The sequence below is a fragment of the Dipteris shenzhenensis genome, chromosome 15 (assembly GCF_047967505.1).
Source record: "Dipteris shenzhenensis isolate YYH24624 ecotype China chromosome 15, Dip_SZ_1.0, whole genome shotgun sequence".
In the NCBI taxonomy this organism is placed as follows: Eukaryota; Viridiplantae; Streptophyta; class Polypodiopsida; order Gleicheniales; family Dipteridaceae; genus Dipteris; species Dipteris shenzhenensis.
In genome coordinates this window covers 17,574,991-17,678,989 of record NC_141610.1, presented here as the reverse complement: position 1 = coordinate 17,678,989, position 103,999 = coordinate 17,574,991, and the positions used below count along the sequence as shown (strand labels likewise).

The 103,999-nt window shown below is 42.6% G+C and overlaps 1 protein-coding gene and 1 pseudogene across 5 annotated transcripts; one reads left to right on the top strand and one right to left on the bottom strand.

The window, feature by feature from the left end:
* Positions 1-17,291: 17,291 nt before the first annotated feature.
* Positions 17,292-18,719, top strand: LOC147893468 (putative methyltransferase At1g29790 pseudogene; annotated as a pseudogene).
* A 7,554-nt stretch (positions 18,720-26,273) lies between these two features.
* Positions 26,274-75,605, bottom strand: LOC147893467 (RNA-binding KH domain-containing protein RCF3-like). Of its 5 annotated transcripts, XM_087385672.1 has the most exons (10): positions 75,181-75,604; positions 73,858-74,627; positions 72,923-73,411; positions 61,793-62,044; positions 61,406-61,508; positions 61,245-61,324; positions 27,893-27,963; positions 27,693-27,801; positions 27,279-27,450; positions 26,274-27,112 (listed from the first exon to the last, which is right to left on the bottom strand). In XM_087385672.1, exons 2-9 carry the CDS (start codon positions 74,575-74,577, stop codon positions 27,292-27,294), a joined length of 1,983 nt encoding a protein of 660 aa, XP_087241798.1. In that variant the 5' UTR covers positions 74,578-74,627; positions 75,181-75,604; the 3' UTR covers positions 26,274-27,112; positions 27,279-27,291. The 5 variants fall into 5 exon arrangements, with proteins under 5 accessions (XP_087241798.1, XP_087241797.1, XP_087241795.1 ...); XM_087385671.1 differs by having other exon boundaries at positions 26,274-27,109; positions 61,245-61,508; XM_087385669.1 differs by having other exon boundaries at positions 26,276-27,112; positions 61,245-61,508; positions 75,533-75,605.
* Between the last annotated feature and the right edge of the window lie 28,394 nt (positions 75,606-103,999).

Genomic DNA, 103,999 nt, shown 5'->3' with positions numbered 1-103,999 from the left:
AAAATTTGCGTAAATTCACACCATGGAGCATCTGGATACTTGTGACTCAAACATTGAAGTGCCACTGGATGCACCACCATCCACAGTGGACACTATTTGTGCTATTAAAGATATCTTGTGATGTTGTGACATCAATGACAAGTGGAGCTATGCATTGAAGCTTGTAGTCCCACAATTAAGGGTTCTTGTTCTAACTTGTCCTTTTCCATTTTCTCCTTCTAGAGGAATGGTTTCATAACATTGTGCTATGTCGGCGAAAAAAATACTAAATATTTTGTTAGGAAGATTTTCAGTGCAGTCATAAAAAGATTCAATCCCCCACCAACAAGAACATTTAACTCCACTTCTGAGAAAGAGCTCATGTTGAGTTTTAGCACATTTATTTTTAAGTTGTGAGATGCATGTTTTTAGTAAGCACATATTGATAAGTCCAACTTCATCATATGTGCATCCAGCAACATTGGTAATCCATCTAAAAGTGTTTTTATGGGCCTTGTATATACCCATAATAAATGGTAGTTTGGTGATAAAGGTGATAGAAAATGATTGGAGCTCAGATTCTATTTTAATTTCTAAGCTCAATGTATTTATTGTTTTAAAATCTCCATCATTAAGTCTCCTATAGGCCGAGTCATGGGCAAATTTTCAACCAATGCCAAGTTATTAGAAGCTTTGTCGATCCCATGCATGAAAAAATGTTCCTTGAGAGTTCTTAAATTTTCCCAAAAATTTTTATCACCCCATACATCTTTCATAAATCTCTTATGGTTGGGTAACTTTCTATAATGGTTCCAGAGCCAACAATCGTAAGAGTATTCTCTGAAAATTTGTAATGTAGCATGTAGGGATATGCCAAGTATGTGGCACAATTTTTTCCAAGCTTGTTCAAGAGCTTTATGAGCATCACATACACAAGGTCTTTTAACTAGTATGTGGTTTAATCCCTTTATGATCTCACGTCTTAACGGTTATACTTAAATCACAAGTAACCACATGACCCCATTTATTATCGATAAAATTTTCAAATTTATGGCATGAGCATTGCAACTCTTCATTATTACAAAAGGTCTCTTTTGGAGAATAAATGTATCCTAGTAGATTTTTGTGGAGTTTCCATGTAAACAAGATCTCATCAAAGATAGTACTTTCCACTATCACTTTGCATAAATCACAGGCATTTAGAAGAAAGTCTCTCAAAATTATGTCCCAAGTAGTGGGTTATCAAAAAGAACATGGATGAAGTGTGAAAAGTTACTCTCTCTAGTACTTTCCAACATCTTCCTTCCGTGAGCTAAAAAAGAGATACATCTGTGAACTTGTATCAAAAAAGAATCTTTTTAGTAGGATCGCCTTCCTCTACAATATATATTCTTGAAGAGTTTTTATTTCCCTCCTATGTATCATATCTTGTGTTACCACATCTTGAGCTATCCATCACAGACGATCCACCAATAAAGAAATCAAAAGTTTCCTGTCTTCTTCCAATATCACTGCCCTTATTAAAGCCATAGGCGTCGATTGAATGTTGCCCTCTACCTCTACCCATATGGGACCAGTAGCCTCCTCTTCTTGGTATGCTACCATGTCTCCCACCACGTGTTGAGTTGCCACCACCCCTAGAACTTCTAGTTGCCTTTCATCCATAACTCTAGCCCATTTTGGGCTGAGAGACCTGATTGAAAAGTTAATCCCTTTGCCATTAAGTCCTTGAAATGGATCAGTGTCTGGATCATTTACTGTAGCTTTTACACCTTCATTGACCAATTCCCGGTAGCAGGAAAAAATCATAGCTTGCTTAACTGAGAACTAAAGAAAAGATGAGTACCATTATATAAAGGCATATATTTTGACTGTAAGGGTGTTGCCATGCATAAATAGGTGTATATGATTGATATGTACCATACAACATGGTCAACCCACATAACCTTGTTTGGGAATTGTAACCCTATATTGTTACAACTGCATTTTAAGTAGGGTCGCATATAATTCCAAACATCAAGTACCTTTTTTGGAGGTAGTAAAGTTTTGTGGCTACAAAAAATCCCTTGTTTTGATGTGCAAAAAGATTCTTCCATATCATTTAGTGCAAAGAGTTTCGGTAAGATAATGTTATTAGTATGTGCTGGTCTTCCTTCAAAAGCCATGTTCTTATATTCTTTTTTAATAGTATCAACATTCTCAGTAATCCCTACTAAAACTACCCACATTTCAAATGTGATGGGTGCTGCAATGCTCAAGTCACTAAGCGACCACAACTTATGGTCTACCTGGTGTGCAAATGTCCCTTCTAGTATTCTTCTTTGGATAAGGGGCCCTAACTGAAATATCCTTGATATTAAGAGCCAAAGTGTCTGGTGCAAGAAAGTCCTGTGTAAGGACATTTCTCTCTTCCTGAGATAAAGTATCAAATGGGATAAGAGAGTGTAATTTTGTGGAGAAAGGTGTAATAATGGCGTTACGCTTCCTTCCTCGATTACTATCCAAAACATATTCTGCATTGTGGTAGTGGTAAAAAGCTTTGATCACCCCATCATATTTTCTTTTATACTCCTTGTATTGTGTTTCATCGTTGGAAATTATTTTTCCAATAACTTTTGATAGTCTTTGAATAGTGGAAAGGGCATTGTCAAAAGATTTCACAGAAAGTTCCCAAATGTGGCACCAATTTGAAATACTTAGCTAGATCAACAATAGTTGCTGGTTCTTCGGATCTATAGAAAGTAAACCATTGTCATGTTCTTGGATGAATTTATGAATTTCCTTGCTAGAAATGATGGATAAAAATCCTTGGATTCCAATGGAAGGGGTCGGAAGGGGATCAATATATCCCATTTTTAGAAGATCACCGTGCCAAGTATGGTCCTGTTTAATTTGGACAAACAAGAAAAAGGTTGGATAAATGTTATGGATGGCAATAGATGAGGGCTATCCTCCCTTCTCCATCCCCTAAGTGTGTGTGTGTGCATTGGGTCAAAAAAAGCACTAACATATGTCGAGGCTATAACCTTCAACTTATACATTTTTTTGGTGAAGGTAACTCTGTCCAAGTCATTATCACATCTTTTTTCACACACCTACTAGTAGCAGACCAAAGTATGATGGGTGGCAAATAAGTTTGGAATTTCCAATAGACATGCTTAATTCCATCCCTCCAATGATAGTTGTTATGCATGTAATCACCAACCTCTATAGTATCACGGACATGTGGTGATTAACGGTTCCTTTTCTACAATAGTCATTCTTTTCTTCACGGTGGTAGAGGAGAGTGCTAGGTATGTATCATCACCTTTTGAGTGCTTGCTTACTTTTGTAAGTAGTACTGGCCAACGTAGATGCCAATCGTTTGAGATTTTATGATAGAGAGTGGTTCGTATCACCGAACCCAGTGGCTGTCATGTCCTTGAAAACACTGCAATTGCCTTGTGCGTGAGTACTATAGTATCTACTAGCACCATAGTTGCTGGTTGTTCACTCTTTGGGGCTACCCTTAGTATTCTTCATGCTAAGCTTTGCTCAGGATTCTACAATATCACATATCTTTCTTGCTAGTGAAGAACTATGACTAGATGGCCATCCATGGTATTGTTTGTCTTTATATAGTGTTATACAGGTCTTCAACGGACTCACTCAGTTCATCTTCTCCCTTTGCCATTGTTTGAATAACCTCATGCTTTAGGATGTAAATCAACTAGGCAGGGGTAGATTTTCATACGTGAAAGAGCATTATTGCATGTCCCATTCAAATGCTCATAGGCTAGTCTTCATCTATATGTTTTAGATAAGGGGCCTTGTTCCTCTACGAATTAATGGGATCCTTGCCCATGTAGAGCATATTATATGAGCAAGAAATTTTTTATGTAGAAGGCATGGAAAAAAGGTTCCAACATGAGTTCATAATGGTATATAGTCATTAAAAAAATGTTCGACAAGGTCTAGTCCTAAGTGTTGGCTAAAATTATGTTGTGAAATGTTATTGTGGCAAGTAAAGTATGGGCCACAAACCCTATTTTAATGTATATAACTTATTTGTGATGTCCACCTCTATCTTTCAAAGATATAATTCTCTGCTAGATGTAAACCATGAAGAGATGAAAAAATGTCTAGGTTTAGCAATGATAGTCTAGCCAGTCAATATCATGTAGATACAATTGTTTGTTTGTGTGTGTGTGTGTAGAATTTGATATTTTATTAACATGTCAAAAGGGAAGTTTAAGGTGGTAGAAGATTTCTTAAGCCAAATGCCAATGGTTAATGAAGTGGGTTCTACTCAATTCCACAAAGAGTTCTTAGAGTTAGTATGAACATGACTTGTTCACGTCATTAGCATTCCTTTAATTTACACAGATGTTAATAAAAAACATGATGAGCCATTCTTTAAAAATCCACAAGCAGTCTAAGTTCCAAGGTCAATGTCCACTTACCTGCCACCATCCAAACAAACTAGGTGTTATATATATATATATATATATATATATATATATATTATATATAAAGCTCTGTATGTGTGTGCATGTGCGTTTGTGTGTGCACGCTTTATTTTACACGACGACCACATACAAATGGTTTACGTGTGTGTGCGGGGGGGTGTATGCACGCACATGTGTGTGTGTGTATCTCTCTCTACACACACACACACACACACACACACACAGAGCACTCATCCTCCCATACCTCCACTAACCCCTTCCATTAAGTAGCCAAACTAGAGCTTTAAGGTTTCAAGTGCTTTAATACTTGAGTTTTAAAGACTTGAGATAATCAATTGAGTACTCAATGCTATTGTGTGAATGAAATATATAGAATTGAGAGAATCATCGCCCCAGTTGAAGCTCAAAACAAAAGTAAAATTAACAAGCTGTGGGAGGTCACCTAGAGGACTGTGAAAGATAAAAGCTCTTTTTCATGTCCTGTTCTTCATTCTCTCTCTCTCTCTCTCTCTCTCTCTCTTTGTGTGTGTGTGTGTGTGTGTGGCAAGAATTTGATATTCAATTAACATATCAAAAGGGAAGTTTAAGGTGATAGCGGATGTATTAAGACAAATGCCAATGGTTAATGAAGTGGGTTCTACTCAATTCCAAAAAGAACTCCTAGAGTCAATATGAACATGACTTGTTCATGTCATTACCATTCCTTTAATTTACACACATATTAATAAAAAACATGATGGGTCATTCTAAAAAATCCTCAGGCAGCAGTCCAGGTTCCAAGGTCAAGGTCCACTTACCCTACTACCACCATCCAAACAAACTAGGTGTTGTATATATATATATATATATATGTATGCATGTATGTATGTATGTATATATATAATATATACATATATATATATACATATACATATATATACATATATATATATATATATATATATATACACATACACACACACATACATACATACATATATGCATACATACATACATACATACATACTCTCTGTTTCTCTCTCTCTCTCTCTCTCTCTCTCTCTCTCTCTCTCTCTCTCTCTTTATTTTTTGGGGTAAAAAGCACAATGGAGTAAGGAGCGAATGAGAGCATGGGTAGAAGGAATTAGTGAAGGTAGGGGAGGATTAGTGTGCTATGTTTGTGCTATGTGTGTGGGGTGGTTTTAAAAAAAGTATAAAGGGGAGATTTCACGAGGTGTACATAAAATAATAATTCATTGTTGGGAAAGTATACATGTGTGTGTGTGTAAAGAAATAAGTGTCTATGTGTGTGAGATACATTTACTAATCAAAATTATTGTGTGTGTGTGTGTGTGGGCTACCCCCAACCCAGAGGGTAAGACCACATGGTGGGGAGTAAGCCCACCATGTGGAACTTACTCCCCACCTACTGATAATAAGTGAATAAAAGTGGGTTTATATGATAAGTGTCAAAATGAAAAAATGATGCCAATAGTAAAGGCGTAAACCACTTATGCAAAATAGATACAAAAATTAGTAGAAAGTAAGGTGCATCACAAAATGACTAGGGATTATCCATGCTAAAGAATTATCCAATGGATGTGAATCCACTGTATGGCACTAGCCCAACCAAAGGCTAGTTGAGAATCAAAGTGTGTGTTTAGATTAAAAGTCCCATTAATAATTAAGCAATACCATTAATTCCATCAATTGCCTAAAAAGTAAAAAAATGGGGAACAACTAGAGTGTAAAATTTTTCATGAAAATTAAGAAATTTTAATATATTGAGTTTGACAAACACAATATTGACAAAAGATGTCAAATCCTCAGGTTTTTGTCCAGGTTCCAAGGTCAGGGTCTACCACCATCTAAACAAACTAGGTGTTAGAACAACATAGTTATGTTTGGGTAGATAGGTAATGCCTATTTTCCCTGGCTTGTTATCGCTTTACTAGGAATATAGACAACCATATGGATTCTTAGATAATTTAAAAATGTTTAAGTCACAAGTGGAGTAAGGAGCAAATGAGAGCATGGGTTGAGAAGGGGTTAGTGGAGGGATGAGAGGATTAGTGTGCTTGGTGTGTGGGGTGGTTAAAAAAAGAGTATTAAGGGGAGATTTCACGAGGTGTACATAAAATAATAATTCATCGTTGGAAAAGTATACATGTGTGTGTGGCACATGTGCCCAACCATCCACCCGCACACAAGTCCACACCCTACAAGGGTCACCATGTCCCCTCGTAGGGAGGGGATCATGGTGCCCACCAGTTAACATAGAGGAGAGGATTATAGACAACCTTTAATAGATCGGCTATAATGAACAAAGTTCTAGGAGAGCCACCATTGAGAAACCTTCGTACAATCTTTTCAATCCTTTAGCTATTGTATTCAATTTTAGAAAATATATCTGAAAAGATTTTGGGTATAATAGGAAGCTTGTCTTATGTCATTACCAATGTAGATGATTGGAATCACCTAAGAGTATATACTCATAGCATAGCTTTGAAGCTCTATCATCCATATATGCTCTGATAGAGTGATATCTATGAATCTACTAATCAAAAATTACTTTCTCAGTAGGATCATCTTCCTCCATAGGAATTATCCTAAAGGATACCTTACTTTGGAGTTGGATCTTGTGCTCCTATGTCTCATTCTATCCATTATGGATAAACCAAGTGGGGAAAATTCAAGCATGTTGCTTTTGGCATTAATGTTTCCAGTGAATCCATAAGAGTCATTGTATTGTGCCTCATCATCATACTTCCCTTTAGAGTCATCATGTTGTGACTCGTCATTGGATGTAATTTTTCAATGACTTTGGTTACAGAGACATATTTGTTTATACATACACAGGTTTTTATGAATATATATATATATATAACATCTCTCCCACTTTTTTCTTTCATTAATTTTATAGCCCTTTCCTTGAGGATTTTTTTCCTTAACTAAGTCGTGATGTTCAAACTTGTTTGATCATTCAGAACTGTTCCAAGTAATTCTTTACTTAGCTATTTTTTCTTTATTCTTTTTTATGTCCCTTTATGACCTTCTTATGTTTTTTTAATAAAAATATGGACGTAGAATATCCTTTTGTTAAAATTTTCTATTATTCTTATTTGTGTGGAAAGAACCGTGGTTTCTTTTTTTCTTACTAACACCCATATTTCTTAGACACTTTTAAACATGGGTTTTAATTTTGTTGGTGATTTCCCATGGGTGTGAATTACCCCCCAATATTAATGAAGGGTACCCCTTGTGGATTCTCTTTGTAATGAAGGCTTCTATTTTTAAACCTCTCTACTTTAATTTTTTCCTTAAATAAAACTTTCATGGGAGTGGATTACCCCCCTATGCTTTGATTCAATTAAATTAGATGGCCCTTAATTACCACTTTGGGACGTGGAGGATTACCCCCCTTAGGATGTTTTTTCACTTTCTCGTAATTATTTAGAATGTAAACCCCTGTTATTTTCTTACATTCCTTTAAAGCTTATTTTTTTAGAATTTCGAAAGGTGTGTTCATGCCCTTTGGTAAAGCGATAACAAGCCAGAGGATACATGCATTGCCTGTCTACCCAAATTCAACTTGATTGTTCTAACAACAACTGGTTGGTTTGGATGCTGGCAAGTAAGTGGACCTTGACCTTGGAGCCTAGACTACCTGATGGATTCGACAGTTTTGTACTAATTCTTTGCTTAAAGTCTAAAAATTCAATATAAAGAAAAATTCAATGCCCAATCCTCTTGCATTCCTTACCAAATTTTTGGATTGCAATATTATCAAAGGTTACTTAAATTTAGTTTTCTTAAAAATTTCAATCCATTGCTTTTTATCATTTTCCAAATGATTGAATTAATTGTATGGTTCATTTATTAATGGGATTATTAAATCTAAAAACACACATTGATCTCCCAACTAGCCTTTGGCCGGGTTAGTAACATACAATTAATTCATAATCATAGAATAATTTTAGCATAGCTAAAGGTTTGTCATTGAAAATGTTTTTGAGCCCCTTTCCTTTGTTTACTAATCATTACTTTTTATGTGCAGAAACATTGGTTCCAAAAACTAGATTATGCAGCTACTAATGGCATCACTTTATATCACTTTTGACACTTATCACATAGAGATCCATTTGTCAGGCATTTACTATTAGGTGGGGAGTAAGTTTCACATGGTGGGCTTTCTCCCCACCATGTGGTCTTACCTCTAGGTTGGGGTGGGCCACACACACACACACACACACACACACAGACACACACAGAGTATGGAGTACTCCTATACTACATTGACTACACAACCACACTCACATACACACATTATCCTTGTGGCACTTAACCCCCCTTGCTTTGGAACCTCTCAACAGATGGTGGTTCAATTGTGTTGCTGATAATAAAATTTACCCTTCTGATGTGCTCTTGGTATGATAGCTTGACCTATTTGTTTGCCCCCCTACTTTTTTTCAATTAGAATAAAATAAAATTCTTATGTTCCATCACCCACACTTTTTCTTTTTAAACCTTAAACCTTTTTCTATTTTTATCTTATTTTAATGCAAATTAACCCTTATAATGAATGAATAAGGTATGGAGAACCAAAATGTGTGTATTAATTTTCACCCTCCCCCCCCACAAAATAAATTTGATTAGTAAATGTATCTCACACACATAGACACTTATTTCTTTACACACACACACACACACATGAATACTTTCCTAACTATGAATTATTCTTCTTTGTACCCCAGTGAAATCTTCCCTTTACACTTTCTTTTTAACCACCCCACATACCAAGCCCACTAATCATCCCATACCTCCTCTAATCCCTTCTTAACCCATGCACTCCTTCATTGCTTACTCCACTTGTGACTTAAACTTCACTTGTGGCTAAATTGTTTTTTTAATTATCTAAGAATCCATATGGTTGTCTATATTCCTAGGTAAAGCGATAACAAGCCGGGGAAAATAGGCATTACATGTCTACCCAAATGTAACTATGATGTTCTAACACCTAGTTTGTTTGGATGGTGGCAGGTAAGTGGACCCTGACCTCAAAACTTAGACTGTTGCCTAAGGATTCGACATCGTTTTTCAATGTTATGTTTGTCAAACTCAATATTATTAAAAATTCTTAATTTTTATCAAATTTTTTGCAAACATTAGTTGTAATTTTCAATTTAGATGTCTCAAACATTTTTTCCTTATATGTTTCTCTTTTTTAACTTTTTATCCAATTGATGGAATTAATTGTATGGCTCAATTATTGATGGTACTTTTTAATCTAAACACACACTTTGATTTCCCAACTAGCCTTTGGTTGGGCTAGTGTTGTATAATTAATTCACAGCCATTGGATAATTCTTTAGCATGGATAATCCCTAGTCATGTTGTGATCCACCTTATTTTTTACTGACTTTAATATCTATTTTGCAAAAGTGGTTTACGCATGTACTATTGGCATCATTTTTTCATTTTGACACTTATTGCAAAAGTGGTTTACGCATGTACTATTGGCATCATTTTTTCATTTTGACACTTATCATACAAATCCACTTTTATTCACTTATTATCAGTAGGTGGGGAGTAAGTTCCACATGGTGGGCTTACTCCCCATCATGTGGTCTTACCCTCTAGGTTGGGAGTGGGCCACACATAGACACACACAGACACACACAAAATAAATTTGATTAGTTAATGTATCTCACACACACCGATACTTATTTCTTTACACACACACACACACACATGAATACTTTCCTAACTATGAATTATTCTTTTATGTATTCCATGAAATCTTAACCCATCACACACACCAACACTTATTTCTTTACACACACACACACATTCCTAACTATGAATTATTCTTTTATGTATCCCATGAAATCTTAACCCATGCACTCATTCGCTCTTTACTCCAATTGCGACTTAAACTTCACTTGTGGCTAAATTATTTTTTAAATTATCTAAGAATCCATATAGTTGTCTATATTCCTAGGTAAAGTGATAACAAGCCAGGGAAAACATGCATTACCTATCTACCCAAACGTAACAATAACTATGATGTCCTAACACCTAGTTTGTTTGGATGGTGGCAACCTTGGAACCTGGACTGCTTGAGGATTCGACATCTTTTTTCAATATTATCTTTGTCAAACTCAATATTATTAAAAATTCTTAATTTTGATTGAAATTTTTGCAAAGTGTAGTTGCATTTTTCAAATTAGATGTCTGAAATATTTTTTCATTACATGTTTTTCTTTTTTAACTTTTTATCCAATTGATGGAATTAATTGTATGGCTCAATTATTGATGGCACTTTTTGATCTAAACACACATACACACAAAATTTCCTTATTTTTTTAAATACAAGCCCCCACCCCCACCCCAAATATCTAGTTGAGTTCTAGACATGGACTAATCTTATAGGAGTCCTATAGTATGCATGAAGGGCATGAAGGGTCTTGTATGTTTTTCTTTATTAGCATGGTGGTTGGACAAGAACCTCCTTGCCTTTCCTCCACCCATGGACACTTTAGCAGGAAGATTTTGTGTCTTTCCTGATTGTTTCTTGTCCTGCTTAAGCTTCACATTGCCTCTGTGAAGTCCCATTAGTGAGAGTAGTTCTTTAGCTTTTGTAATATATTGTGCAGATACTTGCTATGGCCTCAAATTCCAAGCATAAACTAGATGGAGATAGAGTAACTTATCAAGTATACGCAGTTCAGCATGCAAAGTACACACGTGTACCCACTCTAATGGAATTGGTAGAATGGGGTCCCACTTAGGATCCTTTTTGTGACGATTAGGGGCTGCACTTGGGTTGCAAGAAAGGATGCCATTTTCCACTGTAGGCTTCCCTTTTGCATCTTCTGAGAGTGGGTGCAATACAAGCATGTCCATTTTGCATCTGCACCTGTATCACAACCATACAAGCACTTGAGGGTCTTCAAATCACCAGCTAGATGCCATTCAACTTGAAACATTTCATGCCCATCCACAATTAATGTTTGCCTTGCCTCTTGTCTTCGAATAATCGACGGGATGCCGGTTCTCTCCAAAACCCACTTCAATGTCTCGTGGCACTCCTTTGGGGTCTCAACGGCTGCAAGCCACCATATGTCCTTCTCAGATTGGACTGAGAAACCCTGCTCAACTTCCTCATCCCCTTGAGCAAAATGCATGGCGTCGTTCATAATATAAATGCTCAACCTCTCTAGCTTGTGCTCTTTAACCAACTGAGCTTCATCCATTTTTATAACAAATACTAGCTTGCCATCTGTACAATGAAAGAGAAATTCAGTAAGGATATAGAAATCAGAAGAAATAAAGTTGAATGTGAAAAGGGAATTTTTCTTACCTTCTTCTCTCATCCCATAGAATTTGACCATGGCTCTTTGCAAATTCTCTACATCCATGTAAACATTATTGAAAGCATTCATCTCAAACATTTGGATGCCAGATTTCTTTTTACTCTTCTAAGTCATTGTGCCACTTACACAATGGTATCCTCCAAGCTTTTCTCTAGCACATTGGTTTGTTTCTTGATGTGCAAGCCTTACAGACCACGGTGTTGGCAATGGCATTGTAGATATCTTATACTTTTCCTCCATAGCAGACCTGAAAATTTTAAAAATAGAGTTGTAAGCTTCACGACTTACACCAGTAGCAGCACAAGCTCCAAGCACTTCCTTTGCTTGGACAAGGCCCTTGAAATCCTTCATTACCTCTCTAGAAACTTGTTTACATAGCCCTTTTTATCTAGGGTCCTTCAACACTTCCATGACATCACTTGGATTTATTAAACTTCTTAGAACATATGAAGGATCACTATCATCCATTTCCATTGTTCCCATCACATCCTCCATGAAATTCCTAAAGTAGAGTACAAATGAGTCTTAGTGGAAAGAATGCAACACCACAAATATTTTGGTGTAAGAAATTTCATCGAAAATTTGGGAAACTAACCTTGGAGCCCGTATTCTCCTCTTTTGGGCACCACTATTGGTTGACAATGCATCCATAGATTGCAATTGTCTTTTCCTCTCCTTCAGTCCCAAAGGTGTTCCCTTCAACTTTTGTACTCGTTCTATCGACTTCTCTCATTCCTTCTCCACAGCACGTTGAACTTGGCCATAGATAGACCTTTCCAAATCTTGTTTGCTTTCAGCAAGCTTCTGGATTGATTCTTCCAATTCATATCGCTCCAAGTCCAGTGCATGTGCTTTGTCACTGAGTTCTTTGTTTTGCAATTGGAGATCCTGCATACTATTATGCATTGCAAGTTCTTCTGCTTGGGCTCTCTGCACCTCGCTTGCTTGCATAGCCAATGTCTGAGAATGGTTCAATCGATTGTAATAACCGAGCAATCCAGCATGTCCCTTGCCAACAAACCGAACAACATCATGCACTGTATGAAAAGGAGGACTCTTTAAGGTGGCAAGGTCTAAAGGATACAAGTTTCCATCCACCCAAAGGTCAAGATGCTTCTTCCCTTGCAATCGAAGACTGTGGAGCACACTTTAAGGAGTTCTACTATATCCTAAAGAACGTGTGCTTGCATATTCTGCCTCCAGTTGTAGGTTCACATGGTACTTGTTGGTTATGTCCTTGAATGGTGCCATGAGTACTTAAAGAGAGGTATCAGTGATGCAGGCTAAAATGTAGGGGAGAGCTGGCAAAGATGGAGTAGTGAGAGGGAGAGAGTAGCAAGGAAAAGGGAGGAGGAGAAGCAGATGAGGGCAAGAGGAAGAGGAGGAGAAGAGGAGGGCGACAGGTGTAGAAGGGAGAAAAGGAGCTATTGTAGAAGGGAGGAGGAGGGGAGAGATGCTACAAGAGGGAGGAGGAGGGGAGAGATTCTGTAGGAGGGAGGAGCAGAGGAGAGGGATCTTGGGCGGCTAGAGAAGGAGGGGAGAGGAAGGAGGAGGAGGAACCAGAAGGAGGAGGAGGGGAGAGGGAGGAGGGAGGAGGAGGAGCAAGACGGAGGAGGGGAGAGGAGGAGGGAGGGGGAGGGAGGGAGAGGGAGAGGGAGAGGGAGGAGGAGGAGGGAGGGAGGGAGGGAGGGAGGGAGGGAGAGAGAGAGAGAGAGAGGGAGGGAGGGAGATTCGAAATTTGAAATTCAAATTTTAAAAAGTGGCGCCCTCCCCTCATTGATAGGGGGAGAGGTGGGCTCAAATGTGGGCTTAACCCACCTAGGTTGGGCTGGTTAGGCCTCTTTGGGACCCGTTAAGCATTCCCTAATCCATTTCTTATGAGGCTCTTTTGAGACCCCAATTCTCCCCTAATGTTTTATGATCTCATCATGATGCCAATTGTGTAATTTTTTTATCTTCAATTAAGTTCAGAATGTGTAGATTAATTTAGACACCAAGTTTGTCAAATTCCATTGAGAAATACATAATTTACAAATCGAGCAAGTTATCCATATGCAATATATTCCTTAAACTTCACAAAAAATGGCTACACGTAATCATGCAATGGCCCTAAAATATATATAGTGGGACAAAATGGGGCTGAACAAGCCCCATTCTGTCCCACCATTAAAAAAAAAAAAAAGCCACAGTGTCGGTATTTCCATCGGCTATATCTTAATGCTATAACTATAAAAAAAAGCCACAGTGTCGGTATTTCCAACGGCTATATCTTAATGCTAGAACTATTTGGGCCCGTGTTCACCCCCATTCTATCCCACCATTAAAAAAAAAAGCCCATAGCATCGGTATTTCCATCGGGTGCCGAACGGCTATATCTTGATGCTAGAACTATTTGGGCCCGATGGAAATTTAGACATAAACATCAATGGATTTTTCTTATAGATATATCATGGAAAATACCGACACTCAGCCTCTGTAACAAAAAAAAGAGAGTGTATTTTTGGTCGAAAATTGCATCAAAAAGTGGCCAATTCCTTATAGTGGTATCCACAATATAGGTTTTCACCTTCATTCACAAAATAATGTTAAAGCATTATTTATCTCCAATGTTGCATACTTTTGTCTATTGCAATACATAAGGTTCTAAACAAGTTCATTGGAAAATGTAGACGTTTACAATCTACTCAAAATTTACTTGAAACTTTCCAAAGTTGATACACCATGCACGTGGAAGAACTATCACCAAAAAAGTAATCTTTATTTACTTTGGCTCTTTTGTCGTTGAACTCAAGGAAGAGTGTTATACAAATGGCAACCTTGTAGTATGTTCATCATTATTTATTCTTTACAATAAGGAGCTAGATCATTGTCTTTCTCGATCCTTTGCCCATTTTTCTTGTTTAATTTGAATTGTAAGGTCATTTTTTTCAATTAAGTGCCATGAACTTCAATATGTACTATAGCGTTAGTCCATATTATGGTATTTTTTGATAATGTGTACTTAGATTGGGAATCACAATGTCATAACAAATATCCACCCTTGCAAAAGGCCCTTAGATGGGTGATCAACTAGAGTGATCCTCTACTTGAGGATGTAATCCCATTGTCCTAACTAATTGAGTGGATGTGAATGTCAGGTGTGCTCTACAAGGCCCACTCCTTTTGACCTCTACTTAAGGATGTAAGAGGGCCTCCCCACATACGCTAGCTCGGGGGGGTCACTATGTATAAACCCTCTATATCACGTGCGTTCAAGGCCTATATTTAAAGTCCCTTATGTGTAAAAATTTTCATTAATAAAATGTATCCCTTGTCTATACAAATCTGTAATTTTTTTCCAAAACTATTTTAAATAGTCCCTTATGTATATTTATTACTGTAAATTTTAGAAATAAAAAAAATCCTTCTGTTGAACTCACGTGATAGGGTTACATATGATGAGTAAACCCCCCGAGTACGCTAGTGGGGCTAAGAGAACCCCACTAGCAGGATAGATGAGAAGCCCCACGTTAAATGTTTCACTAAAACATCAATGTTGCAAATGCTGCTCCCAGCATCTCAGTTTCAAGGCTTGCTAGCCTAGCATTGCAGTGCCGAAAGATTTTGATTAGCCTGTGGACTTTAGCTGAGCGTGATTGGCTCAAAATAGCCTTAAAAATCATTGTCAGAAGTCAATAATACTTCTCAGGCATCATGGCCTACTTCATGCGAACATAATGTCACACTGAGAGTCGAGCAGTTGCAATGCTAACCCTTCCGCCCATGGCAATCGTGTGGGGAGTCTCTCTAATCCCATTGTCTCACAAATTGAGTGGATGTGAATGTCATGTGATGAAGTGATATTGACCTTCTTTCTTCCATCACACTTAAATAGTCAAGGGAATTTAAGTAAACATGAGAGAATGATGGGAACATCCCATAGTAAAAGTGAAGACTTGTGCACGACGTGTTCAAAACAACCTTTGAATTAAACCTAGGAACCTCCAAAGGTAAGATGTTGACTTCAAAGGCCATCTTGAGTTTAGTGAGAAGTCCTAAAAGTTTTCACTGTTTTCAAAGTTCTTAAGAAAAGTCATTCCTCACACGTAGTTTAGTCGTGAATTATATAAGTGAGACCGCATCATTGGAAAGTAGACATTCCGTACTCGAAAAGTTCTAAATGTTACAGTTTGATTGAAGGTCAGAGTTTTTTTCCTTAACTGCAATGCCCTTTGTTCACGCTTACATATTCTCTTCGTTTTCTCATGTTAATTACTGTAGGTCCTAGCCTCTATGGTGAGAGTGAAGATTGCAACCGACCATTTCTAGTGTCGGATGGCTGGAGGTACGTAGTGTAAGCCGGATATGTGCGACCAATTAGCAAAGATTAGGCTCACACCCACTTAGCATAATGTGTCACTCTCTTGTAATTGCCTGCAGCCAGCTGGACGTGTACAACAATGGCGCGTGAGACAAGGTTCAGTGGGTGTATTTGCCGATATTCGGCAGTGCGGGGGGGTACTGGGGAGGAACGAAGTCTGGGCGGGGCGCGCTGTTGAGGAGGCAGCCGTTTCCATGGGACCAATCTCAAAATCCGATCAAGGGATCTCGAAGAAGGAGGAGGAGGGCAAGAAGAAGAAGGAGAACTTAGAAGAATTGAGCTACAGAAAGAAGAAGATGGTGGGCGTTTAGATATAGGAGAGAATATGAGAGAGCAGGTGGTGGATGGCGGAAGCACTAGTTGTGGTTAAGATAGCGGGTGCCGCCAAATATGGCGGCACATGGACGTTGCATGGCCACCAAGAACAACCTGTATCGCCAAAATATGGGGATCTGGGAGCAAGCTGGGGAAGGTATTTATGGCCGGACCGTTACGTTCTTCTTGATCGTAGCTATGGAGATCGTGGCTTGAGGATCCCTCGACGAACGTGCTCTCTCCCCCTTGGGATCGTGAAATTAATTGTTTAGTCTTCCGTCATTGCCAAATTCTACACAATTCTTCAATTATATTTACCAGCTCTACATGCTTCCCTCACACCATCTTGTCGTCGGTTCTTCCTGCGTTCTTGTAACTCCCTGATCGCGTTGGAAATTCGATCTTCAGCTTCTTCTTCTTCTTCTCGTTTTGCCCGGTGCTGCTTCCTCTTCAGATTATTTGATATGACCATTGGTGTACATTCTTGCCCCTGTAACGAGCTTTTCCACCTCAAATTTCCTCCTCGCGTCGGTGCCTTTACTTGCTTACGCTTGAGCTTTCTCTCCTCCTGCTGAAACTTCAGCCCTCTGTCTCTGCTCTATCGATGAGCTCGCAATCTCTCTCTGGCTGCTTCGCTCTGAGAACAGAACACGCAGACGCCTTCATGCTCTTCGCGGATATGCGCTCGGCTGCCCCCTAGAGTAGTTCCAGAATCTAGATCCACACTCCGTATGGTTTCCGCTCCCAACTCCCAGCCTAACTCGTGCCCTAGGCTACGATAGAGCGCTGGTAGACTTGCAAAGGCTCTGATCCAGCCCCGTGATACGAACAACGATGGGCTACGAGGAGACCAAGAAAGCCATAGAAGCAGCAAGGCTCAGGCGGGTTCCTGATAAATTTGCTATTTTCCTTGTTGTTGTCAGTACGAACCTTATCACTTTCTTTTTCCTTTCGCGTGGTGACTCATGCCAGAAAAGTCTTACGCAAAATTCTTATCCTACGTCTCGTGTTCTACTGTCTTCGCCCTTAAGCGACCTGGCGTTTCAGCTAAACAGCACCCAATCAGAGCTGTTGCGAACTCAGCAAACACTACAGGGCGTCGAAAAGGAGTTGAAACTGTCTGTGGAGCAGTCGGACAGTCTCAGCAAGGAACTGGGGCAAGCTGTGGAGCTCATCAGGGAAGCAACGCAAGCGATGATGGAACGAGAGAACCCAGAAAATGGGAACGATGACCCATGGATGGCATGGTCAAGGTGGACGAAAAGTGGCCTGATTCGGGAACTTCAGGAATACATTGCCACAAGAAAGCTTCCGCTTGGATGGAGTACTGGCCTTGCATCGGATACCATGACCAATCCCGTAGGTCATGCCTGTGCATTAAATAGCGATGATCTGCAGCGTTACATGGAGTACGAAGTTGGGGGGGAGTGCCCCGACGACCAGGAGCTAGCGCAGAGGCTGCTTCTGCACGGTTGCGAGCCTCTCCCTCGCAGGAGGTGTTTTTCCAGAAGTCCAATCAACTTCACGGAGCCATACCCATATTCAGAATGCTTATGGACGATTCCACCCAATCACAACATCCACTGGACCGCCTACAGCTGCAAGAGCTTCGAGTGCCTGAACGACCGCAAGAATCACCACATTTTCGCGGATTGTCTTGATTGCTTCGAGCTCGATGGGAGGGAGAAAAGCCGATGGGTGGAAGGTCGAGGCCGCGCTGACTTCAGCATCGACGAGGTGTTGGGCCTGAAGAACGGAACTATCCGGATAGGCCTGGACATCGGAGGAGGCACGGCAAGCTTTGCGGTCAGGATGAAAGAGTACGACGTGACGATCGTGACTACAACTATGAATTTCGACGGGCCGTTCAACAACATGATAGCGCTGAGGGGGATGGTTCCGATGTATATGTCGATCTCGCATCGATTTCCCTTCTTTGATAACACTCTAGACATCGTGCATTCGATGCATGTGCTCAGCAACTGGATTCCAACAGAGACGATGGAGTTCATTCTGTTCGACATCGACAGAGTTCTGAGGCCGGGAGGCATTTTTTGGCTGGATCACTTCTTCTGCGTGCGTCCTGAGCTCACCCAAACGTATGTGCCACTGATAGAGAAGCTGGGCTATAAGAAGCTCAAGTGGGAAGTGGCTAATAAGCTCGACCGTGGAGCTGACAAAGAGGAGGTTTATCTATCTGCTCTGTTGGAGAAACCACACTCTAGATTTGCATCCCTTCATGATCCGGATCATGAATCTTAAGCTTATTGCAGCCTTAAATTGGATCGCCTAGCTGCAACAGGCAGCATCACTAACATCAGTACGCTTCAAGAATTATAGTACATCGCAATTGTAATCGAGCTGCTGGCTTACTAATTGCAAGATAAACTGATCTATTTGACTCAACAATTGTCCAAATTTGCCTTAAATTGGATCGCTTAGCTGCAACGGGCAGCATCACTAACATCTGATTCATCAGTACGCTTCAAAAATTATAGTACGTTGCAATTATAATCGAGCTGCTGGCTTACTTATCACAAGATAAACTGATTTAATTCACTGAACAATTGTCCAAAATTGCCTTAAATTGGATCGCTTAGCAGCATCACTTACATCACGTCGCAAGCTGCTGGCTTACTATAAACTGATCTATTTGAATGAAACAATTGTCCAAATTTGTCCTTTCCTGTAGTAATGGTTTCAAAGTTGTCCAGTTTTTGGATGTTCGGGCTGCTTTCTCCCAGCCAGAGATTATATTTTCTCGCGTAATTCACTCACGAAAATGGTCTAATAGCCTAAATCTATCTATCTATGTCAAGGAAGATGCCACGTCACTGTTGTTTTGTTTTTTAAAAACAAATAAAATAAAATTGTTAGAACGAGGCTGGATGAAGGCGACTCTTGATTCTTTGTTTTGTTTGATTATGGATGGAAACCTTTTGTTTGATTATGCAAGGAAATGTTAGGAACGTACTTAATATTTAAAGTTGTCGTTTAAGTTGGGACAATTGATGTTTAAGACCATCTCACAACTATGATCTTTCAAGGATAAACTCTTGCCCATCCCTCCTATGTTGTTTAAGTGTATTAATGTTTTCATAGGCCCTAGCACGATTCAAACCAACAACACATGAGTTATTGTCGGATTCCTCTATCACTAGCCTACTAGTTTCTAACACGAGTCCATTTTCATAACCATATACCTATAAAAACATCCATAGGTCTCCTTGCATTCTCCTCGCGAGCCACATGTGCATTCTAGTAGAGGGCTACCCACAGTGACAAGATACACATGGGACTCTGCCCACAGGAAGGAACTAAGAAGGGATAGTGGGGTACGAGGATCTGAGCAGTCTGTGATACAGAGGGAGAAGGTGGGATTGCAGAAGTCGAGTCTCTCGAATCTATCCTTGAGAAGAGAAGAGAAGGAGCATATCGCTTTATACTCAAATTTCGAAAGCTCTGAGCCATCCAAAGCCTCCATGGATGTCCATATCCCCATGGTCCTCACATGAGGAGCGCCTTCTGCAAGTATGTGACTCTAGTTGAGTTTTGACCTTGTCTGCCATTGCCATCGTTCTTCAGTCCCAAGCGCCTCATATATATTTTTTGCATGCTCTCCGCTTGTTATAAGATGGCGGATGATTGGAACACAGAGATTGCAGCAAAAAATTTTGTTCTATATTGACGTGAAGCAAGAAGAAACAAAAGATAGAGGAAGGCCCCAGGGGGACCAATGAAACAAAGGAAGAAAGGGCAGCAAAAGAAGCAAAACGGGAGGCGAGCCTAGGCACTTGAATGAAAGGAGAATCGACACGGGGTCGAGAAACAACTTGGACAAACACAACGGGGAGTACACCTGCCCAAAGAGAGAAGTAGCGCAAGGAAGTAGAAAAGCAGAGAAAGGCAGCGGAGGACTTTCTTTGGGTAGGAAGGTGCCTATTTTGGGTGCCAAGCTGCACATTTTGAATTCAAGGTAGAGATATCTTGAGAAACGATGAGAAAGCAAGTTGTTATCCAAGCTTTTTGCTCCCTTTGCATAATAGATTGTTAACATCCATAGATTAAACTTTGCCATAGAATGTTGTTTTGGTGATGTATCATAGAATACGCTTTCTTGTAGCTATAGTTAAATACTTTATTCTAGGAAACATGCAAAGTGATCATTAGGAGTGTCATGTACAATCCAGATGGATATGCATATTATCAAAGGAGAATAGGTGTAGTTGCAAGTTGTGCAGGTTTATGAAAGAGAATTGTTCTATGACAAGCTTGCATGTATGCTTTGTTTAAAGATAGAAGTTTTTGAGCAATGGCAAGCGGATGTTTTTGGTTTTGCCATCCACATAAAAATCAGACATGAATCCTAGATTGTTGATTAACAGATAACAATATGGTGAATCCTCATTAACTTGCATAGACAATAAGGTGTAGACAATAGGCTATGTTGGTGCTTCACTTTTCACAATTGCACATCTAGCATTTCAAGTGAACGGAGGAAAAATCTTTACTGAGATCGAGGTTATGACGATTGACCATTGAAAGAATATGGGACCTTGGATTTGATTTGATCGATGTGAGCCTTTTGGATGTAAATCAATTATGATGGTAGATTGAGGCATGTCTATCAATTATCAGTTGTGTGTATATCCTAAGACAAAGCAATTCAGTAACTCAAGTTGATGAACAATTGTAATTGATAAAGGATTGGGATGCAAAGGACATATTGAATCCTTCATCAACCATTTAAAGGAACCTTTCTACACGTGGGTTGAGTATTCTACAAAGAGGAAGATGGCTATGTATGTTTACTGTAGTGCTTAGATAAGTTTAGGAATATCTTGAAAAGCCATACTCAGATTGTGCCTATATTGTAATGCTTGCCTGAGGTCCAAAAATCATAAGAATCATGGAGCGCAAACTAAGAGGAAGCGGGCCTTTGATCATGGTTAAACTCAAAATGTGGAAGTAGGCAATGCAAAGAGTATCTTCCATAAAACATGCAATTTAATATAGACTAAACAAGCCAGTTGAAACATTTGCTTTTGTTATCATGTTTCCTTTCTTTTAAATCATGATGTGATGTCTTAGGAACATTTACAATTACTCCATGCATGATACAAAGCACCAATCTTTCTAATTGTAGCAAGTATGAAAAGACATTGAAGGGAGGTTTAAGGACATAGTCATTGATGTGGTAAGCCTCTTGTAATATGCCAAGGTTCATGGTGGCTTTTCCAAAGGATCTTAGTCATAACTACAGGAGTAGTTACAATGGGAGGGAGAATAGGTAGTACAATGAGACAATTGCCCATATGGGAAAATTGAATCAAAGAGAATGCTACAATGAATCCTTAGATGCATTTTCTGCACCGGCATCAAACTTAGCGAGTGCCTAAAGTAGTAAGGAGATTTTTCCATGTCATTTGCTGGAGATGCATTATTTGAGTGTTCACTTTGATGCCTTGCAAAAGGGAACTTGAGATGAACAACCAACATTGTGTTGAGAGCGTGCATGGAATGGCAAGGAAATTTCAGCAATGGCATTTGCTGGCAATGCCACTAATGGAGATCACTCCCTAATGTTGTAGCCTCATGCTATTGCGGAGGGCGGTTAAGGTCAAAGGGGAGTTAGGTGAAGTAATGAGAAGGGAGAAAGAAAGAAAGAAAGTCTATTAAAGTATTCATAAGTCCAAAGGGTTTATGAGATTTAAAAAATCAAATACAATGAGTTGAGTGGGTGGAGCCTCTAAGCAAGCATCTCATGGAAGACACGTGCAACATAAAGTATGGGGTGGCAATGACATAAAACCTATGATAAGCATTGGCAACATTGACTATGTGTGGTCCATGTGGTCTCCTTGGCCTTGCGTTGGACAAGTGCCATGGTCACACTCATTAGTTGTGCCTCTAAGTTTAGTAAACATGGAGGGAAGATCCCAGAGCCTAATCTTATATGCATTGACATGGTGATGGGTCTAACTTATCTCTCACTTTGAGCCTTGAATATACAGTTGGAAAAACTCAGTGCACCCTGGGGAGTGGAATCTCAGTGGGAACCTTGATCTCATCTATGTGCCTTGAGCAGTTGGTCTTTGTACCATCCAGCCTCATGAATGAAAGTCACCAAACAGCTCTGAAGTAGGTGAGACAGGAGGTTGGAGAAGGGTCCAAATTCGTCCCAAAAGCAATCGTAATGACCTTGGATCTCATAGTACACAAGGCATCTAAAAGTAAGGAACTCCTTTGAATGAATCTCCTATAATCACATAGAGTGCAAATGCGACCCTCGCTATGTATGCCCTCAGCCCCCGTCCACTCTCATTGCCTAGTCAGTGTGATGAAACACTGAACTGCCCAATCGTTATCCTCAAAGAAAGCGACAACAAGTGAGGACAACTTCAAGTGAAAGAGGAGAATTAGACAATGAGAAGAGTCGAGGAATGCTTCAAATTTGTTAAAAAGGTCGCCAATTCATCCTCCATGTTACAAACTGTGGCTGAACATTAGGACATCATAATTTGCTATTGAGAGATGTGTGCTCTAAAAGATTAGTGACATGCACAAAGAGAGAAGCACTTTGAGGCAAAAAAGACAAACTTCGTACTCCTTGTTGCTTTGTGTATGAATACACCACCACCAATGTTTCCAAACCTCCTACCAGATCCCACAACCCTGTGGATCATTCCTTCTGGATTTTTAGGCCCCTAAGGGCTATCGAGAAGCTTGTTTGTGGCTTTGCTTGTCAATCTACAAGCGCATGCCGCAATGGAGAAGCCAACAAGTCATGCATCTATCTTTAGGTTTCGAAGCTCCAAATAGGTTGTCTATTCATTGACATGGGTCTCTTGGCTCTTACGAGTTTGGTTGCATCAAGGCACTAGAATCTAATGATAGCGTAAGCCTTGACAATCTCAAGTCATGCTCCTATGAAGCTTGACAATAGCCTTCTACCTTTTCTCCTTTGGAGTTCTCTACTTGAGAGCTTAATCAAACACTTGTTGGCTTATTTGCTAGAGCTTCCCTCTTTTATTGGAGCTTCCCTCTCGCTAGTTGAGTCCCCTAGTTATATCAAAGTACCCTTTCTCCAAGCCTTAATTCCATTTGGATATCCATGATGTACTAAAGCTAGTTGCTTGTTCAAGTTGAGTTGTGATGCCTCTATGCTACTGGTTTAAGGTCTTCTAGTGTCAAAAGATGGCTATCTAAGCTATTTACTTCAATGTTACATAGGGATTCCTCAAGCCTTCTCTGTCTTTGCATAGTGTTGCCCAATATAGAAATGGAATTTGCTTGAGCCTTGTGCTTTGCTCACACTCTCTCTTGTGGGGTTTTGCCAAACTAAGTCACCAAGGCTATTGAAGTCACCCAAGCTCTATCTTTTCCTTCATGGCCTCAACAACCCTTAATGCTTACCTCTGGAGTTGAAGTCAAGCTGCTAGCTTCCTTTAGAGTATGCAACCTCCAAAGCGACTCGAAGCCAAGTTCAACCACCACCTTTTGCAAATCGAGGTGCTACCCAAAAATAAAGGAGAGGATGGAATCTTTTCATCCTACCCAAAGCTTCACTCTTTGATAACACCTAGACTTTCAAACTTTCTCACTTGACTTAAACAACATTTACATACTATTTTAGGTCCCACACTTAGGATATTATGTAAACCATCTTTTATCTTGTATATACATGGGATATATTGGCACCGAATCAATTGGCCTTTTTTGCTTTAGGGACACTACGATTGCTCTTTCCAAGAAAAAAGAAAAAAGAAAAAATAATACGCTCCTTGCCATGTTGAGATGTCCAAAAGCATTTATGGGTGGGAACCTCTAACCCATAGTTTAAACTCATGATCCTCACTCCTAGCCATTGATGTGAAGTCCAATTTAAGGGATATATTCAAATCTGTGGTAGAGCACTCCTAACCAGTAGATCAATGTGTAGATATAAGGGATACCATCAAAGATCAAGGGATCATATATAAACCCTTTACCAATGAAAAGATCCTATAAATGAGATCAAAAGAGAAGTCATGTCAATCCATCAACCAATAGATCCAAGAGAGGAGCTCAAAGGAGTAAGTCCCAAGATCCAAGCCATGGATTTGCAAAAGATTCCAACAAAGGAGATTAAAGTCTCCATCAAGCACCTTGATCTCCGACCTTCATTATGCGCCTCAATCATGGCCCTTTTAATGAGTCTTCCATCTTCACCATCGATCTATCCAAGATCCACTGGTCCACAACATAACATGCCTTCTTTGAATGTTCAAGTTATCAAAAATCTCAATTCAAATGCAATATTCGTTAGTTGGATGATAAAACACTGATAGAGAAAGTCTTAGATCGCTGCTCAACCCATGCAGTGGCCACTAATTCATGTCCCTTACTATGAAGGGAAGTTTTATTCTCTACAAGGTTGTATAGGGGGGCCCAGTGTTGGTTGAAAAGTTTTTACGAAATGTATAGGGTGAATAAAGCGCTGAAGCCGAATGTATATCTATAGTGATCAATGTATATACAAAAATAGATAGAAATATATATATATATATACAACGAAAAGATGAGTTCCTCCTTCAATACATCTGGCTTTTGTGAGTTGCCTCTCTTCAACCGCCCATCATTTTGGGCATCCCAATCCACCATCCACCTCCATCCAAGGCCAAGCTTTATGAATTTCAAAGAAAGATACCCAAGGTGAATTAAGTAAATGCTACAAGGGAATTAGCCCATGGTATTACTGTAGTAGGGTCTCTTGGTCCTTCCTTAATTCATCCCTTACGAGATCCTTTAGAGACCCCATACCTCCCCTAATGTTAAGAAAGACATCTTCAAGAAAAATACTAAAGGACTTTATTAGCACCATCTCCTTTAGAAGTATTGCTATAACGGAAGATTCAAATTCTTTTGTTAAGTCCCACGTGTAATCTTAAAAAATTAATTAAGTTGTGCGCTTAAAATTGCCATTAATGGAGATCATCCCACAAAAGTAATAGCCCACCTTTCAAAGTCAATTGCTTTCTCTTTTGCATCCAAAAGTGCTTGCTTTACCACTATACTAGGAGGCAAATGTCCAACTGTACTAGTGCACTCTTAAGGTAAGCATAACACAATAACCTTAACCATGTCAAATGTTCAAAGTTTTTGTGCATTGTGTAAATTCAATAGAAAATAAGCACTATGTTAAAACATTATGACATGCTTGGAATTGAGACTCAAAGTTCTTTGTCTTTTGAAGTGCTTTATGAGCTGCATTCTCCCAACCTTAACATAATGTATGCACAAGGCCAAATAATATTAACAGCTTGCCTTTGACATGCTGAATAATTACATCAAATAAGCATGACAAGAAAAGGATCTAGCCCTCATGGTTTCTTTTATTCTCATGATGATGTGCAGAGATTTGGTATTTTTCAAACAAAACAATTACTCCCTTGAGGTGAAGCGGAAGAAAAGGGCAAAGGGCAAAGAGCCGGCCAGAGAGGGGGAGGAGGGGGGGGGTCGATGTTTCGAACCTAATTCTAGCAGGGGGCAAACCATAGTGTAGTTCACTTGCAGATTTTCAACAACGAAAAAATGTTGCATGGTTCATCCTCGCCTTGTGCATGTGTATGAAAAGAAAGGAAGGTCACATGTCATCTGGTAGTAATGGATGGAAGTATTAATTCTATAACAATTGTTTAAAATGAACAAATGCATGCATTTTCATAACAGTCAAAGAACTCATCTTTACATTGGATTTGAAGTCAAATTTACAATTGTAGGGTGACAAGAAGGTATGAAAATTACACCAAAAGAGAATTCACATGGTGATGGGAGATTTAAAATAAACCAGTCAAATGGTGGATTTAAGCCGACTGACCCGGCCTCGCTTTTGAGGAAGGGAGGGTGGGGGGTGCGACCGTCTACCAGGCCCAAGTACAGTGTAGTTCAGTTGCAGATTTTCAAGAAATTATTGCATACATCATCTTTGCTTTGTGCATGTATAAGGAAAGGGAGGTAGGCAAGTCAATGTCATCTGCTATTAATGGATACTACAAGTACTACTTCTGTAACAACTGTTCAAAATGCACAAATGTATCTGGATAACGGAGCTACAAATGTAACTTCAGACCGGATTTCAGAACTGATTTCATTGGAAATTTTCATGTAAGCCAGTTAAATTGTGGGAAGCCTGGTTTGTTGACTGACTCCAATCACCAGCCTAGCTTTGGTGGACAGAAGCAGATTCTAAAAGTGAAATTTTCATGTGAGATTTCTTGCTTTGTATGTAAACAACACCAACCAAATTCCACAAACAACTATTTCAAAACCAACAGATTTGTAAGATGACTCCAATTGAAAATAGCACCTGGAAGTACTACCTAGTGCCAAGAAACTTGCCTGCTCAGTCAAACTATAAAATGCAGGATACTCAACTAAACATCATACCAAAATACCAAGAACCTAGGCTTGCAGGTGTAACAAAGCAAGGATTTTCGTGTTTGATTGGACTGTTCAGACAAAGAGAGTAAAGGATTGTTGCGCAAAATTTGGCATCCTGTTTCATGGAAGCTGTGCATTCTGACATCTCCAAATTAAAAACTTTCCAAGAATGGCTTTTCTTCATCCCACACTTAGGATGAACATCATGGTGCCTGACCCTGTAAATCCTGCTGCTGAGCAAATTTGAAAGTGACAAAATAATTCAGTCAGTATGTGAGCAAGGCCTTCACATATTGCTCACACAAAGATGCATTACTAAAAAGAATGATGCCAAGGCTGACCTACAGGTCGACATTTCAATTTCAACGGCCAGCAGAAAACCACATCACACCATCTTACCAAGCCACACAATTTATCCTGTATAGCCGTATGACGATGTTTGCGCACTTAAGATGAATGCTTGCAATAAGCTTTGCGCTGCATGTGTTTGCTCTGGGGTACCAGATATCTCAACAATTCTCTCTAATGCTCCAGGTCTGACCTCGAGGAGGTTCACTTTTGCACCAGACATCTGACACGCACATAAAATTGAAGAAAAGATGTCAGTGAGATGAATGACCATTCCTTCCAAGAGCCTAAAAAATGAAGCAAGATGAAGGACCTTCTTGACTGATAAAGGCTAACCAAGTTGCAACTGACCATCAACAGCAGCACTGTTTTCAGAGTCATACCTTGATGATATATACAAATCTTGCAATAAATCAAAAAATGCGTAAACTTCAGTGTTGAACAGATATTGTAAAATATATATACCTGCCGAATCTGAGCAACTGTATTGCCTCCATTTCCAATGATGGAACTGACCACACGCTCAGGAATCACTACCTCCACTGTAGTTTTTGTTACGAGTGCGCCCGTCGACCTCCATCAAAAAAATTCACGTTTAAAAGAGTCAGCTCAGCTAAAATCTGACTACTAAGCTAATGACAGGTCAAGAGACCAGCCATCCATACCTAAACAATTCAGATCCTTGTTGAAGCGAAGGGTTATCAAATTCTCCAAGGCTTCTTCCACCTAGAACATCCTGCACTCCATATTGCCTCAGAGTAACCATTTGTATCTTTGAAAAATGCTAGGGATGCCAATTAAAAGAAATCCAGTAGTGTAACCAGATGGACCTAGGAACACACTCACACTCATCACAAAACAGGAAAACCAAAATTATGTTTTTAAACCCAAAGAGAGTCCCCCACAGAATTGCAAATCGTCTCCGTCATGCATAGCGAGGACCAGCTACTATGAGACCCTACTAACCTCAGTAGCATCCCACAGTTTATACAAAACATTTTATGCTCATGTACACACTAAACATCCACACCAATACAATTATGCAAATGCCTGCAGGTTCAGAGTTTCTACGACTCAGTCGATGAAAGTTGGTAGTAACTAGGGAGAAGATTGATTGAATTTAATCCATATTACCTTCATTAAGACAACAGCTACTTGCATGTAACAATGACTCTTTCTCACTGCCATATTTTATCATTATTCTTACTTTCTTGAGATCTCATTTTTACTGACCACATGTGTGTATCCTTCTATGCGAGTTCTTGTGAGAGGACTTCACATCCCAGCCAGGCATCTTCTGCTATCATGTGCACATCATCATCGGCAGTTCAGAGTACTCTCTTTTCAGGGCTAATCACCATGCATTGCTATCTTCAGTATAGCACTTGTCACCTTCAGTGTGACCCTTTCCGGACATCAGAGCTCTTATCGCCTTCAGTGCGATCTGTCGCCTTCAGCACGACCAGTCAACTTCAGCATGGCTCTATCACCTTCAGTGTGATCTACCATCTTCTATTGTGGGTTTCTATACTAACCCTAACGGGTAGACTCTGAGTTTCTTATGTTTCAGGGATAAGTGGGACCAAGACCATTTATGCGGTTTTCTCCACCTCGCACCGGGCCAGGGGCTACTTTCTTCAATGATTCTCAGTCATTGTACATCTAAGTCCCACTTTGAAAAGAAAGATCATTGTAATAGTCCTATATTTGAGTCTTGGTCTATAGCTCTGGATTTCCCAGAGGGGGTTTTGTCCAAAGATCTATACTACCATTGTAGTCACGCTAAGCATCATTGAATATATAAAAAACACAACTAGATTTACCCAGTTGGGGGGAGTGGCCTCATTCTCACCCAGTTGGGTGCCGGTGTACTTGTCTCCATCTCTTTTATTTTCCTGTTGTTATGTGGTGTAATGCATTTAAAGTTGTGGTATTTTTATGTGGAATTTATAAAAGTTATAAAATTCTAAGTTTATTAAGTTATTCGATTGGAAATCATGATTCCGAGTAACCACGACTCTGACATTGCAAAAAAACATCATTTCATTTTTGTAACTCTCAATTGAGAGCTCTGACCAAGATTGCTTAGATGGGGTCGCTACAAGGGGACATTAAAACAATGAAGGAAAATTAAAACAATGAACAGCCGAGTGCTATAAATCCCAGGTTTCTTGACCACCTGTAAGTCGGACTTTGGATCTCCCTGCTTGAGCTCCTCCCACTAGCCCGCTTCCCCCTCACCTCCCTGCTCGCCGCCCCTTCCATGCTCGCCTCCCCCTGCCTTTCTCGTGCCATTGTGCCTCCCCTTGCTTGGTTGCAGCTGTTTGCAGAACAGTCCACAGGATTTGGCCGACCATGACTTGCTAGCCAACCCACACCTAGCCTAAATGGCCTCTTCCAATCACATTTCTAGGCCCTATTGTTAGGCCTTAGCTGCCCTAGCCATGGTCTGCATCTGCCACATCTACTACTCTATACACCACACTCAAGTGGATGATCTTTCCTCTTAAGATCAAACCTTACTATTGCAGATCTATTAGCTTTGATTGTAATGCTTTTTGTCCATGTGGAAGCCTATGTACTACCCACATGGTAGTCCATATAAGGGTTTCCCTCCTAGATTGTGGCACCAATTTCATATGTGCCCACATGGCAGGTCTCACCCCTTTGATTCAACGTAGGTATCATGCCGCATTGCTCTCCTAATATAGAGGCTCACTGACAGTGCAGTGAACGGTTCTACTCCAACACCTCTCTAATTTAAACATAGTGGGCACACATGGTTGAGCCACCTGAGGGGGCTTGGACTCGCATGAACCGCATACACAAAGCCACGCAAGAGAGCTGCGAAGAATCGAAGATGCCATGCATGTCGACAACAGCAAGCAAGAGGAGCAGAAAGACACGCCCCCTTAGGATGACCTCAACACCTAAGGGAGAGGTCTTTTTTATCTTCCAACAAACCCTCTCTGCCTAGCATCTTAAGGTTCCCAGCAAGTGGAGAAGACTACCCATAGGCCAGGTACACGAGAGGCACCCCCCTTGGTCCTCCCAGAAGTCATTCCAGCGAGAAATTGCAAGAACTATCACAATTCTACAAAGACCTTCAACTTGTTGTCTTTGATGAAGTTTCTTTGATAGGCCATTCCACATTAGTTGCAACAAATATGCGCCTTCGCGAAATCAAACACAACAACAACGAACCATTTGGAAGAGTTGATATTCTCCTTTGTGGAGACTTATGCCAAGCTAGTCCCACTAAAGATTCTTGGATATTTATCAACCAATCAACACAAGCAACTCTGCAAACTTCTTTTTGGAAGGACAATGTCTTTCAATTTGAATTGACAAAACAAATGCGCCAAACTAATTCTCAATACATTGAAATACTTCATAGAATAAGAACAGGAGAACATACAACAAACGACATATCATACATTAACGAAAAATATCAGACAACCAATGGAAAAAGAAAGTGTGCCTCACCTATTCTACACTAATGCCTCCAAAGACGCTCATAATGAAGAGGTATTCCACTTGCTCAAGGAAAATCCTCATATTCTTAAAGCAATAGACAAACGTCACAAGACATGCAGCAAAACAATAATAATACCTTCAAACCCAACAAACACAGCAAGACTACACCAAAAACTACAACTAAAGCCAGGTTTGATAGTGGAAATATGTTTTGGAAATCTTGACATCCCTGATGGCTTAGTCATCCCACCACCTTCCACCTCTTTTCTTCCCCCATTCGTCCATCCCCTCCTCCCTCCCCGCTTCTCCAACCTCATAGCACCCACCCTTACCTAGGCACTCTGGCCCCAGCTTGGCTTTTCTATCACAAGCCTAGCCTACCCCTTCATCGGGTCAAGGCATGAATTCCACGGTGCTAGCACAAGGGACTCCCCCCTTTTTCTCTCAGTTCCCGGGCAAAATCTCACCCTGGGCAGTCCCTCTCGAGACCTTTGATTAGCTAACTCCAAAACTTGTTGGCAGTTGGGGCCTTGGAACTATCTTGATGTCCCAGATGATAACCCCATTGCATTGGAGTCAATCTTGATCCTACAGCCTCGCAAAGGGGAATCTATAAGAGCAATTGAGAGCCCTTCCCCTCCTCTCTGGGGGGGCTTCAATTTCGCAGCCACTCACAGGAGAGCAACAGTGGACCCCCCTTTTCTTTGACTTTATGATGCACGATTAGATATTCTGCCTGAGTGGTTGGGACAGCAGGGAAGCAACTGTGGATCACCTATAGTCATACTGCCAAGCAACAACTGTGATCCATTTGGGGCTCGAGAAGCACCTCTGACAGGTCACACACTTGCCGCTGACTAATGCTAGGAGCATCCTACCTTCAACATGGTCATTGAGCTAGTCACACCTTTCCATAGATACGAACTACTCATGTCCAAACCCGCACCAAAGTCCTAGAAATCCACGTTTGTCACACCCATTCATAGAGAGGCCTTGTTTGCCAGTCTCCCACATAGTGTACATGATCATGCACATCATAGAGTTGCAGCACGCGTCGGTGGGATTATCATTTGATATTCTCATGATTCAGGAGTATATGTTCTTAGCTTCAGATCTCAAACGATGACATTGTCTCCTCTTGGGGAAAGGTTTGGAGATTTGGTATCCAGCAAAGGGCAAAAGTTGGGGGCTTCTAGAAGCCCATACTTTGACCCGAGAGGTATTTGATCTTAGGACTCAATCAACCCTCAGGTTGACTTCACTGGTCAACCATATGGTTGACTTCGGGGCCATATAGGCCACTCCTCTGTACTTTCTCATTATCCATTTGCAAGTACTTCGTGTTCCTTCAGCTTGTTTGCTCCCTTGCACTCCACTCCCATTACATTGCTTCCCGCACCCAACGGTGGTATCAGAGCAGGTTCTCTTGTTCCTAATTGCCTCCCCTTGTACTCAGCCATTGTTTCTACCTGTCATTTTGCTCCAGTTCAGTCCGGTGTCTCATTTCATCGCCGCACCCAACGGTGGTATCAGAGCGGGTTCTCTTGTTCCTAATTGCCTCCCCTTGTACTCAGCATTTGCTTCTACCTGCCATTTTGCTCCAGTTCAGTCCGGTGCCTCATTTCATCGCTAGAAACCTGTTTTTTTAAGCAAAAAAGCAGTACAGCGTCTGTTTTATGGCTTTTTGAGCTCCAATTTTGACATTTTTTTAAATTTCTGAGCTGCCCGCATACAAATGACCCTATCCCGCACCATTTCAGCCGAAACTGTTTTGCCCGTATAGTTGTATGGACGTTTGTACGGCCGTACAAACGTAAGACCTATCAAAAGTTGATTTCGAGCATTTTCGGGCTGTTTTTTGAGGCTTTTTTCTCAGATCTGGACTCTTTTCAGTCATTCGGCCTTCCTCAGTTGCTCCAACCTACTCTACCATGATTTTGCTGAAATTTTCTCCCTCTTGACTCAGATCTTCCTAGTATAGTTGGATTTGAAGCTTTTCACCCTCTTTTATGTCAATTTGCACACATTCCAGTGACATTGAGGTGATTTTGCTCTAGAAATTAGAGCTTTTGTGTCACATTTGCAGATTTTGCAGTGACATTTGCTCCTTTTGGTCACATTTTGGGGCTTTTGCAATATTTTCCCTAATTCGACTCCATTTCAAGTCCGACGTTGGGGATTTTGAATCTATTGCTGGTAGATTGCGGGATGTTTCTAGATTTGCAGGTTATTTTGTCACATTTGCCTGATATTTGGCTGCTTTGATATGAAATTGGGGGTTTTTCAGTGACATTGGCAAGAAATTGCAGCAGATTTGGTCACATTTGCAAAAATTCATCTTATTTTGGGGACTTTACCAATTTGCCTTCTTTTTGGCATAATTGCCCTCTCCAAATTTGGGGCTTTTGCCAGATTTGCTGATATTTGCAGCATTCTTTGCTTGACACAGCCAAATTTGGGTTCTATTTGCATTTGCCCTTTGATTTGGGCTATTTGTCCTTATACATTTGTGGCATTCAGCCGCCATTGGACAGATTTGCAGACATTTGCCCTTTGATTTGGGCTGGTCACTTGCAGGACAACTATTTGAAGGGGGGTCCTTTAATTGGACATACATTTTCTTGCAGGTCATTTTGGGAATAGCTTGTGCATTTTACTCACTGTGTGAGCAGCCATCTTGGCATTGACACTTGCAGACATTTGCTGTCATTTTTGACTGACATTTGCAGCAAGATTGGGCAGCCAGCTCTTTGCATTGTAGCCTTGAGGCTGTGACACTTGCAGAGCACTTTTATTTTTTGAGGATTTTCATTTGCAATGTCAAACCATGAATCTTTTGGGATGCTTGCTGCTAAGGACAAGCTTGATGGCACCAATTATCTCATGTGGTCGTACTTGGTGCGCCACCTGTTGGTGTCCAGGACCTTTTGGGAATCATATCTGGATCGGATACTAGACCTGTCTCTTCATCACAAGCACATGCTGCCACCGCAGCCACTTCTGCCACTTCTGGTTCATCTACCACTACTCCCTCTGTGCCTGCCGTCGACCCTCCAACACAAGAAGAGATTCGTTGGGATCAACGAGATGCACAGACACATGCGGTGATTGCCATGAATTGCAAGAGAGTTGTTACACCTCACATTCGGTCTTCAAAATAGCAAAGGCCGCATATGACACTTTGGCCAATCTTTATCAAATACGCAATGAGGCTAGAGTTGCTTATTTACACAAGCATCTTGACAATGTTAAGATGAATGAAGGGGGCAGCATGGATGCCTATTTGACACACGTCAGACTTCAAAGAGCAGCTCATCAATGTTGATGAGATTGTACCAGACTCACACGTTGTGTCTACCACACTTGATGGGCTTCTTGGCTCATATCAAGGATTTGCTACAATACTTCGACTAGTGGCCATGGGTAACCCCAACCACTATTCTTTTGATCAGCTTGTTTTCCTACTCTTGTAGGAGGAGCAAAGTAGCCAAAACAAGGCTGCTTGCACTCATGCAGATCAAGTCTTTGCTAGGGGCAAAGGAAGAGGGGGGGGGGGAAATACAGCAAGCCCAAACCTACGTTAGGTACCTCATCCTCTTCCTCTCTTGCTGATGGGAAGAAGAAGAAATGATGCAATTATAGTAGGAAACTAGGTCATGACATCTCTAAGTGCCGAAAGAGTATTGATTCTGAGAAGGAGGAGGGATAGCCAGGACAGCAAGGTCTTGTTGTCACAAATACTCTAGCTGCTAATGTCACAAATACAAAGGCAGCCAATCTTGCTCATGATGAGTAGGCATTTATTGTGGAGTGTCATTATAATCCTACTCTGCATGATTCAGCTTTTGCAACCTCAGATTCTTCCTCAGAGTATACTTTGATAGTGGTGCTTCCAAGCACATCACTTCCTGCAAAAATCTCTTTCACACATTGAGTGTTGTTCCAAAGGGGGGCACTGTCACTTGCGCAAATAATGCAGCATATCCCGTGTAAGGGATTGGTCAAGTGCTTGTCACTACAGTGTCAGGTGGTACCATTCCACTTGTGGAATTTTTCTATGTTCCAAGAATAAAAAAGAATCTGATTTCTATCTCAGACATCTCCACACATGGCTTCAGAGTTCTTTTTTATGGTTATCGCTGTGCCGTTTATGATAATCAGTACAACAACTATATTGTACTTACTGGAACACTTGATAGAGGGCTATATCATCTTGACATATATGCACAACAGGCTGCTATAGAAGCTAATGCCATGGCTGAATCTGTAATTTCTGATACACATCTATGGCATGAGATATTGGGATATCTCAAACTTTCACTGTTTAGTGAAGATGCTGTCACGATCTGTGACGTATTCCTTTCTCTATCTCTTAGACTTATGGATGGTTTGATGAATGGACACTTGTGTAAGGGTATGCCCTTTCGACAGGACACTTCCTATGAGGCACAACCCTTCACAAGAGACATTCTATGGAAGAGACACTCCTGTTGTAATGTACCCTCTCATCAAGGGTCACACCCTTCACAAGGGGTACACACCTCTTCATGCACATACACTTTGGAGTACACACCTTTTCATGTGTGACTCTTCACTCTCTATATAAGAGAGGCCCAACTGTATGGATGACACACTACAGACACTCAAGCAATACAAATATTCCTTGTTCTCTGCTATTTTCAGTCTGACCATCTGATTCTGGGTGGTAGGCTGAACTGAATAGTAGAGTGGTACCCAAAGATTCGAACAGTGAAATCCAAAAGTGACTGGTAAACTTAGGATCTCTGTCGAATACGATATTCTTGGGCAATCCATGGTGTCGGAAGATGTGTTGTATGAAGAGTTTGGCGTTGTCCGGAGCCTGTGCACTTCTTTTGCAAACAACAAAGTGTGCCATTTTGGACAATCGATCAACAATTATCATAATCTGAGTGTTACCTCGGGAGGATCGTGGTAGTGTGTGGTAATGAAATCCATGGAAATACTTTCCCACCTTTCAGTTGGAACTGGAAGAGGATTTCATTACCACACTACCACGATCCTCACGAGGTAATCCGAAACTGGCCTACTCCTAAGACTGTTCATGATGTCCGCTCTTTTCTCAGATTGGCAAACTTCTACCATACAAAGGTCTCAGTTTTCCGAAATCGCAGCTCCTATGTCCGAATTATTGAAAAGCACAACAGTTTTTCAATGGCTTCCCGAAACAGAGTATAGTTTCCAACAACTCAAGCAAGCACTCACTACCACACCAGTTATGGCTATTGTTGACCCAAACCTTCCATTTGAGGTCATGACCGATGCTTCCGACATCACTACAGGAGCAGTCTTGATGCAAGAAGGCAGAGTTATTTCTTTTGACAGCCATAAACATTCCCATATCCAAACCCGATACCCAGTTTATGATAAGGAGTTTCTTGCCGTTATACATGCTTATCGCTGCTTATCGCTCTTGGAAACATTATCTCATGGGAGCCGACTCGGTGGTCAAGACAGACCATCACTCTCTAAAGTATATCTTTACTCAGCTAGTCATGAACGCTCGACAAGCACGCTGGGTTGAGTTTCTGGCCAACTTTCACATAACCATTGAATACATTCCAGGACTACGCAATGTAGTTGCAGATGCTCTCAGCAGGTTAACTCTAGCATCAGCTATGGTAATCTCTACATTATCTGTGGATGTTCCGAATTCATTCAAAGGGAAGTATTTCAATGATAAAGACTTCGGCACAGCAATACAAGTTCTTTCAAAAGATCAACCTTCGACTTTCAAACAGAAGATTTTCTCATCCTATTCTTATACGGACGACCTTCTGTATTATCAAGATCACGTCTGTGTACCACATGACAAGGATGTTCAACGTCTTTTGTTAAAAGAGCATCATGTAGTTCCTTATGCTGCCCATCCAGGCATCAACAAGACTTATAGGTTACTTAGTGCAACATACTACTGGCCTCATATGAAAAGTGACGTCATCAAAATGGTTACATCTTGCTTATCTTGTCAACAGATGAAAGCGAGCCGACGACTTCCAGCAGGACTTCTTCAGCCTCTTCCAGTTCCAACTGAAAGTTCCAACTGAAAGGTGGGAAAGTATTTCCATGGATTTCATTACCACACTACCACGATCCTCCGGAGGTAACACTCAGATTATGGTAATTGTTGATCGATTGTCCAAAATGGCACACTTTGTTGTTTGCAAAAGAAGTGCACAGCTCCAGACATTGCCAAACTCTTCGTACAACACATCTTCTGACACCATGGATTGCCCAAGAATATCGTATCCGACAGAGTCCTAAGTTTACCAGTCACTTTTGGATTTCACTGTTCGAATCTTTGGGTACCACTCTACTGTTCAGTTCAGCCTACCACCCAGAATCAGATGGCCAGATTGAAAGAGTCAACCAAGTTCTGGAAGAAATGCTTCGACATTATATTCAGTCACGCCTAGCAACTTGGGAAGAGTATCTATCACTCCTTGAGTTTGCTTATAATAACTCTTTCCATAGTGCCATCAGCATGGCTCCATTCCAAGCAGCTTATGGACACACTCCGATTGTACCAACAAGTTTGTACTTCAACATCGACTGGCCCTAGCTAATCAACTGGTTCAAGAAATGCAAGACATTCTACTCCAAGTCAGGGATCATATGCGAAAAGCGCAAGAGCGGTATCAACGGTCTGCCAACAAACATAGACGTCACCTGGAATTTGACACTGGTGACATGGTACTATTATTTGTAGCCCCACATCGCTATAAGACGGTTAAGTCTCTATTTCCTAAGTTGCGACCAAGATACTATGGACCTTTCCGGATCGTCAAGAAAAATTCACCTTTAAGTTACAAATTGGAATTACCACCATCATGGGGTAAAATCCATCCGACATTTAATATATCTTGGCTAAAGACGTACATTCTAGGCGATGAAGCAGTTCCTCCTGCAGGTGATTATGTCCCAGAAATCGAAGACGATTATGTTCTCCTTATTCCTGAGCATAGTCTAGACCATTGACAACGAGAGACTCGACATCGACTTATCACGGAATTCCTTGTTCTTTGGCGAGATCTGGACGACTCCGACGCTACTTGCCAATCTGATGAAGACTTACAGCAGTACCCTGACATTTTACAACATTATTTTCAGAATTTACCGTGATATTTTCTACATCAGTTCATTATCTCCACCAGGGTCTTATTTTAAGTGGGAGGGGATGTCACGATCTGTGACGTATTCCTTTCTCTATCTCTTAGACTTATGGATGGTTTGATGAATGGACACTTGTGGAAGGGTATGCCCTTTCGACGGGACACTTCCTATGAGGCACAACCCTTCACAAGAGACATTCTATGGAAGAGACACTCCTATTGTAATATACCCTCTCATCAAGGGTCACACCCTTCACAAGGGGTACACACCTCTTCATGCACATACACTTTGGAGTACACACCTTTTCATGTGTGACTCTTCACTCTCTATATAAGAGAGGTCCAACTGTATGGATGACACACTACAGACACTCAAGCAATACAAATATTCAGTCTTCTTTCTGTTCCTTAGCACATTTCTAAATATAGTAAATCTAGGATTTCTTACAGATGCATTCACATGACATGGTCGTAGATCTTCCACCCATGCATGCACTTGTATGTGAGGGATGCTTGTTGGGCAAAATGCATAGGATTCCATTTCCCAAGGACGGGACCCTTGGTGCATCCAGGAAGTTGCATCTCGTACATAGTGATGTGTGCGGACTGATGCGGACAGCATCACTTGGGGGGTACTATTACTTTGTTATTTTTATAGATGACTTCACCAGGTTCACTTGGATATATCCCATGAAGCTGAAGTCAGATGTCTTCTCTTGCTTCAAGCATTGGATTGCCTTGGCAGAGAATGAGAGTGGGGAGAAACTCTTGACCTTCCGCACTGACAGGGGGGATGAGTACTTGTCTCGAGAATTTTTTGATATTTAGCAGCCGGAGGTATCATTCATCAGTGCATAATGGCCTACACTCCACAACAAAATGGACTTTGCCGAGCGCAAGAATAGAACAGAGACGTGTTGGGATAAGTATGATCAAGGGCTTGCTCTATGGTGCATGTGTGCATCTAGGGGAGTCACATGTGTGTTTGTGTGTGTTGTAAAGACACATCAAGTGCTATGATGTGTCTAGTGTGTGACCTAAGTGATGATGTAAGACAAAGGCAATCCCACTGATGTAGGGACTGATTGCCACTTATGTAGGGAAGATATTACCTTCTCCCCCTTTCTATAAGAGAGAGTCATCTCTCTCACAATCTATAATAGAGACCTACCATCTTTCTTTCATTGTGCTCTCACACCTCTTGCAAGATGCATCTATTCTATCCTACGGGATTTTACACTTGGTATCAGAGCCTTAGGTTCTAGATCTAGCCTAGCCTAGCATTAGATGCTTTCTCTAGCATAAACTACTAGTTTCTCAAAGCTTATTCATCTTCTCCATTTTCCTCCTTCTTCCCCAAATCTTTGAGAGCTCTGTTCTCTGTTTACAAACGGCCATTCCTCAAACCCTTTGAGCTGCAGACTCCTCACGTACGGGCGAATTTCCAGCTGCAAACATTTAAGGAAATTTCGACTGTACGCGCAACGCCAACACTCAGACTCCTCGACGAACTTTCGCGCAATGCCGCCTCTGTGCTTATCCTTTTGCAAATTCCTCTCAGCCCAAGCTGCACGACACTGAAGGCAAGCTGCTATTGAAATCTGAGCTCATTTGGTCAAGAGATGGAGGCGCAACAGACAAAAAACCAGTCGGTTTTCTCAAGCATCTACAGGGCGACGTGGCGCAACATTTCGCGCCTTCTTGCTGGTAGCCCTTCTCTAGTATAAGGCCCTTCTTCTTGCATAAAAATCCCCTTGAATAGAGCTATGAGCTGTGAGAATTGCACCCTCCAAGTGTTAGAATTATAGATATAATTCAGCAGTGACCAATGTAATATAATAAGCTAGTTAGGGGCACTTTTCCCTCTTTAAGAGGTTTTTCCCCCTAACCGCAGTTAGTTCACTAACTATGGTTAGTGACTACTAAGGTTTTGTCACTAGGACAAAACCTTATCTCTCACTCGTTGAGTTGTACTCTACACACTCTTCTATTGCAACTCAGCTTTCAGCTTCCAAGCTTCCAACTCTCACTCTCTTTTGCTCTCTCTCACTCACCATTCTCTCACATTTGGTATCAGAGCCAAGTTCAGCTCTCACACCCAGCCCATCAGCTCTTGTCCCTGCTGTAGCTCTCGCTCCTGCTATCGCTCCTGCACCTGCATCAACGTACGTACAACTCGAAGTACAGCCAAGACAGTCCGTACGACTGTACGGAATCTGTACCTGCACGTACCATCGCTTCGACATTGTACCCTCTGTTGGCAGTTCGCCCGTACCTGTCGTACCCTACATCATTCCGCTGCGCCATCGATGTTTATACCTGCACCTGACCGTACAGCAAGTACTGCACGCACGCACACACCTGCAGCCTTACCTGCGCCATTGCAGTTCGTCATCGTATAAATCGTTGTCACCGTACTGCACGTGTGGCGCTCCGTTCGTACCGTCGCTGTACCAGACCTGTTGCTCCCGTACTTTGGCCGTACGTTTGCCGTCTTCGTTGGCTGTATGTTGGCCGTACATACATGTACCAGCGCTGTACCTGCAGTCTCGTCGCCATAAATCTGAGACAGCCGTACAGTACTTCCGTACTGTCTTGCTTCCGTACAGTACTTCCGTACTATCTTGCTTCCGTACAGCAGGTAGTCTTGCGTACAATCTCTGATTCCGTATAGGAGGAATTTGCAGGTGATCTTTGGCAGACACATCTTGCAGAAAGCCATAGTTTGGCTCAGTTTTTGGGAGTACATTTGGGGCATTTTGTTTGTTGCAGACATTGTAATCAAATTGCAGGATCTACTTCACAAATTTGGGGTATTTTCAGGTTCACAGTTACTTGCAAAGCAAACATTGCAGATAGATCTGCAATTTTGGTCTAAAATTTGGGGAAATTGTTCAGAAATTGCAAATTTGGGGCTTTTGGTGAATGTGCCCCTTTCTTATTGCAATTTCAAGCTCGAAATTTGGGGCTTTTAGTTTTGCAGTACAATTTCTTGAAGAAGTTTGGGGATTTTGTGATTACACTGCAATTTTGCAGTAACATTTGGGGCTTTTGCAGACAGAGCGCAATTCTTACAACATCTGGGGCTTTTGATCAATTTGCCCCTTTCCGGTTACAATTTCATGCCTATTTTGGGGCTTTTGTGTTGGGAGAGCAATTTCTGGAGTATTCAGTTCATACTGCCTTTCTTGGAGTGTTTTGCGGCACTTTTGGCAGATTCTGGAGAGTTTTTGATGCTTGGACAGATTTCTGACAGTGCAAGTACAGAAATCTAAGTTGCATTTACAGCCCGTGCTTGGCTGTGTTTTTTGGGAGTTGTGCATTTCATTCCCAGTAAAGGGAATTCAGTTTTGTATCTGCTTCAATCTCTTTCTCAGATATGGCCCATCAAAATCAGAATGACTTCCAGTTCGGTGGTCTTTCATAGGAAGACAAGTTGGATGGTACCAACTACTCCCTCTGGAGTTTCATGGTACGCAATATTCTGATTTCTCACAATTTATGGGATTATGTCAATGGGGATGAGATCCGACCAGCAGATATTGCACCTGCTACCCCTCCCCAGCAAGGAGGTGGAAGAGGTCGTGCACAGGGTGCAGCTGCAAGACAAGTTGTTGGTGCAGCTACAGTCACTACTCCAGAGCAAAAGAGATGGGATTCACGGGATGCCTTAGCTTTGTCATGCATCTCTCTTTCAGTGAAAAGATTTATCATTCCTCATATCCGGTCGTGTAAGACCTCCAGGGCAGCGTGGGATATTTTGGAAAGCATGTATGCAGCTCGAAATGATGCAAGGGTATCTTTCTTGAAAAGAGAGTTGAGTAATACACATATGGAAGAGGGTGACTCCATGTCAGTCCACCTCACAAAGCTACAGGATCTCAGAGAGCAATTGTTAAATATAGATGAAATTATTCCTGATTTAGAGATGATTACAACCACTCTGAATTCTCTTCCTGAGTCTTATCTCAGCTTTCATACCTCGCTGAACTTATCATTGAGGGGGGGTGCAAATCCTCTCGCTTTTCATGAGTTGATAGGACTTCTGCTTCAGGAAGAGCAGACCAAGAAAAATTTGGCTTCACGTGCAGGTGAACAAGCCATGCTCTCAAAGTTTAAATCAAAAACAAAGGGACAGGCAAAGACATCAGTAAATCAGCCTTCCAGTGGGTCAGGACAGCCTTCACAAAAGGCTAAAAATGATGCAAGTAAGCCCAAGAAGAAGGGTTTTTGTCACTACTGCAAAAAGCCAAGTCATCACATAGCAGAATGCAGGAAAAGGCTTGCAAAAGAAAAGAAAAACAGCTCCGGTATGGCTGTTTCAGATTCAGCTCCTCATGCATCTGACAGTGGGGATGCTGCAGCCAACTTTGTTGGCCAGGATTATGCCTTTTTATCTTGCATTTCAGATTCTAGGCTGGCTGTTCCAGATGCTCGGGATAGTACAGCCACTTGCAGTGATGATCCATATGCATTTTTGACTTGCAGTTATGACTCTTCTACGGATGCATCTGCTTTCAGTGTCAATGAAACACTGAACACTTGGTATTTTGACAGCGGTGCATCCAAGCACATCACTTCTAGGAAGTGTCTTTTTACTTCCTTGCATCCACCTCCCGTTGGTAAGAAAGTCACTTGTGCCAACAACTCATCATATTCAGTATGTGGCACAGGAGATGTTGAGCTCACTGCCATTGATGGCTCAATTTTCAGACTTTCAGATGTCTTATATGTGCCTGGCATAACCAAAAATCTTCTTTCAGTGTCCACTCTTAACAGAGGTGGATTTCAGGTCATCTTTGAGGATGACAAATGTGCTGTCCGAGACAGGGAAGATGACTATGCCTTAAGGTTATCTGGAGCTCTGCTGCGTGGGCTTTTTCAGCTTGATATTTTTGAGAAAAGAGCAGCCCATGGTGTTGATGCATTGCCACCTCTTGAGATACCTCCTCCACATGCCTGTGAAGGGTGCATTTTAGGCAAGATGCATAGATTCCCCTTCAAGAAGGATGGTTCAGTTAAAGCTGTCCGCAAATTACAGCTTATACACAGTGATGTCTGTGGTCCCATGAGGACTCCATCGTTGGGTGGTCATCTCTACTTCGTTACATTTATTGATGATTACTCTAATTTTACTTGGGTTTATGGGCTGAAACACAAATATGAAGTGTTCACGGTGTTTAAACACTTTTCAGCCATGGTTGAAAATGAAACCGGACTCAAGATACAGACATTGCGCACAGATAGAGGTGGGGAATACTTGTCTGCAGAATTTGATGCTTTTCTGAAAGGCAAGGGTATTGTGCATCAGCTCACAGTCAGGCTGACCCCTCAGCAAAATGGCAAAGCTGAGAGGAAAAATAGAACCCTCATGGAGATGGACAGATGTATGCTGAAAAGCAAACACATGCCTCACAAATTCTGGCTTGAGGGTTTGATGTGTGCCAATTACATTTTGAATCGGGCTCCCACTAAGGCTTTAAAAACAAAAACTCCTTATGAGCTCTGGAATGACAGGAAGCCTTCGTTGGATCACTTCCGAGTCTTTGGATGCCTTGCTTATGCTCATGTGCTTGTTGAATTTAGGCACAAATTGTATGATAAAGCCATTAAGTGCATATTTGTTGGGTACAGTGCAGAAAGCAAGGGGTACCGTCTCTACAATCCTGCTACACGCAAGATCATAGTAAGTACAGATGTGATTTCTGAAAATTCAGCTCACACTCAAGCTGAATTTCAAATGCCTTCTTCTTCAGAGGATGTCTTTGAGGGGTTGCTACCCATTGCCTTGGGTTCCCCTGCTGATTTTTCTAATGCAAATCAGAATTTACAGCAACCTCCAAATGCTTTAGTTCTGCCACAGGATGTCTTGCCCCCTCCACAGGCAGTGGAACAGGTGGTGCAGCAAGAAATTGCAGACATACATGCAGCAAAAACAGTCCCAAACTGGCTGTTACAGACTCTCAGGGAGAGTAAAATTGATGCTCCGTTACCTGGCAGGACTCGCAGTGCAGCAAGGCACATGGAAGGTGCTAATTCAGTGGAATCAGCATATGCAGGTACTCTTCTTGATGAGGAGGAGCCTGCCACAATCGAAGAGGCAAAGGATAATGTGCATTGGATGAATGCCATGCACGATGAGTTGCAGTCCATTGCAAAAAATCAGACTTGGGATGTTATAGACTTGCCACAGGGTAAACATGCCATTGGCACACGATCTAGTCTTTGTGTCTTGAGTGTGTGCCATGTGGCACCTCTACAATTATCCCATAAGCACTCTTGCTCTATGTCTTGTACTTTGGCCCATATATTCATGGGTCACATCATTGCAATCCATCTAGCTTGTGTCTTGTCTACACTCTTCTCAAGGTACTTCTTTGTCTTTCAATCTTGTTCTTATTTTACTTCTAGTTTTCTAGTTTCTAGTTCTTCCTTTTATATTCCTACATGGTATCAGAGCCACTGCTCCCTTGCTCCTAGAGATTGAGGAGAAGGAGGCCAGAAAGAGAAGCCATGCCCTCTCTCTCTTTCTCTAAGTACAAGAGAGTATGCTCTCTTTCCTCTTGAGGACCTCTACTACCTACTTGGAGAAGCGACATCTGCCTCTTCTCAGATTTCTGCCCCACTCAGCTGGTCGCCATCATCTCCGAAACGGGCTGCTTCTGTCTGCCCGGCCATTCTCTGTGCCACGGGCTGCTCCTGTCTGCCCTGCCACTCTCTGCGCCGCCATCTCCATCTTCTGCCCGTCTTCTCCACGTTGCTGCTATTCAGACCGTCACCTCCAGCTGCTGCCGTTCCTGTTCAGGTTGCCGCTGCAGATCTGCCCGCCTCTTTCTGCCCCGCCATCTCTCTGCCAGATCTGCGCCACCACATCAGGCCGCCATCTCTCTGCCAGATCTGCTGATCTGCGCACCATCTCTGCCAGATCTGCGCGCCATTGCTGCGCAGTTCTGCTCTCTGCCAGATCTGCGCGCCCATCAGCTCTTGTCCCTGCTGCTCCCGCTCCTGCTGTCGCTCCTGCACCTGCATCAACATACGTACAACTCGAAGTACAGCCAAGACTGTCCGTACAGTCCGTACGACTGTACGGAATCTGTACCTGCACGTACCATCACTGTTTGTATCTGCACGCTCACCTTTTTCAACAGGCCGCACTGCTGTTCATGCTGAAGAGCTGCCCACGTCTTCCCTACGGCATTGCTTTGGAGCTGAAGAGTCTACAAGTGGTGAGCGAGCCGGCTTCTTGGATCTCTTCTTTCATTTATTTCTGCAATTTTGTAAGGGAATAGACACTGCCCTTGCATCTTAGCAAGAGGTAAGACCTTCCCACATGGCCTCTTCCTCTCATTCTCTCATGTCTATCGACAAATTCAATGGGTCCAACTTTCATACTTGGCAAATCAAAATCAAGTGCCATCTTATGAAAGAAGGTTTTTGGGACGTTGTTCACCGTGCTGCTCCCGAAGATTCCAACATTGAGCAAATTGTCACTGCCAAGAACGACAAAGCCTATGCTATCATCTTGCTCGGTCTTGGAGATGATTACATTCATCACATCTCCGACATACAGTCTGCTTCTCAAGCATGGATCACTTTGGATACCCTTTTGGACCCCGATCTAAAAACTCTAAGATTGCACTTATGATCTCATTCTTTGATCTACATATGCAGGAAGGAGCTACTATAGCCTCTCATGTCAATTATCTTCGCAGTCTTATGGTTCAGCTTGCATCAGTGAAGTCCCCCATCTCTGAAGATATTGCTATTGCTGTGCTTCTCAAAAGCTTACCTGACACCTATGCTACTCTTGTCACTACCTTCAAGTATCACAATAGTCCTACTCTTGAAGTGATCATCAATGCTCTCCAAGAAGAAGAAAGAACTCAACAACGAAAGGTAACTGACACTGCATTTTTAGCAAAGAAAAGACTGTTTCAAGGCTCATCCATGCACCATTTGTGGCCGTGATAATCACCGGGAGAAGGACTGCTACTCCAAACCCTCTACATCAGCCCATGTTGCTGCAGCATCTCCATCAGCAGATCTTGCTGTTCATTCCTCACATGATGAGAAGTGGGCTTTCTGATTACTTCATATTTCTTGTCTACCACTTTGACCACCGATGATGTAGGTCAAGGGGTTCTAGTGTCTTACTCATTCTGCTTTTGGATCTCTCTCTTGGGAATGTCTCCAAGGTCTTTCTATTTGCCTACAATCAGTCTTCTGTCTATCTAGTCTTGTCTGTCTGTCTACTTGTCTATCAATCTGACTGTGTTTTGTTCCATCTTGTCCCTACCCTTGTGGACCCATATGAGGATATCACTTAAGGAGGGGTGTCTCACGATCTTTGTCTCTCATGTCTTCTGTCTTGTCTCTCAGTCTATCAGTCTTTATGTCTGTCTTCTAGTCTTGTCTTTCTGTCTTACTCCTAGTGTCCACTTAAGGAGGGTGTTGGAGATAAGTGCACACTAAGTGTACTATTTCCCTAGTCTACATTTGTCTAGTCTAGTCTAGTCTTTGTGTCTTGAGTGTGTGCCATGTGGCACCTCTACAATTATCCCATAAGCACTCTTGCTCTATGTCTTGTACTTTGGCCCATATATTCATGGGTCACATCATTGCAATCCATCTAGCTTGTGTCTTGTCTACACTCTTCTCAAGGTACTTCTGTCTTTCAATCTTGTTCTTATTTTACTTCTAGTTTTCTAGTTTCTAGTTCTTCCTTTTATATTCCTACAGACGGGTCTCCACTGGTCTTCCATGCTTTCACGGACAGTGACTGGGCAGGTTGTTATGACATGAGAGTGTCCCACAGTGGCAACTGTTTCATGCTTGGATCCTCATGCATTTCATGGTTCAGCAGCAAGTAGCCTACGGTTACTAATTCCGGTTGTGAAGCTGAATACAGGGCAGCCTTCACAGCTACAGTAGAGAGTGTTTGGCTCCGTAAGCTACTCGTAGATCTTGACATTAGTCAGCCAGCTTCTACTACCATCTACACTGACAACCAGCAACTGGAGAAATATAGTTGTCCTATGTTCCCGCGGAGGAGGAACTTAGCAGATCTCTTCACGAAGGCTCTACCACGGCCCAAGTTTGAGACTTTTCGGCATGCCTTACACTTGGCACCATTTATTATGTGATATTGATCTCCTTGTACTATCATAGGTTGCTATTTGGACGAATATGTGCAACCATGATATAGTGTCTAGGTATACCTGAGATGTATCCAGGATACTTCAACCATACCATGGAGGGGGTTTTGCTAGCACCTAGCCTTGGTATGGCCTTGTAGGCTAGTCTTAGGACTTAGTAAACCCTTTGGTTGACTTCATTGGTCAACCATATGGTTGACTTCGAGGCCATATAGGCCACCCCTTTGTACTTTCTCATTATTCATTTGCAAGTACTTTGTGTTCCTTCAGCTTGTTGTTTGCTCCCTTGCACTCCACTCCCATTCCATTGCTTCCCACACCCAACACTCCTTCAGTACTCACCCCATGCATTAGCCAGCAGGTGGATGTCTTCTTCACAACGGAGAAGCTCTTATAGGCCCTCAAGACCATCCCACCATAGAAGTGCCCACTTGAGGATGGTTCTTTAGGTGCTTTTGAGAGTTCATTCATGCTCTCCTATGGTCATTCAGGAAATCTTTCACTCACAATTGCTTCCTCAATCACTCAATCGGGGCTGGATTTGTTTGATTCTGAAAGGGGAGATTGTGAAGCTGTTCATCATTAGAGTCCGATGACACTTTTGGACACTGCCTACAAGACCTAAGACAAGGTCTTGGGTCTGTGGTTGTGTCCCCACCTCTATGACATTATTTATGATACACAAATAGTTTTGTCTACGAACGCAGCATCCTTGACAACATTTTCACCTTTTAGGAGGCAGTAGGTTACGCCTGTGAGGAGACTCATCCTATCGTAGTCCTTCTCTTTGAATTTTGAGAAGGCTTATGAATGTTGCAAATGATCGGGCAAAATCATCTATCAAATGATAGGGTGGAGTGGGCTTTTTCAGGGGGCACCATGCGGAGGATGGGCTTCTCAGATCATTGGATTCGGGGGATCTCTGCCTTGTGATTAGGAAGTTCCAGTCAGATGCATATTGGGGGTCATGCAGGGGAGGCCTTTTCTCTTTCTTGCTCAGTGTGCCAAGGCTGCCCTCTTGCTTCGTTCTTATTCCTCTCCGTGGCAAAGGCTCTGGGCCATTTTCTCTAGAGTCTACTCTCAAGTGGCGGGCTTCACAAGGATGCGCCCTTGATTCGGCAAGAGTTACGTGACTCTGAGTTTACAAATGATACAACCCTTTTTGTGGAGGATGGGGAGTTCAAGGTCCCCTTCAGTTATATTGTTAGACATATGGTGCCAGGATTGGACCAAATCACTCAGTTTCCTCACAGCAACTGAGGAGATCAAGGAGACGTTGGACTAGGGGGGCTCTCTTGGCTTCTGCTAAATGTAGCAAGGTCCAACAACGTAATAATTAGGTTGTTAGGCGAACATTGACATTTTAGCTAAGGAACACGTAGCTCCAGTGCTAAAGAGTGTGCAGTGCAAGCTACTTTATTGAAGCTCAACCAAACTCTCTTTAGCAAGGTGGGCCCTCATGACCAAAACCAAGTCCTCCTAGCCACTGCCTAGTACATAGCTGGGTTCTCTAGAAACAAGCTGGCAACCATCACTCATTCTTGTAACTTGCACGATAAGCGCCACATTTGGGGGGGAAAGATCCATCTCCCATGCGCCTTAAAACGAGGCAATGAAATCTTAAGGCCATCATTGGCCTATAGTACCACAATCATAGCCATCACACATGACTCTCAACATTTAATCATTGCCCTAGAATCTTCTCTTACCCAATCTTATCAATCGTGTCACCATCAATCTAGGGGATCGTTCCACAACAATAGCGAGGTCCCTTGAGGTCACGGCAAAGTCAATCTACTACAAGTAGTGACATCAATTGGTACTATGTCCATCACTAAGCCTTTGCCATGTCATCATCCTTATTGCCACATTCCATCCTAGTCATATAGTGCCACATCATCATTTTAACTCTAGTTTGTCACAAAAGCAACCTTTATAGAAACTCAACCCCATGTAAGTCAGCTAGGGTCGACGGCGTTATCCAAGAGATCGACCATATGTTAAGCACCTTGCTAAAGAATTACATGAACCACAATTCCCTTAAGATTAAAGTTGTCCTCAGGTCGACATCCAAGCAAATCGACCATGTGGCGAGGGGACAACCTAGGTTTCAAGAGTGGTTGGCCTTCCAAGATAGCTCATGTGGGGATCCCCAACCTTAGGAAGGGGTGGGGGTCACACTCCCTCTCCTCCTCATAATGCAATATATGCATTTGCACGCTAAGGTAGATGTTTGTAAACGTTTACAAACCCAATGTTCTTTTTGTCTTGTGCAATGTTAGGATTTCCAAAAGTCTATGAGGCTTATCCTGAGCCACCACTTTTTGGAAGATTTACATTGTACAGATGCATCCGTACTTTTCCATCTCTGCAACTTGTCAATGTCCACACTTGTTAGACCTCCACGCAATAGATCCCCACAATTGAAAAGGAATTGATTAATGGAAATGTATTGTCCCAGCCTACATGCGTATATGTACTATCCTAGCGTGTTTGTATTCTAGAATGTTCACTACATCCTAAAACTTATTGTTTTTAAAATTTGAGTTTGCTTCAACCTAGTCATCATGGGCAAGCCTTCAAGGTGAATCCTTCCTTGGACACTCAAGTATGGTATAGTATGCCCATGTGACCCCTAGGAGATATGTGTTTAAGTCGTGTGGTAGGACACTAGTTAGCATTAAGCAGATTCGCCTTCAAGTCGTGTGGGTTGGGAGAGCTCTTGCATGGAGTTTTCCCTAATAAATCCACTCCATGATAGTCTAAAAGAGCTATTCTAGGTTCTATGAATTCATTGCGTTTATTATGGCCACATTCAATACCCTACTTGCCACCTTACACTCCCACCTTATATAAGATGACACATCATGAAGGACGTATTATCAGCTCGCCTAATGCCCAATCATTCACTCATCTACTAGTGGCACTTCATCAAAGACATGTCATCCAATGCAAAGCCCTACTTTCCATCCTGTACTCCCACTTGATATAAGGTGACACATCATAAAGAAAAGATCATGAGCTCTCCTAATGCCACGTCATCAACTCACTTACAACCACATCATTCCATACAATCATGCATGCATGAGTAGTCCAAATGCTAGACACAACCAACCTATAATTATCGAGGAAAGACAATGACACTTCGACATTGTGGACACAACACCACTATTACAGCCGGAGTCCCATGAAGTCTTATTCCTAAGGTGAGCCATGTTTGGGTACCAAAAGTTTTTAAGAATGCTATTTGTCTTACTTGATTTATGTGAGGGAATCAAATCAGGGAATGAAGATAGCTTGACTATAGAGAGGAGACAATCCCTAGAAAAAAATGATGGTTGCTTTCTAAGGGATTTGCATAAGCCTTTACCACCTAAGAGACCTGAGGACTTATCCAAAGATCTCATTCCAAGGAGCACACTTCCTAATAGACCTCCGTATACGGTGAGTATAGCACAACAGTACAAAATCCAAAAAAAAATTCAAGAATTGTTGGAAAATGGGCTGATATGTTCACCTTTCTATGCAGCCGAGGTGGAGAAGACAATGAGGCAGCTCCCTAGGTCAGGAAGGATGCAGCGAGCAGCCATGGTGGAGCAAGTTCCACCCACCACAATGGAGCAATTTGCAGTAGCCACGGTGACCCTACAAGAAGATCAGGATAGATGTTTGCACGAGCTTACCGTGGCAAGTTTCACAGCTATAGGTGCATTGAAAATTGGACTAGGGAATACTAGGAAGTGGGTGCTTCCTCTAGGCAATTCCCCTCGGCCAAAGTGACCACGGAAGTCGCCATGGGGTCAGCTACGCATGAAATTCATGTCCCCAGGACAACCTATGTTTTCTGCAAAAGTCAGCTCATATCCAATTAAAGATAGCTGGAGAAAAAGGTATTACCAGATATTCATACAAACCCTGTGATGTTTGAAAAATAGTTTTATGAATATCTTGAGGTTCTGCCCTTACTTGATAAACGTCCTTCAAATTAATGTGGCTGAAAGCATGTGCTCCATTTAAGCTTTCAAGAATCTCATCAATTCGAGGGATTGGAAACCTAGGGGTTGAGGGGTTTAAATGTTAGGCCCAAGAGAAACCAATGTTTCAGTGGTTTAGACGATTAGGATTTTAATGTGAGGGGCAAACCAATGTTTCATTGGTTTGGGCGGGTTAGAGTTTTAATGATGGGGGCCACGTGGCAGCCCCTCATGCATATCCACCTACTCTTTCCTCTCTTTCCAAGGCTTCCGTACGGCTGTACAGAAGTATTAATTGCTGTTGTATGGGTCATGCTTACCAAGGCGGATCATACGGCGATTTATTAGCTATATGGACTTTCAACACTGGCTGTACGGATCTATTCCCTGCTGTACGGGCACTAAAGGCTGTTGTATGGAGCTTGTTTGATGCTGATTTGCTGTTTGCACGCCTCCGGTGCTTTTGGTCACTGATTTGCTGCTGCAAGCATTCTGAAGCACACATTTCGAAGCAGGGCTGTTATTTGAAGCCGCACGGGTTAGTTCCAAGCTGCAGGTGGATTTTGCCATGGAAGATTAGCCCTTCTTCTCTTGCCCTAGCCTCTACACCCATGAGCCTTGCTCTTCTTTCTGTTCTCAGCTCCCAGAATCTGTATCTCTCTCATTCTCTCTCTTTTCCCTTGGCTGGGAGTCATTTCTACAACCCTGGGGGCCTGGGCAGAGGATAGGTGCTAGCAAGAGCTTGCCCCTCTTCCAAGGACAGCAGGTATGGACATTTTGACTTCCTTCTGGTTTGCTTTTGCTATCTTGGAAGCTTGTTGTTTTGCTTTTTGTTGTTTGAAACACTTTCTGGGCCCTACAAGCTGTAAGAAGATACCCAGTCACAGAGGGTATGCCTGGGAGGTGTCAGGGAAACAGATTGCTTGCAGTTTGATGCCTTGAGGCTGTTTGAGCACTTCTGGAGATTTGCATTGATGCCTTGTCAAAGTCAAGTGTCACAGTTGTTCAGAAATGAGGGAGATGTTCTCCTATTGCCGAAAATGACTTGCAAATTGTCATCTGAAAGCATGGGTTGGTGTATGAACATGTTTGCATTGGCATCCATCCCAAACACGCGGAGGTACACAAATACAAATGCTTGCATGCGAGGAATGCCTTTCCCTCCGTCACTCGATCCATGAAATCCCGACAACTACATGCTGGACTCTTGGCAACGCTCTCTCTCTCTCTCTCCTTCCTCATCCCTTCCTTCTGCCATTTTTTTTCCACATACATTAGCATCACAACTCTTCCTCGGGCCCAATACCCACTTTTCCTTCCCTTGCTTCCCTTTAGCCTAGCCACTTCATCCATTGGGCATCTACATAGCACGTATGTACAAGTCGTTGCAATAGTCATCTAATGGTTCTCTACCACGTGTGCCTTTCATTGACCATCGCTCTCACTACCACCACTATGTCTCTATTCCATCTCACTTGTCATATCATCTCCATTCCTACCCTTTTTCTCATTCGTCCTTGCCATCTCTGTCCACCTCGCCACCAAGCTTGTATTCCGTCACGAGTTTCGGAGGTTTCACTCGTGAGACCTCACTTTCAACAGATCCAAGTCATTTTGTTGGCCTCCATCGCAACTATAACCTCTTTGCAAGCTTTTGGTTAGGGCCACGACATCAACTATCAGCCCTAAGAAACACAAACACTCATTTGTGTCAACAACCTAGATCTCAAACACATCAGCACACCCAAATTCAAGATCCCAAATTTCAGATCCCAGTTCTAGACTTCTGGCTTCCACATCAGCACTTCCAAATTTTTTACTTTCGTCTTCCATGTCAGCATTTTTTACTTCTAGACCCAAACTCATGGATTTTATAGCCCTACATCGGGATTTCAGACAACTAGATCCTAGCTTTCAAATTTTGGATCCCAAATTCTAGACTCCCTCATTCTTAATTTTCGGATTCTTGACTCCAAGATCCCAGATTCCAAACTCTCAAAATCTTGACTTCTTGATGCCAAACCTGGATCCCAGATTCTAGATTCAACGTCTACCACTCGGTCACAGATCTCATACCCTCACTCCAATCCCAGATTGCAAGTAACACGTTAGCACCCAAATTTCAGAGGACACTTGTGAATTTCGGCAACTATCAATACGCGATCCGATGCACACTTGTGAATTCTAGCACAGACTTGGCATACTCTCATGGCATCGAAACGTGGGACCTAATATGAAGAGCCATTGCCAAGCGAGGATCCATCTGTTGAGGCTTCTCAGCATAAGCAAGCTCCATCCATAATCGGAGCGCCTACTAATACATAGATGCCTTCCTGTCCCCTATCACCTGCATTTGCCCTTGGATATGGGCATTTTTATCTACCATGCTTTAGGGTACATCAGCCTGTACCCCAATATGGGGATCACGATTCACTAGGGTATAAGCAAGATGAACCTTTGCACCACACAGAGGTTTTACAGAGCAAGATGTTCGTCGTCTTTCTAATTTTCAGCCCTTCATGCCATGTCACATGGAGCAATCGGTACCCCAATATTGGATTCCTATGGAAGAGATGGCACACCCTTTGCACGCAGTCCTCTATTTTGAGCCAACCTACTGGTGCACCTCCATTAAGTGTGCCCATGAGCACCATTGCTATTTTTACAACACCAGTTAACATGCTTGGAGAGGCAATGGGTCCACATCGTTGCATTTGGAAGGCTGGTACAACAAGGAGTCCATGCCCTATCTTGACGGCCCGCAAGTAAGCACTTCGCTTGACACAAGCCGTATATCAAATGGGACGTTCAACATTTCAGCAGGACAGCAGCAACTTGCCATCGATGACATGCTCACTGATGTTCTGCGATCATCTCAAGCTCTACTCAAGAACATTTGAAATGAAATGCCATTCCACCAATATGTGAAGCTTAACAGGGATGATGCCCGTAGATTTGGGGGTGGCTTGTTGTGCAAAGGATGTCAAGGATAAGCTCACGGTACACAAATTTAAAGGAGACATTAAATGAGCTAGAGGAGTGGATCAAGAAGCTAGAAGGTTATTTTCACTTCTATCCCAAACAAGATCAGGACCGCATCATTTCGCCAGTATGCACTTGCAGGACTATGCAATACTTGGTGATGCTACAAGAGAAGGTTGTTGGCTGTGTCGTGTGACATAGGGCCCAGGGGGACGAAAGAAATGAAAGTTGTGTTGATTGTTGCGTCGTGTGATAGAAAAGAAGAGGTGCAACATACGAAGAGGGGAAGAAAGTAGTGCAGTAACAAGAATTTGATGTATGAAGTTCGGCAACAAGAAAGCATCAGGAAGCAAGCATCAGGGAAAGAGGCCCAACTCATGAAAATTCGACCGACGAAGGATGAAATCTGACCTGAAAGAAGGGTAGGAATCGTCCTTTGCGGAAGGGAGTGGAGGAAAGTTTTCAGTTTGATTGAACAAGAAAGTTTGCTCTCGACGGAGAACAGGTTGTCCTAACAAGGTGACTCCCCCCTTGTGTGAATGCGCCCTTAAATCCTGACATTTTTTAGGAAAGTCGAGAACCCCCATTCTCTTTAACACAAAGATCAGAATACCCCTATGGCTACTGCATATAAATATCCTCATCCAAATCTCCATGAAGAAAATATGTCTTCACATCTAATTATTTATTCTTTGCACACGTCAAACTTTTAGCACAAAGGTGAAAGGAATAAATAAAGTGTTTTACGAACTAGTAGGCTCGTGCAACTTCCTCAAGAGAGATTATCATCAATCAGAATGAGTGACACTCTTTAAGTCAAAAGATTCCCAAGATATAGCTTTATACTTGGCAACACTAAAGCACAGCTAGCAACTCTAGACGAAATTTCTACAAGAAAAGCACAATATGCCACATAAAGCTAAGAATTAAGACGAGATTATGTTAGATATCAATGCTCCACTCTCGTGTAGCTACGCGGGAGCCAGCTAACTCTACTTGTAAGCCCCCCATATGAGGAGAAGGCATTTGAGTAGCTAGGTTATCCGGTAGGTCCTGGTTTGGACACCAAATGGGGACCATGTGTGGCCTGATGGCTAGACGGCTTCAGATAGAGTTGGCACACTGCCAACTAGGCTACATGCAAGTACGGGAAGACATCCCATGACTGACCGCACTGAGGGTAGACGGAGCATTTCTCAGGGCAGCCCACTCTCTGGTTGCGGGGCCCGTTTGGAGCCCCAGATGATCCCGAATGGCTCTCGGCCGACCGATAACCGTAGGTTAGTTGCTCTATTCTGCGCCACGATTCTAACGTGTGGTCGGTGGCCTATTTCGGGACCGACCTCCAGTCAGCCGTTTTGGGTCGACTGGGTCGAACTCCCAATTGGGTCTAACCGACTACGACTGGTAGCTATATAAGAGCAAGCCCGTGAAGCCCGTCATCATCACTGGCTACAGCAACCCTGATTCCTTAGCATCCAGCCTCCGTCCTCTACTGTTTCCAACATGCCATCGAAGCTTCTCACACAGGAGCGCACGGCTGGGAGGCAACGCCATCTATTGTATCAGTTTTACAGTAATCAAATTTTTTATTCTCCATACTATCTGCTTTTCTCTCTTGCATACGAGATCCTGTTATCTGTTGAGCACAAACGTTGTATTGTTTTCTTACATGATATCAAAGCTTGGGGTCTAGCAAGAAGATTTTGTAGTGTGTTTCTGTTTGCGAGCAGATTGTGAGAGATGGCCCATCCCGCAAGACTGCGAATCCCACCGTTCGGCGAAAGCGGAAAGTTGGACGGCACTGACTATCCACTCTGGAAGTTCAAGATGAAGACCATCCTAAGCGCATACGAGCTTTGGGATACTGCTACTGGGGTGGACGTGAAGCCGGTTGCGAGACCGAATCTAGCCAATGCAGGACAACAGATAGTACCAACTGCGGATCAGATTCTCGCGTGGATAAGAAGAAATGCAGATGCGCTGTGTTCTATGGTCTGCAGTATAAGTGATTCTGTCATGGCGTTAATTCAACATGTCACCACAGCAGAGGCGGCATGGACGGTCTTTAAAAATCAGTACGAGACCACGAATCAAACACGAATTCCGAATCTGGAGACTGAACTCGCGAACGAGAAACTGTCTGAGTCTGAAACCGCAGAGAAGTTCATCACCAGGGTGAAGAATCTGCGCGATCAGATGACTGCGATTGGCATCACCATCACCAGCGAGAATCTAGCACGAAGGTGCATACGGATTCTCCCACCAAAGTACGACGGTCTTGTTACGACGTTGAATACGCAGAACAAAAATCCGTCCCTCAACTTTGAGGATTTCAGCGCAATGCTTCTGGAGAAGGAGATGCGTCAAAAGACGAGGACTGGAGAAGATTCGACTTTCTCGGCTGGATCAAATAAAGGTAAGGGTAAGGACTCTGGTAACCCATCTTCTTCTGATGATAAAAAGAGAAAGAAGAAGATCGAGTGCTTCTATTGCAACAAGGCAGGGCACAAGCAGAATGAGTGCCGGAAGAAGATTGCAGATGAGAAGAACGGAGTAAAGAAAGAGTCCAGCAACAGCGCGCAGGCAGTACTAGTAGAGCTGTTCGTAGCAATTGAGGAGATTTGCACGAGGCAGTTCATATACCTGCGGATGAACCTTGGATTATTGACAGTGGTGCATCGCGCCAGATGACCAGTCGGAAGGATTGATATACCTCTCTACATCCGGTAGGCAATGACATCCTGGTAGCAGTCGGCAATGATGCAAAATGTCCAGCAAAAGGAAAAGGTACGATTGCTCTCAAGTCAGATGGAGTTGTAAAATAGTTGTCCGATGTTCTTTATGTGCCAGATATCAAGAGAAACTTGTTGTCCGTTTCTGCGATCACGGATCGGGACCTCAAAGTTCACTTCGATAAGAATGGTGCACAGATTTTGGATCTTCAAGGGAAGGTCATTGGTAAAGGTACACGGCGTAACAACATCTACGAACTCTTAGCTTTCAGTGCTCGATCCGATGTGAGCAACACTAAGCTGTGGCATGAGAGGTTTGGTCATCTAAACCTTAGTTCTTTAAAGGAGATGCATAAAAGTGAAATGATTGCAGACCTACCAAAAATTACAGATCTGCCCGATGTATGTGAAGCTTGCATGATGGGTAAGCAGCATCGGCAACCCTTTCCTAAAGAGATTAACACGGCAAAGGCTCCTCTAGAGCTCGTTCACACGGACCTCTGCGAAAAGATGGAGACGGAAGCTTTGGGTGGTTCCTACTACTTCATGACGCTGATCGACGACTATAGTAGAAGGATATGAATATACTTCCTGAAGACTAAAGATGAGGCTTTTAGTAAGTTCAAAGAATGGCATGTAATGGTCGAGAAAGAAACGGGGAGGAAGGTGAAGAAGTTGAGATCAGACAGAGGTGGAGAGTTCACATCAAGTGAATTCGAAAGTTACTGCAAAAGTCACGGGATCAAGATGGCAGAAACCCCCGCCACATACATCACAGCAAAATGGAGTAGCAGAGCGCAAGATGCGCATGCGAAATGGACAGGAGTATGATGAAAGGGAAAGATTTGCCAAAGACTTTCTGGGCTGACGCATGTAACACGGCAGTTTACATTCTGAATCGTAGCTACACAAAGGCTGTGAACGGGATGACTCCACTGCAGGCCTTTTCTGGTAAGAAACCTTCAACTGCACATTTCAGAGTTTTCTGTTTTGTGCACGTCCCTGATGCTAACATGACCAAATGGGAACCGAAGAGCCGAAAGTGTATTTTCTTGGGCTACAGTGAAAAGACGAAGGGTTACCGTCTCTATAATCCTGTTACCAAGAAGGTAATAGTAAGTCACAATGTGGTCTTCTCAGAATAGCTGCATTAATTGGAGGAGGATGCTTCCTTCCCAGACAACCAGGACCAGGATATCCATCCAGTACAACCACCAACAGCACACCGAACTCCCCCAACGGTGCTTGGGAGGATTCAAGATAAAGAAAAGGAAGAAGAGCCTGCAGAACCACAGCAGCAACGACCATTCCTGAAGTGGGTAAAGCAACTTTTGGACGGCAGAGAACCTCCAACCATTGAGGAAGATTCAGGAACCATCCGAACACCGCCGGTCCAAGAGATTAGAGGAGCAAAGAAGGACGCACGAACACTTGGTCAACTACGCTTTGATGACAGAGGCGATCCGTGCTGAAGAACCCAAGTGTCTTGAAGAAGCACAGGGTGATGATAGGTGGATGGAGGCTATGCAGTCGAAGTATGGCTCCATAATGAAGAACAACACTTGGGACCTTGTGGATCGACCACCAAAACGCAAGGTAATCGGCACCAAGTGGGTGTACAAGACCAAGTACAAGTTCGACGGCACGTTGAATAAGTACAAGACTCGGCTCGTGGCAAAAGAATTCGCACAGATACATGGTTTTGATTATCAGGATACTTTTGCTCCCACAGCTCGACTAACCACAATTCGCAATGTTTTGGCTTTAGCAGCACAGGAAAGTTGGCCCATGTTTCAGATGGATGTAAAACCCGCCTTTCTGAATAGAGATCTCAAGGAGGAGGTATACCTGGAACAACCACCAGGTTTTGTGATCCCCGGTTCAAAAGGTAAAGTCTGTAAGCTGAAGAAGGCACTTTATGAGCTGAAACAGGTCCCACGAGCATGGTACCAGCGGATTGATGCCTACTTTCTGCAAAACGGGTTCAGGAGGAGCCCATCTAATGCAAATTTGTATATCTACAAAGAAGGAGGCAGGTGTATGATCGTGGTCCTTTATGTGGACGACCTTGTCATAACAGGGAACCATGAAGAAAAGATGTCGCAGACAAAGCAGTTGCTAGGAAGAGAGTTTAAAATGACAGACCTCGCACTGATGCATTTCTGTTTGGGGATTGAAGTTTGGCAAGAGCCAAAACAGATCTTCATCTCACAGCTGAAGTATGCTAGAGAGATAATGAAGGCATTTGGCATGGCTGAGTGCAAGACAGTTGACACTCCTATGGAGGTTGACGTGAAGCTCTCAAACGAGGATTCATCACCACTGGTGGACGAAGCGAAGTACAGAAGGCTTGTGGGCAGTTTGATTTACTTGTGCAACACGCGACCGGACATCAGTTTTGCGACTGGTGTATTAAGCAAGTTTTTCAATAAGCCCTGGAAGAACCATTGGAGGAAAGGGATGCAGGTGCTGAAATACATCAAAGGCACACTTGATTATGGCATCACCTATACCAAGAGCAACACCTTGATCGGATTCTGTGACTCGGATTGGGCAGGAGACGTGGACAGCAAAAGATCAGTGACAGGTTACTATTTCTCACTTGGATCTGAAGCTGTGTCATGGGTCAGCAAGAAGCAACCCACAGTTGCTCTTTCTTCTACCGAGGCTGAGTACAAATCAGCCTGTTTTGCTTCATGTGAGACAGTGTGGTTGAGGAGGATTTTAGGTGACATGGGTGCAGTGCAGAACAAGCCTACGTAGTTATCATGTGACAATCAGAGTTGCATGGCAATTGCAAAGAACCATGTGTTCCACGCTCGCACAAAACACATTGAGATTCAATATCACTCTGTACGCGAGCTCATCATGGATGGAGAGGTCGACTTGGTGTACTGTCCGACTACAGAGAATGCTGCAGACATCTTCACGAAGGCTCTTGGAAGAGACTTGCTGGAGAGGCATCTTCATCGACTTGGCATTGGGCCGAAAAAGTAAGTTCACTTATGGGTGGACATTGAGGGGGGGTGTTAGATATCAATGCTCCACTCTCGTGTAACTACGCGGGAACCAGCTAACTCTGCTTGTAAGCCCTCCATATGAGGAGAAGGCATTTGAGTAGCTAGGTTATCCAGTAGGTCCTGGTTTGGACACCAGATAGGGGCCATGTGTGGCCTGATGGTTGGACGGCTTTAGATAGAGTTGGCACACTACCAACTAGGCTACATGCAAGTGCGGGAAGACATCCCATGACTGACCGCACTGAGGGTAGACGGAGCATTTCCTGGGGGCATCCCACTCTCGGGTTGCGGGGCCCGTTTGGAGCCCCAGATGATCCTGGATGGCTCTCGGCCAAACGGACTTCGTAGGTCAGTTGCTCTATTTTGCGCCACGGTTCTAATGTGTGGTCGGTGGCCTATTTCGGGACCGACCTCCAGTCGGCCGTTTTGGGCCGACTAGGTCGGTCTCCCAATTGGGTCTAACCGACTAGCACTGGTGGCTCTATAAGAGCAAGCCCGTGAAGCCCATCATCATCACTCGCTACAGCAACCCTGATTCCTTAGCATCCAGCCTCCGTCCTCTACTGTTTCCAGCATGCCATCGAAGCTTCTCACACAGGAGCGCACGGCTGGGAGGCAGCGCCATCTATTGTATCAGTTTTACAGTAATCAAATTTTTTATTCTCCTTACTATCTGCTTTTCTCTCTTGCATACGAGATCCTGTTATCTGTTGAGCACAGACGTTGTATTGTTTTCTTACAGATTAAAGAAAGGTACATCAAGTAAGGCATATAAACAGCAGTAAAAAGGTGACAGAGACACCTACAAGAAAAAAGCGTGAAACAAAGGGAGAGAAACAGGAGGAGAGAAAAGACGACATACATTTAGGAGGAGGGTGAGGAGGATATCTATTCAGGGGGGGGAGGAGGATTATATTCAGGATGCTTTTCTTCACATGGCTTAAATTACTGCTACATTTTATACGATACTATGTACTTTGTTTTCTAAAAAGCAGAGAGGTACAATCAGCCTTATTAGTTTATGCTCCTTGGTCCTTTTTCCCTTTCTAGAATGTGTAAGGTCCTATGCTCACATCATGAATAGTCTAATCAAATGAAGCCAGGTCTAAGATCTCAAAGCTCGAAAACAAGAATGCATTAAGATGCTGGATGTTTCACGTCGGACGAAAACAGTGAACTTGGTAGTCTACAAAGGATAGAGGCCTTCTTCGACTTTGCCAATGCTCCTAAAATAAGTTCACAGGTGAAAGACATGAAGCTGAATCCACATAAACTGGGCACAAGCCTGCCTTTATCCATATCTACCGTCTTTCGCAATGCTTGTGCAAAGAAACAGCCATTCACTGCAAAACTGGATATTTAAATTTAAAAAATGGCATGAGAAGCAATCCAGCTTTCATAGGCAAGTCATTTGACCTTTAACCCCAGTTTATGCATGCTTGATAGAAAAAAGATGCAGTAAGTGCAATGAGCATCAATACAAGCTAAAGAAACAATACACCAGCTAAGGAAACAAAACTAACCTGTCCAACCCAACGTGCAGGAGAAGCAGACAAACTTTGGTAACTCGAGGATGACCGTACACCACTATGGATGCCAGATCCTGAAAAGGAAGAGTGCATTCTTCTTGGAGACCCATGATCACGCTGCCTTTGAGAGACTGAGCTTAAAGATGTGACCACACCTCCACCAGGATTAGAAAGTGACCTCTCCTGATATAAATTAGTTCTAAGCCTTTTGGTCACTTGTATTAACGCCTCCCGGGCAACTCTTATATCACCCACAATCTGAGCATTTCAAGAGTCCATAAAACATTCCATGTTATGCCAAAGTTGACAGCACAGTTAAGACAGTTAGCTATACCACGCCAAACATAAGCTTGACGGAGGTCACAAGCTTAAACAAAAAAAGGCAAACTTAAAATCAGAAAGACTGCCTGAAAAGTCATAGTGTAAGCACATGTTGAAAAATCACCAGACATTCATTCAAATGCACAATTTCATAATACCACAGTGTACATAATTCATAGAAACAAAGAAAAAGGTAGTCTTTTAAAATGTTTGAGGTGTACCTGAACAAGCTCATCAGTGGATAAGGCACACTTAGGGAGTTCATCCTTGCCCAGAATCCTAATGTTTGCACGTGTGGATCTTCTCATCTCTGCTATGATGCTTCCACCTTTACCAAGAAGGCAACCCACTTGATTTGAAGGTACTAAAAGCCTTGATGTTATTACAGCATCTTCATCCGGGCCAAGATCTGCAATCTTACTTTGCACATGCAACAAAGCTTCCTGAGCAGGTGATATATTGTCATCCAGATGCTGCAAACGGCAAACATCAAGTTTAACAAATGGTAGACACTGCACTTGTTTTAAATGGAAATGCAATATTCTATAATCATATACACATACAGGGAAGAATAATATGGAACTGGGCAGGGGAATGATTGAGTCACACCATAAATATTCACATCAAGAAAAAAGACGAAAAGCAATCATTTATATCTTCATAAGACTAGAATACATGGGTCTCCTACAAAAAACGCGGAGAATTTTTTAAACAAGACATGAAACAATATAACTAGGTTGCGGTAGGCAGCCTTTCCGTCATGGCTCTAACTCCAAATTGAACCTGAATCCTCACTATTATCCAATTGGAGTTTCAGTAGCAAGGTCGTGAGCTTTGTCCAATAATTACGCAATCAAGTTATGGCAAGAAAGAAAAAATGCAATTATCTCCCTCTTTGTGGGAAGAATGAATAAAAAAGTATGCGTTTGGGTCAAATTTGGAAGGAGTGTTTTAGTCTTTTAGATCAATCTAAAATCAAGGGCCTAAAATTGTACACGTGGCTTAAGGAGAGCACATCCCAAAAGCAGCTTAGAATAGAACACCCGCGCCTGAAAAGTTACCAAAATCAGCAGCAGCACCCAGAAAGCTCCAAAAATCAGGTCGAAATCTCCTGCAAAGCCTAGAAAAGCAAGTCGCAATCTACCCGGAGCAACCTGAATAGGTCCAAAACACCTAGAAGCACCCTTAAACAGGTCGCAGCCAACTGGAACAGCTCGAAAGGTCTAGAAATCAAATTGCAAGTAGGCTCTTGGATCACGTCCGATTTCTCCTAGCAGCCCTAGAATCCACTAGAACTGGCCCTAGCTAATGGCGATTTCCCTTGGCAGGCTCTGGATCCACCTGGCAAAAAGCGATTTGACTCTGGCATATTCGGGCAGCCTCCAACTGATGATCTAGCTCCTCTGGAACTGATTTTGGCCTTCTGAGTCCAAAAGAAGGACTCTCCCTCCCGTTTTAGAACCCTGCGCTAAAAATAGCAATTTTTAATTGCATCACTCTTTTGGCCCCCTGTTGCACACTTTGGCACTAGGAATTAATTGCCTAGTAACTGGACGCACATTCACAATTCCCAAGGGCCCACTAGGGAATTTTAATTCCCCAAGTCCCGCACACATGGCCGGACCCTCGCACCCCAGAAGCTCAAGGCAGTCACGCGCAAATTACAAGAGTCGCAAATCAAAAGTCCCATAATTTCATGTCCTCGTGACAAAATCTATTTGCATTGATGCGATTTTTGGCTTTACCAACCTAATGATTCCACTCTCCGGCAACTTTCCGGCATCATCCAGCTGGTGTTTCCCTCATTTGGCACCTATTAGAATATTCTACTTGGGTTCGTTGGAGTATTGATGCGTCATTTTATAAGAGATTAATTGTGGGTTTGAGATATTAACTAAACTGGTGGAAGTGATTGTGGGTTTGAGATATTGACTAGACTGGTGGAAGTGACTCTATAGAAGATTTGTCGATTCGATCTAGGCTTTTGGCTGACCTTTGGAATCCTATACTGGCTTCCATGGTTCTACCTATTCTCTTGGCTTCCATGAAATTTCTTGTAAAGCACTATTGTTATATTTCCTTGTAATTTCCTCCTACATGATAATAGGAGTGAGAATATTCTATTTTGGTTTTGTCCAAAGTTTTGAAATATTATTTGTATTGGAAAATTCAAGATTATTGGAATACAAAAGTATGCAAGGTGCTTAGCCTTGGCAAGGGGTGATCCTCATTCAAATCCCATGCAGCATCACTCTTTTTATGTTTCTTATCTCTCTTTAATAACCACGTGTGAATGATGAATGTTATTATTGTTTCTGTAAGAAATCCTAGATTTACTATATTTAGAAATGTGCTAAGGAACAAAAAAGGAGATTGAAATAGCAAAGAACAAGGAATATTTGTATTGCTTGAATGTCTCTAGTGTGTCATCCATATAGATGGGCCTCTCTTATATAGAGAGTGAAGAGTCACACATGAAAAGGTGTGTACTCCAAAGTGTATGTGCATGAAGAGGTGTATACCCCTTGTGAAGGGTGTGACCCTTGATGAGAGGGTACATTACAATGGTAGTGTCTCTTCAATAGAATGTCTCTTGTGAAGGGTTGTGCCTCATAGGAAGTCTCCCATCGCAAGGGCATACCCTTCCACAAGTGTCCATTCATCAAACCATGCATAAGTCTAAGGTATAGAGAAAGATATACGTCACAGATGAAAAGAATCCACCTGGCATAGATTAGATCTGCCAGACTATGCTGAAAAGCGTGTACCAACAGTGGGCTTCGGGCTGGAAAAAGTACAGCATCAATTGCGAGTTGAAGAAGGTCCTGATGTCGAGTTGGTAGAAGACAATAGTCAAGCTTCAAATTTCGAAATTAGGGTTTGCTGTAGAGGGAGGCGATTCAGCGACCAAACAGTCCGGTTGTGGGCAGAATATGTTGCCAGCAAAACCACAAACCACCCAGGATCTCGATCTGTTGTGTAGAGGAGAGATTTTCTTGTACAAGAGGGGCTGGCTGAGGAGATTTGCTGGACAGCAAGGCTTCTGTTCGCAGGCTGAGATGGCGAGGTGAAGAGATAGAGCAGGCTGTGCAGAGATTGGCGTCAGGCTGTCACTCTTCAAAGGCAATGGAAAACATCCATGGCTGAGCAAAGGCTGGCGAACAGATTCAGCAAGCTGAGGGCGGGATTGGCGTGACTATGGAAGGCTGCCAAGGGATGAGCAAAGCCTGGAAACAGAAGTGTTGGTGGGAGCAGGCTTGGCGTGGGCTGGCAAGCAGAATCGGCAAGGGGGGAGCAGAAATCGGTGTGATAAGCTGTACGGAGCAGCAGGCGCAACTTTCGAGACGGCTCTGGCCGATTTGCGATGGCTGAAATAACTGCTAGGACGCCTTGCTTTTACCAAAAATTAAAAGCTGGGTTACTTGAACGCAAGGGTAGTCTTGGGTTGGGCCTTGGGTGTAGGGCTGGTTGCCCTTTTTTGGCCCTCTAGGTACCCTTTTGTAGGTAGGTGCTTGGTGCCAAAAGGTGTGCCTATTCTAAGGGGTATGACCCTTTGAATAGATGTACCTTTTCATGAAGGGGTGCAACCCTATTTTAAAAAGGGGTGTCCCCACACGAAAAGATGTGTCCTTTTTTCCACGATGGGGTGTGTCCCTTCGGTGAGGAGTCAAAAACTCTTCATCAAAAGGTGTGTCCGATGGTGAAAAAGGTGCGTCCCTTGGTTTTGGGACAACCCAAGCACATCAAAAGACACGATTTTTGTCGTGTCCATTCACATCAACTCGTGATGTGAGGGAGATGGAGAGGCCACTGATGACTTTAGGTGGGTTTGGCGCTAAAAATTTTTACGCTCATTCTCTCCATCTCTTCCATGCACAACGTGCGTGGATATCCTTCTAGCGGAAAGAGATGTATCAGATAGGCGCTAGAAGGTGGGGAGCATTTCCTACAGGCAGGAGCGAAATTTGCTCTGATACCACTGTAAGAAATCCTAGATTTACTATATTTAGAAATGTCCTAAGGAACAGAAAAGGAGACTGAAATAGCAGAGAACAAGGAATATTTGTATTGCTTGAATGTTTGTAGTGTGTCATCCATACAGTTGGGCCTCTCTTATATAGAGAGTCAAGAGTCACACATGAAAAGGTGTGTACTCCAAAGTGTATGTGCATGAAGAGGTGTGTACCCCTTGTGAAGGGTGTGACCCTTGATGAGAGGGTACATTACAATGGTAGTGTCTCTTCAATAGAATGTCTCTTGTGAAGGGTTGTGCCTCATAGGAAGTGTCCCGTCGCAAGGGCATACCCTTCCACAAGTGTCCATTCATCAAACCATCCATAAGTCTAAGGTATAGAGAAAGGAATACGTCACAGATCGTGACAATTTCATCTTTCTATTTATGGTTATGAATTTCAAGCTACTCTTGGGACACTTGCTTTCACCAACGCTAACAGTTATCTAAAAGTCCCCATTTCTTCAAGGATTATCTCCATGTCTGTCTATAAGACACTAAAAATTGTTGAAATAGTTGGGGCATTGCCCACCTATGAGACTCCATGAGGTGGACAAGGGGCAAGACACCTGTACTAGGATGGGGTGTGAGAGGGCATGTGCGCACATTGTGGAGGTGCCACATGTGCAGATCAGTGGAAAGAAATGAGAGCCATGTGGGCTGTTGACATGCAGCAGCATGCTGTGCATGCACCAGCGGCCGGCATGTGGGCAGCTTTATAGGCATACCACATGGGCTGATTGTGTGGCCGAGCAAGGCATGTTGGATGGCCTTTGAAGATGGCAGAGATGGGGCTGACAAAAGCCGAGCAAAGAGTGGGCTGATAGGGCTTTTTATAGCCCGGAGTCTGGTAATCAGGGGGAAGGAGTCGTCGATGGGCCCACTATAGGGTCAGTCATGTCTGCAGCTAGGGCCTGGTCAGCCAGGCTTCAGACTACATCCCTATTCTAGAAATTGGTTGGCCAGATTTGAGGGTGGGAAACAAACCAGCCTCTTGCCTGTGAAAGGGGCCATAAGACCTTAGTCTCCTCGAACAAACAGCAAGCCACTGAAGCTCAGGAAGAGCATCCAGAAACAAACAGGCAAAAGGCATTTATAGCAGCATAGTACCCAAACTAAGCAGCCAAATGCTGGAGACATGAGGTACACAAAGGGAGATTTTGTATCAGATTCGTTCACTTGGAGCAATATATTTGCATGGTGTTTTTTGCTGCCTACATTGCTGTAGGTAACTCTTCCATGGGTCAACTTGTGTGCACAAATCGTCTATGCATGATCTTTATTGTTAATAAAGCTTGGAAAGTCTTCCACTAGGCTGTTAGAAGCTACCCCAATATGTAAATATAGTTTTGGAGTAACAAAGGGTGATTCAAGAACTCTCTAGGATGTGACAATATTGGTAATAGGCCCAAGAGACGTGCGCTGATTATAAGTATGAAATGATGCTTTGCTCAATAGTTTGGAGTGTTAGAGTTAGCTCAAATGTCCACCTCTCATGTAACCCACCAATATTCTGTGTACCCAATGTTGTAAGGCCCCCATATGAGGAGAAGCCATGATGGGTATCAGATATTGGGAGGGATCCCCAGTTTAGACACTGGAAGGGGTCTTAGAGTAGACCAGATGGTTATGAGACGGCTTAGGAGCCAAGAGTAGATACCCGTCTGCACAAAGGGGGGGTTCGGGGGGGGCGATAGCCCCCCCGATAGCAGGGGGTCCGGGGGGCGCAGGCCCCCGGTGGGGGTCTGGGGGCAAAGCCCCCAGCGGCAGGGTCCGGGGGCTGCCGGTAGCCCCAGACCCGACGGTATGACCTATGCGCGATCCTTCATCTGCCCGCCGGCATGTTTTCTGAAGGGTCGGTGGTCTTCCAGGCCGACTGTCTATTAGGCCGACTGCCTATTACAGGGCCGACCGTCAACCACTTACACTATATAAGTGGCCACCCCCTATCATCAGATCACCAGTTCTTCACGCTCATAGTCCTCCGTCCAGCATCTGTCTAGATCACCATCGAAGCTCTGTCTGTAGAGCGCACGGGTGGACAGCCAACCATCTGTATCAGCAGTTTGGTATATCAGAATTTTTGTATTCTCTCCAGCTTTCCATCGTGTACTTGCGTTTTGTTGTTATCTTCCGCTGCGTACTATTTTCTTACATGGAGATAGTGTGCTTAAATGTCCTCTATTTCATTGACTCCTCGCCTCATGATTCTCCCTGCAACCTTAGAAACTCCCAAGCACCGCTGTCCCGTCCTACATAAGGTTAGCTATGCCTTCACCACACATGAGATGCAATTTATTCTAACAGAATGTAGATCTGCCGCTCTGTGTGCACCTGGATGGTACATATGCTCCTATGAACTGACTGCAGCCTCAATGGACCTTCATATAAGGCTCAAGGCCCTGCTTATCCAGACGACCAGCTCTGCTAACCTACCCGATCTGTCCTGCCGCCAGCCGACCAGGTCTGGCCCTTTGCCGACCTGTTACGGCTATTCTTCTGCCCTATGCATGCCTGTTGTAGGCAACTGCTCCCTACATCTACTGTTAGGACCTCGCTCGATCTCCCATGTGGTAGCCGCCTGCCTCTTCTACAGGTCTGCTGACCTGTCTGGAACACTGCCGACACACAGGTAGCCCTCTTGCCATCTACAGATTTCTTTGTGTGGGCTCCTGCCCACTGGAACTGCTGCGAGTATTTCCCAGCTCCATATCATCTGTTGTACCATCCTTCCCCAGCCCAATAGCCCTCGCAATGGACACTTGGCTGGGCTATACATAGCCCCTCAACCAGCCCACACTTTGGGGCCTACTGTGAGCCACATCTGCTGACAAGGGTAGCCTTATTGGCTGCCCTAAACTGAACAGGACTATCTGTTTCTGCAACCTGTATGCTGCCCACGTGGCAGCTACCTCTTCACATGCCCAGATGGCAAAATGCATACCCATAATTGCATGCCCATACTTGTACAGGTATCAAGCCATGTTGCACTCCTCATATGAAGGCTAACAGCTGGGGCATTGACCCTATTTGTCCAACAGATTTTGGCGAGGACATGGTTGGGCATGTACCTGGCATACACCTGAAAGGTATATCAACAGTCCACAGGTTCAAAGGAAATCATCATGAGCAGGAAGTTGTTTAAACCCAAATACAGCAGCCATAATGAAGATGATTTTCAGTTTCTTGCATTTGGGCAAGACAGAATAGCCAATATCAATGGATTCATGGAAAAGCATCCAATGTGGGTAAAGGACGGCAAGGCAAAAAGAGCTGTGCATAGTAGCCTCCATGGAGAGCTAATGGCTATGTGACTGTCGAGCCTCTTGATGATGAGCGTGCTAGGTGGGATCAATGCTTTACGTTTCCTTTTCACCCAAGTGGCATGCACAAGCAGTGGCGCAATTTTGAGGAAATTTTATTTTTGGTTTGTAGTGAAGCCCATAATTAGTCCAAGTTAGCCGACGAGGTTGAGACTTATTGGGCTAGGGCATGTTTGGGCCTGGAAGGGCTATATAAGCCCACCTTACTCATGTTGTACCCTACATTTTGAGGTTCAACTCCCCCCCCCCCCCCTTCTCTCTCTCTCTCTCTCTCTCTCTCTCTGATGTTCAACTCCCCCCCCCCCCTTCTCTCTCTCTCTCTCTCTCTGATGTTCAACTCCCCCCCCCCCCTTCTCTCTCTCTCTCTCTCTCTCTCTCTCTCTCTCTCTCTCTCTCTCATGTTCAACTCCCCCCCCCCTTTCTCTCTCTCTCTCTCTCTCTCCTTTCTGCTATTCCGTCCCCCTTCTCTAAATCTGCCCCGTCCCCTTTTCTGCAGCAAGCTTCCTCATTTCTAACACTCAGATCATCAATTTGTAACAAGGGGCGAATTCTCTTCCCAAATTTTTGAGTAATGTCTGTCGAAGTATCCCACAAACTTTGCGTTCGTCATTAAGGATACCCCCTAGAAGACGATGCTGTTTGCACATATTATGTAGAGATTTCCAGGCAAAATGAGATGCTTAAATCGAGATGTGCTGGAATACATTGGGCTTGCATGGTATATGCATTAGGTCAGTTGCAACACAAAGCTACTATTCCATTCTTTCTTTGTTCAGGGCAGCCCTGAGATGAAGCCTGAAGGTGACCCACTAAAAAGTCGTGGCTACAATAAATCAGCCAATAACCTCAGACCTGTCAACCAATCCACTGTGCTGACATCGTAAACGTTCTCTTAAGATACTAAAAACATACTAAACTACACGTCTCCAAGGCTGATTCCATTCCTTAAGTTTGAATACAGTAATAGCTTAAGGCATCCCTTGCACCTAGAGACCGATACAATCTGCTTTGAAACCACACCAGCCCTGTCTTGTAAAAGCAGAAATACTCTGGTTGCATCAGAATTCTGCATGTACACTTCAATTGTTGCAATTCTCAATGTACACATCGAATGCCATTATCAATTGTGATAAATAGAAGAACAGCAGATGATGTGTATGCCACAAGGCATATGCATTTGCACTTTTGTGGCATACACAATTGCACTTTCTTTCCCCACTGCCAGCCATCCTCTTCTTGGGTGACAAGTTGAGCTGTGTGAAAATGCCTTAGTGTCTTGTGATTAGTCTTACATATTTCACCTTGTGAAGATTTTTTCCAGGTTTAGCCTGCTGTTATTCTGATTATGCAGTCTATTTTTAGCAATGTGTTGCTTGTCCACAAAGCTCACTCTTAATCTTCAAAAGTTGTAACTAGGTGCTTTTTCATTGTGTGCGCCCTTCACCTCCACAATGCTAATAGACATCAGGATGAAGACTTTTGTATATCTGGATGCTCATGTGCGTGTGGTGTGGAGATATGTTTTGAGTGTGTCAGAGCATGTCTATATAATAAATGTAAGTATACACAAACACAGACAACAAAAGCTTAGTCTCCTGCTCTCATACCAATGTACCTAGCATTAAGACTAGGTCTATATCCCCTGTGCATGCTCACATCATCCTCCCTCTGGCAGCACAAGACTAGCATATATGCTAACATAGACCCAGCAGCAAACATGTAAAGATGATAGCACCGTGTTGGATATGAACCCCACCCAATAATTGGTCTTCATTCCAGTTGGCTACCTGGCATGAGCAACCCTTGATATGTCGTATCTAGCTGGGCCAACATGTCTACCTTGACCTCATTTTCAAGGCTGCCCACATGGCAATAGATTTTGCTCAAAACAATGGCTAGGGGATGGACCAGGGTGATGCCTGCAAGCTATGCAAATATGTTGCCTCATCATGGCTCACACAGATGCCTTGTGCATGAGCTGCTGCCCCTGACTGTCCTGCTGCTAAGCTCTTGCTACTGCCGGGGATGTGGAAGAGAGAGGGGGCAAGTGGACCCCTTATATCCCTCCCGCTTGTAAAAAGTCAGTGCAGCTGCTACTGTGGGCTCTGTGTCATGTGCATTCTCACCCTAGTAGAGTGTCACACCTGGTGCTATCATTTGGCCACTGTACAGTTGATGCAGGCAGTTGTACATCCCTCCCTCCTGCTGCACGCATGCTGTGCACCTTGTAGGCTACCCACTGAGTGACATCACACGAGGCTTCTTAAAGACAGCTTCTCCTGTGGCCTCTATTAGTTCTGGTCATTCAATGGCCCTACAATTGACCTGTCCCAATAGTCACCGGGGTTTTCCATCTTCACTCAACCCTAGGTCATTCGCAGAAGAATGTTGCATCATCCTATACAGAATGCATTGACACTGACTGCTGCTCTGCTGAGAAAGGCTGCTCGTATCTTCACTGAAATCCAAGGTTTGCCAAACAGATGAGGGCCACATGCTGTTATGCAGATTTACTTGAATAATACAGGATGATTGAATTTAAAATCACAGTTCAAGTGGGAGACTTTTGGAATGGTACTTAATGTGCCTTTGAGCTTACTAACCCTCCTAAGGTAACGGCCAGTCTCAGATAGCCAGGATGCTGATATAGCTATGGCCTCTGTTCAAAGCCCTCTGCTTCCCAAGTCGAATTGGGACAATGAGGCCTTATTCACTGTAGCCACTTTCAGGAGTCACCCCTCAACCTCTACATAGGTGTTAGTGAAGATACTGCATTAATGGTGGACAATTCGGTTGAATGTTTACTTAAAAAGTGAAGCAAATACTCCAAGGAAGTAAATCAAAATTGATAACAGACACTGCATCGTAAGTACTCTACCCCTTGTAGCTGGTTTGCAGCTACAAACAATAGTCAGCATTGTTGACCAGCTTCCATTGGAATACAAGCACTCCATGAACTCAGACAGTTGTCTTGATTAGTGCATACTCAGGTGAAAAAGGAAAAATGTCAAAAAAAAAAAAAATCGAAAACTGCTAGCTTTTCTGATCTTCTTGGGAAGGCAGGAACCGTCTCTTTGGTAACTTGTTGCCAATACCTTGGATTGTTGCAGAAGCATAATATTTAATTGCTGAGAAGTGTCAGTATTAAGCTTTCTACAATTATTACCGTTGGGACTAAACCATTGTGGCTTGGGTGAGAGCCTTATGCACTCGCTGTTGGAGGAGCTGCATGTCAGTTGAAGGCTGGCAGCTTGAAGGTTGATGCATACGTGACATTTGGATACCTTGGTGTCAGGCAGGCAATTCTGAAGTCCTGTCTTAGGCTCATGGGAACAGAGATTTAAGTTTTGGTCTCTGGGTAAAGGGCAGTTGCAATGGTTGCAATCAAGGGCTGCTGTAATCTTTTGCTATGGTTGCAAAGTTTTGGTTGCACCATATCAATTATGGAGGAGTGTCTGGGTCTGCAATGGACTGGCGTAAGGCTTTGTTGGTTCTAATATGTCAATGCTTAAAGCTTTAGTATGGATGTTCTGGTTTAGTGCTGGTTCTAGGTAAGGACTTAGCAGGATCTCTCTGGGGTCTTTAGGATCTGGTAGTAATTCTTCATCCTGAGGTGCAATATTGTGATGGCAGCTGAACTGGACGTTTTGCCAATGCGCTAGCTTGTTGTCATTACAGTGCTGAGTGACCTGGCTGATGATTAAAAAGAACCTTTTATGGCCATTTTTAATAAAAGAGTCTTACATCTCTTCACATGTGGCTACGCAAATGTGCAAGTCCACAAGAAGAGCACAAATTCTGGGGAAAAAATGCCAAATCCTGATGTGCACTTAAAAAGGAATACCTACAAGATGGACACACAAAAGAAGTATAATCAAAAAAGCATTTGCACAAATTCCTCAAACTAGAATTTTGATGCCCAAATCCTGCTAGAAATACGGAACCACTAACCTGTCAGATTGAAATCTATCCATAGAATTACCTGAGCAGAATATGTTATGTCAGTGTGAGATTACCTCAACAGACGAAATGATGACGATGCGTTCATCGGATCCCGACAATGAATCAGAGACTCTAATCCTAACACCAATCTCTTCCTGCAGATTACGGATGATACTGCCTCCTCTTCCAATGATGCTTCCAATCTTGTCATTTGGGCATAGAATGCGGAACACAAGCTCCTCACTCATAGCTGGAGATTGCCATCCCACATCAGCTACCGCACTTCGAGACACCTGCAAACGACCTGTAAACTCTGAGTTGACACCTGCGCCTGTTTCTGAATGAGAGTAGGATGATGAAAAACTCCGATGATGCCCATCAGCACTTCCACGAGAACCCAAGGAATTTCTGCGAGTAGTAACTTCTTCTGGTGGCAACACACGTCGCTCTGGGGAGCGTGGACCTGAAGAGAAACTTTGAGCTCGTTCACGTGGAGGGTTCTCACAGAGCCGGGTAGATATAAGGTGTAGAGCTTTCTTCACAACATCCACGTCCCCAACAATCTGTGAAAGTAAACCCCAAACAACAATTATCACAGACAGACAGATGGAGCAAATATCAGACACAGATGGAGCAAATATTGGCTATGTGACCTAGTACTTCATTGGTGATAAGCTTCACCTAGTTCAGAGTAACTGCAACATTAACTCGGTCTTACTTCCAGAATGTTAAATGTACTGGAAAATGGTATGTAAAACAGAGTATACCCACTGCTTGCTGTTATCCTTTGCAATTAGCAGATGGAGGTGGCTAAAGAACAAATTTAATGGCGGCCCCATGACAGACCTTAAAGCTTTAGGCACCAGACAAAGCGCTAGATTATACTTAGAAAATTGGGGCATGAGAGAGCATAGAGCTACGCAGGAAAATTAGGTGACCCCAGGAATAAAGCTTTTTTTTTAACTTCCAGTGTGAGTTCACAACATATGTTTAAAAGACCTGGATTCACCTGCACAATCTCGTGAGATGGCAGAGTACACAACGACAGCTGGTCTCTGGGCAGAATACGGATTTGAGCTTTGGTCTCTTCACGCATCTGTTCTATAATTTTCCCGCCCTTTCCAAGCAGGCACCCAACTTGACTGTTTGGCACTAACAAACGTGTAGTGATTGTCCGCAAAGGGTCTTCCTCTTCTATGTCTGATCCATTGAGAGTACCTCCTTCCACAATTCGAGAATGAACTTTTAAAAGGGCTTCCTGAGCAGATAGGCCTTCTCTGTGCCTTGCATCTCTGTCCCTGCTATCTATGTCCTCCCTCTCCCGTTCCCTACTTCCATGAGATGAATTATCCCTCTCTCGGCCATCACGCTCTCTTCCCTTTTCCCAATCTCCAGCATGGTCCCTGTCTTTGTCCGAAGCAGAAATTAGTATGACCCTGTCGTCTGCACCTTGCACTGCATCAGCAATCGTAATCCTGGCACCTGTCTCCTGTCTCAATTTTTTAATAATACTACCACCTTTGCCGATCACACTTCCTGCCTTCCCTTCCGGACATAAGATGCGGAAAACCGTGTCACCAGGGGCTGGTCTGGGCAGAGGAGGTGCAATTGGCCCACTTCGTGAGGTTGCCGAAGCATGCCGCTTATGTCTACCGTTGGACTCTGAGGATTCCCGGTCATGATAGGAAAAGCTTCGCTTACCTCTCGATCTAGCGTAAGAACTGTCCATCTTCTATTATACTGTGAACAGGGTGGAAGGATTTAAACGGCTAAAAATTCCTGCAGGCAGCAAGAAAATGGCAAAGCACCGGTAAGCGTAAGCATCCAAGTAAAGCTGAAACGGATAAGCAGCAAAAGCTAATACAGAACTGTAGCGAAGCTGATTTGAGACAATAAATCGGGGTAAACAGATAAGCTGGGAGAGAAACAGATAAGCTGGGAGAGAACGCGGAATATATAAGGAACAGAGGCAATGTACGACACAAAACTGCACTAAACTGGATATAGAAGGCGGACTATAGCTGGGAAAGGAGGAGCGTAGAAGTTTTCCATCGAGCAACCAGCCCGTTATGGAATTCTCCATCATGTATTGCAGCAATGTCCTCTCATCAGGACACTCCTGACCTGAAATCCCAGCGACACGCACGAGTTTGGACTCAAAACCCTCCAACCGCAAAACCCCTCGCAATGGAGGCAGTTCACCGGTGAGTCGTGCTTACTCTGGCATGAGCTCCGTTCCAGCCCCTCCGCTTCACGTGAGCTATAGAGAAATCTTCTAGGCTAAAGCGAGCACAGAGCCGTTAGTCGCAGTCCTCCTCTGTTTCGTTCGCACCTTCTTATTGGCACTTCGTTGAAAGCATCAAGCCGTTTCTTCAAGTCCTGCTCGTCTCCTCGGGGTGCGGCTCTAGAAGAGCATCTCTCCGCTTGCAACATGGGTGGTATTGGCGCCGCTCCAAAGCACAAAGCCGATTCTCCCAATAAGGCGTCTCAAGCGGGGTAGGGGGGCCATTAATTCGCCATAAAGGCTCTGAGGGGGAAGCTTTAAGAAAAGGAGGTGGGAGAGAGGATGAAAGAGGCAAAAAGAAGGAAAAACAGAGGAGAGGGGAGGGAAACCTGGAGGGAGAAGGGGGGAGAGCTGAAGCTCGAGGTAAGGAGGAGGAGGAGGAGGTTGAGGGAGGTCTTACAAGGTCTTCGTCTTCGTCTTCGTCTTTGTTCTTCTTCTTCTTTTTCTTCAGCTTTTCATGTCGCAGAGTTTGCTTCTGATTTTGGTTTTTGCCTCTCCGTCCACATTTCCCCTTTTAGTCATTCTTGTGACGATCATCCCCCGCCTTCCGATCCCCCATCCAACGGCCCTCCTTCCTCCCAGACCTCCCCTTCCCCCCCTTAATCACCCACCCCCACCCCCTTCCGGTTCCTCTCCTTGCCCACGGAGCTGCTCTTACCTCTATTTGTGGGTGCCCCCACCCCTTTTCTTCAGTGCATCCCGATCCCGTAACATACTGATGCTCTCCACTCCCACCTCTCGCGTTGGGAACTTGCTCCGCCCGATGCGCTCTCCCTCGTGCGTGCATCTTCCCTTGTGTGGACACTCGACCTACGAGTGTGCCTCCCCATGTAATGCTCGTGCAGCTCACCTAGCCCCACTAGCACTCGTGTGTCACAACCCCATGCATGGCCACGGCCGGAATGAGCATGCTCGACTAGCGTTGCAACTTCAGCCACCTAACATCCCGAAATTTCAAGATTCTAGCTCAGCTTTGCAATGCCCAAACAATCTCATTGGCCCAAAATGCTCCGACTTCATGCCCCTCCATGATACGGCCTGCAAATTTATGATCTTCAAATTCACTTTGGAAGAAAGCAACCTTCATGGGGCCTGACTTTTGCACTGCTAGGTGGGCAGACGGCTCCTAGACATTGAGTGCTAGCAAGCACGCTGGGAAGCACTCTAAGAGGCCACCCCCATAGACCTCCCTACAGGGATGTAGGTTCTCTAGGCAAGGGGCTCACAAGGTGCAACCTCTCATCCCTATCTGCTAACATTAAAATTTATAATTTGCAACTGGCAAGAGTGAAGGTCAGTGGTCCACATAGGTAACGATGCAAGGAAGGAGGCTTGGGAGTACCCTCCACATCCTCTTCAGCAGGACAGTCTGACAAAGGAGTGGTTGGATTGAGGTTTTCTATGGGGACAACCCTAATAAATGTATCAGCAGATGTAGGGGGGGGGTATGGAGGCGGCCTTTACATTCAAGTTGGAGCTCAAATGCCAGCAAGTGGGCTGCTAAAGCTGGCATTATAGATATACGTCTCCACAAAGGCTGCTCCGATTGTCGAGAAGAATTGATGAGGCCTGGCAATGATTTTGCATGATGCTTCAACCAATCACTCTGAGATGAAAGTTTGTAGGCCAATCCCAATCCTTGGGCATTGCAATGTTGGGCTAGTAAGCCTTGAAACGGAGACCTTGGGCTAGCACTGTAGCGCTGAGAAAAAAGAGAGTTCATCATAGCAATCAACGTAGGGCTCTTCAAATGAGCTACTATGGGATTATCTCAACCCGAATAAAATATTATCAAGGAGGTCCTCTAATATGTCCTCCTAATTGATGTAGAGGGTGCTAATGTGCAAAGAACATCATCAAAAATAGGGCTATGAATTGCTTAACTTTTTCCATGCAATTTATAGCACCCTTGATGGGTCAACAAGACCTCTCTGTGTGTGCACCATGCGCAAGTATGTGTTCTCACATTACCAATATATTCATGTCTAGCTAAGGTGGTTTCGGGAGTGGCCCTTATGGGAGCTTTCCCCATTCAAATCCCCTCAAGGATGACCTAGTCAAGTTCTTTTTGTTGGTTTACACCCCCACATTCCTTGTGTGAGTGTGTGGTGTGTGAGTTATTGTAAGTAATGAAGTCATAGAGGTGCGTGGATGCTTTGGTGCTCACATCCTAAAAGACATGCCATGTAGGACCCAAGCATTGACAGTGTCATAAGAACACGCACTACAAAGGCATCAGTGCACAAGAACACAACCATGGTTTCACCTCTGAGGTCTTAACTTGGAGGCTACCTAGATAGCATTGCAAAAAATGCACACGTGTGGTGGTGTACAAGCTCCATAAAGACCCAATTCCATTTACATGTACTCATGGGAGTACTCATGCTTTCTGTGTGTGTGTGTGCACGCATGTGCATGTGCATGCGTGTGTGTGTGTGTGTGTGTGCATCTGCACATGTGCTTGCGCATGTGCAGTGTGCATGTGTGCATGTGTGCATGCCTGTACAATACTAACCTAGACAAACCTAACCTATACTAGACTTAGCTCCATCATGACAATTTTTTTTCAAAGCAACAAATCTTCAAATCTTTGCATCATAGAAGATTGCTTGGGTAGGAAATCTTGAAGTACAAGATCTTCACTAGCAAAGCATAAAAAATCTTTACTACAAAGTACAAAATATTATTTGCTTTTCATCCGTAATGCAAGCACTATTATGCAAGCACTATATAGAGAAACATATTTTCCTAACCCATGACTTGCTCTAATGCTTGAATGCTTATTCTCAGATAGATTAAATGTAGAACAAAGCCAACAACAACTTGTTGCAACAAGAACACGCCCCCCTATTGAGACTGACGTGAATGTCCCAAAATGCCATCCACTGACAGCTCTCCATCCTTTACATGTGCCGTGGAGACCAAAACTTTACTATCATGTTTACAATTATGTTGCATTGCCTTCCGTGGTTGCATTTCTCCAGCTTCTTCATAAAGATTTGTGTTCTCCAGCTTCTGCATAAAGATTTGTGTTCTTCCTTGAATGGTGATTTGATGCATCGTCTAGTATGGTCGACCATGCTCATTTCCCAATGAAATACACATGTTATTTGCTTGCCTTCCATTTTGTTTCTAGGCCCACCATTATAAACAGCCTTGACAGCAAAGCAATTTGTACTAGCACTATCTACCATAAATCCTCAAAATTCTGGTTTCTCAAACCCATCCTTTAGCATTTGTTCATTCAACATTTCCCAAAATTGCACTTGAGCAATTGTGTTTTGCACTTTGAACTCACACGTTGCTATTGTCAAAAGCTCTCGAACATATGGATCATAAACATGAGCACCCATGGTTACCCAACCTCTAACAGGTTGAATGTGATCAAAATGCACCCACATTTCCCCCAAGCCTCACGCAGGACCGATAGTAGAAATTTTAAAAATATGTAGCTAACCCTTATCTTCAAGCTATCCAGGAAACAATATGCTTTGCAAGAAAGGATAAGTACACCACTGCTTCAAAGCCAAAATTGCATCTCAACCACCGCCACTTATGTAGGAATCCTTTCTTGCACATTCGATCGATCTCTGAAGACGCCTATAGTGGCACAATGGAGTAATTGATTAAAGCACCTCATTGAACCTAGACTCATCAAGCTCATCATGTGTGCCACCCTCTTCAACAAGGAGCATGTCCATCAGTATGTCTCTTGTCACCGATATCTCAATGTTCTTGTAAGATGCTACCCATCATATATCATAGGGAGCTCTTGCACCATTTCGACTGAATCTATGCTTGAGAAGGCAACATGCAGAGAACTTGATAGTGGAAGGCATTGCAACATTGTGATTATACTCACTTGTTAAGTAGAAGTCACAATCAAAGATGTCCTCTGGATAGTTACTTTGAAATGTTGAAACTGATGACCCCCCAATTTGTAGCCTTTCTCTCCACCATCCAAGTCCACGACTGCCTGTGTGATGGCGACATCCACAGCACCCATTTCTTGGTGCAACTCAATCTCACCATCTCGGATGTCAAAATGCTATTTAATATCGCCAGTCAAAATCTCACAGAACTCGATGTCGTATCTAAAGGCAAGCGTGTTTGCCTCATGGAAGTGAAGGAAGACTATTTTGGGCTTTATGTGAAAGATGGAGAATGTGAAACTTTGGCAGCAGGGAAACATTGAAGGAAAGCAATAGCAATGGAGAAGGATCCAACACGAGAATTGTCGGAGAAGAGCACGTAGCTATACAAAGTGAGGTGCTAGTGGCACGTGTGATGGAGAAATCAATGGAAAAGGATATATGAGAAAGAATGATGGGAGTTTATACTTGCTTGCATTTTGTGGGCAGAGGAGAGCAATGTCTTCACAAAGTTGGGTTGACTAGGAGAGAAGGCAGTGGAGATGGGTGCAACACCAAAAGCAATAGATGGAGGAGCTTCAAGTACCTTCAATGAGAGCAATAGAGCAAAAACAAAGGCGCAAGAAGTTTCATAAAGTGTCATGTAACACGTTTTTGTCCATGCAAGTTCCATCTCACCAAACTAACCCAACCTATGAACTATTGAAAAACTAGTATGGTTGTAGTTGCTGACCTCATTAAAATGTGGCGGTTTCAAAATATTCGAAATCATTGTCCACAGTGGAGACGTGCCAAATTCCTGCGAGACAGTAGATATGATGGCTATGATGCAATAAAGCAAACCGATATGGTGGCTATGATGCAATGAAAGCCCTCTCTTTCTCATCATCCCATCATTTCTCCCTTGACTCCATCTCCAAAAAAAGCTCCTCCAAATGAAGTGCATCACTCCTTCCAAAACTCGCCAGTTTTTGGAAGTGTATGACCCATTTCAAAACATGCCAAAGTAGCCCCTACCCCTTCCAAAACCCACCCTCTCCCTCATCCCTCCAAAGCAGCCCCTACCCTTTCCCTTTTTCTCTCCATAGCAGCCCAAAACTCCTTCTTTCTCTCAAAAACTCTCCCTCTCCCTCATACCCCCAAACTCATATACTCCTTGGTCTTGGCCTTGTTAATGTGACAAACTCACAAGAAGCTTTGCAAGTGACTATATGGGTCATGTTCCCTTGTACTTCTAAAATTTTACCTTAATTGGTGGAGACACCTTGGGCTTGACAACCATTGGCTTCTGCTCTAGTTTTAGTTCCTTGGGAGGCTCTTCATATCTCTCCTACTATTGATGAGATAGACTTCCGTTTGAGTATGAACATGACCATAGATCGGTGGGAACAAATATTTGGGTTGAACACGTCTTCTAGCCATTGGTAGTTTAGGCACGTTTGGTCCTCATGGTGGTCTTCCAACACAAACATGCACTTGGAAAGGCATAAGACTAGGTGCTTGCCATTGAAATCCCGGTACATAATGACTTGGAGTCATTTGCTTGGATACTACATCCTGGGATGGTCGACTTGCCCTGTCATGAGCACAGCTCACTTCCTGGTTGGAAGCCCACCTATTGTCATGATCCTATTCCCATTCCGTCTTTGACTCCTGGGTAGAATCTCTTTTTTGTTCCTGATTTGAAGCTTGTTCTATCTCTACTCCAGATGCTTCCTTTTTAGACCTAGTCCCAAGCCTTTAACTTGGCCTAAGTATGGGCTCCTCAAGTTCTTCAACATGGAGACTTTTTGTGGATGACTGCTCAGAATCTTCCATCCATCGACTAAGGTTGCTTCTTGATTGAAGACATCAGATCATCTTAGATGCCTCCCCATAATTCGTTCACTCCTATTATTGGTGTGGTAATTGAAACCCGCTCCTCTAGGTCCACTACTGGTGCTTTGTCTAGATTGACTGGACTACTACCCTAGGTTTGTTAGCTACACTTTTGGGTTTTCCCACTCATCCATACCCGATTCAAAATTCGTTGTAGCCTCTCTATCTCCTAAGTCTTGCCACACTCTATAGCCTTGGTGCAAGTACTCCTCTCTACTGACATCTTATCATTTTTCTTATTTCCACACATGAATCAAACATCTTCAATTGCCTGGATATGTGAAGGTTTGCTTGGGAGCACTCCTTGGTCCAAACACCAGTCCTCAAACAAGTCTGTAAGCTTCTAAAATCAACAGTAGCAGACAAGCATAGATATCTTGTGAAATATTGTGCTTGACCAAGTAAAGCCATAGCTCGTTCACTGGTCAAGATGAACATTGCTTGGAGGTTTTGTTTGTGCACTTGGAACCAATCCTTCTCTACTTAATCTACTCAATTTTGCCTCTCAAGCCTTTCAACGCATATATCCCTAGCAGGATCACCAAAGGTTGATGCTTTTGGTTCCATTCACCCCTTAGGTTACCTGGTCTCCAATGCTTGGCGATGACTAGTACGTGCATAGTGCCTTGCTAGAAGATGCTCTCTTTTGCACTCCACAAGTAGCCTATCATAGTGCTACTACTTAGTGCTTGGTTATACAACAATGTCGTGAACTAACAGGTCTGTGTTGCATGGTGAAAATTGTATGACGATGGGTGAATGAGTAAACAAGTAAGTAAAGAAACAACCAATTGCAACAAACTTGAATTAATCAAAGGCCACACCCAATACAGGCTGCACAGACACTCTCCTTGGCTCAAGGTAGATTCACCTGCAATAGGACTTGAGACTCACTGGGACTTGCCACTCACACAAGACACCTGCGAACCAAGAAGCCCATCTTCCTAATACATCATAACTCTTATATCGGATTCCTATTCTACCAGGCGGTTCTAGCAACCGACCTGCTAAGATCCTACTGGGGAACCTTTCTAAACTACTAACTCTTATTGAACCACAATGCTGGTGACTTGCTGCCTGCCCTTGCTACTCGGAGATCCACCACTTGGCACTTAGGTGCTCAATGGGCCAACTAGGATACCTAGTCACTTGGTAATTGGGTTTAGTTCCTTGTTGACCAAGGGTCAATACAATCCCTTAATGCTTGGTCTCCTTCTCCACTCCTGCCTCCCTCTCCACTCCCTCCCTCCATCTTGCCCTCCCTCTCCACTCCCTACCTCCTCACTCTCCCTCCATCTTGCCCTCCCTCTCCACTTCCTACCTCCTCACTCCACATCCCTCCTCTCTCCACTCCCTACCTCCTCACTCCACATCCCTCCTCTCTCCACTCCCTATCCCTCTCCACTCCCTACCCTCCCTCTCCACTCCTTACCTCCTCACTCCCTCCCTCAACCGCCTACACTCACCCTCCCTCTCCACTCCTTGCCCTCCTCCCTCCCTCCTACTTGGTAGACTACCCTCCACTTGCCCGACCACACTCCCCTCTTGCTTGGCATCCCCTACTCAACCGATCACCCTTCCTCCTCGATAGCGAGCTACCTACCCTCCTACTGCCCCCCTCGCTCGGCTACCCTCCTCCTCCTGGTATCTCCTTCTTCCTCCTCCTTTTTTCCCTCCTCTCCTCCTTCTCCCTCCTTCTACTTCTACTCCTATCCTTCTTCTCCTCGTCCTCTCACTCAATGGTGACTTGCCCATTGGCAACGAGGTGGCGATGATTTGGTTGTTGTTTGTGGCAATGTATGGTAGTGAATTGGCATTGGGGATGACTCCTTAGCTACATGGAGAGCGCCACATGTGAGGGGAGTCTCCCCCCACATATGGCATGCACCACATCTAGGTCACCTTTTTAATTGCAATTAATTAGGTAGGTTAGTAGTTTGGTTATGTAAGGTTGGTAGTTATTAGATTAGTTAGCTTAGTAGTTAGTAGGTTAGGTTAGCATTAGTAGTAGTATTAGTTAGCTATTTATATATCAAAATTAGATTACTTAGCATTAGATTAGTTTGTAGATTAGCTTAGTCTAAATATTTTTAATAAAAAATAATTAGTAGATTAGCTCAGTTTAGATTGTTAATTTAAAACATATTTATTTTACTTAGTAGGTTAGTATTAGTAGCTAAGATTAGGCTAGCATAGTTTAGTTTGTCAATTTAAATATAATTTTTAGCACATTAATATAAATTATATTTAATTTACTCAGTATTATGTTAATATTTGTAATTAGTATTTTTAAGAATAGTTTAGATTTGTTGGTCTAAAATATATTTAAAAGTATATTTCATTTAGATATTTGATTTATTTAGTTTTAGGTTAGCATTAGTAGTAGATTAGTTTAAAATATATTTAAAGTATATTTGATTCAAAATATATTTAATTTATCTAGTATTAGTAGATTAGTTAGAATTAAGTCAGCATTAGTAGTTAGTATTGGATTAATTAGTAGATTACCTTAGTTTAGATTTGAATATTTTATCATGTAACTAGTATAATATTATTTAAAGTCCTTTACAAAAAAGAGACCTTGAGTATATTTATTTCAATCATTAAATAATTTAAAAAATATTTTAAAAAAATCTTTAAATAATAATCTTGAAACTTTAGACATTCTTACCTATGATCTATCATTGAACTTGTCTCAATCCTCAAGAACAAAGGTTTTCCAGTAATTTTAGTTCCCCTGAGGTGGGGGTAATTGCACTTAGGAATGCCCATCTAACCCTTCTTAGGCTTGTTTGGACACCATCTATTAATGAAATTCATCCCAACCCTTGGGAAGAAAGAGCTTCTTGGTACCCACCACCATAGGGTAAGGGTCATTGTACTAGGAAATGCCCATGGTGGTTTAAATATTTTAGACAACCACAATCCAGCACTTGTTATCCTTGTTGATTGGACAACAACTATCAATGAAATTCATCCCAACCCTTGGAAACAAAGAATTTCTTGGTACTTTCAGGTTCCCACCACCACAAAGTAGGGGTGATTGCATTAGGCAATGCCCATGGTTGTTCAAGTGTTTTAGATAGACACAATCCAACCCTTCTTAACCTTGTTGATGGACACCATCTATCAATGTAATTTGTCCCAACCCTTATGAACAAAAACCTTCCTGGTACTTTTGGGTTCGCACCACTAGGGTAGGGGTCATTGCACTAGGTAATGCCCATGGTGATTCAAATATTTTAGATAACCACAATCTAGCCTTTCCTAGACTTGTTGATGGACAACATCTATCAATGAAACACATCCCAAACCTTGGGAACAAAGACCATCTCGATGCGTCGGGGTTCCCAGCACCACGGGGAGGGTTCATCGTACTAGGCAATACCTATGGTGGTTCAAATATTTGATTTTTGTTATAAAATAATTTTAATAAGTGCTTGCATGAAATTTTTAAATTTGAGATTTGCAATGGCCTTTTATTTAGGAGCGAACTCCCAGAAAGGTATCTCATGTGATGATTTTCAAAATTTCAAGAATTTGCAATGGCAATCGAGGAACTTTCAATGGTGGAAAAGAACAATGAGCTTGAGAAATACATTGATTATGGTTGGTTCTTGATGGCAAAACCAAAATTTGTCACTTGGTTATCACTTCATTCAAAGTATCAAGTCCCATATTTATCGACCAAGAATTTGGGAAATGCTGCTGCAATGTTGAGGCTATATATGATTGGAGACGGGTTCATGATAGCCTTATGTGATCAGAGATTGACAGACTATCATGCAATGAAGTTGCCGAAAGGTGATCACTAATACTTTTTGCGAGAAGAGCCAATTTTGGTAGAGTATCTAGATATAAATAACATTCCTTTTGTCCCTTGAAGCCAATGGGATGAATTGGTAGACATCTAGTTTAGTGGTGCAGTTAGAGCATTTGCTCAAGGTTTTGTACAACCTTTACCTTTGGCTGCAAGTACCAAACCACAAGTGCAAATCGTAGTAGTGGGCAAGGAAAATAAAAAGACACTATCCGAGTTTGATGCTCATTTGGAAGCTATGATTGTACCTAGAAGAGGAGGAAAAACACCTCAAAAACCTAACCAAAGAGTGACCCAATTACAACAAGGTGAGAGGTTGGATGGTGATGCTAATAGTAGTGACAATGAGGATGAAGAAGCTGCAGTTACATATTCACTTCGTATAGAAGATTTTATAACCATAGACCTAGACTTGGAAGGTGATAAGCGTACATATGGAAAACCTATGAATATTATGTGCTCACATTGCATATTGATCAAGCTTCTTTGTTTACCAACCAAAGAAGCCTTGATGAGTAGTTTGCATGAAAACTATACAAGGATGCAAGGCAGACCGAAACACCATCCCCCAGTAATCAATTTACGCCTAATGTCATTCAAGAGGATTCCAATTGATGATCCATTGTTGCATGATGTGACTTGCCAAAAGCACCAAGATTTGTTTGTAGCATTTGATGATTTCAAAAGGTTTGTCATAGTTTGTGAAGCCACACTTTATGAGATCATATACAAGGTTGATGATGAGAAAAAGTATATTCTCTCAAAACAGGTTCCTTTAGAGATGCAAGTCCTAGCACACTAATGTGCAACACATCTATGAAGCATGCAAATTGCATGTGATGAAGCTAGAAAAGGAAACTTGCCATCCAACAAGTACATGAAGAAGTTTGAAAGAGTCGTAGCTTACCTTTATCAATTTGAAGATTACTCAAAATATATATTGGAATATGTGAGGCTCAATAATGAAACATTTCAAAGAAGAAGAAGTCCACTCTTAAAGATTCCTCATCAAAGAGAAAGGAACTTATGATTTAGGTGTGGGAAGACACAATTTTTGAAGGGGTCACCCACTAGAGAGCTCTTGGGAAGGAAGACTAGATTTTACAAATGCTTGACATGTGTAGTAAATGATAATCAAATAGCCCCCAAGATTTAAAAAGAGCCATTGTGAGATGCAAGGATTACACATAGATTATGAATAAATATTTTGATGTATTGTGGATATATGTATTACATTTGGGGTTGTCATGATATCATTTGAGTCACTTTAACACGAGGTAGGTAAGAGGAAAAAGATCACAAGCATTATGTCTATAATTTGGTGGAGGCCATTGCGATATTGTACTAATAAGAGAGTAAAGATGGTCTACCAAAGTAAAGCCATGGTGAATGTTTCTTTAGAAAGAGGAACAAGAAGGCGTTCAAAGCAAGAGTCAACCATGTAGTGAAGGTTGACGTGGCATACAGGGCATTGATGTTTTTGTTGCATTTAGATGAAGAGTTGGTGGACCAAGAATATAAAGTGGACAAGAAAAAAGCACGCAAGTTTGGCAAAATGGTTGTTGACAAGAGTTGGGCCATGAAATGGATGAAATGGGACACTGATACAACACCAATAAAGTATGTACGAGCAAAGATACCTACCTGTGTGGAGTTGATATGTGCATCGATGAAGGCAAATGCCATGAAAAAGGCAATGCGACTTGAAGTCCGCCACCAAATTTTCAAGTTCTCTAATGACATGTCCTATCATGGGATAGTTCAAACTTTGTCATTGTTAAAGGAATTAATGCAAAAAGATTTGAGGCCATGGGTAGTGATTTTTGGGAGAACCAATGTGTGTTCTTTGATGAGCCACATGATCTTCCAATGTCAAGGATTGCTGAGCTTATACAAGTTGTGATACAAGGTCCTATGGCATGGCAAGAAAGAGCAACATTGGTCCTATTTATCATAGATGCACAACAGGATGCATTGCCTGTCAATTTGACATCTACATTCAAGGGAGTGATTGGAAAGGTGCTGCATGGTATGGTGTTGCTGCACAAGCATAATTACATAGATGGCATTGGCACATAAATCTTGCAATCAACAATGTTGCATTTGTGTATATGGGCAATGTCCCACCATTAAAAGTTCCTCAAAATACTCTTGAGCTCTTTTTCAAAGAGAAAGGAACATTTAAAGTAGAATCCTCTTCTCTTGATTATCCATGTCCAAAGCATCCTTCCTTGATAGGAGACATGGTAGAAGCTTACCAAATGAAAGGTTGGAATGTGGTATTGTTTGGAATGGGGTTAGTAGTTGTAGAGGCTCTACTATGGAAGGTCTTGATGTGATTATCATTGATGCTCCACATCAAATTGAGTACCGTAATAGTTACTTAGTTGCATACCTACATTCAAGGATGAAGAGGAACATAGCTTAGACATGGACAAGAGTGTAAAAGTCATAGATGAATTGGAATCTCTTGAACATAAGCCTTGGTAGCTCTACATCTAGTGAATCTATGGATAGCATCTCTTCAAAAAAGGAAACACAACCATAACAATGCACAATGAGGCTAATGGATGAAAGGTTGCAAATAGCATTTGAATATCCACTTGTCATAAGGGAAGGTGGCCGGCAAGGAAGCAACTAAAAGTGTTGAAGTGGAAGGCAGTAGTAAGGAAGCAACTAAAATTGTTATAGTGGAAGGAAAAGGAAAAAGAAAATTGTTATAGTGGAAGGAAAAGGAAAATGAAAATGGTTATAGTGGAAGGAAAAGGAAAGTCAATCGAGGTCCAAATCTAAAGCATGAAACCTCAAAAGAATGTCATTTTCTTAAGACAAGAATGTGGACTATTGAAGGGTATAGCACCATCCAATGAAGCCAATGTACTACTAGGCACTGCACCTCAGATCTCACAGACTTACCCAATGGAGCTTGTTAGTGAGTAGGTGGGGCAAGAAAGGAAGTAAAATTTATAGCATGCAGTGATGAGCTTACAACTCAAACCTTCTGGGATGTTCTAGAGTAGCCTATTAGTCAAGATCTTGGTAGTCAAAGTCAACACACAAGTCAGATCCCTGCTAAACCAGTGAAGGCCAAGATTCCAGAAGGCATGCATGGTTCTTTAGTATTTTAAGATTTGCTGGCTATAGGTATATACTATGGAAAATAGGCTCAAAAGAAGCCATAGTAGTGAAGAGCTTCAAAATCATGAAGAAGAAGAGAATGTAGAATAGAGAGACTTTCATTTATGTAATTTGATTATGAAAAAAAGATGTAATTTTGGTTTTCTCAATGATGTATATGGATTTTGTTGAATATTTTGTTTTAACATTTGAAATTTAATGGTCAAAACTTCCCTTCTTAGTAGTTGGTGATGTGGCTAAAGGGTTTGTGGGGGCTAGTCAACTAAAACTAATAAGGAGCCCAAGGATGATAAAGGAGAGGACAAAGTTGCAGCATGGGAGCAAAGGAATGAGAAGGCAATTAGATAAAATCAAAATTTCAAAGTCTTCTATATCTTTTGTTGAGAGGGGTGTAGAGTCTTCCTCTTGCTGTATTGCAAACCCAATTATAATGGCCAATAGATGGGCACTGTAGCTTTTGCCATTATATGTAGTGGATACATAATTGGTTAGTAGCAAGGATATGTGTTGAGCTTAGGGTTCTAGTTTTTCCATGCCAAGGAGTGTAAGAGTTTTTGTTGACATGTAATTTTTTCTCACTCTTGTATGATTGAAAATGTCAACCAAAAACTTGGTTGCCTCTTTGCATATGGGATCCAGAATCATATCATGGCATCTCCCCCTACTTTGTGACTTTCCTAGACCCTTTGACTACAAGAAGTTGTATGCATCGGTTGACATGGTGAACGTTGAGACTCATGGCCAATCAAGCTGTATTGTTTCATCTATTGCTAGCTCTTTGTTGGTTTGGGCATCAAGCTGTTTTGCACATGCATCTTGCATAGTCGATTTCTCTACCTTGATTTCTCCTAACTCTAGGGTCCTCATGTTTTGTGGCATATCTCCTTGGCATGCTGCATTTATTTGCTCATCACTATCACTATCCAGAACCACTAGTCATGGTCGTTTTGGTGCTAACTTGTGGGTTGGTGATTTTGGATCTTGAGGCAATGTACATGACCCTTTGAAAAGTGGATGGGGCATTGCATAAGCCAAATGGCATGACTTTGTATGCAAAAATGCCCCATTCTATGGCAAACGCTGTCTTTTCTTGATGTTGAGGTGCAAGTTGTACTTGGTTGTACTCGCTAAACCCATCCAAGAAGCTATACACTTCAGACCTTGCTACCCTTTTTAAAACTATTTCAATCAATGGTAAGGGATAGTGATCATTGATTATTGCTACATTGATGTTCTTGAGATTCCCACATATTATGAGCTTCTTGTTTTTCTTAGGAACAATCACAATGAGTGACACCCAATTGGTATGCTCAATCTCATAAATGAATCCGGCATCTAGTAACTTTTCTAGTTCTTCATAGACATGGGTGCCATACTTGGGATTTGTCCTGTAGGGTCCGCATACCTTAGGTTTGGATCCTTCCCTAATTGGTATGATATATATTGCAACTTTATAAGAAATCCCTTTCATTTCTTTGTATAACCAAGCCATCCAATCTCTATATTCCATCAGCAATGTTTTTAATTCTTTTTCTTCTTCTAGAGTGAGTTGTTTGCCGATGTATACAAGCCTTTCTTCTCCATCCAAGACAAGATTCATTTTCCTTGTCTTGGCTGGTCCTTCATACACTGGGGGTTCCTCAATATTATCTATTTTTGTGAGCTTTGATTCTGTGACTGTTGGCCTCGGCATTGCTATTTTTGCTTCTCCCCCGGTGTAGTTTTTGAAGTAATCCGAAACTTCCTTAGGCCTTCATGGCACTTTGAGGTGCTTGCTTGGCTATTAGCTCCACTGGCTATGGTGGAAGATGTTTGGTCCAATTTAGCTATGTCTCCTTGCTCTTCCTTTTTATTAGTATCCACAATTTCACTCTTCATTCTCACATTAGGTTTGAACTTGCAAAGTTTTTTGCTTTGTGAGAGTAGTGATGGATGTTCAATAGGAGTCTCACTCCCAAGGAGTGGTTCTTTGTCCATACATGCAACTTCAAGAAGGCCTTTAGGATCCCATCCAAAATTTGGGGACTCGGTTGCTTTTGTGGGTTTAGTCAAATACAATTCCAGCACTTTGGTCTACATTCTTTCGAATTCATTAAAGTGCTCTATCTTGGCTTTTTGGCATTGCACATCCTCCTTTTTCCTTGACCAATTGCTATTTGGCTAGTGCTAGAGGGTCTATCTTGGGGCATTCTATGACCATGAGTGCCTGTAGGATTGCCAAGCCATTGTCAAATACTTGACCTTCCAATGTGGCATTATCAACTTTTGTTTCTAGGTCCCAATCAAAGTCTGCACTGTAACCTTGAATAATGGCCTCTTCAAGATCATTGTCCCACTCAACACTTGCCATGAAGACTGGCATTTCCACCTCTTCTGATTTGACATCCCAGATTGGTGCTTCTAGTTGGATCCTTTGGGCATCCACATCTGGCAACATTGGATGTGTTGTTTTACAGTTATCTATTGTAGCCAATGCCTATATCCAATTGTTGATGTCACTTTTCATATCCCATTCTATGGGTTTTAGTACACTTATAGGTACGAAGGATGCATGACTAGTGGTTGTAGTGAAAGAAGTGTCTTCAACATTTCTAGGAATAGTGGGTTTGATTTCCCCTGTTTCCAAATTTATTTTGACAGTGGTTTCTCTATTTTGGATTGTGATTCTACCAGTGCCCCAATCATGGAGTTTTGAAGCTTCCCAAAGCCATGGTCTTCCCAAAAATATATAGTATGTTGTGGCTTCCTTGGGAAGATCCAAGATAGTAAACTACAGAGTGAATCTGACCTTTTCCTCTTCATTAGATGGGGGGAAACATTGTGAAGATTCAATCCCTACCTTGAAACTCTCCCACATTGTAGGGCAATTTCTCAATAAGGTTCCAATTGGCATCATGACAGGGTAGCTTATCAAGCTAGCTAGTGCAGTACCATCCAATTGGGGATGTATTGCCTGTTGCTCGAGTACCCTGTGGAAGGTGTTGGGATCAATCACTATGTCAACACTAGGTGATGTGAGTGATCTAGCCTCAGCTGCTTCTATCTTGTAAGCCTCAAATTTCTCTTGCTCTTGTTGTACCCATTGCTTCAAGGCTTGATGACGGGCTTTCTCAATTTTAGCATTGGGGTATGCTTCCTTTGTTTCTTGGGTGGCATTGTCTGTAGATGTGTTGCGCATGGCTTCATTGGGTTGTGGGTTTGGCATTGCTTGTTTTGCTAGATGGCTCTTTTCTTTTTGAGTGGAAAGGAGTTTTTTTCATGCAGCTTCTTTTTGCTTTCTTGTTATGATCAAGACTAGCTACGATACCGCACTTTGTGCATCCACATTGTGATTTTCCACATTGATTATCCCCAGGCGTACTTCAGGTTTTACTTCCTTGGTTTGTTTAGGCTTTGTTCTTAGTGTGCAGTCCATGTAGACATGCCCAACTCCACATTCTCTATACACAGGTTGAAATGTAGCAGGGCTACCCTTGTGTGGGAATTCTACTATGTGGTGGTTTTCCCCACAACCAAAACATTTAATGGGTGTTCGATATGTGGTTGGACTTACTTGATTAGCATACAACAGAATGAGTCCTTTGGCACCATCCATGTAGTACAAAGGGAATTTTGTTTAATACTCATAGTGAGGTTCTAGCTCTTCAGGTTGGAGTTGTTGCATTGGAATTACTGGATTAAGATTGGGAGCTTGAGGATACTGCAAAGGATTGGGATTCCTCAATAGTTGAGGCACTTATGTCCTCACCGAGAGGGGGTTGAGCCATGGCACTTGTGCATTAGGTGCCAGTGCTGGTTGCTTGTATACTGGGATTGGTCACTATTGGTATTGTTGGGGCCGGGGTTGTCGTACCCTCATATTGTAGAAATAGGTAGTTACACCATGGCCCGCAACATTGCAAATGGCATACCATAACCATGGGGGTAGAGGGTTGAGTCTGTTCCTCAAGATTGAGAGTACTCCACATTTGCACTTCACATTGCCACCATTGTAAAGCCTTTAATCAGGCTATTTTCTGGCATTTGTGCACATCATTTTGAGCCTTGTAAAGCCTCTTGGCTATTTTCGGCATCATTTGCCACAAGCGTTGTAATTTAGATTAGATTATATATTGCAGTTCTACCTTCATCGATGGGAGAGAGGTGGGGGATAGAGGAAAGAAGGGTGGAGAGAGGTGAAGGGAGGTGGGGGGGGAAGGGGATGGAGAGAGGTGGGGAGTGGAGGAAAGAGGGGTGGCGAGAGGTGGGGGGGAGGAAGGAGGGGTAGAGAGAAGTGGGGAGATGGTGGGGTGGAGGGGGAAAAGGGGATATGGAGTGTAAGGAGATCGGGGTGTAGAGAGAGGTAGAGAGATGGTAGAGTGGAGGGTGACGGGAGGTGGAGGGAGAAAGGATGATGACTTTGAGTGGGGGAGATGGGGGATGGATGAAAAAAGTAGAGATGGTGGGGAGGGAGATGATGGGAGGTGGAGATGGAGATGGAGATGGAGGGGGGGATGGGGGTGTAGAGAGATGGTGGAGTGGAGGGTGATGGAGGTATAGAGAGATAGTAGAGTGGAGGGTGATGGGAGGTGGAGGGAGAAAGGAGGATTGACTTGAGTGGCGGAGATGGGGGATGGACAAAAAAAGTGGAGGTGGTGGGGAGGCAGATCATGGGAGGTGGAGATGGGGATGGACGGGCGGCTGACGGAAAAAGTGGTGGTGGAGGGGGAAGGTTGATGGAAAAAGTGATGATGGTGGTGGTGGAAATGATGGACGGAAGTTTCAAGGATGGAAAATGGAGGTGGATGGAAAATATCGAGGCTTGATGGAATTTTAAGATGGAAATGGCTTGGAAAAGTGTGGCGAAAGAAGTGTGAGGGGAAGGGGGGGGTTTTGGGGTTGCTTTTATAGGATGTGGGGGATTAAGGGTTAATTTTGGGTGTTTAGTGTATTAAGGTGATTATGTAAGTCAACATTATCCTTTTGCACCACTTGGCAATATTTTCACTCCTTTGCCTTGAGGGATGTGCCTTGAATGGTTTTTGGAAGAAGTGTTCTTTTTCACACACGCAAACATGTGCTCTGCTTTCACTTCAAGCACTAATCTCCCCGGTAGCACAACAATGCCAAAATATTGTCTCTATTAATCCCATTGCAGTTTCCAAGGGTGTTGGTCACCTATAGTCATGTTGTTGCTCATTGTAGAATAGGTGTTCACAAGTGTAGAATAGGTCCAGGTCATGTTTTGGTGAGAGGTGTAGGCTAAAGCATGGAAAGCAGATCTCATGCACGCATGGGTGAGAAAGAGGGCTTGATCACAACGATGAGATGGAGGCTCTTGCATCCCCGGGAGTTCAAGGGTTTAAAAGGGGGTTGTAGGGGTTGAAAAGGGGCAGCGTTGAGAGAGCTATCTAGAAGTTCCAAGGTTTAGAGGGGGTTGCAGGGTTTAGGAGGAGTCGAGGGTTGAGAAGTGGAGAGCTAGTGTCCTTCGCAACTTTGAGGGGTAAGGGTTGAGGAGGAGGGACAAGGGAGGAGGGAGGAGGGAGGAGGAGGAGGAGGGAGGAGGGAGGAGGAGGATGAGGGAGGAGGAAGGATGAGGGAGGAGGAGGAAAAGGGAGGGGGGAGGAAGAGGTAAGAGGAGGAGCGAAGAGGAGGAGGAGGAGGAGGAGGAGGAGAGAGGAGGAGGAGGGAGTACAAAGGAAAGAGCATGCTAGAACATGATAGTGTAAGAGAGCATGGATGCAATGAAGATCAATCACATGAACACAATAGTGAGCTTGAACATTGAACCCCAAAGAGTGGAAGCTTCATTCCATTGAGAGATATTTAGTGGGTACCTCCATGGCGGAACCTCTTTTCTAGGAGACCTTTTGTACGAGAGCCCCTCCACTTTTTGAGGGGAGCTTTTGGGTCTCTACACAAAGTGGGGGGACCATTGAGTCTCTAGACAAAGTGGGGGGACCTTTTGGGTCTCTAGACAAAGTGGGGGGACATTTTGGATCTCTACACAAAGTGGGGGGACCTTTTGGGTCTCTACACAAAGTGGGGGACCTCAAAAAGTGTAGGCTTTTAGTATTTCTCTCTCTAGATCTGATTTTGCAAGTATGATTGGATCTTTTCTAGAGATTCATCATACCATCTTTTAGGCTCACGATATTACAAGCAGAGCTTTATCGCTTCTCTACACACACAATGATCTCATCGTTGTTGCTCTAGACTACACTTCTGGCCGTTGTTGCCATAGGGTAACATTCCTCCATCCCCCTTCTAAAGATTCCACTTTCTATTTGCAAACACATTTATGGTTTTTGGGACTTTTTCAAAAATTTCTCTTTGGTACACATACACAAATCCTTCCTTACACACTTGTCTCCAAATTGATAGAGCATCCTCACCCTTGCATTAGCTCCATGAATTCCGACCCTATTTCTAACATAGCATTAATAATTCAATCTGGAACTTTCCTATGCCATGTACAAGAGAAACTCAAATAAGATAAATCCTAGATTGATTGCAATGTTCATGCACATGCTTGGTCTATTGAGGAGGTGATGTTCTTTGAGAATCCATAGTTCACAGAGGCAATCCACATGTTTAAACAATTAAAGAAGTTGTGGAGAAATTGAGATTGTTGAGATGTGTCAAAGAAGATATTACATGGATGATATCATAGCATTGTGTTTGTGTCTTCATGGATTGAGAGCCCATTATTAGGGGAGAGTATGATATTCTCAAGGAAGAAGTCAATGATGTCTATAGTGACAACCGAGGTGATAGTGATATCGGTAGTGATAGTGATAGTCTTAAATTTGCCCCATCCTCCTCCTAAATTTCCCATTTCGTCCCCCTTTCTCCCCTCCTTAATTATCATCCCTTTTTCCCATCCGCCTTTCTCCCCCTTGTAAATTTACAAATTTCTCCCATCTGCCTTCTAGATTTTCCATTTTCCCACATCCCCCTTGTTTCTTTCTCCCCCTTCTAAAGTTCTCATTTTTCACCATCCTCCTCCTAAATTGCTCCCATCACCCTTCTAAATTTCATATTTCCTATTCGCAAACACAATGACAAATTTGGGGGTCCTTTTCAAAGTTTTCAATTTATAAAAACATTAAAAAATCCTTCCATATACACTTAGTGTCTCATATTGATGGAGCATCCTAAGACCGTTGTAGTAGCTCCATGAATTCAGCCCCTATTGCTAGTGGACATTGATAATATAATTTGAAACTTTCTTGTGTTGTGTATAAGAGAAACTCAAACACGTTAGACTCTAGATTCTGCAATATGCATGCACATGCTTGGTTAGTTAAGGTGTTATTTGAGAATACATAACCTACAGAGGTAGTCCATAGGTTCAAAGAATTAACAAAGATATAGAGAGATTGAGATCATTGAGATGTGTCAAAGAAGATATCATGGATAATATCATGCATTGTGTTGATGTATTCATGGATCAAGTGTACATTATTAGGGAAGACTATGATACTTCAAGGAAGAATTCAATGATGTTGTCTAGAAGGACAACCCTAGTCATAGGTGATAGTGATGAAGGTAGTCAATATACAGCTTTGTAAGCATCCCCCTAGCATGCACATATGTTTTGTGGTTTTGGAACGTGTTTCTAAGGATGCACCTAGCATACATGTATGTTGTTTTGGTGTTTTGTGGTTATGAAATGTATTTGTATATTAAATTTTTTTCCCATCCCACTCTTTTAATCATTGGGAGTGTTTTTTCCTTTTCTTCCCTCATTTATCCCTATTTTATCCTTCACATCCTTTTCCCCTCTTTTTCCCCAATTCCTCCACTCTTTCTTCCTCCTTTGTTCTCATTTCCCCTCTTTCTCCCCCCTTTCTTTATCGCCTTTCTAAATTTTATGTTTCCCCCCATCCCCTTCTAGATTTGCCCCATCCCACTTTTAAAATTTCCATTTCCTCCTCTCTCTCCCCTCCTTCTTACCCATTTCTCCCATCCTTCTTTATCATCCCTTTCTCCCCCTTGTAAATTTTCCATTGCCCTCTCTTCCCTCCTTTACCCCTCTTCTTCCCCCTTTGTCCCCCCTTCCCTCTTTATTATTGCTGATCCTACTAAATTTGCCATTTTCACCCATCCCCCTTCTAAAGTTCCTATTTTCTATTGGAACACATTCACATTTTTAAGCTCCTTTTCAAAGTTTTCTCTTTAAAAAAATTCTACAAATCCTTCCTTAACACTTTGTCTCTAGATTGATGGAGCATCCTCACCCTTGCATTAGCTCCATGAATTTGGTCCTTGTTGCATGTATAGCATTATTGACAATAGAATTTGAAAATTTCTTGCACCATGTATAAGAGAAACTTAAACAAGTAAGATCTAAATTGATTTAAATGTGCATGCACATGCTTGGTGTATTGAGAAGGTTTTCTTTGAGAAAAATAATTCAGAGAGTTTGAAGAATTAAAGAAGCTATGGAGAAATTGAGATCACCAAGATGTGCCAAAGGATATATATGGGGATGATATCATGCATTTTTGTTGACTTCCATGATTTGAGAGTACGTTTTTATGGAAGAGTATGATGTAAAGATGTTGTTTATAGTGACAAACCCAGTGATTGTGATAGTGAAGGTAGCCAATCAAAAACTTTGTAAGCATGCAGCTAGCATGCATATGTGTATGTTTTCAAGTTTTGTGGTTTTGCAATGTATTTGTATATCAATTTATTTTTCTTCCATCCCACTCTTTCTCTCACTACTAGGAGTGTTTTTTATTTTCTATCCACAAATTTAGACTCATAGTCAACCTATGATGCATCCAAATGTATTGAAGATGTGACTAGGAGTTTTGGTATAGGTAAAGAAAATAGCTCCATTTCCTTAGAGATGTTTATAGGATTTTCACTCAACAATAACACATCTATGAAGGCCAATGGAGATACAATCATGTTGGTCTTGAAACTTGCCTAGAACCTATGTGGATGCTATTATAAGGTAATATAGAATGGTTGTGTCTCAATTGTGAGGGACAAGTAGCTCGACATAATCTTGCTCTGATAACTAAAATCTTGGGAGGGTGATAGCTTCTAGATCTCAGTTTAGATTCAATATGTTGTTTAACTATCGCCCTCTAACTTTATGTCTTGTTTAATACTCATAGTGAGGTTCTAGCTCTTCAGGTTGGAGTTGTTGCATTGGAATTACTGGAGCAAGATTGGGAGCTTGAGGATATTGCAAAGGATTGGGATTCCTCAATAGTTGAGGCACTTATGTCCTCACCGAGAGGGGGTTGAGCCATGGCACTTGTGCATTAGCTGCCAGTGCTGGTTGCTTGTATACTTGGATTGGTCGCTATTGGTATTGTTGGGGCCGAGGTTGTCGTACCCTCATATTGTAGAAATAGGTACTTACACCATGGCCCGCAACATTGCAAATGGCACACCATAACCATGGGGGTAGAGGGTTGAGTCTATTCCTCAAGATTGAGAGTACTCCACATTTGCACTTCACATTGCCACCATTGTAAAGCCTTTAATCAGGCTATTTTGTGGCATTTGTGCACATCATTTTGAGCCTTATAAAGCCTCTTGGCTATTTTTGGCATCATTTGCCACAAGCGTTGTAATTTAGATTAGATTATATATTGCAGTTCTACCTTCATCGACGGGAGAGAGGTGGGGGGTAGAGGAAAGAGGGGTGGAGAGAGGTGAAGGGAGGTGGGGGGGAAGGGGATGGAGAGAGGTGGGGGGTGGAGGAAAGAGGGGAGGCGAGAGGTGGGGGGGGGGAGGAGGGAGGGGTAGAGAGACGTGGGGAGATGGTGGGGTGGAGGGGGAAAAGGGGATATGGAGTGTAAGGAGATCGAGGTGTAGAGAGAGGTAGAGAGATGGTAGAGTGGAGGGTGACGGGAGGTGGAGGGAGAAAGGATGATGACTTTGAGTGGGGGAGATGGGGGATGGATGAAAAAAGTAGAGGTGGTGGGGAGGGAGATGGTGGGAGGTGGAGATGGAGATGGAGATGGAGGGGGGATGGGGGTGTAGAGAGATGGTGGAGTGGAGGGTGATGGGGGTGTAGAGAGATAGTAGAGTGGAGGGTGATGGGAGGTGGAGGGAGAAAGGAGGATTGACTTGAGTGGCGGAGATGGGGGATGGACAAAAAAAGTGGAGGTGGTGGGGAGGCAGATCATGGGAGGTGGAGATGGGGATGGACGAGGGGCTGATGGAAAAAGGGGTGGTGGAGGGGGGAGGTTGATGGAAAAAGTGATGGTGGTGGTGGTGGTGGAAATGATGGACGGAAGTTTCAAGGATGGAAAATGGAGGTGGATGGAAAATATCGAGGCTTGATGGAATTTTAAGATGGAAATGGCTTGGAAAAGTGTGGGGAAAGAAGTGTGAGGGGGAGGGGGGGGTTTTGGGGTTGCTTTTGTAGGATGTGGGGGATTAAGGGTTAATTTTGGGTGTTTAGTGTATTAAGGTGATTATGTAAGTCAACATTATCCTTTTGCACCACTTGGCAATATTTTCACTCCTTTGACTTGAGGGATGTGCCTTGAATGGTTTTTGGAAGAAGTGTTCTTTTTCACACAGGCAAACATCTGCTCTGCTTTCACTTCAAGCACTAATCTGCCCGGTGGCACAACAATGCCAAAAAATTGTCTCTATTAATTCCATTGCAGTTTCCAAGGGTGTTGGTCACCTATAGTCATGTTGTTTCTCATTGTAGAATAGGTGTTCACAAGTGTAGAATAGGTCCAGGTCATGTTTTGGTGAGAGGTGTAGGCTAAAGCATGGAAAGCAGATCTCATGCACGCATGGGTGAGAAAGAGGGCTTGATCACAACGATGAGATGGAGGCTCTTGCATCCCGGGGAGTTCAAGGGTTTAAAAGGGGGTTGTAGGGTTTGAAAAGGGGCAGCGTTGAGAGAGCTATCTAGAAGTTACAGGGTTTAGAGGGGGTTGCAGGGTTTAGGAGGAGTCGAGGGTTGAGAAGAGGAGAGCTAGTGTCCTTCATGACTTTGAGGGGTAAGGGTTGAGGAGGAGGGACAAGGGAGGAGGGAGGAGGGAGGAGGAGGATGAGGGAGGAGGGAGGAGGATGAGGGAGGAGAAAGGATGAGGGAGGAGGAGGAAAAGGGAGGAGGGAGGAAGAGGGAAGAGGAGGAGCGAAGAGGAGGAGGAGGAGGAGGAGGAGAGAGGAGGAGGAGGGAGTACAAAGGAAAGAGCATGCTAGAACATGATAGTGTAAGAGAGCATGGATGCAATGAAGATCAATCACATGAACACAATAGTGAGCTTGAACATTGAACCCCAAAGAGTGGAAGCTTCATTCCATTGAGAGATATTTAGTGGGTACCTCCATGGTGGAACCTCTTTTCTAGGAGACCTTTTGTACAAGAGGCCCTCCACTTTTTAAGGGGACCTTTTGGGTCTCTACACAAAGTGGGGGGACCATTGAGTCTCTAGACAAAGTGGGGGGACCTTTTGGGTCTCTAGACAAAGTGGGGGGACATTTTGGATCTCTACACAAAGTGGGGGGACCTTTTGGGTCTCTACACAAAGTGGGGGACCTCAAAAAGTGTAGGCTTTTAGTATTTCTCTCTCTAGATCTGATTTTGCAAGTATGATTGGATCTTTTCTAGAGAGGATTTTGGCTATCCTCATCCTTTAAGATTCATCATACCATCTTTTAGGCTCACGATATTACAAGCGGAGCTTTACCGCTTCTCTACACACACAATGATCTCATTGTTGTTGCTCTAGACTACACTTCTGGCCCTTGTTGCCACAAGGTTAAATTTCTCCATCCCCCTTCTAAAGATTCCACTTTCTATTTGCAAACACATTTACGGTTTTTGGGGCTTTTTCAAAAATTTCTCTTTAGTACACATACAGAAATCCTTCCTTACACACTTGTCTCAAAATTGATAGAGCATCCTCACCCTTGCATTAGCTCCATGAATTCGGACCCTATATCTAACATAGCATCAATAATTGAATTTGGAAGTTTTCTATGCCATGTACAAGAGAAAATCAAATAAGATAAATCCTAGCTTGATTGCAATGTTCATGCACATGCTTGGTCTATTGAGGAGGTGATGTTCTTTGAGAATCCATAGTTCACAGAGGCAATCCACATGTTCAAACAATTAAAGAAGTTGTGGAGAAATTGAGATTGTTGAGATGTGTCAAAGAAGATATTACATGGATGATATCATAGCATTGTGTTTGTGTTTTCATGGACTGAGAGTCCATTATTAGGGGAGAGTATGATATTCTCAAGGAAGAAGTCAATGATGTCTAGAGTGACAACCGAGGTGATAGTGATATCGGTAGTGATAGTGATAGTCTTAAATTTGCCCCATCCTCCTCCTAAATTTCCCATTTCATCCCCCTTTCTCCCCTCCTTAATTATCATCCCTTTTTCCCATCCGCCTTTCTCCCCCTTGTAAATTTACAAATTTCTCCCATCTCTCTTCTAGATTTTCCATTTTCGCACATCCCCCTTGTTTCTTTCTCCCCCTTCTAAAGTTCTCATTTTTCACCATCCTCCTCCTAAATTTCTCCCATCACCCTTCTAAATTTCATATTTCCTATTTGCAAACACAATGACAAATTTGGGGGTCCTTTTCAAAGTTTTCAATTTATACAAACATTAAAAAATCCTTCCATATACACTTAGTGTCTCATATTGATGAAGCATCCTGAGACCCTTGTAGTAGCTCCATGAATTCGGCCCCTATTGCTAGTGGACATTGATAATATAATTTGAAACTTTCTTGTGTTGTGTATAAGAGAAACTCAAACTCATTAGACTCTAGATTGGCTACAATATGCATGCACATGCTTGGTTAGTTAAGGTGTTATTTGAGAATACATAACCTATAGAGGTAGTCCATAGGTTCAAAGAATTAACAAAGATATGGAGAGATTGAGATCATTGAGATGTGTTAAAGAAGATATCATGGACAATATCATGCATTGTGTTGATGTATTCATGGATCAAGTGTACATTATTAGGGAAGACAATGATACTTCAAGGAAGAATTCAATGATGTTGTCGAGAGTGACAGCCCTAGTGATACGTGATAGTGATGAAGGTAGTCAATATACAGCTTTGTAAGCATCTCCCTAGCATGCACATATGTTTTGTGGTTTTGGAACGTGTTTCTAAGGATGCACCTAGCATTTGTTTTGGTGTTTTGTGGTTATGAAATGTATTTGTATATTAATTTTTTCTCCCATCCCACTCTTTTAATCATTGGGAGTGTTTTTTCCTTTTCTTCCCTCATTTATCCTTGTTTTATCCTTCACATCCTTTCCCCCTCTTTTTCCCCAATTCCTCCACTCTTTCTTCCTCCTTTGTTCTCTTTTCCCCTCTTTCTCCCCCCTTTCTTTATCGCCTTTCTAAATTTTATGTTTCCCCCCATCCCCTTCTAGATTTGCTCCATCCCACTTTTAAAATTTCCATTTCCTCCTCTCTCTCCCCTCCTTCTTACCCATTTCTCCCATCCTTCTTTATCATCCCTTTCTCCCCCTTGTAAATTTTCCATTGCCCTCTCTTCCCTCCTTTACCCCTCTTCTTCCCCCTTTGTCCCCCCTTCCCTCTTTATTGTTGCTGATCCTACTAAATTTGCCATTTTCACCCATCCCCCTTCTAAAGTTCCTATTTTCTATTGGAACACATTCACATTTTTAAGCTCCTTTTCAAAGTTCTCTTTAAAAAAATTCTACAAATTCTTCCTTAACACTTTGTCTCTAGATTGATGGAGCATCCTCACCCTTGCATTAGCTCCATGAATTTGGTCCTTGTTGCATGTATAGCATTGACAATAGAATTTAAAAATTTCTTGCACCATGTATAAGAGAAACTTGAACAAGTAAGATTTAAATTGATTTAAATGTGCATGCACATGCTTGGTGTATTGAGAAGGTTTTCTTTGAGAGAAATAATTCAAAGAGTTTGAAGAATTAAAGAAGCTATGGAGAAATTGAGATCACCAAGATGTGCCAAAGGATATATATGGGGATGATATCATGCATTTTTGTTGACTTCCATGATTTGAGAGTACGTTTTTATGGAAGAGTATGATGTAAAGATGTTGTTTATAGTGACAAACCCAGTGATTGTGATAGTGAAGGTAGTCAATCAGAAACTTTGTAAGCATGCAGCTAGCATGCATATGTGTATGTTTTCAAGTTTTGTGGTTTTGCAATGTATTTGTATATCAATCTATTTTTCTTCCATCCCACTCTTTCTCTCACTACTAGGAGTGTTTTTTAATTTTCTATCCACAAATTTAAACTCATAGTCAACCTATGGTGCATCCAAATGTATTGAAGATGCGACTAGGAGTTTTGGTATAGGTAAAGAAAATAGCTCCATTTCCTTAGAGATGTTTATAGGATTTTCACTCAACAATAACACATCTATGAAGGCCAATGGAGATACGATCATGTTGGTCTTGATACTTGCCTAGAACCTATGTGGATGCTATTATAAGACAATATAGAATGGTTGTGTCTCAATTGTGAGGGACAAGCAGCTCGACATAGTCTTGCTCTGATAACTAAAATGTTGGGAGGGTGATAGCTTCTAGATCTCAGTTTAGATTCAATATGTTGTTTAACTATCACCCTCTAACTTTATGTCTTCAATATATTATTGTAGCGTATAGTCTATAAGCAACACCAAAGGATGGTCCATTGCACAAATTGTGGACAAGTCTTTAAAGCCATCAATGAAGAAATCTCCACCTTCTCAAGGAAGCTCTCCTTCAACAACCACCTAAAGGATGAACCACCAAATTAGCATCTTGCTCAACCAAAAACATGAATCCAATCTTAGAAGAGTCAATCATGAAACATCACCCTCTGTACTCATTATCGTCAGACGGCATGTAGTAGGTCTCTTGCATTTGCTTATTGGCATCTAGGAGAGCAAGGAGCATCAACCTCTTTTCGTTCCACATTTCTGCATTGGCCAGATTTTTTAACTTGCTCAAGGTCCCAATGGAGTCATGCCCATCATAGCGCAAGGAGAAAACCTTGGACTTCCAAACATCCCCATTCTTGGGATCCAAAATATCGAGAACATTAGATACCATTGCAAAGGAAAACTAAGTATGATGTACATATAAGAATACCAAGAAAGAAACACATGAAACTAGACATGACCTCACCATTCCCATTTATCAACATATTTTTTGTGTATTCTAGTTCTTTCCTTATGCTGCGCATCCTTCCTCATCTCTTCAGGTACCTTCTTGGCCATAGCTTCAAGGGCTTGCATGAGGTTGGTAATATACTCGACCTTTTTGAAAAGCCAATAGAGAGAAAATCAATTTGAAACCTTCAAGCGAAACAACCATGCTATAGACCAATATAAAGTACTATCACACAACAACCTCACCTAAAATACCAGCCATGTAAGAACTCCCCTACTTAAGGGGCACCATTGCTTTTTCAATTTAAAGCCTTTTGTTTGTGATGTCTCAGTCACCTAATAGTGTGCTATGCTTAATGTACTCATGAAATTGTTTGCATCACACTCACAGATGTTGTTTGTGTTGCTGAGTGTCTTTCAAAGGCTTGGCTTGATAATCACATGCTTATTCAATCTGCAAATTCCCAAACACATTAGCATACCTCACCATATGCATTGCATGTCTCCAAACACCAAAAAGAAAATTATCCAAAGAATAAACAAATGAAGTTATGAATTCATCCTTTGCAAGCCTGCTAGTAATGCAATTTTAGAAGTTTGTTGAGGGTTTATCATCATGCACATAACTGTTATGTGCCTCGACTAGGTCTCCATGTAGGCCTCTGAAATGAGCTGCATCCATGTAGTGGTTTGATGGTTGCCCTCCGAGACATAAAAAATTCTCCTAGATATAAACTTGCACTCCTTTTTGGTTGCAACCTCCCTTTTAAACTCACTGTCCACCTCTTTCCATAAAGGACTTCACGAATCTTTTATCTCATCTGAGACCATTGTCTCCTCCCCATTTGTGATTTGCACAAGGACACAATAAAAGCTCCTTTTTTGAGCATGTAACCCTCATCTTGGAATGCACTCTTTAGGCTAGCAACATTTGTCTTGAGACCTCTTACAAGGGCATATGGAATCAAGTAGCACAATACAATTCATGGGCATTCATGAACTGAAGATCCTGCACTTATTGTGATCATGTCACCCCCCTTCTCCATTTACA

Coding starts and splice junctions, on each gene's coding strand:
- LOC147893467 (XM_087385669.1), bottom strand. CDS start 74,577: ATGGACAGTTCTTACGCTAGATCGAGAGGTAAGCGAAGCTTTTCCTAT. Junction 27,964..61,244: donor CTGCACGTTGGGTTGGACAG/GTTAGTTTTGTT, acceptor TATGGAGTGCAG/GATGTTCTAGGTGGAAGAAG. Junction 27,802..27,892: donor CAAGGATCTGAATTGTTTAG/GTATGGATGGCT, acceptor TTTTTGATGGAG/GTCGACGGGCGCACTCGTAA.